The 114,064-nt window shown below is 38.7% G+C and overlaps 3 protein-coding genes and 1 non-coding gene across 5 annotated transcripts; 2 read left to right on the top strand and 2 right to left on the bottom strand.

Annotated features, from left to right (window-relative positions):
• Positions 1-24,955: 24,955 nt before the first annotated feature.
• Positions 24,956-38,800, top strand: si:ch211-117k10.3 (Krueppel-like factor 15). Its single transcript, XM_041784007.1, has 3 exons — positions 24,956-25,302; positions 30,129-31,283; positions 36,499-38,800. The coding sequence occupies exons 2-3, from the start codon at positions 30,196-30,198 to the stop codon at positions 36,665-36,667; spliced, it is 1,257 nt and encodes a 418-aa protein (XP_041639941.1). The 5' UTR covers positions 24,956-25,302; positions 30,129-30,195; the 3' UTR covers positions 36,668-38,800.
• Positions 38,801-60,906: 22,106 nt separating this feature from the next.
• elk4 (ETS transcription factor ELK4) lies at positions 60,907-84,388 on the top strand. Of its 2 annotated transcripts, none has more exons than XM_041783878.1 (6): positions 60,907-61,107; positions 70,732-70,946; positions 73,399-74,157; positions 76,288-76,524; positions 80,555-80,674; positions 82,762-84,388. In XM_041783878.1, the coding sequence occupies exons 2-6, from the start codon at positions 70,740-70,742 to the stop codon at positions 82,858-82,860; spliced, it is 1,422 nt and encodes a 473-aa protein (XP_041639812.1). In that variant the 5' UTR covers positions 60,907-61,107; positions 70,732-70,739; the 3' UTR covers positions 82,861-84,388. The 2 variants fall into 2 exon arrangements, with proteins under 2 accessions (XP_041639812.1, XP_041639811.1); XM_041783877.1 differs by lacking the exon at positions 60,907-61,107 and adding an exon at positions 61,667-61,749.
• Positions 84,389-84,820: 432 nt separating this feature from the next.
• On the bottom strand, positions 84,821-113,173 carry mfsd4aa (major facilitator superfamily domain containing 4Aa). The gene is made up of 10 exons (XM_041783943.1): positions 112,835-113,173; positions 108,017-108,215; positions 103,527-103,772; positions 99,474-99,597; positions 99,280-99,395; positions 97,703-97,876; positions 92,490-92,637; positions 90,781-90,851; positions 90,233-90,353; positions 84,821-87,514 (listed from the first exon to the last, which is right to left on the bottom strand). Exons 1-10 carry the CDS (start codon positions 113,065-113,067, stop codon positions 87,462-87,464), a joined length of 1,485 nt encoding a protein of 494 aa, XP_041639877.1. The 5' UTR covers positions 113,068-113,173; the 3' UTR covers positions 84,821-87,461.
• On the bottom strand, positions 93,809-93,881 carry trnaf-gaa. Its single transcript has one exon. It is a non-coding gene; the product is annotated as a tRNA-Phe (tRNA).
• Positions 113,174-114,064: the final 891 nt, after the last annotated feature.

Raw genomic sequence — 114,064 nt, 5'->3', positions numbered from 1 at the left:
GACCTCCATGGACCCCAATTTGGCTGGGCCCCAAAAAGCCCCTACCCCCCTCATGGACGGCCTTGTCTGCATATGATTATTCTTGATTGGGCATGGCTGTGTTCAACTGCTTTCAGGTACAGTGGGGGTCCCCGGTTTATTGTGGGGGTCGCAGTCTGAAAAGGTTGAGAACCACTGCTTTAAACAGCATACATAAAGGAGACACTAATGCTAATTTAATAAAGTCAACATGTCGTAATATGCAGGGCTCCTTTTAATTGCTGGTGATTTAGTGGCACTGTGATAAATTATACAGTAACTGTCTGGTTTTTAAAGGGAACAGAAACTTTTCTGAGTCCTTGATGTACTCTAGATAAAAAATGAATTTCCTGTTATCTTACAAAAGCAGTTAAGCCGCCTGAAGCCATTACAAAATGGACAATAGAACTCATTCAGAGTTTAAAATACTAAACACAGGATGTGAAAAATCAAGGGTCAAAAAATAAAAGTTACTCACTCACCAACTCACCAGGACTGATTTTCAAACAAAAGATGCATTGTACCATTTCTATAAAAACTGACCATTGAATCAATACTGATGTTCTATGTCAGGGATGTCAAACTCAAGGCCCAGGGCCAAATCTGGCTTGTGGTACAGTTATACCCAGCCCACCAGATCATATGATATTTTTATTATAACTGGCCCACCAGTATGAGGTCTGCAGATTTCCTCTAGTATAAAAGTAAACTTAACCTGGATGATTTATAATATCCTTGCTGAGTCAGGAAAAAATCAGGAACGTAGGAGAAATTCATGTTTTCTTTATGTTTTCAATTTTGCATCGCACAGTAATGACTGAAAGTTATGGTTTTAACTTTTTATTTCATATTTTATTCTTTACATCTCATAACTTTAACTTTTTATCTCATATTTTTGCCTTTTAGATTCATAAGTTTATATTTTAAATCCTATTTTGACCTTTTAAAGTCATGATTTTGACTTTTATCTCATGTTTTGACCTTTGTCAATTCCTACTTTTGACTTTTATTTCGTTTTTTTAACATTATTTCATTTTTTTACTTTTAAACTCATGAATTTGAAATTTAATCTCATAATTTGACAATTTAAACTCACAATTTTTATGTTTTCACATTTTGATTGTAAAATATGATTTTTAATTTTTTTCTGTTTTGCTGACCATTTCAACTCCTAACTTTGACTTTTAGCTCATTTTTTTTTACTTTGAAGCTTGTGATTTTGACTTTTATTTCATATTTTGACTTAAAAATCATGGTTTCAGTGTTCTATCTCATACTTTGCCTTTTAAAAACATTATTTTGACTTTAAATGTCATGTTTTTGCCTTTAAAACTTATTAGTTTGACTTTATATTTTAGATTTTGAGTTTTTAACTTATCATGTTGAACTTTAAATCTCAAAATCATTTAGGTTGACAGTGAATGGTTACATATTGACCCTGTTTGGCCCCTTAGGTTAGACCCAAATTCAGAATCTGGCCCCTGCTGTGATTGAGTTTGACACCCCTGGTCTATGTTATAACGATCATTAAATACATTAAAGCAAGATTTAACCAACAAATGCATCACTTTGTCTCTGGAGGGCACAAACCCAGAACAGATCAATCCATGAGCTTTAGCTGAGGATTTCGGTTCAGCTCTGCTGGCTGTACTCCGGCTCATTGACTGTGTATCCAGGGAACCACTTGGCTGTTTTAAATCATCAGTAACAAGCCAAAGTTTTCAGAGGGATGCTCTGATAAACCAGCAATAAAAACTCTGATCCGTCAAGTAAAGATAACATACCATAGAGCTACTAAAAAAATGTGATTCCTCTGGGCCCCCACCCAAAAACAAACGTTATTTTTTAGGAGTTATTGTTGGAGGTGTCTGCTGCATTTGTGGAGATAAACTTGCAAATGGGCCTAAGACCTTTGTAGACGATGTGTTTGCTGTTCCCGTGTTTTAAATAAAGTTGTCAAAGGCTTACATTGGTAACAACAGATCTTTCCTTATTCCTTGTTTGTCTTTAGCACTTGTGTTGTTTCCTTGCACTGTTGCTCGACCCAACCAGGAATGGAGAGATGATAGGACGGGACAGAGGATCATTTACCGAAGAGAAAAACTTCAGCACATCAGTCAGAGGGACGTCAGCTGATGATGATGAGCACTGCTGACTGACTTCAAACCTCGCTATACAAACACTCAAGGAACGCCTCGTTTAAAAATGATGTGTAACCATCTTAGATTAGTCCTCTGGTAGATGTATAGTACTTTTCTAGTCATCTGACTTTTGTTGCTGGGGGTGCTGAGGGGTCAGCGACTGGTTCTCAACTGCTTCAGATCAACTTCAGGCGGTCGGCGGCTAGAAAGTGACATCTCTTCCAAGCTTCTCTTGCAAACCTGCAGTCAGCTGAGAAGATACCTGGAGGGATCAAGCATAGGCCTGGTGCAGGCCTGGCAAAAGCCTTCAGGAGGCCAGTTGACAGGGCAAAGTTCCCAATTGCCAAATCCCTCCACAACAGACCTAACAGGAATAAAGGCAACTGTAATGACCGAGGTTTACCTCAACTAGTAGTGTTTGGTTTGTGTTTAAAGGGATACTTCAATATTTTGGCAAATTTGTCCATTGCCATAATCCCTATAGTCTTAGTAATAGGTTCGTTACCTTCAGTTGTCGGTGCAAGCTGTTTTAGATCGGCCGCTGCCTAGTTTGGACCTGCTGTGCTAACTCAATGTAAGCAGACGGTATTCCGGCTTTCCCTCATCAAACTCATCAAATACACAATCCAACAACTCCAAAACACTCTCGTGGACAAGTTGTGACCTGCATATTCACCACGCTATGAAATAAGCGTGGTGAGATATCTTGAGTCATTCTCAGAAAAATGTCCTGAAACCAGCTGGCAACATGGTCAGCATGCTGGGAATAAAAACAAGAATTTCATTCTTTATCTGCTTTTCAGTACAAACAGACAGCACTGCTGTCTTTACTGTTATTCAGACATAAGACTTCAGTGAATCTCAATACTCTGGCAGACAGCTGGCACGGTTCTCTGAACTAGAAGGGGTAAACATCTTTGGAGAGGAGCACAATTTGGCATCCTTGCAGAAGACTATTCAGAAAAATGGCAAGGAATTTTAAACAAGCACCGTTTCACATCTCCCTTGAATCACATGACTGATATTAGCTTAAAACTATAACTACACTTTTATGAGCAGTTACTTGTCCGTACATAGTTTATTGAGACAGACCCTAAACCTAATGGTTGAATGACAGTTTAAAGCACTTAAGATAAATGCTTCCGTACAAAGTAAACGACTGATAGTGAAACCTCAACATGAATTCTCAAAACAATGATTTTACTTCAGAGGCAGCTAAATTTTCCATTTTGCATTGGGTCTTGAATTTGGTCCCCTGTTGGTGATCAGTGACAGATTTGATTGGTTCATTAACTGACTCACTAATGTAGCTCACATCGTTTTGTTAAACCGAAGTTTACCATCCTTAGACGACATAAGCTGAGAGGGATAGACCAAGTAGGGTTGCAGTCAGAGCGGCTTGAATAAAGCAGTGTCACATCCATAGAAGTTAAGCTAAAGGGGGTGGGGCTTAGTTAGAGGCTGCATTCAACAGCAACCCTGCTTTCTGAGGGTTGTCTACCACACATGGAGGTATACAGTGAATGTCTCAATGACTAACAGATAGATAGATAGTCGTTTATTGTCATTTCATTGTAAAAACACAGCGAAATTACATTTGGCAGTCCCCTTTGTAGCAGCAAACACAGTTGTCCAAGCGGTGGTTAGAAATCCGCAGCCTCACATCATCCATCCTGCTAGCGAGGGAGTGGGCACCCGGGAGAAAGAAGCTTAGTATGACAGGTTTGGGTGGGGCCACTCTTAGCCTCGCCTGCAGCCCAGCTTGTTTGCCTCATTTCCGCCTTCTCGCCTTCTCACACTGTCAGTTCTGGTGTAAGTGTTGGGCTTTGTTTTGCTGCTAGTGATGGAGCGGGCCGCTGCATTCATACGCGTCGCCCCGTGTTACCTCAGTTGGTAGCATTCAGTAGTCTCCTGTTGATCAGGCAGTGTACCGCTGCAGTTACCGGCAGTTGTTGTTAGCTTTAAGCTAACCAGCAGTGGTAGTGGAGACTGAGGTCTTCTTTTCGACTTTTTGGGGTTTTTCTTGATGGAAACTTCCTGTTCTTTCTCTCAAAGGTGTCCTGGACCATCCATCTTCATTGCTTTCATAAGTTTCAACATATGTTGTCAACTAAATTGGGAAAAACACTACAACTCCAAGAATAACTCAAGAGTGAATGTTTCTTGCTGCCAACTGCTCCTAATCTGGAGTGAGACGCATTTCTTAACAGTTCCTGCCTCTTCTCACTTACCTTTGTCTTCTCTATCTGATCAGCCTCAGGGACAAAGCTGAATTATACTTGATGGTGTTTTTGCCTTGGCTCTCTGCCCAGAGGTGCTGTATTGGGTAGAAATGCTAGGAAGACTCTCGGCCCATAACAGACACAGGCCCTAGTGATATTAAAAATAATTACATTAAAGGATTATTAAGGGAAGATGTTCCTCTCTGCTCACTGACCAAAATGTCTGTTCTTCTGTGTTTTTGTTCTTTAAAAGTGACTTTCAGGCATCCTCTGTATTTTTAAAATTTCCTCTTCCTATTTCCAGGAAATGGTTCAGTCCTTCCTTAAAGAGAATCTAAATAGTGTGTCTGAGCAACAAGGAGAGCAAAATCACAATATTGAAAAACTGAAAGAGACAGAAGCAAGCTGAGAGGAATGAGATTTTTAGGGTCTGGGCTGAAATGGTGGGACCCTTTATGGGGTCCACATATTCTTGCAGCATCCCTGCTTCTGTCTTCCTTGAAAGACAGTGAGCCAAGCATCTTTAGGGAGCTCTTTATCACTGTGTGTAAAATCCTTAGCTACCTACATACACAGATGTTGATGGTATCTGTTAATCTGACACACCTGATTGACAGTTTCATGGATCTACTGCATGAATATATTTCACATTCATCTGGGAAAGCTCCCACAGAAAGTGTTTGGGAAGGACTGGCCAATCAGAGCAACAAGACAAAGTAAGGTTGTGCTCATGCTCTGCTCTTGAGCTTTCAGACCACTGCTGCCATAGTTGTGAATGGTGGAGGTCATCTGTGAATCAATTCATGCCAAGGCCAAAAACGTGTTCTGCCAAGACAGGCTTTCACTGTGACTCATAAGCCGACCTTACACTGTGTGATTTTCATCCGATTCAGCCACGAATTTTGAGTCGCACGTCTCACTTTGAAGTCGGGCTGACGTTCAGTCAGATTGGGGGTCATTTGTCATACTGTCTACAGGGGGTACGACAGCCAACCACAGCCCGACTACGGCCTGACGAGCTGCTCTCAGCTGGTTGGATGGATTTCTGGAATATTTGATATTTTGGTCGTACGACTCCACCCACTTCATAGTCAGAGCAGAAACACAAGCAGAATAAACAACTCTGGGGGATTTTTCCTTTGTAATCTGTCAGACAACGTTCAAAATTACCATGACAACAGCTGGAATGACTTTCTGATGCATTCCCGCCATGATAAAGGAAGAAAACAAACAGGAAATATTTCACGGAACTGCAGCTGACATGGAGGTGATGCTAGAAACTCCGTGGATTTCTGTCACAGTCCGTTCAGACTTCACTTGTACAGTGCGAGCACTCAGGTTGGGTATGACCATTGGACCGTATCGTGGGAGCGCAGACATCGTGCGCGATGGTCGTGATATGATGATATGTGATGTGTGAGTTGACATTCTGCCACGGCTGTTGTATGGTCAGCTTAAAATCACACAGTGTATTCCCGGCTATAGTATAGCCATAGGATAAACTGCCAGACCCCACCCATAACGATCACAGATCACACGCTGAAGCAGGCCAGGAGAAGAGCGAAAAACATCTTTTCCATCAAAAAAAACTTTCAAGTGTAATTTTACTCCTCATGTCATATAGAAATGTGGTCCAGTTCTGATAAAACTGCCACTCTTCTCCCCTCAGTCCCTTTGTGCAGCTGTTAGCATAGGAATGACTGAACCACAGAAAAGAGAGGTTTTTGCAAAATTCAGTCCATATTTGTGTGAATCTGAATTTGCATCTTCAAAATAAGGGTCTGTCCCAAAGACAGATACCTAACTGCCAGACTCCATAGCTGTTTCACAAAGTCCAGGATCCTTCCTCTGTAGGAAGGATCCTCCTGAGTCAGGTCCCTCAGAGGCAAGGCAGAGTCCTCCCAGGTAACTCTTGAACACACATCTGGAACAGGCCAGCGAACGTGCGTGATTACAGTTTGTCATAAGAAAGGTTTCACCCATACACACCGCAGTGGCAGAAATAGAAATGGGAGGGGTACTAACAACAACTTATACAACTTTTACACATGCAGCACTGTCTAATATGCTATCATATAATCATTATATATAATATGATCATATAATCATATCCATCATACAGCATTGATATATAATATACTCATATTAAATGGCGCCACTTTCCCCAGTCCAGCTTTACTTTCATGCCATAAAATAATCATGATACCATATTTACAATAGAAACAAGACCGTTTAAAATGTATTGAGCGCTCAAGGAGCTGGCTTCCTCCTGAAATTGCGTTATTTATTTCATCTTTTTTAAACAGAAGGAAAAATAATTACTCACAATTGGATTGTGGGTAATTCCTGTGGGTGGGGGCTACATATGTACATCCTTGAAAGTCCTCTGTTTGAAGGACTCAGTCCTTGGAAAAATTCAGAGACTATTTTTTGTTGGTTTATTAGTTACTTCCTGTTTTATTTTTGTGACTTACCTCTCCTCTTGTTTCAGATCCTCCACTTCCTGTCCACATGTGTGACCCGTCTGTCGATGGTCTGCTCCACCCTGATTGTTTCCAGCTGCGTCTCGTTGTCTCCCCCTCCTCTTAGTATTTAGTCAGGGGCTCCTCTTGTCTGTCTTTCACCTTGTGCTGAGCATTTAGGCCTGTTCTTTGTGTAAAATTATTTTGGTTGTGCCTTTTGCTGATATTGCTTCAGCTTAAATGTTTTCATTTGTTTGGCCCTCTTTTAATCCTCGTCTTGATGGATGGATGAAATGCAATCTGAAAACACTCATAATTTCAACAGAATGTATGATTAGATCTAATCTTTAACCTTTAAAGCACAATCAACCCTTTTGTGGCCAAAATTCAGATCTCATTTTTTAATGTCTTGACAAATATAATGGTAATGGGAATGAAATCTTGCACAAACGATTGTGTTCAGATTCTCATAGAATATCTTCAAAAACTCTCCCTCAGTCATGCTGGCTGTACTAAAATGGAGATTGGCATCAACCCTGGCAACAACATTCAAGTACATGTCCATCATAAATACACCTGAGCTTATTTACTTCTTTTCTTGCTTTCTACTTAAACCGTTTTTTTTCCTCTTCAGATTGAAAGGATCATATGCTGATGGTAGCGGCTGCTTTGTAAAGTGTCCTTCAGTATTAACTAACTCATTTATGTGCATGTCTTAGTAGTAGGAGCCATTCTGTGTCATTTTCATCTCGATGGGGTCTATATTTTCAGCTGTTAGCACACCTACAAAGCTCGTCTTTCCACACCATAGAGGGGAAGGACAAAGCAGTTTCATAACCTATACTCAGGGGGGGTTATCCTCAGAGCGTGCTTTAGAAAAGGTGGTCTGTCTCTACCACATGACAGCAAACTCTCAGCATAATGACAGATTCTGTCAGCAAGAGTTACTATAGCCAATGACTCAGGATAGCAATGACTGAGTGACCTCTGGTGACTCTATTTAACATGCTAGACTTCATCATGCTGGTAGTACTGTGAGATTGTAACATGTTATCATACTTCTGGGCCAAAGAGTGGCCAAAAAGAGTGCCTAGCACAGCTGTAGTTTATCTTCATATGTGGGTAAATCATGCAGGTTATTGTGATGTGGTGTTGGACCTTTTGTGTTTGTTAATTTGTTTTTAGAGATTACACTCATGCAGTTTAGGCTTGATTTAAGATGTATATTCAGGGTACAATGTGTTTAAAAGCAGCGCATATTTTCATCTTCTCAAAAAAAGAACTATAAAAATGAAAATGAATAAAATAATGTCAAGAAATGAAACAAAAGTCTGCGTCAGTGGCAACGAAACTGTGCTGCTGATTTGACAAACACTTAACTATAATTGCAATAGGCAAAATCATTAAAATGGGCCATATTGCAACTGGCCTTTTATCAAAAGCTTGACGTTATTTGTTCCCTATTGAGATAAACTGCAGTACAGATGTAGGACTGCAAAATAATGCATGCAAAAAAATGACTGATAAAACTGTATGTGTTTTATTCTGCCATAGTTAGAAAAAGAAGTAACATTCTAGTAAACTAGAAAAATTATAAAGTTAGTCATTTATTGAGACAAACAAAAGAACTGATTTTCCCCCATGATTTCCATAATATTTAATGGAAATGAAGGCTTCTGATTGGGGGGAAATGTAATCAAATATCATTATTCTGCATCTCTTGCAGGTGTTGCTGCTGGCAGTGGGCCTTTGCTCAGCTGTGCAGCTGTCTAACAGTGTGAGGATGAACACAACTTCCAGCTCTTTGCTCCTTTACAGGATTGTCCAGCGCAATGCTAATGTAAAAGGTCATCATTGCCTTTTTATTGCACATCTTTTTATTTTCTGATTATTTAATGATCTATTGGTATGCTAAGTATTATTTTTTTCTAGAATTGAACATATCACTTACTGATGCATTGCAATATATAGACTAATATGCAATGAAGTGCTAAATCCTACAACTTCAAAGTCTGCCTGAACACAACTTCAAAACCCCAACCAAAACAGGCAGGAAATCACTCAGAGAACAACTTCACTCATAGTGCAAAAGGGTAACCTTGCAAAGCAGATGGATACGCCCGTTTCCGTGTTTCTCACTGGCATCCATCTTGCAAAGCTCTCGTCTGAACAGTTTGGGCCCTGTTAGAAAGTGACAGAATCAATCAGCGTCAAGGGGCAGTACTTTCAGGTACAAGTGGGCGGAGCTTTGTAAGCAAGCAGCAACAAGAGGTCGGTGCAGTTATGGTGGAGGGCATTGCATGGATGCTGCTAAAGCGTTGGTTTTATCAGAACCTGATGACATTTCTTCATTAAAAGAAGAACAAAGAACAGCAGTGAGTTCTTTTCTTTTCAAAAACAACAACAGTCGTGTACTGATATGCCTAAAGTCACCATGGTTCGCATTATGCAATCCTTTATGGAGTTTACTCCTCAGTAGGGGCCCGTATCAGCTATGTCATGTGTTTTGTTGCTCTGATTGGCCTGTAAAGATGTTTCAAATCTGCCCTTTCCCGAACGCTGTCTATGGGAGGTTTACCAGATGGATGTGTGAAACAAATCTGTCTGGCGTGTCAGGTTAGCAAAATTGTTTAACATCAAAAACGTCAATAACTCACTAGAAATGGGAGCAAAAAAATCACAGCAGTGATTCAATAGATGTCTCCGAAACACATCTAAAGCACATTTAATACAGAAGTCATCTAAACACTGCCCAAGGGCATGATGGGACAACTCTGCCTATATATCCCCAGATTGTAAAGGCAGTGGGCGGAGCTTCAATCAACAGTGTTAAATGGATCTACACCTTCAAGAACCTCAAACACTGAAGGCTGTTTAACTCAGGATGGAGTTAAAAAGACAGTCTAATTTAAAAATAACTCTGATATGGTTAACATCGCATTATCAACACTTCAGTTTTTAGAGAATTAAACTTCATTTTTGCAATAACTTTTAAATATTTGACAGATTTCCTTTATCTTTGTTTCTGTTTTGAACCATGTACTATAATAATTATTTGGTGGTTCATTCTCGTCTAGAGTTTTAAAAGGAAGCTTTGCACCTTTAAAATCTTAAAGACAGATTTTTGGTCTAGTTCATAAGTTACTGCTGTTGTTTCTAATAAATCTGTTGTGTTGTTTGTAATAATCGTGAATAATTTATATCACTGATCATCAACTGGCGGCCAGGGGGCCACATCAGGCCCCCCAAAGCTTCCTGTCCAGCCCCTGAAGGATCACTAAATTCAGTTAGAGGTTAAAATGTGTCAAAGAATGGTAAAGGAGGAAAAAAGGGGCAAAAGGTATCAAAAATTGGTACAAATGACAAAAAAGAGTGAAATAAAGTGAAGAGGTTAAAAAGTGGCAAAGATAGAAGAAAAGTGGCAAAAATTGATAATAGAGTGGCATAAAGAGGAGAAAACATGCAGAAAAAGTGGTTTAAAGGGGGTTAAGATCTTTCAAAAATTGGGTTAATGAGGCAAAAAGGGGCAAAAAGTATCAACAATGGGTTAAAAATGGAATAATGGTTTTAAAGTTGCAAAAATTGTTGGAAAAAAGTAATAAAAGGGGTTAAAAAGTGGCAAAAATAGAAGAAAAGTGGTAAAAAAGGATAAAAGAGTGGCACAAAGGAGAGAAAACATGCAGGAAACGTGGTTTTAAAGGGGTTAAAATCACACAAAAACTGGGTTAATGAGGCAAAAAGTATCCAAAAGGGGTTAAAAGTGTCAAAATGGGTTAATACTGGTGCTAAATGACAATTTGGGAGGGCCCATTCTCTTGGATTTTCAGGGGTCCCTTGTGCAAATGTACTTGATGAACACTGATTTACATGTAACTGAGGAATATCAAATTATGTTTGTCCTCTCAGAGCTTCTGTCATAAACATATTTGTTTTGTTCTGCTTTTTTGTTCAGGCAAATATTTTGTTCCATCTCAGGTCTAAACTCCAACATTCCTGAAAATAAAATCTGATTTGTTTTAGGTCACAGTTTCTCATTAAGGAGGTGGTGGATCGTGGACACTGCAGATGAGAGCTGCTGGTCTAGAGCCCTGCTGACCTTCGACCTACTCTCCATCAGGGACACTGGTGGAATCTACAGTGGCTGTCATGCTTCAGATGATTAAGGTTACCTCTTCTGCAGTGTAACAGATAAGCTATTTTTACAGGAAACGCCACATTAAGACAAAACCTTCTGAAGTCGTATCTGATGAGATGAGGATGAATTAGGAATCAGTCAGAATAATTGATCGTGGCTAAAATCAGAGGATTGGGGTTGTTTTATTTTATGGCAGTGGTAGAGAGTGATGTCCTGCTGTGAACTGTTGCTAAGAAACCACACTGGAGCATTGACACTCCTCGTGTGCTGCATTTTGCTGCAGTATCCTCATACCTGCAATCTGCAGCTCCTTTGGAAGATCACTCACATCAGGCCTGTGGAAACTTAAAAAAAAACTAATAAATAATTAGAAAATCTACCTCTGATATAACATCACATCTAAAGACAGGTGTCCCAGTTGCTTAGCCAAACTGTTAAAGTCAAAGACAAAGATTTAAAAGTCTCTCTCTGTACCCTCTTCCTCTGTGATCCACACTTAATACAAGAAAACAGCATCAAATTTAAATTTTTAAAATATATGTAAGTCAGTATTTCTTACAAGCACCTACAATCAGACCGAGGCCGCTCAGTGTAACAATTTCTATCTTATTCCTCCATGCCCACTGTGAAAGATCACATATAAACAAAGATTGTCAGATTTAAAAAGTTTCAGAGGACAGAGATGAATGTAAATTAGACTAATTTGAAACAAAGCTGTGGGAGCTTTTTGTCAGAGACGTTTAACATTTTACATATTGACTTTAATTGCTTAATTTGAACTTTTATTATACATTGTCCTCTCTTTTCCGTCCCTATCTCTTCTCTTTCTCTGCATGCACTAGTTTCCTATAAATATGCCTTGAAACCAAGCGGCAACCTCTGGTCCTGAAAAATGAAGCCAATGCGGAAGTGAAAACCAGAATGCAGGCTAGCAGGCTGACAGGAAGTCAGACTTAGAGGGCAGGCTGTTAGGTTGATCCAAAGTTCGGTTGAGACCGCGATTTAAATATGGAAGCCTCCACGGATTGGCTTCAAGAGCCGTTTGAGTCTGCCTATTGTAAGCAGACAACTGACATCACACCGGGTTTGTCCAATTCTTTCTACAGTCATGGGGGGGGGGCAATTGCCCCCCCCCTCGTGGCCCAATTGTTGGAAAATGTGCGCTAAAGTGCCCTCTTGGGAGCCAAAATGCGTGCAAAAGTGCCCTCTTGGGAGCCAAAACACAAGCTCAAGTGCCGTCTTGGGAGCCAAAACACATGCTAAAGTGCCCTCCTGGTTGGCAAAACACACAAAACTGCCCTCTTGGGTGGAAAAAACACACTGAACTTCCCCCTTGGCTGGTTAAAACATGATAAACTGCCCACTTGGGTGACAAAAACGCATGTTTAAGTACCTTTCTCATTGGCAAAACACACTAAACTGCCCCCTTGGCTGGTTAAAACATGATTAACTGCCCTCTTGGGTGGTCAAAAGGCGTGCTTGAGTGCCCTCCCAGTTGGCAAAAGACAACTGGAAAAACACACTAAACTCCAGACTACTGTTGCAATGACTTTTATGCTGGGCCCTTTCTTGATCTATATTGAGCCAGAACTATATCTCACAGAACCAGTTTGGATTATCTGGTGCTAATATGGTGTTAAAATGCACTGGAATAAAGGAAATGGCATCTACTTAATTGAAAATGTTCTGGGGAAAGGCCACCAGTCCCCCTAGGGATTTATTTATTTATTTCTGTGTGTTCTTCACAGTCAAACATTGAATCTACACAGTTCTTGTGGATGCTGATCCTAAATACAGACTAACTTGAGTAGTCTGTCTAGTTAGTCTGTTTTAAGGCTATATAATGTGCCATTTGTATAACATATAAACATGTCTAAAGTGACCTCGAAAATACGCAAAACTTAGTGTCCTCTTCAGTAGCGAGAACGCGCTGTGTGTTTCCTTTTTTCCCTTTTCGCCCCTGTCCTTGAAAAAGTCTGTGGTACACCCACTCCATACTAAAAGTGTATGTGCACCTAAAAGCTGAAAATGGCATGCGCCAAAAAATAATCTGATTTATAAAACCGTATGCATGCACACTTGCAAGCACTTTTCCCTTTATAAATCAAAGTCTACCTGGAAGATTGCGCAGGTGGGTTCATCTCACACCCCGCCCTCTACACACCCACATTTTACCATGAATGGTCAATGTAAAGATTACAGGCCAATCAAAGTCCCCATATTGTTGATTTATCTGATAGCTGAATGCACTCAGTATGTCCACAGTTTCCTTCCCTTTTCATTTCAAGCAGAGATACAGTCCTGCTCACCGTTATTGGCACCCCTTCATTTTTTGCATAACCTCTACAATATCTTCAGAAAAAAATGGAAATGTACCTAATTTATATAATCAGGATCTTTTAATTGGAGGTCCAAAGTACTTTAACAAAGAAAGTTGTTTTTTCAGTTTACATATTGAAATTTCAAAGAAGAAACAGAAAGAAGCATGTGCAGCAATAATGGCACCCCTCTTTAATATTTGGTTGCACGCCCTTTGGCAGTGATGACAGCCTCCAAACATGTCTTGTAGCCATCTATAAGCTTCTTGCACTTCTCAGCTGGTGTTTTCTCCCACTCTTTATTTGCAAATTGTTCAAGCTCTTGAACATTTGCAGGTTTCTTTCCCCCAAAGGCAGATTTCAGCTCATACCAACGATTTTCAATTGGATTGAGATCAGGAATCACTGCTGGCCATTTTTAAACAGTCCATTTTTTCCTTTTCAACCATTCCTGCGTGCTTTTGGATATGTGCTTTGGGTCTTTGTCTTTGCCATGATCTTCGGCTCAAACCAAGTTTTCTTTCACTCGTTAGGACATTTCACTCTAAAATTTCTTGATAACTCTCTGATTTCATGATTCCTGTGATACGGTAAAGGCTTCCAGTATGCAGCAAAGCAGCCCCACAACATTATGGGTCCTCCACCATGCTTAACTGTTGGTAGGGTGTTCTTTTCCTTGTAGGCTTCATTGCGCCGGCTGTAAACAGACTGTTGGTGTGCATTGCCAAAAAGCTCTATTTTTGTTACATCTGTCCACAGAACATTTTCCCAGAAGGATTGTGGCTTGTCCAAGTACTCTTTGGCAAAGATTAGTTGATCTTTTTTATGTCTTTTCCTCAGTAATGGTGTCTTCCTTGGCCTTCACCCATAAAGCTCTGTTTGGTTAAGTGTGCGGCGCATGGTACTTGTTGAAACCATGACCCCGGACTGTTCCAGGTTGGCCTTCAGGTCTTTGGATGTTTGGATGTTTTTTCCACCATTTGCACTGACCTTCGAAGACTTCTCTCATCATTTTCTCTTCCCCCACATCCAGGGAGGTTCTTGACAGTTCCATGCTAGGTAAATGTCTTAATAACATTACGCACTGTTCAAACAGGGATACCAAGGTCTTTGGAGGTGGCCTTATACCCTTTGGAGGTCTTGTGTTTGCTAATTTTCACACTTCTGATGTCCTCAGACAGCTCCTTTGTCTTCACCATTGTGACAAAGGAACAGGGGACAACAGGTGGCTTTTTAAAACACAGAAGTCATCATTCATTGGCTAATTCATGTCACATGGGCACAGACAATTTATCACAGGGGATTCTCATTTGTGATTTACCACAGGTGAGTCCCAGTGTGTTTCCATACTGATTTACAGCAAAGGGTGCCAATACCAGTGACACAGCAAGCTTGAAGTTTTTCTACTTTTTTTCTCCCATTGTTTATTGTTTTAAATTGTTTATCATTTGCTCTTTTGTATCAAACACAAGTTCTCTACAGAAAAAAAAAAGGTTTCACTTGATTCATTTTTTCAGAAGATATTCCACATTACGTCCTTAAACTCCATGGGTGCCAATAATGGTGAGCAGGACTGTAATAGCTCGTTTCCACCAAGCGGTCCGGCTCAGTTCGGTGCTGAACGGCAAGCATTTTTGTGTTTCCATAGAGCAAAAGTTGGAAAGTGTCCCAAAAAAACCAACCTGTACCGTCCCACTTTTTGGCACCCTTCCATAGGGGTACCAATCTTACCTATCCGTACCAAAAAGGTGGAGCTACACACACTACAATAGGGGGTTGCACTGACATCACGTCAGCGCGCGACTCAGCTGCTTGCCTCTGGGCTGCAAAACATGGAAGTCTGCTCTGTGAGGAGCAGTGAAAACAGGAGACACACGGACTAATATCTGCTTAAATCGGAAATATTTGGACTCGACGGAGATCCAAACTGTTTCCCAGTCTAAGGATATTGATATCTGGCCACAAATCAAGTTTTCTGATGTTTATCTGGACCTGATTTTAGAATTCAAAGCAGAGCCTGAAGGCTCCCATCAGCCTGGTCTATCTGCGATGGATGTGAAATTAAATTAATGCTGAAGTTTTGTGAATACGAAGCCTTAGATCAGTTGGTTATCTTCTGTAACTAATTATTAATCTACTGGTTACATTAGGTAACCTGTGAAAACATCGCTCTGTGGTTGTTGAACCTGCTTGTAAAACTTCGGGCTGCAGACTATTTTACAAGATCAGCGCACCCCAGATTTACGAATTAATATAGCTTGGTTTTAACACCAGCTGAACTTTTACTGTATTTTTTTAATGCGGTGAATTCTCATAGTACATCTCTAAACTTTGATATTTTGTTGTATAAACTGTTCTAGACTAGATATATTCACATATTAACATACAGTTACGACTCAAACCATTTCTGTACACTTATTCCATCAGCTGAGGAGCTGTACTGACAGCTGTTAACATCATTATAATGTAGTTACTTTTCTAAAAAGCACTTTCAGCAGAAATAAAGCTGTTTAATGGTTATTCCCTACTGATTTCTGCCACTCATTCTTTCTATGACTCAGTGGCTGGACCAGCTGACTCACACTGCATGGGACTTCACATTCATCGCTTTTACAGCCTGCCCACCAAATGAGAGCACGGGTGTCTGTAGAGACGCAAACTATTTTGGAGTTTAGTGTACCAAACCATACCACACCGTACTGAATCAAACCGGACCCCCTGATGGAAACACGGCTTAAGTCTTCTCTTGGACACTTTAGTCTCCATGGAGCCTCTTCAGGATAAAACACTGCTGGGTTTATTTGTAGTCCTTACACTGATAGCTCTTTTGCTATTTTATTGCCTACTTTAGCAAAATGCTCACTGGTGTTCTTCCCATTCTCCCAGCTGTCCTGTCCTTCTCTTGTCAGGTGATTGGCTGTATGTCCCTCCAAACTCTTTGAGGTGAGTAGCTGCTTGCTCCAGCTATACATGGCATCACATTTAGGACTTTATTACTCTTTTCCTCTATCCTGGTGATATGTATATCGTACATCGAACACCATGCTAAGGAATTTAAATTCTGACATCCTTACCGACTCTTCCCAAAACATTTTTAACCTGAATTCTTCTCTGATTCTCTTCCTGGTAAAGAATACTGTTTTAGTTTTTTTCTGCTGAAAACTTGTATCCCCAGTCATCGACCCATTCAGTCACTTGATCTGTTGCTCCTTGCGCAATTAATTTCGTCGATTAAAACTATGACTAAAGCAATTTGTTGACGGCCTTTTTGTTCCATGACAAAAACTAGACTAACCTCCAATTTCCACATACAGCAAAAGCGCCACGAACTCCTGGCGAATCGTACCGCGGAGCAAATCGCTCCCTCTCTAGTCTATCAGAGCATTTCCACAGCCGGCGCTCCAGACCGGCAGTGGTGCGTCCCTGGACCTACATTCCGCTCGGCTTCATTCCAGATACGCTGGAGGTCTATTTTCAGCATCGGCCGCTGCCAAACTGCATCAATACCCGTTGATCAGAAAGCTTCAGAAGAGGAAGTGACAAGCGTAGAATATCCGGTTCTTTCAAAATACAACACAATGCACAGACTCCCGATCATCACCATATCAACATTACGTCTCATCCTGCAGCGAGAGCAGAGGGTCACCAAGAGGTCAGTGGGTCACAGAGCTACAATGGTGCCATTGATGAGGAAAAGTGAACTTTTGGGGATGTTTAGTCAAAGAATTTTGCATAAAACCACAGATCCTTTAAGCAAGCATTAACCTTTTAACTCCTTGATGTACTCACTCATTGGTGGAAGCAATAATATCATGGACTTAAACCGGGGAGGATGATAAATTAACTCCATAAGGTAAAATAGTGCACTGTTGACATACAACATACATACAAAAATCTCACCCCATCGTTTTTTTACCGAAGTGATCGTGTGAACGATTGTGGTAGTTAACGACACAGCACGTTTGCACCATGTTTTAACTTGTTAAAACAAAAGAACAGAACACAAGGCGCGCATGCAGCCAGTCGTCCTATATGGAAATTGTGGGTAAGACTAACATAAATAAATCCTTGATGACTAAAACTGAGAAAAGTAAGTTTAGTTTTCATCAAGATGACAAAAAATAAACTGAAATACAATGTTTTTTTCGTCACATTCAAAATCCCTAATATTTCTCTACTGGTGGGTAAATCTGTCAAAAAACATTGCAGATGTATCTCTTCTGTATCTCAGCTGTAGAAAGCAGGGACCCCAGGTTTGGCAGAGTGCATAGAACACACTACCATGATTTGTTACCAGATTTAGGCAAGAAAATAAATGCTTGGACTAAAAGTAGAGACTAAAACGTTAGGGCTTTTTATGGACTAAAACTAGACTAAAACTAAAAAGGGTAGAAATGACTCAAATGTGACTAAAACTCAAAGACATTTTGTCTAAAGACTAAGACAAAAATTAAAAATAGCTGCTAAAATTAACACTGGCTCCTTGTAGTTTCCCAGCGACATGCTCAATGTTTCTGCCTCTTTTCCACAAGGCTCCATCAGGAGTGACCTTCCTATGTCTACTGGCAGTTTTGAGAACACATCATTAATGCTTAGATGAACAGGAATGGGCTGATCACACCCCCCTGAGGTGTGCCATTCTCCACCACATACAGTGTTAACATGTCTGCCCAGATTCTCATTTGAATGAAGTCTTTAACCCAGCTAAAAGCTCTCCCTCCAACTCCTATCTTAGACAGGTTTATTAGCAGGCCTACCATTCACATATGCCTTTTCAATATAAAAAACAATGCAATAACTGATTCTTTGTTTGCTTGGGCCTTTCTTATTTCTGTTTCTAACCGTATTACCCAATCTGTTGTGTTCCTCCCTCTTCTAAAGCCACTCTGGTAGTTTGCTATCTTGCCTGGCTTCTCAAGCTGGTAGGTTAGCCTTCCTGTTATCATCCTTCCCATGACTTTAGGTTAGAGGTCAGTGCTATTGGCTTGTAGCTTGATGGTTTTACTGGATCTTTTCCTGGTTTCCATAATGGAATGACCACTGCTTCCTTCCATACTGCTGGTAGCCTGCCCTCTTCTCATACTCTGTTATACACTGCGTTCCAAATTATTATGCAAATTGAATTTTAGTGTCATAAACAATGAATTTTTTGTTTTTCAGTTAAACTCATGGATGGTATTGTGTCTTAGAGCTCTTTGGATCACTGAAATCAATCTCAGACACCTGTGATCATTAGTTTGCCAGTTGAGCCCACTTAAAGGAAAACTACTCAAGAAGGATGCTCCACATTATTAAGCAGGCCACAGGTTTCAGCAGTATGGGAGAGAAAAAGGATCTCTGCTGCTGAAAAGCCTCAAATAGTGCAATGCCTTGGTCAAGGAATGAAAACATTAGATATTTCAGGAAAACTTAAGCATCATCATCGTACTGTGAAGAAATTTGTGGCTGATTCAGAGCACAGACGGATTTGTGCTGATAAAGGCATAATGAGGAAGGTTCCTGACGGACAAATTCATCAGATTAAGAGAGCGGCTATTAAAATGCCATGACAAAGCAGCAAACAGGTATTTGAAGCTGCTGGTGCCTCTGGAGTCCCACCAACCTCAAGGTGTAGGATCCTCCAGAGGCTTGCAGTTGTGTATAAACCTACTATTCAGCCACCCCTAACCAATGCTCACAAGCAGAAATGGTTGCAGTGGGCCCAGAAATACATGAAGACTCATTTTCAAACAGTCTTGTTGACTGATGAGTGCCGTGCAACCCTGGATGGTCCAGATGGAGGAGTAGTGGATGGTTGGTGGATGGCCACCATGTCCCAACATGGTGGCCATGTTGGGACATCCTGTTTAATACTTCTGGGTATTGGCTTAATGTTTTTTCTCTATTCAAACATCATCTTTAAACAAATAAAATAAAAAGTGAAGAGAAGCCTGTTTGAATATGTTTTTAAAAATATATGATGTTCCCTCAGCCCGACATGTATCTGAAAAAACTAAAACTAAAACTAATAAAAACTAAACTTAAATGAAGCATTTTTGCAAAAATAAAAACTAAACTAAACTAACAAACCAGCAGTAAAAACTAATTAAAACAAAACTAAAATTGAAAAAAGAAAGTGAAAATGAAATAAAATCTATTGAAAAATTTAAAACTATTATAACCTTTGATTAGAGTTAAAATTACACTCTGGGAGTTAAAATCTACTCTGAAATGTCTAACCCTGAGGTATAAACACTTCAGTTTTTGCAATTCAAGTTAGAAACTAACTCTCTCAGTTGATCATTTTCAACAGCCAGAGTGTGATCAACATGTTAACACTGTAAAGGTTAAATATTTATGTAAATGATGACCAAAAATGGACACACTGCTAAAACAAAGATGTCAGATATGGTTTCAACACTTTCATCATGCAGGTGTAGTAAATAACACTTCCAGTGTCACATCCAGGTTCAATTAAAGATACTACAATGTCACAGATCAACTGAGAGTATTTTCATGGATTTGGCTCCTTTCAGAGTATAATAAAACGGTCCTTGTTGAAATTTCACTAACATTAAAAATGTAACTCCTGAATGTGCTGTCCAGACGTGCATAAAGGACTAAGGGCTTGTGCATTGGTTATGAGTAGATCAGGCTGAACTTTCATTAACTACAGGATTAATCTCATCTAATAAGTTAAGGGCAAACCCTTCCAAATTTCCCACCTTTTCTTTCATAACATGAATGAAGTTGACAGTAGCATGTGTCTGTACAGGATAACCTGTTGGCTCCTGACTTTAATGGCTCTGGCAGACCACCAGGGGGCGCCTTTATACAACAGACCAGCAGTTCAGAAACAGCAACTCAAAGGAAGTTATTTCGTACTTCATTAACCTTCCTTGTGCTTTTGGTACTGATCTTATCATGAAAACATGTTCTTTAAATAATAATACATGTCTGAATGTTTTATACGCTTACTGCAGTCACTGTGAATTCACCAGATAAATTCCTTTCCATTGTTCTTTGACCAAAAAAGTAGAAATGATCACAAATGAGGGGCATCTGCTCTAGAAAATAAAAGTATTTTATATCCCTGAGTTTATTAGAATAACAGGCAAGGTAATCTTAACTCAAACTCTCATTTACCAGCGGTTCACAATTACATTCACACTGATATCGGCTTAAATCATTTATTGACTATGTATGCTGCCATAGGCTAATAAGACACTAAAAGCTTTGTTGTTTACTGCAGGGATTCTCAAACTTTTCAGCCTGCGACGCCCAAAATAAAGGTGTCAGAGACCAGGGACCCCTTCTCATGAGTCATGCACATTCAAGAATAGTCATGTGCAGACTGACTTTTTAAGGATCTGTTAAACAAACTTGGATAAGAGCGTAAATCTCACCAACTGGACATGTTTTTGTTTTACATTTAAATCATTTTATGAATGTATTTTTTGAAAAAAAAAAAAGGGTAAAATTTACCATTTGAAATCAGAAAAAAATATTCTTTGTTTTTTAAGAAGGCATCTGGAGACCCCTCCCTGTGTCTCGTGACCCCAGAGGGGGTCCCGACCCTTAGGTTGAGAAGCACTGGTCTACAGGGACTTAAAGGCACCGTGAGATCTGTGTTTAAAGTTGTAGCACAAAAATCCAGGAGAAACTTCTGTGTTGCTTTTAGAATTTGTTTTAATTTTATTTCTTTCAATAGAAAGTCAAACACCAAATATGCGCATTAAACATGTTGTTTTCTCTGTTCTTCATTGAATATTTACATTTCCTCTACTGACCACAAGCCACTTCTTGAATGACTGAGTCAAGAATAAGGTCATCGGGACATTTTAGGTCTACCAGAAACTACAAATATACATAAAGGTCAGCAGACAAAAGAAAGCTAGTGAAATGAACAAATAAGAGAGTTCCTAGAGAGATGTCTTTGCAGCTTTTATTGGATACATGGAGGGTGTAAATGCTGATCATTTCTCATTACACAAATAAAGGAATGGTTTTCTTGTCAGAGTCCATTCCCCTATTTCTTTTTTTTTTCTTTGGTCAGATTTTGCCATGTGTTGTGCACGTTTAAAACATGCTGTGACAAAGAGAAACTCTCCACTGACTAAGTTTTCTACTTGCAAAGAAAAAGACAAAGACATACCTGACAAAACATTCATGTAGCTCCCAGCCTGCTCCATATCCTCAGTACTAAGTGAAGCTTGTGTGTTAGTTCTAGCAGGAAGACTGTTTAATTTCAATGCACCCTTTCATTCATTAGTAACTATTCACTCACCTGTTCGCCCTGTTCCCACACCTGTTCCTGCGATCATCTACTCACTTAAGCTTTGAGCCAATCCCTTTCAGCCATGACCTCATTCAGTTCAATCACCCTGCAGCTGTCATATTTTAAAATCTGTTCTCTTTCCTTCACAGTCAGTCTGTCGTCTCAGTGCGATCGCTGCAACCCTCCTCCACCCCAGCCACCTCCATTACATCTCATCTGGGTCAAGCTCCTCTGAAATCTGCTCCTCAGAAGTCTCTTACTTGTCTAGACTCCTTGTCTAGACTGTCCTCCTCACTGCCCCTTCAAGTTCATAAAGACATCACCATGGAGTCTATACACCAAAGACATTTCACAATTCCAAATATTGCCAAACATTTCCAGACTTGTAAAATAAATCATCGTTAAACTCGAGTAAGTCTCTCCTGATTGAAATGCCAGCAGTGCTAAAATATTAACCAAGGGCTGTCACAAAATAAAACAAAAAACTTTGATATTATTGTTGAAAATCAGACCAGTTTGATACCCTGCTAACAAAAGCTGAAGTCCATGGCACCAAATATTATAAAAATATCTCATTTTTATTGGCAAAAATCCAGATAAATTCTGGTAAATGTTCTAAATTTCACAGAGATATCGAATAAAGGAGCACCCTTCAAACAATAAACCCGTCAAGGTGCAAGATACAAAAGCCTTACTAGAAAAGGAGGTGTCAGCAATCAAAAATGTCCTTTTAGGTAGTTTTATATAGGCAAGGCACACTGGACACATTTCGACTCTTGGTCTTCTTCAGTGCTGAAGAAGAGAGGCCACCAAGACTATGACTTCTCTGAAGGAGTTCCAAGCTTCAGCAGCTGGGATGAGAGAGGCTCTGCAGACAACAACTGTTGGCTGGGTTCTTCATCAGTCAGAGCTTTATGGAAGAGTGGCAAAGAGAAAGACACTGTTGAAGAAAACTCAGATTCAATCTGGACTAGAGTTCACCAAAAGGCATGTGGGAGACTCCATGGTCAAGCAGAGGAAGTTCTTTGGTCCCATGAGACCAAAGTGGTGCTTTTTGGCCATCAGACAAGACGTTATGTTTGGCACTGACACCATCCCCACTGTAAAGCATGGTGGTGGCAGCATCAAGCTGTAGGGATGCTTCTCAGCAGCCGGCCCTGGAAGGCTTCTAAAGGTAGAGGGTAAAATGAATGAAGCAAAATATAGGAAAATCCTGGAGGACAATCTCATTCGGTCTACAAGTACTTAGTACTGAGGATATGGAGCAGGCTGGGAGCTACATGGATGTTTTGTCAGGTATGTCTTTGTCTTTTTCTTTGCAAGTAGAAAACTTAGTCAGTGGAGCGTTTCTCTTTGTCACTACAGCTTGGGGGACGATTTACTTTCCAGCAAGATACAGCCAGAGCTACACAGAAATGGTTTAAAGACAACAAGGTAAATGTTCTGGAGTGGCCCAGCCAAAGCCCAGACCTCAATCCAGTATAGAGAATTTGTGGCCGGACCTGATAGGGGCTATTCACATCCAATCCCTGATCAACCTGACAGAGCTTTAGCAGTTTTGCAAAGAAGATTGCAGTAAAACTGCAGAGTCCAAATGTGCAAGCCTGATTAAGACCTATCCACACAGACTCAGAGCTGTGATTGCAGCCAAAGGGGACTCTACTAAATACTGACTTGAAGGGGGTAAATATTTATGCAGTCACTTATTTTATATCACATATTTTTTATTTAATTGACATTACTTTGTATAAATCTGTTTCCACTTTGAGATTTACAAGTTTTTTTTGTCAATTTATTATGTCCAAAAAGCCAAATTATGCTGACCATTATTGATTTATAAGCCAATAAAAGGGTGAAATATTCAAGGGGATCAATATCCTTTTTTTTAAAGGTATGCATATCTGTGGTCTCTCACTTTATAAAAATCTGTTAACCATTCCCACCTGACCTATTGACTGAAGTTTTATGCTAGCTACTACAAACCTTTAGCTTGGTGAAAATCAGGGGTGGAAAGTTACTAATTATATTTTCTCACATTACTATTACTGAGTAGCTTCCTTGTGTTGTTGTACTTTTTTTAGTATATTTTGAAAGCCTAAAATATCTTTCCTAAAATACATTTTGGTGGAAGTATTTTATTTCTTTACATTTTTTAGAATCATCAATCACTGAGTTAAAAAAAAAAAACGTAGGATTTCACATCACATCACATGAATTTCACTTTACTTTACCTGGTTACACACAGATCGGAGATCCATATTCTCCATATTATTGATAATCTAGTGATGGGGTGACTGACGATCAGTAGGTGGAGTTGGTTGTCTCGCTATCAGAAGGTTAGGGTTCAATCCCATGCTCCTACATGCTGATGTGTCCTTAACCCAAATTAACTCTGGTAATGAGTAGACCACAAACCTCAGAGATCTCAAACAGTAACTGTAAAACTTTGGAGGATATCTGTGTGAGAAAGAGGAAATGGTACGACAGTATCAGGCTTTGTGGTTCTATTTGGCTTAATTCAAAGCAGTCATGGTGTTATGGTGGCGACTCTGGCTCGTGTGGTAGAATCAGTCGTCATGCAGTCAGATGGTTTTGGGTTTGATCCCCAGCTCCTGCACTCACCTGTCAAGACACTAAACCCCATTGTGCTCCCATTGCTTTGTCATTTGGCGATTGAGTGAGTATGGATGCATTTGAATGGGGTTAGCTTATACTGATGACCATTCCACCATAGCAGCCTCAGCCATCAGAGTGTGAATATGGAGGGAATGGTTACGTGTGACCTGTGGTGTAAAAGCCCTACAAGCTTGATTCTATTAAACATTTAAGTCCATTTATTTCAAAGGACAGATCATATTTTACTGTACAACTCTGCAGCTACTAAGTACTCTAGGTAAACTTTAACTTGAACACATTTAGTTTGAATTGAACAGATTTATTGCCTAACAATTTCACTTCTACCTGAGTAAATTCTCATCACTGGACTTTTGCTTGAGTAAAATAGTCTTGTATCCATCTCTAGTATAAAAAGACAAAGTTGACATTTAAATCACAGCATAGCTCTCACCTCATTGTTTTGTGTGTGTGCACTTCAAAGTTTTGAGATGGAAATATTATTAGACCAAATTTTTTAAATAGACATGATGAGGCAGAGCCCTCTTATTTAGCTTTAATTAACAGAACTATGACAACCTGCCCTCCATCATGGAGTCCCAGCAGCCATCTCAGCCAAACACAACAAATAATCTCTGAACTGTAAAGCTGAAATAATGTCAGACAGTGGTGCAAACGTTCAGCTACATAGATAATAGAATCTTAAAGCAGTTAAGATGAAAAATATAAAAGCTGCATGTTCGACAAACACTGCTGTATTTGTTACATAGTCGGCCTCTTGCGTTCTCCATCACTAGGCCACATTGTGTCCTGTTAAGTCGTGCTAAAGAAATCCCTCCATCAACACATGGCAGTCAGAATTTATCGAGCGGCAGCCAATCAGAGGGCCCCTTTTAGGGCGAGCCTCCGACAAGATCAGCCAATCAAACCCGCTGAACGGGACCCGTGCCTCCGAGTTGTGCAGCGATGCGGTCACGTGACGCTGGGAAAAGGAATGCCAACATGGACCCGTGGCAAGGACGGGATGTGAGTGTGCTCCGACAATAACACGACGGTGGAAAAAAGACAACACGAAGATTTAAAACCACGTCGACGGAGCTGCGTTTGTTCACCGAGCCTTCTCACAACTACACACGGTAAGTCGAGCCAAATGTCCGGGATCCTGCTGCTCGGATCCTCCGGGGAGACGGAGTATAAATAGAACATTTTTTGACCCAGCCGAACTTGAGAGCCGTAGATTCCTGTAGAGGAGCTGATGTATTCAGACGGATTAGCATGCGATCGATCATTTCCGCTAAACAAACGCGATCCTAGCGTCTGTTTAGCCCGGGTTTAGAGCCCGACCGTGCCTGGTTTTCCTCGCTGTAGTGATACATGGGCGCGTCAGTGCGGGCCGTGTTTATCCAGCGCCTCGTTCACTGTGGACTGTGGAGTATAAGGCCCTGCTGTAACATGTGCCTGACCGTCTGACAGCAGCTACAAACAGCCTTTACATAAGCAGAGAGGAAGTTCCCTTTCACTGTAACACTATCTTTTTTGCCTTAGGTTTCAAACCTGACGTCTGCGGGCCCGAAACGGTCCTCGACTTTAACTTTCAACATAGCTGAAACTTAAATACACGTCTTCACAATTTTCCTCCTAGTTAGGTAAGTTTTCAAATTAGCATATTTTAGCATATGAAATATTTGCCATAATTGATACTGCTGCAAAGTACAGATGATTTAAGATAACTTTAACCATCTCATAAAAATGAAGTTTTTAAAGAAAAATGAGTACATATAATGCACAAAATATAACAAAATTGCAAAAAAAAAAAAAAAAAAATTGTCAATATTATATTACTGAGACGGTATGAATATTTTTGTGGTCTTGACACAATGTGGAGATTTCTTGCTTTTTTTTGTAATTTAAAATACAGATGCCCAATACCAGTATCATGATTGGTAGGTATACCAAGTTAAAGTAGTTTTACACATTCTCAAAAAAAAACCATATCTAGTACTGTAGTCAGTGTTATTTTATATCATGACGTTTGCCCTTCATTATTTGAGTTTGTAGGCAAAGTTGGAGCTGTGTCTGCAGTTTGGTGATATTTTGACATAAATTAGAATTGCTGTGAAGAAGTGAAGAACATCTGATGGAAATAGGGCAAACTTTTATTTAGTAATAATTATTTTTTGTTTTAGAATTATTCAATATGATAATATAATAATATAATAATTAATAAAGCAAACTTTCAAGATCATTTGAAGAACTGCAGTTAAGTATTAATTATCTAACTCTTGAGTGCTTAAAATACTTGCACTTGGTCTGAAATAAGGTGGTATTGGTGCATTCATAATTAGAGCCATGAAATTGAATGTCTGTCTTTTCTTGTGTTGCAGTTACATCAGAACAGTTATCAGTTCTGCTTGGCTTTTACTACTTTTATCAAAGTTTATAATTCCAAACTTTTAATTACACTTCTCTAAAAACAGTTACAGACATCCTAAACACGCTGTGAATTCAAAAAGCTAGCATATTCTGCAGAAGTAAATGCAAAAAAAAAAAAAAAAATCTCCATTTTAGTGTTTCCCATGTTATTTTGAGATATTTCCAGTTTAATATGGGTGCCCCATGGTTGGCAAATGTGCACATGCAGTTTTAGTGTACTTTCTATTCAATATCCCAACTTTATTGAATCTAGGCATAAACTTTTCAGTGGTCATAAACATCAGTGCTGGAAAACATATAAAGATTATCGTGGCAAAATATAATTAAAACTCATGAAAACAGTAAAAATCATTATAGAAAATATGTAAGTGGGTGCTATGCCTGTCTGTTAATAAAACGAGATCTGTAACCCTCAGCAAAAGTTTCCAACGGTGAAAGAAGCTGAATGGAGTTCTGCCTTTTAGGGGGGCTCAGCAGGCCCTGGTTCCCTTTAAACAAGTTTTGGTTAGCTCATTTATTTCATATTTGGCACAAAAACAATTTCTTTGTGGAATTTTACCATTGCTTATAATCTGAATCCAGCCTGTTTGAGGGCAGCTTTTTATAATTCCCAGTAGATTATACGGACCTTATTTTGAACCAGTTAAGCACTGCAGGATGGTAATAGTCCCCTGCCATAGTTATCTATTTCACTGCACATATATCGCTTTTTCTATCTCATTTGTTATCTTGAATTTGTTATTCTCCCTGTAAAACCTTGTAATACCTTTGTTTGGATATGTTTTGTTGTTTCTAACATTCTGATTGTCTCCCAGTGAATTTTCACATCAAGAGAGCCACTTGATTGCAGACCTTTTTAAAATCTCTTGTTGGCGTTTTTTTGTGCTTCACCAGCATAATAATTCCAAAAATACACATTTTACTTTCAAAATATTGCATACTGCTCATATTGCGTGGTCTTGATCTGTTTTATTTTTTAAGATGTGTAATGAATAAAATTAAATGAAAAGTGTTAATTATATTAAGAAACCGAGTAACAACTTGTACTTGTGTGGCTATTAAATCAGCATAGAGCCTGATTTTTTTCATACTACTAAAAATGAAAACAAAAGGATTGATTTATCAACAATCCTTTTAGCCAATCACAGAGTAGTTGTTTCTTTGATTGCTCCAGTTCTCATGGGGACGTCTCCTTGAGCAAGGCGCTCCACCCAGACTGTTTTAACCCAAACCTATAGCTGAAATCACAGCAACAGAATACAATACAATACAATACAAGAACTTTATTTATCCTGGAAGGGAAATTCAATATGTAATGAATGATAACATGTAATGAATGTAATATATTATAACTTTGGTAATGATTGGGCAATAGTTGATTGATTTTAATCATTTTTTTGAGTTTTTGAAGAACTGTGCCGTGAGAAGTTTATGCTATTTCAAAGTTTAAAAGAGTTGTTACGATTTATTTTTTTTCATTTGTGAAGTTTTTTTTGTGTGTGTGTTAGATACAAAGAAGACCACACCTAATTCTAGCACGCCTCGACATGATTCAGATTCTGTCTTTAAAACCAAAACTTTGTCAGTATTTTGTGCAGTTTAGACATTATTCAGGAGTTTGCCTGCAATGTTTGAAAACTGAAGACCCAGTATTGGGTGTTGATGGCGTTAGGGATGGGAATCAAGAACTGGTTCCAGTTTAGAACTGGTTCCAGTCAACATAATTTACATTTAATTTGAACAATTCCCCTGTCAATGCCTTACTTCTGCGGGCCTTGAAAAACACAGTCTCTCTAGAGGCAGTTAGTACCAACAAGAACAGAGTAGTGGAGGAGGTAAACATGGTGGACAATCACCAAAAAAAACAGGCTAAAGAGGTCCAAAGTGTGGGTTAATTTCTCTGGAAAAAGACGCGAAGAGTGTGACTTGCAACATCTATCGAACAGGGATTTCATGCAAGGAATTAATGTTTTTGCACAAGAACTGCTGATTTTGTACAAGATTTCAAGTTATTTTTATCCTCTGAAGATCTAGGATCCAGAGACTCGCTTTGTATTTCAAGGTTATTATTTTTCAAAGAAAATGAGCAGCAGTATTGTACTCTAATTCAAGTTCACGGATTGAAGATCCAGAGAGTGTTATTTGTTTTAAATGAGACATTTCCAACAAAAGAGAATTTTAAAAATATTTTAGAATGTTCTCCACCCAAACACTTGATGTTTAACATTTTTAATTATAGAAACTGTTTATTATAGCCAGGAAATGAAGTGTACTGGTCACTGACTCTCTCTGAAGGTGGCAGACATCTTCTGTCTTAAGAGAGAAAGACACTCAATAAATTTAAATCTTTACAGTGAACATCTGTAAAGTCTGCTATTTCTAAAAACAAAATTCACAGGAAGGAATCTAAAATTGCTGAAGAATTGAATCCATAATCAGAATCAATAATGGCATCAATATGAATTCAATCTAATCTATTCCCATCCCTAATGGCGTCAAACAGGTATACATATAGTTGTGCTTTAACTAGAATCATACTTAAGTTTTAAATTCCGGGATCATAACAGCCCTTCAAAAAATTGTATTCAGATGCTGAATAGTTTTTCCACAATTACATTTCCTGAAACTTTTCTCCCCAGTGCATTACAAAGCCAAATGTATTTTAGAAAGTGAGATTGTGTTTTAGGAAGAGCAAATTAGTTTTTTAATAAATGTGTTTAGGCAACTGGCCATTTTGTTCAGAGAATAAGAAATGGGGTTTTAGCAATTGTAAAAAGTGTAAAAACTTCAAACCCTGCAGCACACTTCTTAGCGAAATTCCAAGATTTCCTGCATTGTCTCAAACTTTGGACTACTCAAACCTCCAGCAGGTTGATTTGCCATCAGATTCAGCATGATGAAGGTCTGAGCTCCAAATGTTGTGCAGCAGTTGGAATTGCAGTAGCAGACAGCAGTGTGTTTGAGTTTTTGATTTCTATGTCTGTGTTTTTCCTTCTTTTCTCACAAAAGTAAATCTCAGTTGAACGTACAGTATTGTATAGCTGTGGGTGATTTTTCAAGCAGCTCAGAAAACTGGCTTCTGTTGATTTATCTAGTCATTAGAAGTGTTTTTAGTCTTGAACAGTGTGCTTTAACTGTGTTTAACTTTTGTCACCAGTGGTTACCATTCTGCATCACTAGTGCAAGTCATAGTCAAAGTGAAAATGTGTTGAACAGAGTGAGATTGTGTTTAGAGGTCTGCAAGAAAGAGAGAATGACTTTTGCAAATGTGTCCAACTCGGCTAAAGTGTTCAAGGTTTTGCCAAAGTTGTCAAAACCCATTGCAATAAATAGGTTTAGGTAAATAGAGAATTGGATTTATTGTTTTAGCAATTGAAAAACTAAGTTCTATACATATGAAGCTATTATTATCTACTGTAAAATAAATAAATGCATCTAGGCATTGAGGAAAACTGGATGCATTTTTGCATGTAATTCATCTGCTTCTTTCAACCTGATAATAAAATCCATTATCAATGTTGCCTTGCAGATTTTTGTGATCCTGCTTCTGGATAGAGTTTCCACCACATCCTCTCCTCTGCACTGGGCCTGGATCAATGGTGTCTCTCAGCAGCAGAACGCTGAGCTTGGAGAATGACCTGTTCAGGGACAGCAGCTTGTTCTCCCTTGGCCTGGGAGACAGTGCCTGCAGCGAGGGGGGAAGTTCAGCCTCCTGCGACAGCCCTGAGGCAGGGCAGCTGGGGGCTATGCACATCTGCAGCCCTGGAGACGAGGAGGAGGAGGAGGAGGAAGACGAGGAAGATGAGGAAGATGGCACACGTCTGCATATTTTCCTTGGAGAAGAACCTAAGAGTGAGGAGCCTAAGCTGCCAGAATTCCCTTTCCATCCCTCCTCTCCATTCTCTCCGACCCTGGAGGATATTGAGGAGTTCTTAAGGGAAAAGATGGAGCTGGTTAAAGAGGGGCTGCTGGCCCCAAAAGAGGAAGCCTGCCCCCTTCCATGCAGTAACACTCCATCCTCCACTCCACCGATAGCTGCTTCCTCAGAGACTGGCAGTGACCCAGAGACTCAAACTTCTCATTGCACTTCAAACTCAGACACCCCTAAAACTGAGCAAAGCAGCCCCAGCTCGGCTGAACCTTCCCCGAGTGCCCAACTTAATCCCTCACCTTCCACCTCCAACCCGCCCGTGCTCCTGGGTGGTCCTGTGGTGCTTCAACTCCAGCCCCTTCCCCTGACCCAGCCTCAGACCTCAGCAGGCTCTCCACCCGGGGCCCAAAGTGGCATCTGGCTCACTCACCTAGTGATGGGGCTTCAGGGTACAACAGGACAAAATGTCACCCTGCTGGCTCCACAGGTGCCCTCCACCCCCACTACACTGCTAGCACTAAACAGCGGAGATGGCAAGTCAGCTGACCAGAAGTACGTGAAGATTGCCCCACTGCCCATCACCATGAGGACTCTAGAGATCACTGGTGTGACTGGGGTTGGAGGACAGAGTAGCGGCCTGTTGAAGGCCGTTGCCCCCAGGGTGAACAGAGTGCCGCCCACAGAGAGGGTCCACAAGTGCTCACATCCAGGCTGTGGGAAGATGTACACCAAAAGCAGCCACCTGAAAGCGCACTTCCGCCGACACACGGGAGAGAAGCCCTACACATGTAGCTGGCCTGATTGTGGGTGGAGGTATGTGTCATCTGCATTACGGGACGAGTCACAAGCAATTATTTGTTCAAATATTCCCCATGTGTTTAGCGCCCATGTAACTATTTTACTGCTCCAACCACATCACAGCCTCTTTAACTTCAAATCGTAAATACCAAAAATGTTTGATATTTACAATTTTAGGTCAAACTGCCTCTAATTGAACAGCTACAACAACCAAATAAAGCTAGCCAACCTGATGATGTCTCCAGTAGATCTTACAAACATAGACACTGCAATACCCTCATCTTACCCAGGAGTTCACTGTTGTATTTATTTATTTTATTTGCTGCATCTGTAATGCATGCTAAGATAGCCAGCTGAAGATTTCATTGTTCTTCATGTGTGTTTATCTTCTGAAGACATGTTTTTTTACACAGAGTTTGCGAGATCTCGTGTGTTAGAAATCCTTGGTGGGACATTGTAGCTACCAAGTGTGTGGTCCCACAGTCTGGCTGAGTCGCTGGTGTGTGCACTCAGAAAATTGTAAGAAAAAAAAAGTCCTCTGAAACTTTCCATGTTTTTAGAATCATTCAAGATTTAGAAAAATATCCAATACATGACCAGACTAAGGCTAGCTACACAGAAGGGAATTATTAAATCTTTACTGATTTTAAAAGCGCAGGAAACTATAAATATTAGGACTGTTTCATCTTATTTTAACATTACAATCATTACACCTAATTCAGGGGAGTCAAACTCAATCACAGGAGGGGCCAGATTCTGGATTCAGGTCTAACCTGAGGGCCTAACAGGGTCACCTTTTTAACTGGAAACTGTCAACCTCATTTCACCAGCAATAAAATGTGAAAAAAACTTGATTATTTGATGATTTTGACATTTAAAAAGTTGAACAGATAAGTCTAAAGGCTCACAATTTGAGAAAAGTATATTTATTAGTTCAAAAAGGTCAAAACATGAAATTGAAATTGAAAAATAATGTTTTTTTAAAGACAAAATCATGAGTTTTAAAGGTCAAAATATGAAATAAAATTTGTAATCATGAAATTAAAAGTCAATATGATTCAAAGTTTTAAATTGTGAGTCTAAAAGGTCAAACTATGGGATTATGAAGTCAAAGTTTGGATTAGAAAATATTGCATAAAATACAAAATAATTGGTTAAAATGGTCAAAATATGACTTAAAATTTAGAATTATTTATCTTAAAGCTTAAAATATTATATGAGAAGTCAGAATCTTGAGTCCAAATGCTCAAAGTATGAAATTAAAAGTCAATATCCTAAGTTTGAGTCCTAATTGTGAGATGCTAAATTGATAATGTGAAATTAAAACACAAATTAATTTCTTTTCCCACATTCCTGACTTCTTTTCTAAATATTTTTACTCCTTTTTCAGATTTTATGACTTAATAAGGATATTTTGAATCATCAAAAATAAGTTTAAATTTTTATACTTGAAGAAATCTGCAGGCCTCATACTGATGGGCCATTTAAAACAGAAATATGAGATAAACTTGTGGGCTGGATATAACTGTTCCACGGGCCGGATTTGGTCCCTGGGCTTTGAGTTTGACACTCCTGCACTAAATGATCTGGCCAGGCGTGAGACCACACATCTGCTGTTTTTGGTTAAGATTTCATAGTGCCGTTCCAGAGACACAAGATCTTAAAATTCATGCATTATTAAATGTGACTTCAGGAGAAGAAGATGCAGAGGACAGTCGACATTGTCGTCTGACTGTCTTGGCATATACTGTATGTTCTTTCTTTTTGTGAAAAAACAAATAGAGAAAAATAATATTTATGAAGTCCCAGCTGAGAGGACTGCATCAAAATCCAGCTGTGATTGTTGTATTTCCATGTTTGTGAGCTTAAAAGTGTGCAGTATCTGACTGGTCTGCTAGCTGTCATGTCCTATTAGAGGCATTTTGTTGGAGGCAGCCCAGTCTGGAATTGTGAATATCAGATGTGTTTGATATTTGCAGTTGGAGTTTGGGGGGGCTCTTACTCAGCTGGGAGCAGTAAAGTAATTATATTAACACCACACACTTATGATTTTGTGCAGATTCAGTTAGTGATTTTATTTGTTTTAAAATTATTTGATTAGAGAAAATATACAACTATACTACAGGAGTAGATCAGTGTTTTGGAAGCTTTTCCTAATGCTGGCATACTCCTCCACTAGGGATGTAAAAATGTATCAGGATAATAGTGGCTGTTTAGAAGCAACAACCATCAGCCTTATCATGTGGCATTAACAGATATCAGTTTTCAGGGGTTATCTGTTGTGTTCAATGAATCTTACCATGTTATCTGGTAAATCTAGCTGCTGGATCAAATACGTGATTTTTATAGAGCAGAATAAGGGACCTGTTGGACAAACTCTGATTTGATTTTATGGTAGGACTGGGCCAAAGAAATCGATTTTCCAATTCTTTAAAAAAATTAAATGATTTTAATTCATATAATACAGAGATTGCTCTTTTACTATGTGCCTTCTCCTGGCAGCTCTTGCGCTACCACTCTCAGACTTCCGTCGCTCGTGCAGCTTAAAACTTGACCTAGACTTGCCTCTAAAAGCCTTAGTAGAGATGAGTAATAAACTTACATCTCATGTACATTTTCCATAAAGGTAGACATAATATAATATTCACATCAGCATGCAGCAATGTTAATTTCGCCGACTTAAACTATGACTAAAAGTGTCGACAGCCTTTTTTTCCATGAAAAAAACTAGACTAAGACTAACAAAAATAGATCTGTGATGATTAAAACTGACAAAAACTACGTTTAGTTTTCCTCAAGATGACTAAAACTAGACTAAAATGTAATGTAGTTTTTTTCAGACATTCAAAATCTGTGATATTTCATCGCCATGGGTAAATCTTTCAAAATATAATGCAGCTGTATCTATTCTGCCTCTCAGCTGTAGAGAGCAGGGACCCCAGGTTTAGCAGAGTGCATAGAACACACTACCATGATTTGGTACCAGATTTAGGCAAGAAAACAAATGCTTGGACTAAAAGAAAAGTCTAAAATTTGAGGACTTTTTATGGACTAGACTAGACTAAAATGTTTTGGGTTTTCGTCGACTAAAACTAGACTAAAACTAAAAAGGAGAGAAATGACTGAAATGTTGTGACTAAAACTAAAAGAGATTTCATTTAAAGACTAAAACTAAGACTGAAATTAAAAATAGCTGCCAAAATTAACACTGGCATGCAGTGTACATAATATAGTAGATACCGTGATGCACATTTCTTTTTTATCAGTGCTGTGGGTTCTGTCATTAAATTAACAAGCATAAACGTCTGCTTATCGCAGGGGTTCTCAAAATTTTGGGGGCGAGGGACCCCTTACAGGGCAGAACATTTTCCAAGGACCCCCCCCCCATTACCCTCACACTGATTAAACATATGTTAACTGCCATTTGTACTCCTAGATTCTGTTTTTTAAACTCTTCAACCTGAGTACAAGCTCTTGTCTTACTGAGTGTAGCTTCTTACTTTTTGTGATCCTTTGAGCAGCCAAATAAGAATCCCTCTGTGCTTTTTCTGAGGTTGTGGTCAGGTTCCCCATTTGTGTTTTCTGGCAGATGTATTACTCCCCCTTTAGTTGGAAAAAAATCTTTTGTTTTGTCCTTAAACTCTGCATGCCTTGTCATTAGATGACACTTTAGCTTAGCAGGCTTCATGGCTCCATTTGCAAACACATGAAAACACACAACACGTTTTGGTCTTCCATTGCTGTGCTTAGTAAAAAAGAAAAATTTGAAAACTTGACATGCTTAAATATTTATCCATTGTTTGCTGGACCAAACAATGAGCAAAGTGACTGATGCATGGTGGGTGACAGATTTACGTGATATCTCACAATCATATCTGAGTTTTTATTGGCCCAAAGCTGACTTATATGGGAGTCATTTGTTACGTATGGTTGTTTTGTGGCGTCCCTATATGTATTTATTTGGTTTTTGATGACATGACATTACTTTAATAATTTATCTGGACTTATTTCACGGACCCCCAAGATGTGGCTTGTGTACCCCTAGGGGTCCCCAGACCCCAGTTTGAGAACCACTGGTTTTTAACACGTCCAAGACAGTAGACAGACAGATAATAGTGTATGATGGAGGGACAGAAACAACAGTTTACAACAGATGAGCACCACACTGCATGCACTGTGTCTAAAAATGTGTAGTGTGAGAGTCTATTTTGTGAAGGTCAAACTTAAAAGCAGATATCAGGCTGCATTTTGGATTTAAAAACTACAAAGGAGATAAAATAGTGATGTAAATACGACTAGTTGGGGTCAATTTTTAATGCAAACCTTGATATTTAAAATGTTGTCCCTGGTTGGAAAGTTCTTTGTAGTATTTCCAACATTGGTTCACTGAGAATCTCTTAAATTTTGAAGTAAAATAGGTTTTGTAACTGAAATATCCCTATATGAATCGATGTGAATCGAATCAGACTATCAGTGGCAACACCCACCCCTAGATATCGATACTTCATTCTGAGACCTCACCAGCCCAAATGAGAGGCAAGAAAATCGTTACGGAATTCCTGTGACTTACGTTAAGTTACATTGATTTCCTTTTTATATCCCTTTTTTAACTGGCATCTTATAAAGACATTTCGGAGTCATTTATGATAGTCTCCTGTTAGTCTCCTGTTGAGTTTTAACACATTTATTTCCTCTCAGAAAACAAATACAGCTGGGCGTGCAGATGGTCAAGCGGTTTGAGGAGCTACCCATGTACGCGGGCGGCCGGGGTTCAAATCTGGCCAGTGGCCCTTTAACGCATGTCTTTCCCCACTCCCTTCCCTGTCTATCCAATGTCCTTTCTCTATCAGATAAAGGCATGAAAGGCCCAAAAATGAATCTTTGAAAAAAAACTTAAAAAACAAATGCAGTTCAGGAAAACTTTTATATCATATTTTACTTTCATCTGCCAGCCAACCATTAGCCATCTGCTCTTTTATTTATATTATATTTATATTAATGATCCTTCCTGGTAGTTTATAATGTTTGTGCCATCGTTGGTGCCTTCATGGTGAAAAAGTTCCAGAAGTTTACAGGAAGTTTTCTGCATAAATCTTGATGAATCTACTTCATTATGTGTTTTTTACAGTCTTTGCCATGGTTAGTCCTCTGCTCTTTGCTGATACTTTGAATATGTCAAACAGAGAGCTCCTTGATTTCTCATCCCTCATGTCTGTTCTTGTGTCCTCAGGTTCTCCCGATCAGACGAACTGTCTCGTCACCGTCGCTCTCACTCTGGCATCAAGCCGTACGAGTGCTCTCTCTGCGAGAAAAAGTTTGCCCGTAGCGACCACTTATCCAAACACACAAAGGTCCACCGCAGCTCCAGGCCCAGCAGGATTATCAGAGCCACTGTGTGACACCTACAGCTGGTCTAAACCTCGCACTGCCTGACCTGGTTCAGCTTTGACCGGGGGGCTCCCTCAGGACTTTTGGTGCTTCATAAGCAGAACTTTCAGAAGAATCTTGAGCTGGCTGATTTTGTCCCCCTTATCGTTTTCCACCCTGCTGTTTATCTTCCACCGTTCCTTCTGAGCTGCTCATCTGACACTGATTGAACAGCCTCCTCAGGAAGAACTCAGCTGAAAGTGAATTTCCTGGCCTTCAAATACATGTACACAGATACAATAAAAACACAATGGGAGACAGTCTTACAGCGGCCCCTCTTGCGATCACTGCTTGCCTTCTGTTCCTGTTGCCAAGCTACCAGGTGCTGCTATAAGTAGGTTGGTAAACAGCGACAGGAGTGTTTGTAATTTAATCATTTCCTTTCTTGCTTTGAGTTTCCCTTCTTTATCAAAACCAAACTTCAGGGTCCACAAGGATGAAGCTACCCCGTGTCTTTGTAGCTTGCTAAAAATGAAGATTCATTATTTTTGTTGTAAAATATATGTTCATAAGGCCTGTAAAGGACAATTAAATGAGGGGTGAAATACCTTCGGGTGTAATTCCCTCTGATTTAAAGATATGGCTCTTGCTATAAGTAGCAAAAGCTGAGACGTTTCTGTGGGACTTGTGGCTTTGCTCACAATTTGGCCGAGCCAAGTGGAACTTTCTGTGTTTTATTTGCTTCCAGATCTGGCCTTTATGCATTTGTCCAATCCTAATTGACCCTGTTTTGACTCGTATGCCTTCTCTCAGCCCCTGTATGACCTAATCTGTATCGATGCCTTTGTCCAAATCACAAAACCTCTTTTGATTCTACTGTTATCATATGACTGCTCTTATTTAACTGTGATCCTGAAGTGGGGGTTGCCAAACCAGAAATCCCTGTTACGGCCCTGTGAGAGCCTGAAAACGACACCCTCGGTGCGTGACAGTTTATAAGCTCTTTGTTCTCTGAAATTCTCTTGAAATCTTTGTGCAGCCGACTTATGTGGCCTGGAAAATGTCTCAGTCTATATGTTATGTGTAAGCTCAATGGTGCAGAATTGTTGTAAAACACTGCTTTTTTCACTTACAGTAGAATTTACTGTAAAACATTTTTGGTTTCCTATAACGGCAAGAAAAGCTAATGGGTTAAACAGCTGGCAAGGCAGCTAACATCTACTCAATCATCTGTATTAGCGTACGTAATATGATGTGTAACGGACTAAAATAACATGTACAGCTTGTAGCCTTTATATAGATTTTTTTTAATCAAAGAGGATCTTCAATCAGTGCATTAAGCTATTCAGTCATGTTTTCTGAAGAGGTTTTCTCGGTCTGTTATGTGAGTTTGATTGTAGCGTGATCAATCTGTGGAATGTCAGGCTGAATATGGTCTGGGATTTGGGGTCCCACTCTGTCCATTCACAAACTATTAAGCTGAGTCTGCTGGTTTCAAGTGCACTTGTGTTAGTGGAGAGTGACAAACAGTCATTGTGCTCTTATGGCAGTTCTATAAAATGTTATGGAACCTTAAAATGCCAAAAAAATTCAGTACATTTACTTAGGAAGGTTAAGCTGCACTGTGTAGTGCAGTCAAGCTTGATTCCTTCTGTAATCCCAACACTTTGGTGCTTGTAAATCTACCAGTGCTTCACATAAATAGACTATATAAACTGACAGTATGATGCTTCATATAACTGGATTGTCTGTTGAACCTGCAGACACTTATTATAAGCTACAGGTTATTTGCAATTTAAACTGAGCTCAGAAACATTGGTGCTTTTTGGATAAAGCGGAGCACTTCTGTATGTAGCAGTGCACTCTTATTTACACAGCAATCACCAACATATCTTTGCCAATAGCATAATGGACTCAATAGATTTCACTCCATAAAAACATCCATGCTTAATAATGTAGAAACCCATTCAAAGCAGACAGACGGGCAGACGTGTTTATCCGTCTGAACTGGTGCTGTCTTTGTGTCTGAGCCTCCCCAGGCTGCTTCTACTGACCTACATCCAGACCTGTATTCCCTAATCATCATCAACATCCAGTTCTCTCTCTGTTCTCTCTCAGTCCTGCCTGTGTATGTGGTTGAGCACAGGCTCAATTTTTTTTGAATACCAGAAATGCTATTTTCCTATTTGCAAAAATTAAAAGCAAAAAAAAAAAAAAAAACTCATGCTGTATTGTTCTTGTTGTTATTCAAACCATTCTTATTGAGCGTAACTGTGGCAGTTACAGTAATCACTCGGTTCACACCCAGTGAAAATTTGACACTTGCAGTGTTGTGACAAGGCCCTTTAAACTGACAAAAACACTTAACACTCTTATGGAACAGATTGCTCTGCTCATGTTTTGACACCCACCACTAAATGTGTCCCTAGACTAATGAGACTTCACACCAGTTGTGTGTAAAGTCAGCACGTACAGCCCTGCTCCCTAAAGGGTTTGGACGTTGTGTAAAATGTACATCAAAATAGAATTGGGTGAAATGTAAAACAAAATTTAATGTCATATTTTATTGAAAATGGCACAAAAAAGATATGTCACATGATTGGATGGCAAAAGAATATTTGGGGAAAAATGTATTTATCTCAAATTGATGGAAGCAACATGTTTCATAAAAAGTTGGGAACGCTGGCAACAGAAGTCTGGGAAACTTGTGAAACGCATGAAGTAAACCCTCAACTCACTTATTTAAAGTAACAGCAACATGACTGGCTATTAAGAAACGAGGAGGCTGAGCCTGTGCCTTAAAACAAGACTAGGTAAAAAAAATAGAAAAACATTTGAATATCATGAAAAAGTTGAAGATTTTTTGTCACTCATTTCAGAAAGTGAAACCCATATACTATATAGACTCATTATACATAGAGTGAAATATTTCAAGCCTTTATTTCTTGAAATGTTGGTGATAATGAAATTCAGTGTCTCAGAAAATTAGAATATTACATAAGATCAGTTAAAAGGGGATATTTTAAACAGAAATGTCAGGCTTCTTAAAAGTATGTTCATTTCTATTCACTCAATACTTGGTTGGGCCTCCTTTTGCATGAATTACTGCATCAATGTGGTGTGGCATGGAGACGACCAGCCTGTGGCACTGCCCAGGTGTAATGGAAGCCCATGTTGCTTTGATAGCGGCCTTCAGGTCATCTGCATTGTTGGGTCTGTTGTCTCTCATCTTCCTCTTGACGATACTCCATAGATTCTCTATCGGGTTCAGGTCAGCCCAGTTTGCTGGCCAGTCAACCACAGTAACACCATGGTCATTGAAGCAGCTTTTGGTACCTTTGGCAGTGTGGGCAGGTGCCAAGTCCTGCTGGAAACTGAAATCAGCATCTCCATAAAGCTTGTCAGCAGAAGGAAGCATGAAGGTCTCTAAAATGTCCTGGTAGATGGTTGCTTTGACTGTGGACTTCAGAAAACACAGTGGACCAACACCAGCAGATGCCATGGCAGCCCAAATCATCACTGACTGTGGAAACTTCACACTGGACTTCAAGCAACGTGGATCCCCAAGTAATATGCTTCTGGCGTTGTCTCTGGTTCAGGAGTGGATTGACACGAGGTATGCCACATTTGTAGTCCAGGTCTAGGATTGGTCTGTGCGTAGTGGCTCTTGATGTGCTGACTCCAGCCTCAGTCCACTCCTTGTGAAGCTCCCCCAAATTCTTGAATGGATTTTGCTTGACAATCCTCTCAAGGCTGCAGTTTCCCTTATGCTGGTGCACCTTTTCCCACCACACTTTTTCCTTCCACTCAACTTTCTATGAATATGCTTGGATACAGCACTCTGTGAACATTGCTTCTTTAGCAATGACCTTTAGTGGCTTACCCTCCTTGAGGAGGGTGTCAATGACTGTCTTCTGGACATCTGTCAAGTCTGCAGTCTACCCCATGATTGTGTAGCCTACTGACCCAGACTGAGAGACCATTTAAAGGCTCAGGAAACCATTGCAGGTGTTTGGAGTTCATTAGCTGATAAGGGTGTGACACCACGACTTTCCAATATTGAACTTTTTCGCAAATTCTAATTTTGTGAGACATTGAATTTTGGGTTTTTATTATCTGTAAGCCATAATCATCAACATTTCATGAAATAAAGGCTTGAAATATTTCACTGTATGTGTAATGAGTCTATATAATATATGGATTTCACTTTCTGAAATGAGTGACAAAAAATACTGAACTTCTTCATGATATTCTAATTTTTTGAGATGTACCTGTATATGGCTGACAGCAACTATCTAGGATTCCTGTTAAAATGCTGAGCTGAATTGTGTGTTCTGACAGAGTGATACGTTTTTGGGGTGTGTAATTGTGCTGTCCCCAATGTCTGTGGGTTGAGAATTGAAGGACCTTTAAAGTTTAAAACATAAAGCCCTGTTGGCAGGAAACCACTAACCTGACACGCCAGATCAACTGAATATTCTTCACAATCATCTGGGAAAGTTCCCATAGAAAGTGTATGTGAAGGGCTCTTGGAGCTAATCTTGGGCATGTTACAGCTGCCTTAGACTGTTAATGGCGGAGCTTCATGTTTAATTGATGCCAAGGCTGCTTGGGGGACGTGCAAAAACAACTTCTGTGTCAAGATGAGCTTCTGGTGTGACTGTGCTTGTTTCAAAAATAAATGTAGTCCAGTTTAGATTAAACTGCTACTTTCCTGCAGCTACATCTGAGCCAACAGCTACCGCAGCAGCAGCCCCTGGATACACCGGAAAACCGTAATCACAACGATTACAATCCCATGTCAAAACAGAGCAGGAGAAGAGCAAAAATATCTTTTCTGTCATGGAAAGCTTTCAGCTGCTGTGGCTGAATTTGAGCTAATCACTCAACTAGCAGCTATTGTGTACAAGCATTTACACAAGAAGTTACCCCTTCTCCGTAACTATCACATAGGCGTGATGAAGCAGGTCGGCGTAAAAGCAAAAACACCTTTTCCCAACATGAAAAGCGTTTAGTATCGTCATACTGAAATGTGGTCCAGTTGGATGTGATGCTAAAGCTAAATCTGAGTGGAGGCAGCCATTACCGATGGCTTTTGACACAACTAAACCCCGCCCACAGTGCGACTCTGCTGACCTCAGCAGTCAGCCAAAAAAAAACAGATTTTGATGTCATTAGTTCATATGTCAGAAACACACTCAGAAGCCTTTGTCTGTAAGGTTCATCTGTGCCATTAAAAGAAGAAACCATACCAGTTATGATTATTGTATACTGAGACTGAGCTTATGAGGGATAAAACAATCTGGTTCAGTCACACTGAGTGTTTTATATTAAAGGTTGGGTATTCACACACAGCTGCTGTAGGTCTCCAATAAGTGGTGTCTTTAGTTCACTGCCACTGACTGAAGTACACGTGTTTTTGCCAAGATGTTTGTAAATGATTAGCTTAAATTGGTGAAATTGAAGAAAACAGCAGCTGAATCTTTTTGTCCATTAACTGTGGTTTATGGGGAACTCTGCACATCACGGTCACGTGTGTTTGAATGACAAAAGATTTAATGTAGGCAGAGAGGATGATCAATGTTCTGGGCACCTATGATCATCAAAAACTTCTGAATACATTCAACAAGCTGAACAAATCTTTTTAAAATGATTAGCAGGGTCTCCATTGTTATAGAGACAGTTCGGCAAGTTTTGCATATAAATTTAAACATTACTAAAGCATGTGCTAAAGTTGTACCAAAATTAGCAGGCTGTCCACAGGGTCTTTAAAAGTATTAAAGATCGATAATCAATCAAGCAAAATCTAAGGCTTTTAAAAAGTATCAAAAAGTCCTAAATGCAGGATTAATATAGATGCAAGAGAAGAATGTAGATGTGTTTTAAATTTTCATAGTACTCTAAAGAGGTTGTAGGCTTTAAAATCCGAATTGTAGAATATTATAGGTTACTGCAGTGGTTCTCAACATTGGGTTCGGGACCCCATTGGGGGTCGGGAGACACTGAGAGGGGGTCTCCAGATGCCTTAAAAAACTTCAAATATTTTACCAATTACACTGTTGCAGCTTTACACCAATTTGCCAAATTCTAACCTGCTATATCACTTTTTCCTGCACATTTTTGCCACCCAAAACCCATTTTTGTTTATTTTAAACCCTTTCCACCACTTCTTTTCTGCCTGTTTTTGCCCCTTCTAAATGGAATCTTGCCACTTTTCGCATATTGTTGGCTCTTTTGGCCCATTATTGCAACTATTAACCTGTCTTTGCCACTTTTCATGGCAATTTTAACAACATTTCGTTTCTAAATATGCCCATTTTTGCCACTTTCATCCATTGCAGACAATTTCTGCCTCAGTTAACCCTATTTTGACAGTTTATTTCAATTTTTCATCATATTTCACCAAATGTCCACCTTTTTGCAAGTTTAAAGCCATTTAAGCCACTTTTTAATCCCCTTTTACCACTTTATGGGCCCGTTTTAGCCACTTTAACCCATTTTTGCCACTTTTTGTATTTTTTACACTCCTAACCCATTTCTGCTACTTTTAAAATCCAACTTCACCAACTTATCCACCGTTTTTTGACATTATTAATCTATTTTAATTCTGTTTTGAAGAAAAGTTATTTATATTTTTAAGAGGACTCCTTCCTACACAAATGAGTAAAAAAGATATTTGTTTCTTTGATAAGAGTGGTTATTATTCAGGTTAAATATAAAATGTGGATGCCACAGAAAATCATGGTCCAACTTTACGATGGACCATGATTTTTCTGGCCCCCGTTTTGGCTGTGCCCCAGAAGCTTCCCCATTTATCTCCCCTTAGTTATGTGCAGCCTTGTCTGTACATGACTATTCTTGAACGTGCATAGCTGTGTTCAGCCACCTCCAGGTACAGTGGGGTCCCCGATCTCTGGCACCTTTATTTTGGGGGTCGCAGGGCTGAAAAGGTTAAGAACCAATGGGTTACTGAAATATGCATACCTTGTATTTTGTTTGTTTTTTCTTAAAACCTAAATGTTTTAGAAAAAAATCTTTTCAGCTTTAATTGTGAATTGTGGTATGACTACATTTAGGCAGCTTAAGAGCCACCCTGTGGTATCAGTTGTTTTTTATCAGTTTGATCTTAAAATTCTCCAAGAAAGCCTAATTTAAATAACTTGACATGCCAGATGGATGTGTTTCACACATCCATCTGGGAAAGCTTCAATAGGAAACATTTGAGAAAAGGCAGAGGCTTTGAAAAACACTCGAAGTGTGATTGGGTGAACGTTCTGTCTGTCACATCTCTACGGGCCAATCAGAGCAACAAAATCCGTGACGTAACCACTATCGAGCTCCGCGTGCGCAGCTACTGAGGAATAACACGAAACATGGCAACTACAGACATGTAAGTACTCGACTTTTGTCGTTTTTGAAAAGAAAACACTTCACTGCTGTTCTTTGTTCTTTTAACGAAGACATATCGTCAAGTTCTGATAAAACTGGCGCTTTAGCAGCATCCACACTAAGCTCTTCCTCCATAACTGCACCAGCTCTGGTTGCTGCTTGGTTACATCACCACTCTGCTGCTCTTGAAAGTACTGCCCCTCGTCACCGATTGGTCCTGTCACTTTCTAACTGGGCCCAAACGGTTCAGACAGGAGCTTTGCAAGATGGATTCACCAGTGAAAAACAAGGAAACGGGCGTATCCATCTGCTTTGCAAGGTTATAATTTACATACAACAACAAGAAATACTACTGCCGTTTTAGTTTTCACATTTCAGTCTCACTATCAGCACAAAATATAAATGTCATTGTGTTCAATGTGTTGGTAATGTAATGAGTTAGAAATTGAAGATGTGATTGAGTCTTAAAATGTCTGAAGGGGGTCTTAAAAAAGGTTTTAAAGGGGACCCAGCAAATGTCACTTTTTCAAGCTTTCCTTGCAAAAACGTGTGCCTTTGGCCTATCCTCAATCCCCCCAAAGAATCGGAAAAATCCCCCCACACACATTTCAGAAAATTTGTGCTGAAACAAGCTGTCCTCAAATTTCCTCCCTCATGATGTCATGTGGGGAGTTAGCCCCACCCCCAGGTTTGGTTGGCCCTCCCCACTTGGAGAAAAAGTTCTGCCATCCTGCCCTGATCCTCCTCAGAGTGCCACATCCGTGAAGCCACATTCATGACCTGAGAGGGGCGGAGTCAGGGGCGGAGTCAGACAGCTCAGTAACCTTTAGAGCCACAGACACAGAAACAGCTGGTTATGAGCAGAGCTGCAGCAGAGGGATTTTAGACATGCAAAAATCCAATACTGGAGTGTGTTTCAGTAACAAACTTCAGAGGCATGTTTCGGGGACCTCTGAGACCGATATAAACTTGTCTTAAAGGCGTAAAATATATGACCTTTAAAAAGTATTAAATTTAATGTCAGATTTTCTGTTTATACCCTGGGTAGGTGTGATCTGTGGTGTAAAAGGGCTTTGAGCTGTCAGAGGACTAGAGAAGCCTCTTCAGTCAGCAGTGAACTACACCTATGAAATAGATCCAGAAATATTGCAGCCTTTTCTGGATCTGGGCTCATTTAAGAATGTCTGAGGTGAAGTGGAACACCTCTGAGGTCTGACAAGTCATTATGGAAAATATGAATGCTGTCCTCTGGGCTAGGAGAAAAGAGGGACCATCCAGGTTATTGTCAGCACAGTTTAAAATCTGGCATCTATAATGGTATGGGGGTTCATCAGTGCCAATAGCATGAGTAACCTTTACAACTGCTTCATGAGTGACGTTTTCAGGTTCTGGAGCAACATGTTTAAAAATTTATTATTTGATTTGATTTAATTTTCCTTTAAACAGGAAAAAACCTATTTGTGATGAAAAATCTCATTTTTAAGAGTATCCTGGCCATAACGAGCAGCATATGTACATGAAGTGTCAGACAAACTGCAGCCATACAAACAAATGTCAAATTATTGGAATACTCATAAAAAAGTAAATGAAAACAGCAAGTTTTTCTTCAAGGTAATCTACAATCAGAAATACACCATTAACAACATCTGCAGCCAGATGTGTCTGCCTCCAAGTCCTTTAAAATCCTCTTAAAGACATCGAAAAACAGGACAGCAAATGAAAGGTCTTTCCACCAGTTCTGAGCTTTGGAAAAGCCAGTAAATAAAGGTTCTGAGACCGAAGACGATCAGTTCCTGTGCTCCTCTGATGGAGGTCAGAAGGTAAGGAGGGAGTAGACCAAGAACATGTGCTGCTATGAAGGCAACTGTGCTGCATTCTCATTATATTTCATCAGCATGGCTGAAAGAGTCTGGATGCAAAACTTACTTTCCCGCTGTCCTGATGTGTCTCTCATTTATAATGTTGTTTGATTATGACACCTGATAAATGACAAAATAGACCCTAAACTGCAGAAAAGTCCGTGAATTCTGGATTATTTCTAGTCAGTTGAAAACAAAAACACAACCAAAAAACCTGTTTCCATCTGCTGCAAGAACATCATATCAGATCATATTGGGCTTTTCATTAAGATCTTAGAGAGCTGGAGGAATTCTTTTCTCTTTCTGTAAATAAAGGGCTTTTTCCACATATGGTTAATGGGTAAGCAAACACCTGGCTTTTTAAAATTAGAAATCTACATGTGCAAAGCGACATGAGCATTCAGTGAAGTGATTTTTTTTTAGGTGGCCAAACACACTTCATCTAATATTGACTTTTCTCAATGCTTCATGCAGTCTTAAGCTGCTGAGGGGCATGACTGGTCTTTCTCTGCAGGATGCTGCTCTGTTTTCTGGGGTTTGTCACCGACATTTTTGGCAAAGCTTTTCTGTTTGGTGTTCAAAAGATACAGCAGGGTTATCAGGACTTTCCAGCAGAGGAAATCTTCCTCTATAGATGGAAACAGCATTAAAAAAAACTGAAACTATTCAGAAAGTCTAGACAAACCCCAAAAGAGCTTAAAGTATTCTAAGGCTCTAGGGCAGTGTAGCTCTCCTGGAAGAGCCCTGCAGGGAGGCTGAGACCTGACCCCGGTTTGATCACAGGGCTGGCTTTTTTTCTGAATGTCATTTCCTCTCCTCCCAGACTTTCCTGTTTCTCTTTAGTGTTCTCTTTTTATGCTAAGGAAAGACATTGTCACACGGATAGACCTTTTTTCAACCATGAATCAAATCAAAGTGCATCGAGTGGTCTACACATTTTTTTTTGTTTTGTTTTCTTTTACAATTTCATAACAGCACAAAGACCAAGTCCAAGAACAACACAAGATAATACAGTACAATATAACACAATAAAATACACTACAATGCAATTAAAGGAAGATTTGCCAGAGAGATTACAGATTAGATTTTTATAAATAAAATAGATTCTTAGAATATCATCAGAGCTGCTCTTTACAAGGGTTATAATAATAATAATAACAAAACAACAACAACAACAACAATACTACTACTACTACTAATAATAATAATAATAATGATAATAATAATAGTAATAAAATAACAATAACAATATTAACAACAATAATTACGATAACAATAATAATAATAATAATAATAATAATGTTAATAATAATAATAAAAATTATAATAATAATAATAATAATAACAATGATGATAATTATAATAGTAATGAAAATAACAATAACAATAACAATATTAATAATAATAATTATGATAATAATAATAATAACAATAATAATAATAATGATAATAATAATAGTAATAAAATAACAATAACAATAACAATATGAATAATAATTATTACGATAATAATAATAATTATAATAATAGTAATGAAAATAACAATAAGAATATTAATAATAATAATTAAGATAATAATAATAATAATAATAATAATAATAATAATAACAATAACAACAACAACAACAACAATAATAATAATAATAATAACAATAATCATAATAATCATAATCATAATAAAATCAATGTCCATGGTCCATCTAGGCCATCAATATTCCTGCACTTTGCGACAGACATTTTGTTTCTATAGATTGGACAATTTTCACCCTAACTCCTAACTTGTTGAAACGCTCCTTATAGAAATAAACTTAGATTTTAAATTCACCCCAATATAGTCTTATTCCATGGCAATTCCCCAACATATGCAGAGTTATCACTCAACCCCCTCTGTTATGATTTATTTTATTTTTCATTCAGCTCGTGTGCCACATAAGTCTGTGGTTGGTGTAAAATTGTCACATGTAGGAGTTTACATCAAACACAAAATGACAGGTGTTTCATATAGTGTCCAATTGTTAAGGTGGTGCATTTTACCTGGATCATGCTCCCATAATCTTTTTTTTTTAATTTATCCATATCATGGAGGAAGGAAGGGAAGTAAATGTGCAGAATTTACACACATTGCCTCTGATTGTTCTGAGGAAATAAATGTTTAAATAGATATTATACTAATTTGATGTAAAATCATTTTGTATCCTGGTGCATAACGTTGGTTACACACATACATTGGTTTAAGATGCATTCTTGACTCCATGGACTAAAAACACCTTCATTTAAAGCCACAGTATGTATGTTGTACGTACGTATGTTCATTAGAATTATGATTTTGACTGATTGATTGATATGTTTGTTTCGATGATGTAAACGACAACTTAAAAACAGTTGAAAAACACCAATAAATGAACTTTAAGAAAAGCAAAGAAAACAAACAGTAACTTGCAAATTCTTAAGCATCTCAGTTAAGATGAGAGAAAAGGAGTAGGAAGAAGAGAAAACTTCTCTAGTCCTACCCCTTAAATTTTATTCAGCTTTCATGTATCTGCACTATTATCAAAAATATGACTCTAGTCACAGCATTTCTCAAACAACATTAAATTAAAATGCTTATTTAGATAAATCTGTCTGTCAGTGCTCTTTAGTTATTTTGGTTGTAGCACAGGTCTGAATCAAACAGCAAGTCAGGGTAAGCTAGTATGTGTCGAAGACCTTTGAAAGTTTTCAGAAGTGTGACATTTATGATGAAAATTAGAGAAAAAATTAGATTAAATTTTTTAAAAATTTCTTCATAAGTTTTCATCTTTTTAGAAATTATTTGTTTTAAATTTTGGAAGTCTTTATCTTTAATTATTGGAGAAATTTACAAATATTTTGAGAAACTTTAATGAAAATATTTATTTATTCATTCATGTTTTTTTTTTTTTTTTGGAGAGAAACTTTGATTTTTTTTTAAAGAAACTTTTGCATAAAATCTTTGGAATCATTCAAAAATGTTGAGACACAATTAAAAATTGCAGAGAATTTAATGGTGGTAAAAAAAAATTAAAAAATCCAGAAAACTGAAATACAGAGAAATGTGGTGACAGTCACAGATCAGATTCTCATTTGTGAAATAAGAATATGATCTTATTTTGACTTTAATGCCATTATTGACATGAAATGTTCAAAATTAGTTAATATTATTTTTTTTTAAATTAACTTAACCCATTTTTGCCGACATTTTTCTTCTATTTTTATGCAGAAAAATATGTTAACTGGCTCCACAGAAACATTCTCAGCAGCTATTTTCTCTTGTTGCTCTAATGTCTAGAAAATCTTCTATGAATAAGCAGCACCTTGTTTCTGAGGGGCACATACCTTGTCACTACCATAATGATGATAAAACGTGAATAACCGTCCAATAATGATTTTTAAAGGGCTTAAATTTTTATTTACACAAACATGGAAAGGGTACAAATTTAGGTTAAAAATTTACATTTGGTACTATTGATTTAACAGGGCATTAAACAAAACTAAATGCAGGGTTCTAAATTTAGATATACTTTCAAAAATCAGGATATGTTAATATCTAATGCAGTATTTGAAGTATTTTATACTGTATATGCTCTTAGCAGTGAAATAAAAAAGGCTGATTTAATTCAGTTTGCCTTTATACATTACATTTTCATCTCCATCTGCACACTTCAAATGATTTGATTTTAGATTTACTGGTTGTATCAAAATAAATATATAAAACAATAAATAAATACTGCCACACGCCTGAAAGATTCAGGGCTTAAGCCCTGTCAGCCACCCCTCTCTAACTTGTAATGATTCAGCCTTTCTGGTTTTTACAAAGACAGTCATTGGTAATGTTAGCATCTTTGGTGCTGACAGTTAGTAAGCTAGTTGATATAGTAGTAGATGTGAGACCTTTAGTTCTCTGAGTTTAGTACTGCTGCTTCCCTCTGTGGAGAAATACAGTCATGGACGAAAATGTTGGCACCCCTGGATTTTTTCCAGAAAATACACCATTTCTCCCAGAAATTGTTGCAATCAACAAATGTTGTGGTATACATGTGTTTATTGCCTTTGTGTGCATTGGAACAACACAAAAAATCCGAAGGAAAAAGACAACATTGACATAATTTTACACAAAACTCAAAAAATGGGCCAGACAAAATTGGTGGCACTCCCAACTTAACGTTTGGTTGCACACCCTTGGGAAATAATAACTGAAACCAATCGCCTCCTATAACCATCAACAAGCTTCTTACACCTCTCAGCTGGAATTTTAGACCACTCTTCTTTTGCAAACTGCTCCAGGTCTCTCAGATTTGAAGGGTTCCTTCTTGCAACAGCAGTTTTGAGATCTCTCCATAGGTGTTCAATGGGATTTAGATCTGGACTCATTGCTGGCCACTTCAGAACTCTCCAGCACTTTGTCTCCAACCATTTGTTGGTGCTTTTTGAAGTATGTTTTGGGTCATTGTCCTGCTGGAACATCCATGATCTCTGACCCAGACCCAGCTTTCTGACACTAGGCCCTACATTGCGGCCCAAAATCTTTTGATAGTCTCCAGATTTCATGATTCCTTGCAGACAGTCAAGGCACCCAGTGCCAGAGGCAGCAAAACAACCCCAAAACATCTTTGAACCTCCACCATGTTTGACTGTAGGTACTGTGCTCTTTTCTTTGTAGGCCTCATTCCATTTTCTGTAAACAGTAGAATGACGTGCTTTTCCAAAAAGCTCTACCTTAGTCTCATCTGTCCACAAAATGTTCTCCCAGAAGGATTGAGGCTTACTCAGGTACATTTTTGCAAACTCCAGTCTGGCTTTTTTATGTCTCTTTGTCAGCAGTGGGGTTATTCTCGGTCTCCTGCCATAGTGCTTCATCTCATTCAGATGACCACGTATGGTCCAAGCTGACACTTTTGCACCCTGAGTCTGCAGGACAGCCTGAATTTGTGTGGAAGTTGACTGAGGATGTTTATCCACCATTCCAACTATCCTGCGTTGCATTCTTTTGTCCATTTTTCTCTTTCGTCCACGTCCAGGGAGATTAGCCACAGTGCCATGGGTTATAAACTTCTTGATTATATTACTCACAGTGGACAAAGGAATTTCTAGATCTCTGGAGATGATCTTTAACCTTGAGATTGTTCATATTTTTCCACAAATTTGCTTCTCAAGTCCTCAGACAGTTATTGGCTCCTTTTTCTCTCCTCCATGCTTGGTGTGACACACACAGGCACACAACACAAAGGTTGAGTCAAGTTTTAGACATTCTAACTGGCTTCAGGTGTGATTTCTAGATTGCCAGCACCTGTTACTGCCACAGGTGAGCTTAAATGAGCATCACATGCTGGAAATAAAATGATTTACCCATAGTTTTAAAAGGGTGCCAACAATTTTGTCTGTCCCATTTTTTGAGTTTTGTGTAAAATTATGTCAATTTTGGCTTTTTTCTATGATTTTTTTCTATTGCTCTAATGCACATAAAGGCAATAAACATGTGTATGCCAAAAACATTTGTAACTGCAACAATTTCTGGGAGAAATGGTGTATTTTCTGGAAAAATTCCAGGGGTGCCAACATTTTCGTCCATGACTGTATGAGCCGAGTAAAGAAATGGTTTAAAAGTTAAAGTTAGTGAAGTTTATTTGGAACATTTGAAAAGCACAACAATTAAAAATGGCCATGTTTCTTCAGACGATCAACAAGAGAGAATAAATACAAAAACAGAAAAATAAGCTGTAAGCCCCTGGTGATAATCAAACCCTTTCCTCATCCCTGTACCTGGTAAAATCCTGCTTATACCGCTTTTTGAACTCATTTATGTTTGGACATTCCTTTAGCTCCACAAGCAGAAATACAAAAACTTTTTCTTGTTGTGCACACACTCCTTGTTTTAAAATGAAATTTTCCCCTTAAATTATAACCCCCTTCTCTTTCAGTGATCAATTTTTGAATATTTCATGGTAATAAATTATTTTTTGCTCTGAATAGTATTTGGGCTGTTTGAAATTCTACAAGATTTGTAAATTTGAGTAATGTATCATCCGTGTAGCTCTCTTCTGAAGAATGAATAAAACACTGGCATATTTATTGCCTCATAAAGGGTTAAATTCTTTGGATAAACTTGAGCCATGGTGCATCAATATTGCACTGAAAATGAGTGAGATATGAGCAATCTTGCTGCCTGTGTGTCCAATGTTACTGACGTGTTCATCCACCAACAACAATAGATACCACTTCGACAAAAGACTCTGCAGACAAAATACTGCACATCTGCTGTAATATTTGTGCTATTAAGGTTATTTTAGAGACTTTAATTATTAAGATGGCACATCACTATCAACCACAGAAGCTTCATTAGCATATGAAAATGACCTTCTCTTGTGCAGCTGTGTCACTGTGCAGCTCTTGTATATAAGGTAAATGACAATCATGAACTGGGCTTAAATGGGTTAATTATACCATATACTCCAACAGATCTGAGACATTATCGTGCTTCTAGCACCAACAATCCTGCTATTATTCATGTATGGTCAAGGTTATTTTCTCCAGTCGCCTCTTGTCTTCTAATTTACCCGGCAACTGTCTCGGCGTAACGACTTGCATCTGAATCCCCTGCTGGGCTGACAACAGCAGGGATTACTGCACAGGGTGGGTGGCAGGATAACCACATCAGTGTCTCTATACTGAGTCTCGCACTTAAAATAAAACAAAAAAGCTGCAGGCAGGGTTTCAGTCCTGCACTCACTTTCAGTACTGCAGAACGCTCCCTGAGTTCTGTGGAAACCAGAGAGGAAGCTGCAGCAGCTTTGTCTGCACGCTTATCAGCCTGGAATTTCTGGGTTTTGCTGCTTTATAGTTGTGTTTGGCAGGGTTAGAGGAAACTGATTCCAGGGCAAAATATATGTTGTGTCTTCTCCCAATATACTCTTTATATCATTGTTGATGAAGTGGGCAAGAAGCCTGTTTGTCTAGATCTGTCAAACTGAGTCAGAAACGTACACAGAGGCAGGTGTCTGTAGAGGATGTGACCCAGAATGGAGCAAAGACAGGGATTTCCTTTCAGAGATAGAAATATGGGCACAGGCTGTAATGTTTTAGATGTTTCTGACTACAATTGTGACCAGCAGTTATTTGATAAAGAGCAGTGCAAAAAGCAGCTGGAATTCCTCAGAGAAGCTGCTGTGACAAGAACATCTTCTTCCTGAGGCTATCAAACAGAGACAAGCGTTGTTTTTATGTTCTTATGGAATCTTAAATCTGTGAATTGGTGAGGAACTTATTGTAGGATTTTTAAAATGTCTCAGCCCCTCTTTGGTTTCTTCTTTCCCTTTATCTGCCTCTGTCATGCATAGTTGGAAATCAGCTGAATTAGTGTTGGAGTTAGAGATTTAGGCAGGCCGAAAGAATCATAAGACTGTACTGATAAATATTTCTTTGTTTAACAATGGACATGAAATTTAAAACACCACATCTCTGCTCAGCAGAGAAATATGACTGCTCCATTAAGAATATTTGACTGTTTTTGTTGAAGTCTTGCTGCTCTTATTGTCCTCAGGGCTGTAACTGGAGCGGAGTGCTCTTTCTGAGCAACTTTAACTTCTAATAAGAACAAAAGAGAAATTGGATCTGGTGGCTGGAGAGGTGCCAGTTCACCTCTGAGCACTGCTGACCTTAGGCCATGCACAGAACCCTAAACTTCTGCTGTGCTCTTTTATGTGCACCCCCTCAATCTGATATCTCTCAATCAGTGCATGTCTATATAATCCTGTGTTTGCATGGGCAGGTATTCCTGGCATAGGTGTAGCTAGGATGTTCAAGAACAGAGAGAGAAAACATGAATATTTCCTCAGAGATTCACTAAGTTTGTCTTCTTCCTCCTCTTCTTCTGCTTCTTTAAAGATGAAAAATACACTTTTTCAGTCTTTTCTAACAAAAACATGTGTCCCAGGCCTGTCCAAAATCCCTCCAAGAATCAGAAAAAATCCCCCACCCCTTCTTCACCTTTTTGAAAATGTGTGCTGAAACAGGCTGTTCTCTGATATTCCCCTCATGATGCCATGTGGGGAGTTAGCACCGCCCCCAGGTTTGGTTGGCCCTCCCATAGACACAATATACGTAGACGCCTCATTGACTGCGTTTGCCTGCTGCTGCTATACGTCAACGAATGAGGTATATGAGGGATGAAGGGTTTTCTGATTAAAAAACACACACGTTTACATTTAAGTGATGGTAATGAGTCGTTTGTGTATATAAAGTGGTTTACAGCTACATTTTTTGTTAATTAGATGATTCAAAATGACTATCAGAGAGAAAATCAAATGTAGATAATTCAAGTATTAATATACTGCAACTGGAGGTGCATCTGTGTTTCTGACTTTTTAAAACTTAAATGATAGAAAATTTTAGTAAATTATCATATTCACAATGACATGCCATGGTTAAGTTACTATACGGTATATATACCGTATAGTAACTTAACCATAGCATGTTATTATTGTTATTGCTTAAGAAATTTATTAGACCACCCTAACCCTAACCACAGTAAGGTTTATGCCACAGCTGGCCTAAATTAACAACACTGGTAATTACCAAAATCAGTTTTTATGTTTCTGCAATGGTTAATACACCAATATGTAGAAGTTTTTTAACCCAAATGATATTTTTAATGCTAAAATATAATTATTGTTGTTATCCATGAATTTTCAAATTTACTGATTTACAAAAAAAAAAAAAAAAAAAAAAAAAAAAAAATAGTAAAGCACATTATTGTTTCTTGGTTAAGCCCAGTGAGCTCAAATTTGGGTATAAAAAGGTGAATTCAGTTTGAAATCCCTCATTCCTGTTCAAAATGGTAAACTGTAGAGAGCTCACTGAAAATGAAAGAGTCTACATTAAAGCACTTCATGATGCTGGATGGTCTCTGAGACAAATATGACAGGTGGTCTAATACATTTGTTAAGCACTGTTTAAACATATCTTATAATAATAATAATCTGTATCTATACAGTTACATGGTTTATTTGGATGATACGTTTTACATCGAGTCTTATTTTACTGACAGTGATCGAGTCATCCTTCGCTCCTGGAAATGAAATAACCGTTAGGAAAAGCGTTCTAGCTTAACTGCTGATGTTAATCCACTTAACAACAATGTTAGGGAAACTGGCTCTGGACGTGTTGTTATTCTAGCCAAATAATACGGAAAAAACTGTTTAAGTTACCCATGAGATGTTATCCGATGTGATCTTGTCTCTTCTATGCAGGTATTAGTGCAGTCCCACACAGCACAGGAGTGAGGCATCTTGCCCAGGAATGCCTCTGGCAAAATGGTGGCGGCGTTGACGTACGGCCCACTGGCCAATGCAGCGTCTACGTGTATCATGTCTATGAGCCCTCCCCACTTGGAAGAAAGTTCCACCTTCCTCCCCTAAACCTCCTCTAAGCTACATTCATGATCCACATCCATTAAGCCACATCCATTTCCTGGGAGGGGCGGAGTCAGTTGGCTCATTAACATTTAAAGCCACAGACACAGCTCGTTCTGAGCAGGGCTGAAGCAGAGGGGTTTTTAGATGTGGAAAAATCCTATACTGGAGTGGTTTCTTTCAGTAACAGACTTCCCAGGCATGTTTTGGGGAACTCTGAGAACAATATAAACGTGTCTGAAAAGGGTAAAAATATGTGACCTTTAATTGAACAGTAAGATCATGGCTTATCATGGTGTGTAACATCTGAAGCAATAGTTTCAAAGATGGCTCTCTGAAAACCTGGTTAGATTAACATGGTTACTAGAGTTGCTAAACTGACCTGCTCCTGAGAAAGTTGTGTTCAGAGTTGCAGAATAAGATCAGCTTTAAAGCACTGCCCTTTCACTCAGTGTAATCCTGATGTTATCTGTGAGAGACAGAGGTTCTCTTCTGGTTGAGTTTTGTTGCAGATTTTTTGAACAATAATGTGTTGAAAACTAGCAGAGAAAGCCGTGCAGTTATGGTTCCTCACATAGGAGCCTAGATGAGTTCAGTTATTGATGAATACATGTACAAAGGCATGCAACCTATGGACAGCTTTTGAGGACATTCAAGTGTTATTCCACATGTAGACCAAAATTGAAGCTTGAGATTAGAAAACATCTTTCTTTCCATTACTGGCTAGTCTGTATACAAAGTAGGAGACACTGATGCCCAGTATCAGCTAATCTAATAAACTTTTAGTTTTATCAAACTTTCTTTGTGATTGGCCACCAGACCTTTTTTCCCAACCTGAACACGATACGCTACAGATAAACGTGGCAGGCCTTGATTGGCACACACCCACCTACAGAAGGCCTCAGTGCTGATAATGTAAATTAGGAGAAAAACCAAGCCTTGAGGTCAAAGGAACTGCCTGCAGAGCTCAGAGACAGGATCGTCGACAGGCACAGATCTGGAGAAAAAGGTTCTGCTACACTGAAAGTTCCAAGAAATGAAAGTAGTTTGGTAGAATCTGGACCCTTCCAAGAGCTGGTTTCCCAGCCAAACTGAGCAGTTGAAGGACAAGGGCCAAGAACCTGATGGTCACTTTCTCTGAGCTCCAGAGATCCTGCATGGAGATGGGACAAAGTTCCAGAGGGACAACAATCACTGCAGCCCTCCACCAACCTGGGATTATTGTTCTTTGCAAACTCCAAACTCTGCAACGTCTTTGCAATCTTTTTAAAACTCTGACCTCTGCAAGCAGTTCCTTTGACCTCATGGCTTGGTTTTTGCTCTGATCAGCTGATCAATTTGAGTTTCTAAAGGTGGACTCTATTCAAGGTGTTGAAATGTCTTATTAAAGATTTAAAAAATGGGAGGAACCTGAGCTAAAATTCAAGTGTTTTGCAAAGGATCTGAATACTTACCATGTTAGTGTGATATTAAGTTGTAGGTTTTTTTAATTAATTTACAAAAAATTCAAAAATTCATTTTTTTTCTTTATCATGATGGGGCTCTGAGTGTAGATTCACGAGAATAAAAAATTCTTATTTTGGTTCAATTGTAGTATGCATGTAAAAAAGTGAAATGGGTCTGAATAGTTTCTGAATGCACTGTATCTACAGCAACACATATTTTAAAAGCAATTTCTACTGCCACCAAGTGGCTAAAAAAAACTGCATCTAGACTGGTGTTAGGAACAGCAGTAGCTGTTATGTACCTTGTGTCCTGCATGTTAAGTGTCATTTTAAAAAATGAACTTCTAAATAACTGAACAGGACACAAAACCCATGAATTAAGACCGAGACAATGACTTTTTCAAAGATGAGATCATTGATCACAGAGGATTCATTACCTGCATTAACTTTAAACCCTCAGTGCTTTCTGTGTTGAAGTCTACAAGTATTAAAACCCAGAAACACAGAAACAAGCACATTGTTCTACATCAGAAGATGTTCAGGGCCAGAATCCAAATACTTGAGCTTTCTGCTATGATGAGTCACTCTGCCAGCAGGTGAAACCAGTGCTACCAGTCTATAAATAATCATTCTCTAATCTTTCACTTAATGGTTTTGATGAGTGTTTGTGGGCTGACTGTCAGAATCCAGTAAGCATGAATGCTATATTGTGATTGTATGCCATGAATTAAAAAGAAGTGTGCAGCTTCTTAGATTTCCTCTGATGCTTTGCTGTGATAAATATACATTTACAGATGTTAAATTACAGTGATAGCGTGTTGGAGGGCTTTGCTTTGCTGCAGAATCAAAGCCTCTCTTTGACTGTTAGCTGAGCTCATGATTCCTGCTGAATGGTGTGGTTGTATTAGTGTGCTGGTTATGCTGGTGTTTTACTATGAAGCGGGTGAAAATTTGTAAAAATTAACCTCAGAACTGTGTCAGTATCTTCATATTAATTACACGTGTCATGAAGCTATGGTTAAATTAATCTTAATGCACAGGCTGAGGCCACACTGGAGTAAAATAATGAACTAAGATCAGACTAAAATGTGTATGGCAGGCTGAGTTGTAGCACTGCTATGGTTGGGGGTTTATCAGAAATATCTATGTCAGTTTTTCTCAACCCTGCTCATACATTTGCAAGAGCCACAATCTAAGTGGTGAAAAGTGGTAATTGAAATAAGTTAAAGGTGGCAAAAGTGGTCAAGAAGTGGCAAACACTGGGAGAAAAGTGGAAAAAAGTGGCTAAAAATGGGTGGGAAATTATCAAAAAACTTGATAAAGGTGGCAAAAACAGTGGAAAATGGGCATAAATCAGAAAAAAGAGCGGGAAAATGGGCAAAAAATGACATTTAATTGAAAAAGGCAACTTAAATGGGCGAGACGTGGGAAAATATGCAAAAAGGGGTAAACACGGGGAAAAAATGGCAAAAATAGGGAGAAAAACTGGCAAAAACGGGCAAAAAGTAGCAAAAATGGGTGAGAAGTGGCCAAAAAAATGAGCTACAGGTGGCAAAAATGGTCAAAAAGTGGCAAAAATGTGGCAAAAAAATGAGTGAAAAGTGATATAAATGAGTAAAAATGAGAATAAAGGTGGGAATACAGGGATTAAGTGGCATTTAACTGCAAAAGGCAGTTTAAATGGTCGAGGAGTGGCAAAAATAGGCAAAAAGGGGCAAAAAGTTGGAAAAAGCAGGATCAAAGTGTCAAAAACCGGTGAAAAGTGACAAACAATGGCAGAGAAGTGGCAAAAATAGTAAGGAAAAAGTGGCAGAAAAGGGGAGAACGTGGCATAAAAGGTCCAAAAGTGACAAAAATGGGTGAGAAGTGGAAAAAAAGAGTAACAGGTGGCAACAAAAGGTCCAAAAGTGGCAAAACTGTGGGAAGAAATGGTGAAAAGTGACCACAAATGGCAAAAATCAGCAAAAAGGTAGGAAAATGGGAAAAAAGCATCAAAGAGTGGCAACATGGGAAATATGTGGCATTTAATTGTAAAAGGCAGCTTAAATGGGTGAAAAGTGAAAAAAAGGCAAAAATGGGATAAAAGCTGAAAAAATTGAATAAAAGTAGCAAAAAAATGCAAATAAGGGCAATTTAGATATACAGACAAAAACTAGAGGTTGAAAATTAAGTTTGACAATTAAAGCTGACATGCTGAAAGTGTGGGAAACAAACTGATTAATGTGACTTGCTAAGAAGAATTTCTGAGGTCAAAGTTTAAGATTTTTAAGATTTTCTGGGGGAGAATAATATTTCAAACTAAGACATAAAAAGCCACAAATTATCACCAAAGAGCCACATAAGGCTCCAGAGCCACGCGTTCAGTATCATTGATCTATATTTGTATAGAAAGTTTTATGTTGTTGGTGTCCACAGAGAAGGGTAATTGTGAATGACGTGTCATCTTATCATTAATGTGACAATTACAAAAGAGTGGTAACTTAGCAATATTACCATCCTCCATTATTACTTTCCCAAGTCATTCCTCACCCTCTCTTACTAGTTGCAGATTCTATTGACTGTCTTATTCTATCTGAATAGAGGCTTTAAAGCCAATAACTAAAACATTAAAAACAAGTACATTGCATCCAAATCAAGTAAGGAAACAACATACAGCTTGCAAACTTAAATCTACAGTAGCTACGCTGAGTAAAGCATCTACTACAGAGTTCGCCCTGAATTTCAACACAGCTGGGATGACTGGTGGGTGGGTTCTCTGCTGCTGGTTCAAAAGAGATGGATTTATTTTTTTTGCAGTGATGTTTATGACTCACCCATTGTGATTCAAACACAGTAGCTTTTATACTCTAAAGGTATCTACAATCATTATAAAGAAAGCAACAGCCAACTAGAGGAAAAGGACAATAGTTGTATTGTATCCGGTGACAGTTTTCAGTCTAATCACTTATGCATAACAGTGATCATGACTAATCCAGTTGCAATGCAGTTCCCATAAAGAGTACAGCTAATTAACATGCATATGGTGTTCTATCTCTTTACCCAGTGCATGCTGGGATACATTAAAACCATAACAGGAGTGGGTGATGAAAAAAATGCTTAGTGGTGACACCGTGTTTTGGCATCATATGCTGCTACTCTGACTCACCTCTTTTTTATTCAATTACTATCACAACAAAGGCATCCATCCATATATAAGATGAAGTTTGATGGTGCAGCTTCCTAATATGTTTACTGGTACATTTTTTGCGTGTAAAGATAGATCTTATGTAGGCTCTCCTCAGCCCCTCGCAGTAAAGTTAACAGGCCTGTAGGTATCACAGACTACTTTGGCGTGACATGTTTCTTTAGAAATTCAATAATTGCACAACAAGATATATTTTTAACCCAATAATAAAGACAATTTATTTTATATTTAATGTCTTTGTTTTTACAGATTAAAGATCAATGTGAAGAGAAATTGTGTTGTACATCACCAACCACGATACAATGGCTTGTCCGTGGAAGTTGGACAGATTGACAGGAGCTACTAGAGGACTACACGTTATAACAACAACGCCCACGCTTGAAAGATAAATATTAAATCGTGTGAGACAGATTCTGTATGTTCTAATAAAATTTAATTTGCAAGAGGGTGACAGAGTGACATCAAACGATAAACAAAACAACAAACCCATAAACCAAACAGCTAGAGAAGTCAGACAGGAAGTGATCTCAGCGCGGCTTTAATGATGCATTTGCGGGATTTCGGTATCAACGGGGAATTTGACAGGTACGCATAAACAAGCGAACGGGTTTGATTTTCTCTTAATCATTTCAAAAGATCGTGCAAGCCGCATTGACGACTGAAACGAAGGTTACATTGCACATACATGTGGACTATCGTTGGATTCGGTGAAAATCTCAGAGTGATGGTGTTATTTTCATCACTGCAATTACTTCTAGATTTTGCGCCAAAAAAGTATGACCAAGGATTTCACAGTCAATTTGTTATTTTCACATTTAGATAGAAAATAAAATGGAATGAAACAAAAAAGAGTTCCTGTATCGCAGAAATTCCTTTTTGAACTGAAAATGTCTTTTCATAAAAAGCGTTCATGCAGCACATATACAACGTCGACGGCTTTCGATTATCTGATATACGAGGTGACTTGAACGTCACATTTTTTCCTCTGAAGGATATATCGCCTGTGCGAGCCAAAGGCAGTTTAATGTGTTTATGTTCAGGTATTTTCTCCACGCCTTTTTTTAGAACTTGTTTCCTAGATATGGTACAGTAGGAAGCTTTCCAGCAATGTTTTGGGAATATTTAGACGCGGCTGGACGACTCGGAAATTCAGCGGGCTCCACGAGCGAGGTAATGTTAGCATACAGGCTAACGAAGCTAGCCCATAGCTATCATATAGTAATAAAACTAATGTAACTATCATGATTCGTTGGTCTCTGTGGTTGTTTAAAGACGTGTTACACTAGGGGGTTAGCATTAAGCCACAGGGACTTTAAATTGTACGTGAAACTACTGGTTGACTGTGTTGTGATAATGAAACTAACGCCGTTTATCAACAAGTGGTCTTTTATTGTGCTCTGTGGGTTCCTGGGTTTCTGAAACCAGTCCCTCCAGTTGGAGCGCTCGAATAACCCCATGTTATAACACTGATTCGATCTAGCCTTGGATATCTCAATGCTTTGTAGATAACGTTTACTGCTAATGTGGGACGTTACATAACGTTCATCTGTTATCTTTTTCCCTGGCAGCAGTTTTGACGTTGTCCTATTTTTACCCTGATATCACCGGTTTTACACTGACAGTTCAGGACAGATTGTGTGTAAGGGGGGTGTGTCTCCACACCAGCAGGTCTGGATGAATCTGGGTAGATTTATCCGTATCCATAAGAAGCTTACACAAAGAGAAACACAAGCCCACACACACACTTGCTGACAGGCAATGACATGGAGAGCACAAGTCACCATCAGCCCATAGCACTGAGTGGACTATATGGTAAGATTCAACACAGTGAAGATGACCATTTTTGTGTAGAAGTATGAGAAAAATCTCAGCTCTCAGGCTGTGAATTACAGGGATATTGCACAAAACCCACTTTGCAACATATTGTCCATGAAGACCTTGCAGCAGTAAATTAATCCTTACCTCAGTCAAAAATGGGATCTCCTTGACATTTCAGTGTGCTTCACTACCTGAAGCTTTGTGTGAAACTAAATTTCTACTCCTGACATTGGACCATTGTATGAGGAGAGATTGTGGAAAAGAAGTTACAAAATGCAAGATCAGTTTTGAGCATTGTTACTCAGGCCTTTTGGCACTGATGTTAGGAAATCTTCATGTCTGACTAATCTTCAGTTTATGGACAGCATGATTAAGTTAAAAACTGCACAGGATTTTGAAATCTCCCAGGTTTTATGTGAATAAAGAAAGTCTTGCACTCTGCAGGGCTCCAAAAACCAAATTTGCGCCAACGTAGTTAGCACAGCTGCTCTTCATCAGACTGAAATGACAAGCGAGTTGCACCTCATTATCGAAAAGTGAAGGTAGTAAAATGAATGGTCAGATTCCAGATATGCATTTCACTAGTATCAGTGTTAAGATGATAAGTCATAACAATCTGTGCACACATCAGTGCTCCCATAGACTGCATACATGATACGTCATCTGAGCTCACTTGTCATTCTCAATCTACACAATCCACTGCAGTTCTTGAGCCTATTGTAGAGCTGAAGTAGGTATGTCTGGCACAACCTCACCAACTTCCAAGGTGCATGGAGGAAACAGAAAGCTCCAGCAACATTGCAGTTTTACAGAACAACTCTATTTGACCCCAATGAAGGCTGCAAGCAGAAACATGTCAGTCTAACTACAGGTGTTGCAGGAGCTTTCTGTTTCCTAGAAGTTACAACAAGTTGTTTAAAAAAACTATTTCAAAATATTTCACTGAACTATGGTCCAGTAATATTAAAAAAAATCATGCAGCTATTAAGAAATGAACGTTTTTACACGGCTGCTTAATTCAATAAACAGTCGAGCTGATGAGTTGACTCTGTGGCAATTTAGTTAATGTAGCACAGACTACAAATACTGCAGGTATGAAGAATTGGTACAGTGCAAACATCATATGAATGGTCTAGCCCCAAGGACAAGGCAGTATGTAAGTATTCAAGTTTAAAACTCAGCAAAAGAGTTGTCATCAGGTTGTAAGTAGAGGTGGGAGAAGAAATAGATTCTTTGATGCATCGTGATGTGGAGGTGGAAGAGTCTGCAGTGATATATACCTAAATGTCAATTATAATTTAAATATTTAATTCTGTGGAATAGCAGGAAACAGAAAAGGTGGAACTCTGATGCACAGTGCGTAACAGCAAGATTTAGATTAGCAGTTGTTCATCCGTGGAAAAGGACATTTTTATGTTTGTATTTTCAGAAATGTTACAAGGAGAAGATGCGGCTACTTGTGGTTAAGTGCAGTTGTAAATTTCCAGTTTACACACATCTCCCATTAGAGGATAGTGGACATTTAATTTATTTATTATGTTTGACACAGTGAATTCACCAGTTATTGATTAATAATAAAATTGTAGCCCTATGAATCATAATCAGATCGAATGGTGAGGTGCCTAAAGATTCCCACCTCTAGCCGTAAGCCTCTTGACAAACTGCTATGATGTGCCTGTCCACCAGTCAGAACAACCCCGCCCCCTTATTAGGAATAATTCTTTCATAAGAATAAAAATGGATGACTAATATTAAGAATTCTCCACACAGTGTGTGGTGATCAAGAAATAAACTATTCAGGCCAGTGTTAATTTCGTCCACTAAAACTATGACTAAAAATGTTCGTCTACAGCTTTTTTTTTTCCATGACAAAAACTAGACTAAGACTAAAAGAAATAAATCTGTGATGACTAAAACTTCAAAAACTAAGTTAAGTTTTTGTCAAGATGACTAAAACTAGACTAAATGTAATGTAGTTTTCCCCAGACATTCAAAATCTGTGATATTTCTTCACTGTGGGTAAATCTGTCAAGAAAATGCATCCATAGCTCTTCTGTCTCTCCGCTGCAGAAAGCAGGGACCCCAGGTTTAGCAGAGTGCAGAGAACACACTACCATGGTTTGGTACCAGATTTAGGCAAGAAAATTAATGCTTGGACTAAAAGTATAGACTAAAATGTGAGGACTTTTTATGGACTAAAACTAGACTAAAATGTTTTTAGTTTTTTGTCGACTAAAACTAGAAAAAGGATAGAATGACTAAAATGTGACTAAAACTAAAATGCATTTCATCTAAAAGCTAAAACTAAGACTAAAATTGAAAATAGCTGCCAAAATTGACACAGATTCAGACCAAATATGTGTTTTGAATAAGGCTGTAAACATGTTTATTTCTGCTATAAAAACTGGCTTTTTTTTTTGATGAGTATCCACAGTATGTGACTCTGAAGTGGAGACTCGGTTAACTGCAGGGCTTTGCACTTCAGCTTTGGCTTCATTTTTCAACACTAGAGGTTGCCCTTTGGTTACTACGTTTTGTTACTTATACTAATTCCTATTGGGAACACCAGGTCTGCAAATACAGCTGTATTAGTCTGTAAAATTGAGGTGGGGCCAATGTACAAAAAAAAGGCACAAGTTGACAATATAATTTGTCCTTACACATCCCTAAATATGTCACTGGGCTTAGGAAAACTGATGTACTTTGTGACTCCTTATTCATACTCCAAACACCAAATCTAAACATCACTACGTCTTCTTGGGGAGTAGCTTTCCTCTTTTTTTAATTCTCATACAATTGCAGGCTGTCAAGATGCAGAGAGACAGCAGGACCAGACAGCTGAAGCTGTTCAAAAGACAAGAAGCTGCCTCCACCTTCAATGTGACATTGTTACTCACAGCATGAACCCTTCATCTGCCATTTTTTCTTTTCTGCAGGTAGCTCTACCACTAGGGAAAAGAGTCATTTTGATCTAAACAACAAGAAATGAACCTCTTCTCAGTCTTTGTTCACACAAACACCAGACCTTTTCCTTGCCTCCTCCCCTCTTCAGTAAGTTTCGCCATCCTGTGATGCCAGAAAAGACACGAAGAGCAGAGGAGGCAACAGGCATTAAAGGAAATGAAGAGTCAGATGCTTTGGGGAAGTCATTTGAAGTTGTTGCCAGTCACAGCAATTAATTTCCCTGATGGATCTTTTATGGCTATTAACTCTTTAATGATCTCCATGAGATGAGCAGAGCAGAAGTTGATCCAAACACATAGCCTACTTTTAGGTGTTGTTTGTATCAGTCTTTGTGTCTTACCTCTCTTTAACAACATAGAAGCCAGATTGACTGATAAGAATTGAAGTGTTCTTCGATGTGAGGAACTTCATTTGAGTTTTAAGTAAAATGCAGGAGGATAGAGGATGGAGTTTGTGAGGGATAAATGAGAAGTTAGAAAGCTCTGTTTGAATCTTCAGGTACGCATACCTGTAGGAAACAGACAGAAAGGTTTAAAATGATCTCAGAAGTGTTGACTTATTTGTCTGTTTACTTATTGATCACCTAACTGACTCATTACCTAATTTTGTATGATACGATTCAGTACAATCATTTATACATTTTTGGGGCTTGTGATGCCTTTTGATAGAGACGGATAGTGGCTAGAGTTGAAAACAGGGATGAGAGAGTGAGGAAAGGAGCAGCAGGACGGACTTGAACCTTAGCTGCCTGTGTACATGGCGTTGACCTAACCGCTAAGCCATCTGTGCCCTTAAATACATTCACTTTGAATTCTCCTTGTCTAAATTTGTCTTAGCGTTTGAGACAATTTTCAGGGCCTTTGTGGATTTGGTTGACTTTCAAAAATAAATTGGCCCCCAAAAACTTGATTTTCTGTCTTTTGTGATAATTTCAAGATTTCTACTGAGGAAGGGAACTCATTTTTCGTGGCTTGAAAGGTGTTGAAAAGTTAATGTCTGAAATCTATAATGAGTATTAAAGGCATTGGTTTATATTGGATTGTTGAATAAGTTATTATGCTAATCATGGGTTTTAATTATTCTTTCAGAGAAGGCATCTTAAATATCTGAGGCTGGGAGCAACAAAACGATTGTAACTTCTGCACACTCCCACACAGTCCTTAGGGGAGGTTCAATCAGTCACTGTGTAGGCGTTCAACCAGTGCCTATGGCATCCAACCGCCATATAGGAGATGTAAAAACATGCTGAAGCTGCCCAAAAGTATGAAAACTAAATGCCACATGGTGCTCGCCTCTTAACTGGGGGAAATAGTTATCTAAAACAGTAATACAGTAAAACAAAAGCATAAGTAAAAGAGTGCTATTTCTATGACAAGTCAACCACTTAGTGTTTTTTTTTTTCTTTTTTGTTATCCGGTAACTTTTATAGGATCTGTAATAAAGACAAGAAGCTGTCATGGTTGTGTCAAAGATTGTGACAGTCAACGCACCTTTGCAGCCAGAAACCCTTTAGTTATTTTAGTAATGTTTTAGATTCAAATATATCTGCAATATAAAAAAAAAAGTTTTGCTTTAAATTCTCATTGTGATCAGATTTTAGTTTACTTTACCGTACGAGATTGTAAGATATTTACATGAAGAAAAAGAAGCCAGTTTAAAATGACGGTGATGTAAAACATAATACAGAAAACAAATTGAAGCACATCAGGAGCGTTGATTTATGTGAACATTGGAGGTGGTAGTCCTGTTACCAGTTCTGCATCAGTACAATTGAAATGACAAAGATAGGTGTACAGTCCCAAGCAAACCTTCTTATACACACAAAGTTGAAAAGTTAAAATATTTGCAAGTCACCATCACACCATCTACAGTATTAATGTAGAATATGCTGATGGTGAACAGTCAACATAATTTTTCTGTTTTGTTTTATGAAAATCTGTAGTAAATCAAATATATTACTCTCATTGCAGATTTAGCTGTTATGTCAAAATAAGTCTGCTTTCTCAATGTCTTTCCTTGACCCCTGAATTAATTTAGTCATGATTATCATTCTCAGCCTCTGTCTGTGACGGGCTATTTTAGTTTTTATTCCATTTTTGTGCCAAACTTTGAAAGCCAGATGTGAACAAGATGTTTAGCTTTGATTTGGAGTAGTCTGCAGCCTCAATAGTCCATAAAAGAAAGAATTTATGATATTTGTGTTGTTCTTTTGTTGAAATAATTGACTAGTTTGAGCATTATGGCTGCAGTTCTTGATAAACTGAGGCATTTTAGAAGCTATAGCTTAACAAGAATAGTTCAATTTTTTGACATCTGTTTAGCTTTTAGTATCCACTCCAGATAACCAAGGGATAAACATGATGACAGTGTACCTCAAACTCTTGGTACATCACTTATCTAAAGTGGAATAACACTGAGGGTGTCTGAATTCACCCAGCTGTTGATGTAGTCACTCTGGAGTTGATTCTTCAGGATGTAGGGTGCCATTACCTCGCTAGAATGTGGGAACCATATGACGGAAAAGCTTGTTTTACAAGATGGTGCACCTGGAACTGTAATACAGCCTCTTATTCATTGGCTATTAGATGACCATTTACTTTTATATGCACACATCAGATGCACAGTGGGTACGAAAGTTTTCAGAACTCCTTAAATTTGTCACTCTTTGTTAATTTGCATCCATTTGCCAAAATCATTTAAGTTAATTTTTTCCTCAATGTACACACAGCACCCCATTTGACAGAAAAACACAGATTGTGGACATTTTTTGCAAATTTATTAAAAAAAGAAACATGGAAGTATCACATGGTCAGAAGTTTTCAGACTCTTTGCGTAGTATTGAGTAGAAGCACCCTTTTGAGCTAATACAGCCATGAGTCTTGTTGGGAATGATGCAACAAGTTTTTCACACCTGGATTTTGGGACCCTCTGCCATTCCTCCTTGCAAATCCTCTCCAGTTCTGTCAGGTTGGATGGTGAATGTTGGACAGCCATTTTCAGGTCAGTCAGATGCTCAGTTGGGTTTAAGTCAGGGCTCTGGCTGGGCCATTCAAGAACAGTCACAGAGTTCCTAAGCCACTCCTTTGTTAATTTAGCTGTGTGCTTTGGGTCATTGTCTTGTTGGAGGGTGAACCTTCGGCCCAGTCTGAGGTCCTAAACACTCTGGAAAAGGTTTTCTTCCAGGATATCTCTGTACCTGGCCGCATTCATCTTTCCTTCAATTGCAACCAGTCGTCCTGTCCCTGCAGCTGAAAAACACCCCCACAGCATGATGCTGCCACCACCATGCTTCGCTGTTGGGATTGTATTGGGCAGGTGATGAGAGGTGCCTGGGTTTCTCCACACATACCCATTAAGGCCAAAAAGTTCAATCTTGCTCTCATCAGACCAGAGAATCTTATTTCTCATAGTCTGAGAGTCCTTCATGTGTTTTTTGGTAAACTCTATGCGGGCTTTCATGTGTGTTGCACTGAGGAGAGGCTTCCATCGGGCCGCTCTGCCATAAAACCCCAATTGGTGGAGGGCTGCAGTGATGGTTGACTTTACAGAACTTTCTCCCATCCCCCCACTGCATCTCTGGAGCTCAGCCATAGTGATCTTCAGGTTCTTCTTTACCTCTCTCACCAAGGCTCTTCTCCCCTGATTGCTCAGTTTGGCTGTACAGCCAGCTCTAAGAAAAGTTCTGGTCGTCCCAAACTTCTTCCATTTAAGGATTATGGAGGCCACTGTGCTCTTAGGAACCTTAAGTGAGGTACACACATAAAGATAATTGGGATGTTTTTGTCCCGATTTTCCCCCTTCCTGACCAAGGACCAACACCCGATTATCTTATGTCTTATAAGATTATCCTATAAGATTATCCCGTGGTCTGAGGTGTGTTAAGAGTGAATTTGTCCTGATAATCGGCTCTGAAAATGGTTCGGGGCCGACAATCTTAAATATTACACTTGTTCAATATTTAAGACCAAAAATCTTCGCGTGTGGGGAAAGCCGACAACTCCTGAATCATGACTCCATGAATTGTTATGTGGAACGGAATGTAGCCAATCAAGAAGCGAGCTGCCTGTCAACATAATTCAAATGAATGGCTTTAACACAATTAACTGTGCAGTGTCTCTTTCTTTATAGCTGCCAGATTTATTTAGCTAAGTTACATTTAAGCCGTAGTGTTACTAGGCTAATAACACCAGCCATTAGCTTCATTTGACAACAACTCACCTCTAGCTCGCCCAGTAGACTATAAAGTCCTTGTTGGCGCTGTCTCCAGGATTTTCTCCACAGTCTTTTTTTTTTTAAGTTCGGGATTTTTCCGTTAAAAATAGTCCCAAGAACACCATCATTCCCTCTTCTTGTATGTCCTCTTCCATGTTGTGTGTTGTGATTTCCAGTTGCTGCTATGTTTCTTCGTCTTTGTCGTTTTTGTTAGATCACATGTGATCCCGCGAGATTTCTGGCTTGGAAGACGAGATTCTAGATCGATGGTGGGACAGAATCATGATGTGTGTGGTGTGCTGCATTGACATTATTGGAGCACACCACACACAGTACGATCAAAACTGCTCAGTGCCTGATTTTTTATCTTCGTGTGGGGTCTCTAACAGATAAAAAATCTCTTAAGATTTAGAAAATCCTTATGTGTGTACCCCGCTTTAAGTGCAGCAGAAATTCTTTTGTAACCTTGGCCAGATTTGTGCCATGCCACAATTCTGTCTCTGAGCTCTTCAGGCAGTTCCTCAACCTCATGATTCTCATTTGCTCTGAGATGCACTGTGAGCTGTAAGGTGTTATACAGGTATGTGCCTTTTCTAATCAAGTCTAGTCAGTTTTATTAAACACAGCTGGACTCCAGTAAAGGTGTAGGACCATCTCAAGGATGATTAGAAGAAATGGACAGCACCTGAGCTAAATATACGGGTGTCACAGCAAAGGGTCTGAATACTTATGGCCGTGTGATATTGCAGTTTTTCTTTTTTAATAAATTTGCAAAATGAGTACTGAGTACTCTCTGTACCCGCTTTACATTACACCATGTGCATTTTTTTTTAAATACATGATGTTGGCTCTTGTTAGCTTTTTACCCTGCTACACTTCATATCAGACTTTGTTGTAACCTGAATTGCAATTTCAACATACTGCTGCATTTGGTTTTGCTCCATGCTTACTCTAGACAAGGCAAGGCAACTTTTCTTTCAGATCAATGCTCATTCATGCACCAATTTGAGATGTTTACAGAGCCAGAAACAAGATAAAAACAGGACACAGAGCAAGAAAAGACCTTAAAATACAAAACAGATCAAAATAAATATAGCATAAAAATAAAGTCTATGAAATAACAATTTGATAAATCCAATCAGTTGGACACATAAAGGACTTAATTTAAGGTCTTTATTAAACAAACTTAATTTTCGACTAAAACTATGACTAACAATGTTCATCGACAGCCTTTTTCCATGACAAAAACTAGACTAAGACTAACAAAAATAGATCTGTAATGACTAAAACTTACAGAAACTAAGTTTAGTTTTCCTCAAGATGACTAAAACTAGACTAAAATGTAATGTAGTTTTCGTTGGACATTCAAAATCTGTGATATTTCTCCACTGTGGGTAAATCTGTCAAAAAACAATGCATCTGTATCTATTCTGCCTCTCAGCTGTAGAAAGCAGGGACCCCAGGTTTAGCAGAGTGCATAGAACACTGCCATGATTTGGTACCAGATTTAGGCTAGAAAATAAATGCTTGGACTAAAAGACTAAAGACTAAAATGTGAGGACTTTTTATGGACTAAAACTAAAAAGGGTAGAAATGACTAAAATGTGACTAAAACTAAAATGCATTTCATTTAAGGACTAAAACCAAGACTAAAATTAAAAATAGCTGCCAAAATTAACATTGAAAACAAACTGCTGCAACACTGAGCACAGGAATCTCTATACTATTATGCTGTTCTCAATACAGCTGTGCTTTATTGTCTTTTAATAGTTATTGTCTTCAATTTTTGTTTTCTTTTAGTGAGAGACATGGACAACTCTGTCACCCTGTGGCAGTTCCTTCTCCAGCTCCTATTGGATCCCAGTAATGAGCAGCTGATCTGCTGGACCAATGAGGAAGGGGAGTTTAAACTGCTGCAGGCAGAGGAGGTGGCCCGTCTGTGGGGAGCCCGCAAGAACAAGCCTAACATGAACTATGACAAACTCAGCAGGGCCCTGAGATACTACTATGACAAGGTAAACACATCAGCGTGTCCCTATTATTGGACATGCAGTGGATTATTGACTCCCAGTGACTGCCATGTGTTTTTTAATGCCTTAGCCCAGTGCCGGTGTTGTTTTACATTTTAAATAAGCCAATCAGTATGCTTTCACCAGAAGGATCAAAATTGAGTCACTCAACAGCCATCTGTATTCCTGCAGCCCACACACTGAAGATGTCACACATCTCCTTGCTTCTTCAACTACCCAATATTTCATTGCCTCCTTGGCCCAGACAAAACTAGAAGCATGTGTTGTTCTTCAGCTTTGAGGACTTGTCAAGTTTTGGACCACTTGCCGCCTATTCATCTGTTTATAAATGTCTGATGTTGGGCTCAGTGGGTAGAATTAAGTTGGAATATGGAAAAACATTCTGATTGGTGAATTGGCCACAGTGTTGTCAGGAATCCTGGAGCTCTAATCTAAGTCTTATGTTTCTGCTTCTCATTACTCCTTCACTGATTCCAGTTGCCGTTCACAGCTCTAGCCAGTCCCCTTAGGCTGTTACAATAAAAAGATAAAGATCATTTCAAGTATGTGTTATCATAACAGAGCTTTCCACAAATATAGGCTGTAGGCAAACAAGATGACTGCGCATCTAAGTCCTGAAAGCAGCTTTTCTCATGTTTATCATGGAATCTAGAGTGCATTCAGAGAGGATTCAGACCCCTTCACATTGTTCAACTTTATGTTGCAGACTGATGCTACGTTCAGAAAACCCTTTTTATTCTCATTAATCTACGCTCAGTGCCTTATCATGACAAAGTAGAAACAGAATTTTGGACAGTTTTGCAACTGTATCAAAAAATAAGAAACTATAATGTTAGACCCTTTGTGAAAAACACTTAAAATGTAGCTCAGGTTCCTCCCATTTCTTTGGATCTTTGCTGAGATGTGTGGAGTCCACCTGTGATAAGTTAAACTAATTAGACATGATTTGGAAAGGCTCACACCAGATCTCTGCCTTAAAACAATCCAGTCTCTGAGCTCTGCAGGCAGTTCCTTTGACCTCATGGGTTGTTTTTTGTGCTGATATGCATTGTCAGCTGTGAGGTCTTCTATAGAGAGGTGTATGCCTTTCTAAATCATGTCCAATCAGTTTAATTTAGCATATCGAAATACACAGAAATGAACGTTAAAAAAAAAAAATTGCAGTTTCCTCATTCCAATTCTTCTCTATTCTGCCTGCATATGTTATTCAGGACTTAATCTACCTGCCTCGTTGTGTTCCCCTCACACAGCAGCAGTAAACCACAAATTTAACGTTAGTGACCTTTGCTGAGATTTTCCTAAAACTAAAATTTGGTGTTATGGCTACTATTGTGTAACTTAGTACCACCACAATTCCTCAACATAAAACGTGTTTTCATGAAGAATACTATCCTCTAATGGCCCCATTGGGTGAATTTGACAACTCTAACATCTTTAAAATACTGTATACAACATCCCGCACATTTGTTTGTTTGTTTTTTTTTTTAGAAAAACAAAAAAGAAGTCTTTTCTCAATTAAATAATCACTAGATTTCCAAATGTTGCTTGTGAAAGTTTTGGTTGAGCCATTACATACACTACACATTAATGTTAGGTACACAGTATGAAGGGTACCACCACTGCCTCATTTTGAGACAGGATAACCAGACTTTAGAGTTCTGCACTGATTTTTATTCAGGTGTTTTATATTCAATTTATCTTTACTGTCCCATTGTAAGTATCTAGAACTGTCAAAAGTGTATTAAAGGGTTGAAATGTGTAATCAACACTTTTGTTAAGTGAGGCCACAGAATGGTAATATACATAGTCATATCTTTAGACAACTGAAATTGAAAGGATTTATTTTTATTACAGCTATGTCATTTTCTTATATCAGATGGCATATGTTTTCCCTTCTTAGATCTGTCTATCAGACTTTTTTTAATCTTGCATACTTGGGCCAATTACATGAAACTGAAGTTGCATAACTGCATGTTTTAAAGCAGCAGTAGGAAGACTGTTTCCTCCAAGCAGCTGCACCATAGGGTGCACCAGCACAATAAATGCAAGTTAAATGCACCTCAGGATGGTCAAAGTCCTGCTTAGAGACATGCAGTGAGGAGGGAGAGTGCCATCAGTCTCTCAATCTGCCTGTGGTCTGACAGAAGCCCAGTCTGACCCAGTGGGCGTTCTGGGCAGGGCTGCTCTGGTATGTTTGGCAGCAGCATTAGTGGCTGCTAGTTTGGTACAGACAGGAAGGACAGAGCTGTCCCACGCACAAGGCTTTGCTGTGGTCTCACTCTTCTATTTTTTTCTTCCTGGGCCTCTATGGAAGAGGCAAACTACATAAAGAGAACTGTTGTTGCTATATGCACTGTTTATGGAACATTTACTTTAATTTAGGATGAATTTAACTGCATTAAATTTATCTTCTATTTTTTTTTTTTTTTTTTTTCAGAACATCATAAAGAAAGTGAACGGTCAGAAGTTTGTGTATCGCTTTGTGTCATATCCTGACATCCTGAAAGGAGATGTTACTATGCGAACAGAGGGTGGGGATGTTAATGCAGGGGGCCTCCCTTCCCTTTCTAAGAGAGGAGACAGCATCCAACAGGAGGATGAGTCTGGTGACCGCAGCAAGGCAGGAGGCGTCGCAGCAGCTCAGAGCTCCAGTACCAAGCAGTCAAACCGCAATGACTATATCCACTCTGGCCTGTACACCTCCTTTACCCTCAACTCTCTGCAAAATGGACGCCAGCTCTTCAAGTCAATCAAAATTGAGAATCCTGCAGAGAAGATGGCTGATAAGAGAGGAATCACTGCCTTAGCCCATAGCCAGGAGCAGTTGCCTCAGCCACAACAGCCAAATGCTCTGCCATCCGTCATCAAGTTTGGAAACACCCCTCCAAAGCAAGCACCAGCACCAGCACCGCCTTCTCAGGTTATAATAGAGCCCACGCTGATACCCAACCACTTGGATCCTCTGCAAGCACTGCCCACAAGGGCTGAAGATGTCAGCACACACTCCTCCCTGCCATCCCAGTCCATTTACTCATTTGAGCAAATCCGTCCATCAGAACCAGCATTCAGCCTATCAGACCTGACCTCGACCAGCCCCTCCCCAAGTCTAGTGCCTGAATCATCCCAGGAGCTGGTGATTGACAGCGACATTGAGTCAGGATCATCTCAGCCTGCAGACATACAGGCACTGGAAAAGGCTAGTATACATACAGCCCTCCTCAAACCAAGGCAAACACACAAAAAGTCAGTAACCAGAGTTCTAAATGACAAATATTCTGATCCAAGCAGGAACTAAAATGTTTAAGTATATGTAGTTGAATCCATCCAGCCAACCATCTATACTCCTTATCCCATTTGACTTGCAGGGACTTAGTTTGATAGTTTTAGTTAGTCTATCTTACACAATATCGTGACATGTTTGCACTCTATTCACTTGATTAGGCTTATTTGTCCACAGTCATTAAGTCACATCTTCACTTAGAGAGGTTTTCAATTCTGCGTGAAAATTTCAAGGGTTTTTTCAGAAATGCTACCTGTTTTAATGCTGACATTATCTCAGCAAAGTCAGCTGATCAAGTCAAAAACAAAGTAACATACTTGCATCACTGTGGAACTGCTGGATTTTATGTGAATGAAGCAAATGTCGTATTCTGATTCTCAGCTCTGCAGCTCAGCCACCGTCTCAGTAAAATAGACACACAGACCTGAAGCCTTGAGCTGACTACATCCCAAACAAAGATGGCAGACAGTGGGTCTTTCTCATTTCACACTGTGGTATCCTTCCTTCCTCCGTTCGTATCGATTCCTCTTAGCTCCATCCAGCAAGGAATTGAAAGAGAGATGAAAGGAAGAGACAGGAGGCACAACTTAGTGAATGAGAAATCCTTCACTTTACAGTGGCAGTCTGAGCGACGTCAGGTACTGATTATGGGCTGATCAGCTGATTCACCCTCATAGCCCAAACATTAGAAGACCCGTATTTAAAATCATTTCAAAAAACTTTTTGATGACTTACTATAAAAATGATCACAAAATTAGCCATAAAATGTCTTATGAAAAGCATTCTTTATTTTACATATCGGACTGTCAGTGGAATTACTTTGGTTTATAAACTTAATCATTTAATTATTGTTGATATCCTCATCTATGGAGCCTACAGATCTGTGTTTTTTGCTGATAACTGAGGCTCTCTTTCACATAATCTGTAATCTGATCAATAATCCACCACAGAGCTCTGTGAGTTTATGCTGATTTTTTTTTTTCAGTTAAATAGGAACTATAAATAATCTTCTGCCTTAGTGAGGTCATAATTCTGTCAGATTATATCATCCTGTATAATGTTAAAACATGAACATATTTATTGTTTAATCTATCTTTATTTAAAGGGTTTATTTCAAGCAAATAAGTGCTGTGAGAATGAAAAACAGTCATGAACTGTGCAGAGGTGCAGCTTTTCTGGCAGATGCCACGCCTCCAAACCAATCACGTTGCACCTTTGGTAAAAGGACTTTTACGGGGGGTTGACTGGCTTCTCCAGGAGCCTCCTCTCTCCTCCATCCTCGCCTCCTCCAGGTGCATTTAAGGAACTGGAAGATCCTTCATCATGGCCTAGGGAAAACGATTTCCCAGTCAATCGAGGAGAGAGGAGGCGAGGATGGACAAAATTTTGTAACGAGAAGCACCCACTGTCTCTGTGTAGCACCATGGCTGTCAGGTTTCATAAAAAAACACCACTCATTGAGACAAGTGTCAGTCAAATCTGATCAAAGCTTAAACACAAACTCCACATGAAGTCAGGTGAATGGAGTTTAAACCTCCAACAAAGAGATATTTCACCAACATGGCAGCAAAATTCACCAGACAAATTACAAGTTACCAGTTATTTGTGGTCAATTAACAACTGCCTGCTTGCATATTCAGAACACACAGAGCCTCACAGGCTGTTGCATTTCTTGTTTACTAATTTTTAGCTCTTTTTTGCAGGGCTGCATTAATGCATTGGCTTAACATCAGTATAAACTGATAAAGACAAACATGCAGATTCTGCGTTTCCTATGAAGAATCTGCCACTAGTGATTGGCCAGAACTTTTACATGCTGTCACAATTAAATTTTATTATTTTCCGAAACAAGTTTTCACGTTTCTCTTCAGTGATGCCTTATTACTGTTATGGTTTATTTTTGTCAAGTAATGCTTACAGAACATTGATACACTGTCTTTAAATTTCCTGTTATATTAAAATCTCTTTCTGTTTTACTCTGATGCCTAGACCATGTTTGATTTATTTATGAAACACTAAATGAAATGCCTTTTTCTTTTCCACCAGGTGGACAACAGCATGGGTTTGTCTGGAGAGGAGAATAGTTTGGTGGACGCTGAAACCAGTTCATCCTCAGTGAGCAGCAGCACCACAGTCAGCACTCAGAGCTCAGGAAAGACACGCAAGCCACCCAAAATCCTGCAGATCCCTCCAACTCTGCTGGTCACCACCTCTGACTTCTCCCCTATGAACCTTTGCAGTCCCTCTCTACCCACTGCCTCTCTCACACCAGCAATGCTGCAGGTAAGAGCATGGATCTGCCATCTTTTATATGAATAAACGACAATTCCAGCTTGGTGAAATGCTGTCTGTTTAGTAACTGGGCTCAGATGTATTTATTATGTCATGAAATGAATCACTTTCGGCAACAGTTGTGGTTACAAACTCTAAGAATAAAATGGGCTGTAGATGCTGTGATAACCACAGAGTTTCCTGATTAGTGACTAATATTCAGGTCCTTTTGTGCTCCCTGTTAGTGCTAGCCTCTTAGCATACACTTGTTCCTTTTTTTGCTACAGTTGTACTTAATCACTTCTCTCCAAAGTGTACTGACAGGCAAATATTTGGAAAGTTTCCCCCTGTTATATTAAGTCCATATGAAACGATTTCTGCGGTGGAGAACTGTAAGACACTTTAGCGATGCTCTGTAACACACCTGGGGTTCTATTTTGCACTAGGGCTGGGCAATTAATCCAAAATTAGATTAAATTGCAATATGGCCTGCTGCAATTTTTAAATCACAAAAGGTGCAATATTTCTTTGACGTGAAATTTGTGTCAAAATACCAGTTTAAAACATGTTTTTTTGTAGCATAGATGTCATGCACAGCATATCGTGCAATCATTCAGATGCCATTTATTTTATAACAATTTACAAAAAATCCTACTTTCTTCATTTTTGTACTTTTTTCTTATGAAATGTAAGAATGACAAAAACCCTTCATTGCAACAATTCATATCCAATTTGCAATACAAGTCAAAATGATCAGAATTACACACTTCTAAAGAATTGTTCAGCCCTTGTTTAGGAATGAAAGAAAGTTAAGGAATAATTGCATGTCAAATCGCAATTGCAAAAGTGGGGGAAAAAATTTTTCAAAAATTTTCAAAATTGTTCAGCCCTAGTTTGCACATCCTTTTTCTCCTTCTGCTACGATGAAGAAACTACTAATTTACTAAATGCGCCTGAAAGAGATGAGGATGGATGAGAGTGCAGGATTCTTAAGGAACTCAAAGCTCGGATGCATCGGTGTATTCCCTGCAGTAGTCACAACATGATTGGTTTGGAGGTGAAGCGCACACTAAAATGATGCACCCAATGATGAACCAGATTTGCAACTTGTAGTTGGCCCAATCAGACAGACAAAGACTGTGAAAGAAACAATACAATGATCCTCCTCTTCCTTCATGTCTTTTCCTCGTATCTTTCTTTTAAATCCTTGCTGGGTAGAGCCAAGTGAGGAAATAACCCATGTCAGGGAAACAAAGAAACACAAAAAGTGAATTGAGAAAAAGCCCTAGCTTCTGCAGGTAAAAGCAGAAAGCTCTGATAACGAGCAGTAAACCAATTTATAATGTTATAATTATACCATTGACCGGTTTATGATACATTTTTACTAGTTGGATCTTAAGTTCAAGACTGGTTACTGATTCAGATTTGTTTATCTTTACACCACTTTCTATGAATACCAAATCTTTCTGGACACACAGAAATAACCACCTCAAATTTTCCAAAATTTAAAAAATGGACCCTAACTTTTTTGAAATAATTTTTTGGGGCTTTTTTCTGTATTTGATAGAGCAGATAAAGAGAAAACAGAAGATGTTGGGAGGGAGAAAATAGATTTTTTTTTTTTCACTAAACCGTGTCTGGATTCAATGCCAACGCTGCAGCCAGTTAACCTGATACGCCAGATGGATTTGTTTCACACATCCATCTTGAAAACCTCATACACAGCGTTTGGGAAAGGGCAGAACCTTTGAAAATAAACTCAGAGGGGGATTGGATGAACGTTCTATCTGTCACATCTTTACAGGCCAATCAGAGCAACAAAACATGTGACGTCACGGTCCCAAACCGAGGTGCACTGCTACTGAGAGTAAACTATATAAAGAGCTGCATAGCACGTAACATGGCGACTGTAGACACGTCAGTACACGACTTTTGTCGTTTTTGAAAAGAAAACAACTCACTGCTGTCCTTTGTTCATCTTTTAATGAAGAAATGTCATCAAGTTCTGATAAAATTGGCACATCCACGCTAATCTCTTCTGCCATAACTGCACTGGCCTCTTCTCGCTGCTTGCATATGACTCTGCTGCGCCCAAAAGTGCTGCTCCTCGACGCTGGTCCAGTCACTTTCTTAACCGGGCCCGAACAGTTCAGATGGGAGCTTTGCAAGATGTATTTGCCAGTGAGAAACACAGAAACAGGCGAATCCATGTGCTTTGCAAGGTTAGCAGCCAGTGTAATGAGGCCTGTACTCCACCCACTGTAGCTTATGTTTAAAAAACACACCACACTAAATGGCCAAAGTTCCAAATAGGGCTGCATAGTAAGTCCAAACTCATTGTTATTGCAGTACGACACTTTGGCAGGGGTTGAAAGTAACTGAATAGTGTTAGCCTGGTATGAAAGCTGTTATGGCAGCAAAAGCTGCAAGCAGCAAAACACACTGCAGGTCTAAAACAGTGGTTACTGTGTAGCAACGGGGAGGAGCGCTCTGGCTATGTGACGTCACACTGCCGGTGTGGACCAAAACATGGCAACCTCCTGGTGAGTGTATAAGCTCAAATTGACTCAAAATGCCGATATCTAGGGTTTTTTTCAATATGTATATGAGAGATACAAATATCTATCCAACAAGATGAACTTGTCTGATCATGCAGGGTTCCTTTACCACCGTTTCTGTGCAGTCAGGTGATGCTAATTCCATCTACCAACCATCAGAGTAATTTTCTTGAATTTGGCTGTAAAAATGCTTGATTCATTTTGGATTAATGAAGAGAAATGTGTTGCAAATAGCTGTAGCTAAAGCCAACAGAAAATCTTAAGTTTTAGATTTTTACCTTTATCACAAGATTTAAAAAAAAAACAGTATTGGACAATGCATCACATTTATTTTCCCTCATACGGAGCAGGCCAAAGACAAAAATAGACATAAAATCCAAATAATTAAACTTTCATTTTAAGATTGAAATATTAATGTACATATTTTACACCATTAGAAACTCCCAGCATTTCTTTTAAGCAGCTCCTGTAAGTTATGTATATTTCCATATTGCACACACATCTCCACAATAACAGTTTTTTCCCCTCATTATTATTCAGCTGTAGATAGAGATAGAAACTTAATTCCCTCTAGATTTCATATTGCTTTTTTGATTTTAATTAATTTGATTGCCATTTAGAATATCTTCATGATTCTCTTCCATGACTGTTGTTAGACGTGTTTAAACCATACAGAAAACCCTCTGCAGTCACTAAACTTGACCAGCAGGTGGCAGCAATGCAGCGGTGGTCTGTAAGGACTGGCTGTTGGGTCTTGTGGTGTTTGGTTGTTTCCAAGTGATGCTATTTGGAGATCACATGACTATTTGTGCTGCTATATTAAGGACTGTATTAAATTTGCTGTCAGACAATGTTGTTTTTGTTCTGTCCCTCCTCAGTCGATTCAGTCGGATTTGATCATGAGATTTTGTGTCGGCTTATGAATAAATGTCCTCCTTTTCCCCTGTCTCTGCTGCCACTGGTTGATTTTAAGCGTTGCCTGCTATTTATATGTTTGGTCAATATTTGTGCTTACAGATTTTAAAGGAATCACTAAATTTAAATCCAAAATTATTCATTGTTGATTACATGTCTTTATGTTTCTACCTTTTTTAAAAGTGGTTGATTCAGATTAAGAGAGAATAATTTTAAAATTAAAATTGAGAGTCAAAGATCATTCACCGTCTGACAAAGATTAGGTCTGATTTTTTTAATAAAACATTACTGATTGTGTTCAACAGATTTCTGACTCTTGGTTTAGAATCTGAGTGCTGAGAATGTGTCTGACTCTTACAATCTCTGGGTGTTTAGAGCATGTGTGGAAGGCAAGTCTGAAAATGTTTGGAAAGTGCTGAAGTCATCTGTAAATTTTTAGGGCTTTGTTGTGACACATACTTGCAGGTGGCATGCATCTGAAAACCTCCAGAATTTGAACAATGTGAGCCATGCTGTGTTTTGATTGAGCCTTACAGTACTGAGCCAGTCATGTTATTTTTCCTCCACAGACTCCCACCCTGCTGCTTACTCCCAGTCCTCTACTCTCAAACATCCACTTCTGGAGCACGCTCAGTCCAGTGGCTCCCCTCAGCCCAGCCACACGACGCCAGGGAGCTCACCTGTTCCAGGTCAGTATAAAACAGTATACACATTCCTGCTTGCTTTAGTATCATTTCATTTCTCTTTAGTTGTTAAAGATCCAGATCAGAAGATTTTAATGTGTTGCAAGGCAAGCAATTAATACTAAGATTCTGACATAAAAGTCACAGTCACTTTAAAATTTGTCGCTCTAGAAGTAGCTAAGAGGATCGTCAGAGCCAGTGACCATAAACCTTTATCGAATTTACCAGGTATAGCCAGGTTAAATAATCAGGATCTGAAATGTAAGGTTGCAGGGACTTTTAACAGTTAGAGAGATGATAGGACTAACTGTTTCTGGTTCAAGCTTGAGTATGTAACATTTGATGAGAACCATGTATAACCCCCCCCCCCGCTGTTTTTCTCCATGTTCGAGCGCCGTAGCTCCACTGAAATCAGTGGCCACATAACAAGCAAGGAAACAGTTCATCTCAGCATGAACAAATTCTACATAGGGCCGAACCCTGCCGTAACTCTGCCATTGTATCAACTTCTCACTGAGCTGAGAGGTAGAAACGCACCTACTACAGTGGCCAATAGGAACACTCCCTCCGACCTGAGCCTTGATTGGCTGCAAGTACTAGCCTCCTCATTGGCTGGAGCATCGTCCCTTGCTGGTTTTCCTAAAGTGAGAGTTTGGCCCGAGGAGATGTTGCAGAAGTGTGATTCTGTTAGATGGCTTTAATAACAAGACCCTGATGGGTTGTGTTTTTTGTGGGCATACGACACTAAAAATAAATTACTTGCTACACCTTTAATAGCCAGTGCCAATGGAAAACTCTTAGATAATTTATTCACTCACTGGGATAGTATCATTTTTAAGTGGTAAGTTTTCCATCTTGGTTGGCCTCCACCTGAGGCATATCTTTTCTATCTCTTTTTATTTTTAGTTGTCAAACTACCACAAAGTTTCAGAAAGGAACACAAGTTCACTTGTGTCTTAGCCTTGCACCCTCGGGTGGATGTTGTGTCAAAACATCTGAAACATGGCTGCCTCTTTTAGCGAAAATCCAGATTATTTTTTTTCTTAAATTCAAGACTTTTGGACTCTAGAAACCTTAACTATTTACTTGAGATGCAGTGGTCTGTGGACTTTAATATAGAAGGTGTGTTGGCAGGTGATGAGCATTTATGGAGTTTAGGCTACTGATAGCCACAGGAAGTGCTTGTTGCTACAGCAAAGTCAGGCACAACTAAACCATTAACAGTTTTTAAAAATATTCAAAATGATCCTAACCCCTTTTTTTGTGAAATGTAGATTAATTTCATTGGTTCTTGTGTTTATTTTAAGCTCTCACTTCTAATAAGCTTCCTGTAAAGTGAACTTGTGGCTCAGTGGAGCTCACCATCATTGACTTGGAGCACTTTGTCAAAGGGTTCTTTTATACGAGCATGTTCTGCTTGTATAATGTGGGTTTTTAAACATCTGACGGTTATACTTTGTACCCGGTAGAATTGGGGGGAGGTTTGATGGTTTTAAAGACCAGATCCTAGTGCAGACCTTTTATGTTGAGGTAATTTTATCACCCAGCCATATTCTTTCAGTTATTTCATTTGGATGATTTTGGATGCAAGGAGGCTAGTGTGTATTAGTGTGCAAAAAAACTGTCTAGAAAAGAAAACATGTTACCAACAGTATTCCAGCATCCATCACTTTTTGTTTTAAGGTGGAGAAAAGATTATTGATTGTGCTTTATGTTGACAATTTTAGAAGATGGTGAGCTAAAGGTTATGCCTTTCCTTTAAACAATTTTAAAGCAAATTTCAGGCAGAGATAAAGATATTAAAATGCACCACCTCCACTTTGTGGAACATGGTAACAACATTTTTCCACTGCCTCCCTAGTCTCCATTTTTCTCTGTTCCATTACAAGAGAAATTTGGCATCCTGGTAAAAACTGCTGAGTTGCTGCTTGCTGCATCACTCACAAACTGTTTTATGAAACAAGGAATCAAGCTGTTGTTGGTACTGATCCATACTAGCATCAGAAACTGTTAAAATATGTTGTTAAGACACATTGTTGAGGGTTTCTTTTCTGATCTAGGTGTTTACCATTGCCCATCTTTTTCTTTTTCAGTTCCCATCAGTCCTCACCCCACAGTTCCAGATCCCTGTTCACAGCATGGATGGCACCAACACACCTGGGCCCATTTCCCCAGACCCTCAGAAGACATAGTGCTAAAGCCCACGGCATCACTGCACTACACCTTCCCTCCTCCTTGCGCTCCAGCTTTCACATCCAGAACAATAATGTGGGGGCTCTGTTTTTGCCATTCCTCATCACTCCGGTGCTTTAAAGTGTACTGCCACAGATAATCTACAACCATCAGAGTTGTTAAGGAAGGATCCATAGAGGATCTGCTGTCCAGGTTCATGGATGAGGAGAACATTAGACTTGGTTTCAAAGATGCTATCCTGCACTCATACACACTGGTGCCATCGTTTCTTCATGCACTCATGGCTTATTACGCCTGGCTTTTTGGGATCCTCAGCCCCAGCAATTCAAATGAGGGAGGGATTTCCATGGCAACGGAAACTGCATGTGAATTGAACCCTCAGCAGCGACAATCTGCTTCATACTCAGCAACACAGAGCAGTGAGAAAGCAGACGTTCCTTTTATAGACTGTCCTTGGATTGTGCGCTAGTGTTGCTGCAAAAAAGAACACATTTTATGAGTTTCTAACCTTTGCTGACGATATTTCTTCACTTTCATGCTTTGTCCTTAACTTACAGTCCTCTTGAAGGGTAGTGCTTTGACCCAACTGTGTGATGCCTCTTTTACCCAACCCTTTCCTGCTTAGGTGTGCACAGTTTGTTGGCTCAGAATAGCCAAACCCAGGAGGACTTTTACCTTTACAGTCTTATTGTTATGTGGCCATAATCAAAGTTGCCATGCGTTAAAAGTTTATGACTTTTCTAATGCAAAGAAGCGGCAGAATAAACCTGCCAGCCAGCGTGGCCTGGTCAACCTCCAGCTCATAAGCTTTCATGTGGGAATGAAAGTAAATGAAGCCATAACTTGTTCTGTGTATCAACCCAGCAAACCATGGTACAAAACATGATTGCCCTCATAACACTCTTCTAGAATAACTTTATGTTTAGGCAGAATTCATGCTGAACACACTTCTATTAAGTTCTTCATTTGGGAGGGTAAACATAATCATTCGACTGTATCTTTGGTATCTCTGAATATACCCTTACTCAACTTTTTGTCAAAAGCTAGACGAGAGTAAAGCTGGTGCTGGTTAATCTGTCCTCACTGGCTCTCACCAGGAGTCATAAAACCTGCCTATCATCATCTTTGAAGTTTGCCAATGAATTCTTTTGAGTTTAATTCATATACACACAGAAACCAAAGTGTCAAATGTCTTTTGTATGGGGGTCATGTGCTAGTCTCCAATTGGTTGTGGGGCTCCTTGATATGGAGTAGTTCCAGCACATTACTATACCATATCAAGTTTTGATTGCACTGGACAAGATACTGAGTATGAAAAAAACGGAAGCAGAAGTGTTTTATGTGAATGTGGATGCTTTTAAATCTCCAAGCCCCATTTTTCCCATTAAGTTAAATCAAGCCTAAATTATTGTCCAGACACATGAGTGGAATTAATCCTCTAATCATACTTTTGGGAAGGTAATGAAGACGTGTATTTTTACTTGTTAACCTAATCATTAAGGAATAATAATTAAAAAAAAATCAAGACATTGGGCCTCCAATTTCCACATAAAGTGACTACGCCGCGATCCGCTGGCAAATCGTACTGCAGAGCAAATCACTCCCTCTCTAGTCTATCAGAGCATTTTCACAGCAGGCGCTCCAGACCGGCAGCAACGCATCCCTGGAGCGCCACCCTGCTCAGCTTAATTCTAGATACTCTGCAGGTCTATTTTCAGCACTGGCCACTGCCAAACTGCATCAATTCCTGTCGATCAGAAAGCTCCAAACAGGAAGTGACAAGCGTAGAATATCCAGTTCTTTCAAAATACAACACAATGCATACACTCCCAATCACAAATCATCACAATACCAACATTATGTCTCATCCTGCAGCGAGAGCACCAAGAGGTCAGTGGGTCACAGAGCTACAATGGCGCCATTGATGTGGAAAAGTTCACTTTTGAGGACATTTAGCCAAAGAATTCTACATAAACCCACAGATCCTTTAAGCAAACATTAACCTTTTAACTTCCTAATGTACTCACCCAATGGTGGAAGCAATAATATCACGGACTTATACCAGAATGGATGATAAATGAACCCCAAAAAGGTCGAATAGTGCACCGTTGACATACTGTTCCTGTGTGAACTTGCAGTTCTCCCATGATCTCTGCCCACTGATCAGGGGTGCACGCCATGGCCCACTTCCAGTGGGTGAGGTCGCTTGCCTTTGGTCGGAGCGAACCCGTGGTGCTTCAGAGGCTCAGAGCGCGGCACAGTTGACCTATGTGGAAATTGGGGGTTATAGTGCAAACCACTCCAGAGTATGAGACTGTGTTGATTTTTACAAGTCTTCTCCATTTTTGTGCATTTAATGATTGGGATAGATACTTTAGAGATGTACTAGGGCTTATATGTCTTTATTTAGTGGACTTTGGATCATCTAAGAAACTGGGAAAAGAGAGACTAGAGAGGGGGAAATGACGTGCAGGTAAGGAGTCACGGGCTAGTTTTGAACCTGGGCTGACCATTGTGTAAACAGCCGCTTCTGTACTAGTGCCCAGGATGGATATGGATGCCAGGGCACCAGTGGACGACTGTCCCTGTCTGATATTACAGCATTGGTGCAGTTATTTTGAGCATTCAAATCTTAGAGATCAGCCTCAACCTTTGCTTAGCCTTATCCACCTGAATTATATCACTTAACCCTGAGGTCTTCAGAAACTTCCCGGAGAACTGAAGCGCCTCTCAGCCATAAAGGCCCCAAACCTGTCTCGACTATCAGCCATAAGAGGTTTACACCTGTTTTAAATGACAAGAAGCCATAAGTCTGAGACACAGACTCAAGACGTAGGTCCATATTTCTATGCTGTTTAATGTGCGTCACACATGTTTACATGATACTTGGATAGAACACATTTCAGTGTTTTTACCCAAGTGTCCCTTTTTAACACAGGGAGGGATGACCAGTGAATCTAGCTTGTTCTCACACATTCGCCCCGACAGCCTACAGCCCAGTGTAATTGTTCATTTGAAGGTGCCTTACCACAGCCAAGCCCACGTTTGTCTCTGGATAGTGGATGAAGCTCAATCATTAAAACTTTCACAGGAGTAACCGTATACGACAGAACTTATTTAAGGCCATATCTCTGTACAGACCAAATCACAGCCCTAGCAGTTTGAAGTAAAACTTCCAGGGATGTTAAAGTGCTGCAGTGTTCTTCAGGATGCATAACTGTACATACAGACATCAACACAAATTAATCTAAGCAGGCGGCGTCTCTTTCTAACCTGCTTACATGTTTGTGTAAAAACAAATTTACTCAAAAAAAGTATATACATATATCTATAAAACCTGTCTTATTATTTTTGTGTAATCTCCCTTTTTCCTGTAATACTGATACGATTTTAAGATTAATTTTTATTTTTGTAAAGGCCAGATATTTAGATGTCAACTATTTGGGTTTTTTGTGTAATTGTGCATATGTTTCTTTCTGTTGTGTATTTGGGAGGGCGCTGCCCTGCTGTGGCGTCGGCTGTTTTTAGGAATCAAAGCCTTACGGGGGAGACATCTGAATCTATGTTTTGTATTAGAGTGTTTTGATATGATGTTGCTATTGTACATGCAGATGTTGTGATGGGACGTTTGCACTTAAACTTGGGGGTTCCTGTAGTATTGGATTGTGTCACTTTTTAAAGACGCAGATTTCCTCTTTGATGAAATGTTGTTGATTTGTGCTTACTGAGAAATGTATATTTTCCCAAAGGGAGGAAAAATTTATGAACATGCACTTGGCATTTTATACAGTAAATCTTATCTTTTCAGTATAGTAAAAGATTTACAATAATTTGTAATCAGGCACTACCATACAATATTTATTTATATGAATTAAAAGCCATGCAGAATTGGTTGCTTCTAATGCATTTTTGCATTAAGTTTGAAAAGCTCTAAAGAAGAGATGGATATTAACCCTAGAGCCCATTTAAACTTTTCCTCTCCATCAAGTCTTTGGACTTGCTGTGTTCATATCTTGTATCATTTGATGTTTTTGATTTTTCACTTTAAGATTAAGGTCTTGTTTTAAAGTAATCACAGTTCCTGCTTTGTTTTGTCCAGTTTTCTGTTTGTTGTATGCTTTTGTAAATGTTTACAGGCTACTTGTCTTAAGTGGCGTATTGATGTATGAGAGGTGTAGAGGGAATGTTTATCATGGATAAGGCAGGTGAGACCAATAATAAAGACCTCTAACAACAGCTTTGTGCTCTGTCATTACATAATTTCTTATTTACAGTATTTCAAACAGTTTAATTCTACCATCATTCTTAATGGTAGCACTTACATCTGATTCATACTTTCACAGTCCCATTTAGAAATCCATAGTTGATAATCAAAGTGTAGTTGGAATCAACCTACAGCAGCGAAAGGTGCAGATTTAAGTTAATTCAAGTAACATGATCAGAGAGCTGCTTGATCATCAGGCTTCTGAATTTTCAGAAAATTGTTCAGTTGGAGTTTGTCAGATGAGATTTTTGTTCCCATAGTCTCTTCGTTGTTCACAGGAGCCCTCCGTCATTGGTCTCCTCCTATCTTCCCCTCAGTCTCTCATGGATCCTCAGATCAGGAGCCTCCACTCTTTGGCTTGTCTTCCATCTCTGTGTATTCTGAAAAGTCTGAAAGGTTAAGAAAAAGTAGATTATTGATTAGGATGCGACAGATGACTGCGTTGCCAAACAGAAGAGAAAAACTCATTCTAGTTCTGTTCTGTGTCTGCTTTACATGAGTTTCATTTACTGTACACAGTGTACTGTCGAATTCTCTCTGGGTGTTGTTCTCGAGGATCATGCCTGAGCTAACAAGCTGAATACAAGTTGTGTACCCCAACGTGCATCTAAAACCAAGAAGGTTCAGTGAGATTGTGAAGGATTATCACAGGAGATCCTACAGTCACACTGAACTTTTAAACAGACTTAAAGACCCTGTAAAGTGAAATTCAAAAACTGTCTTAACACACTACTTATGTTGGAATAAGGTTGCTGTAAACATGAAAGCACTGAGATCTACATGTGACTGAATTATTAAAGTTAAGTAAAGAAAGTTTTTCGCCTCTTTCCTGGCTGGGTTTAATTTGGGTAGGCAAATATGTGGACTGGCAAGATAATGGTGTTAGTGCTTTCTTCCAGTCAGGTTGAAGTATTTTTTTAATCTGAGAGGATTGTGTTTCTCCTGAGTGGGCTTCAGCAGTTCTATCGACACACCCACACCATCCTGGAACAGATTTTCTGCCACATACTTCATGATTTTCAAGCTTCACCAATATTCACCAAAATTCTCTCTGACAGAGGAAGATGTTCTCGAGGCACATGTCTGAGCTAGGGTTTAAGAGATGGGCTCTTATCTGTAACTAAAGTGTGGGCGAGTGAGCCTCCCCTTGGAGAAGATCATTTATCCCGTGGCCTCCCACCCCAATAAAAATATGATTAAAATTTAAACCATATTTTTAAACATTTGTTTAATCTGTAAACATTTTGATCTTTAACATTTGAACAGTGTTGATACTTTGGTTTGATTATTTATTTAAACATCCATCTTACCCTGACAACCAGCTATTTGGTTTCAGTAATTAGCTTATTGCCAATACCACCTGATTTTTATGCTCTGCACTCTCTAATTTAACAGGAACCATGAGTTTGCATAAGAGTAGATCATCACCTTCAGCCCTGCCTGGTACTCACTTTTGATCATTGTTGGTGCCAAACACCTACAACACCTACAGTGTTTAATGGTGCTAAATGTCTCAGTTACCCTGAGTGACTAAAATTCCTTTTTATTTCCTATCTAAAAATTCACCTGACTCTGTGCTTTAACTCAGAATGACCCCAGGGTTTACACAGCCTTTTGCTATCATTAGCTTGCACATCTTTGCAAATTAAACAGCATCAATGTTGAGCATCATCAGGACCACTGCAGGAAAATCCTTACTTAAATAGTCGACTCCAGTATAGTCTCTGTAGTAACTATTAATCTGTCCATTTCTCCCCACACACAGCAAAGTTGGTAAAACAAATCACCCTTTTTTCTGGTTTAGGGGTCCACACCTCCTCTGAAGTCCTGTGGTGCCCCCCGGGGGAGGCCCAGCTCACACTTTGAAAACCACTGTTTTGCACTATTAGAACTGCCCTCTGCTGGACATTTGAGAGAATACAGGCTACCTTTACAAACCATGCTACATAAACCTGTCACGTCCAGTCTAGAGCAGGGGTGTCAAAGTCAATCACAGACTCAAGATCTAATTTGAGGGCCTAACAGGGTCCACATTCAACCAAACTGTTGACCTCAATTTCACCAGTAATACATTATGGGTCAAAAGTTAAAAGCAAAAAGGCTCATAATCTGAGATAAAAAAGTCAAAACATAAAATTAGATGTTAAAATAGTACTTTAAAAAGGCAAATATATTAAAAGGGAAGTCACAATCATGTTTTTAAAGCAAAAATATGACTTTCAATTGAAAATGGCGCACCTAAAAGGTCAAAATTTGAGAAAAAGGTTGAAATTATAAATTGAAAATGTGAAAATAATAAATTGACAAATCTAAATATAAGATAAAACATCAAAATTATAAATTAAAAAGGTCAAAATATGAGATAAAAAGTGAAAATTACAAATTTAAAAAGCCAAAATTATTAAATAAGGTGAAAATGTTAAATTGAAAAGCTCAAAAGATGCAATAAAAATGAAAATGATAAATAGAAAAAGTCAAAATATGACACAAAAAGTCAAAATATTCAATTAAAAATTGTCAAACTATGTCATAAGTCATAATTGTGCAATGCAAAGTTTAAAATATGAAATGAATATACAAATCAATTTTTTTCTCCCACAATTCTTTTGATCTAATTATTTTTACTCTTTATTTTTTTAACTTTTTTGACTTAAGGAGATTTTATATCATCATGGTTAAGTTTACATTTTTATACTGGAGGAAATCTGCAGACCTTACATTTTAGGGCCAGTTGTAAAAAGAGTAGGATATGATCTCTCGGCCCGGATGTAACTGTACCACGGGCCGGACTTGGCCCCCGGGCCTTGGGTTTGACACCCCTGGTCTAGAGTCTGTGTACACCTACAAGCTTTGATTGTGTTATGTTTAGCTGTAACTCCACCACAGCCTCCACCCGCTGTGCTGTCTGCTGTTTCTATAAGCACCTCTTCACTTTCTGTTCAAATGAAGTAAGGAGGATTGGTCTGTCTTGTTTTCACTCTGGCATGAGTTTTCTCACTCTTCCCTAACAGTCTCTGTATTCACGCTACACTATAATACAAATACTACATGTCTAAACTTTCATATATCTGTTTATTTATTCTTTAAATGTGTCTACATGTGCTTACCTGTGTGAACGTTTCTGTGAACATGCTGGACGTAGAGGAACAGCATGAACAGACAGAAGCTGATAAATGATGCTATCGTGCATAACAACAGGAAAGAGAAACTGCCCTGACTGTTAATCACCTGCAGGGAAAGATACACACAGTCACAAGCTGTAATCTTAAACAAATCTGTAATCAACCCTGGAGAGCAATGAAGCCTCAGAACAGGTTTATAAAGAGTGTTTACTTTATTCTTTCAGACAAAGAGAGCAGCCACACCGAGCCTTCTTAATAATGTGGCCTAGCAAGCATGCTAAAGCAATTCAAAACTGAGTTTTAAGAAGGTCAACAGTAGCATTTTTATTTTATTTGAGATATTAAATGTCAATAATAATGTTGCTTAAAGTGTTTGTTTAAAAAAGTTCTGTGCAGCAAACATTAATACATTAAGTGAAAAGAAACAACATGGAAGAGAAAAACTCTACAGAGGAGGCTTAAAACAGTGTGGGATTTTTTAGTCATTATTGTTACTGAAATGACATAAAAAAGATTGTAAAATCATTTCTTACAGATCCAATGAGCAGCTGTAGCAGCATTTCTCCTGTGCTTGCACATGTGACCAGGACGGTTGTAGCACAACCTTTAACACAAAAGACAAAAACATAAACCCAAGATGGAAGATCCCTCATTGAACTTCCAGAGACCTGAGCTTTTGTTTGGGATATGTAGAACTTAATACATTTAAACATGACCCTTGTCTCTGGACAGCAATTTCTTGGAAATTTTGCTTTTCCAAAATCCTCCCAAAAAAATTAACATTTTTTTTTTTTTGAAAATGCCTTCAAATTTTTGTGAAAATTCTTTGATATACAGTGCTTAACAAATTTATTAGACCACCCTAACCCTAACCAAAGTAAGGTTTATGCCACAGCTGCCCTAAATTAACAGCATTGGTAATTACCAAAATCATTTTTTATGTTTCGGCAATGGTTAATACACCAATATGTAGAAGCTCTTTAACCCAAATGATATTTTTAATGCTAAAATATCATTATTATATTACTGATTTAGAAAAAAAACTGAAAAAATAGTAAAGCACATTAATATTTCTTGATTAATATGTCAGATTATAGTTATTTACTTGCATTCCTGAACAGGATAATGAGTTTTAGTGGTTGAATGTTATGCTTGATTCATTTCTGACTTCTCAGAGAAGCCCAGTGAGCCGGCTCAAATTTGGGTGAATTCAGTTTGAAATCCCTCATTCCTGTTCAAAATGGTAAAACGTGGAGAGCTCACTGAAAATGAAAGAGTCCGCATTAAAGCACTTCATGATGCTGGATGGACAAATATGACAGGTGGTCTAATAAACTTGTTAAGCACTGTATTTTGAAAATATCCCATTAAAAAGTACTCCTAAATTTATTCAGATATTCCCCAAATGTTTCAGTGAAGCCTTATCCTACAGCAAAAACATCCCAAACGCCCCCCCTCCTAAAAAAAAAAAAAAAAAAAAAAAAAAAAAATCAAAATCCTGAACATTTTCAAGCAAATTCCCAATAATGTGAAAATACATTCCCAAAATTCCAAGATAATGATGGAAAATATCCAAAACACAAAAATCCCTGTACTTTCCATTTAAAAATGATCTTAAAATTGAAAGGCGCCCCATTCCTAATCCAATTCCCCCCAATTACAAATACATTCCCAAATTTTAAAAAATGTCTAAAAATTTAAAATAAATAAATAAACATTCCCACAAACATCCAAACAAATTTACCAAATTCTAATGAAAATACCAAAATAAATTAAAAGCAAATCTCCCCAAAACTTCCAATGAAATTCTACAAAGCATCCAAACATTTCCTCTAAATTCCAATGGTAACACCAGAAAATTTTGAGCAAATCCCCCAAAATATCCTAACAGCAACATTCCCAACATTTCAACCATTATTTTAAAAATTCCAATAACAGAAATTATTACTATGTTGTAGGAATGTTGAGTAATGTCCTCATAAGTCCATGCAGGATCTCAGGAGATTAATAAGAAAGAGGTGAATGTTAACGTTCCCTGGCTCTGACAGTGTGTTTAGCAGATTATATGCATTTATAAACAGAAATGCTAAATGACTGCATTTTGTCTGTTTTTATGCCTATAAATGTGACTTATGACGTTATGAATATGTAATTTTTTTATCTTTTATGTGCAGCACGTGATTTCTGAAATGAAGCGGTGCTGTGGTTTTGTCCCTGTGTCTCGGTGTGTGTGCTGGATTACCTTTGTAGTCCAGTATGTCCTCTGTGAAGGCCAGCATGGAGGGAAAAACACTGCTGATGCACAGTCCTAACACACACGTACCAATGAAGAGGAACACACAGCTGGAGTAGAAGATCAATAACAGGAACTGCACCAGTATGACCCCAACCTAAGAGCCACACACACACACACACACACACAGACACACAGGCAGACAGGTGAAAGTGGGATTAACAGTGTGTGTTTCTTCTGTAGAAATCCATGCACCAATTGTTGAAAAACCATGACAATTATGCTACTTGACTTATAAAACAACAAAATAAGCCACTAAATGTGACAGACATCTTTTTCCACAGTCATAATTACAGAAACTGTAGAATCAAAGTACAGATTTCAGCTCAAACACTAAAACCCAAGCAGTCTCAAATGCAACAGACAGAATGTAACTGGATTTTGGTTTGAGGATGCAAACAGCGACAGCCGATGCAAATATTCACCAAATTACCAACTGTTTTGCATATCAACTCAGTCCCAGATCCACTGTGCTTTAGTGCTGTCAAAGATGAATTCATTCTTACAGATGTGAGCCACAAAGTGACTTAAACCAGATTTTGCTCTGTTTTGTTGCCATTCGTAATTTTATATATAAAACCTTAATACCATCATATTGGCAAGAAATTGAAGATGAAAGATGTTTTTTAAATGAGTTTTGTCCCAAATATTGGAACCTGCATGAACAAATGTAGAGGGAAATGGAAAACATCCCCCAGTCACACAGTTATGAGTCACCAGCCTAGACCACAACAGCACAGTATTCAGAAAGTGTACAAATAGTATCAAACAAGGGGCCTTTATATCTTGAGTTAACCCTCTTTGTATTGAGCTATTTTAGCTCAAGAGTAAAACAGAAAGTGTCAGTGAGGTTAAAAAACAGCTTGATCTGTCACATAGCATCTGATAGAGCAGTTAAGACCTCACAATTCTTTCTTTCTCAGACTATCTACAACAGACCCTACAGGTTAAACTTTCATTGCCAGGTCAAATGTTACGCTTTCAACAAGACCTTAGAGCAGTGGTTCTCAGCCAAAGGGTTGGGATCCCCTTAGGGGTCATGAGACACTGAGAGGAGTTGCCAGATGCCTCCCAAAAAAAGACTGACCCGACACAAGATTCCCATTAGTCAGCAGTTCGAAAAGCCGGGGAAATGTATGAGAGTTTCACCCAAACAGGGCAGGAGAGTATAGGAACACACAGGATGTTTATATGAATAGAAATCCAGGTAGAATTGCTTTACACAGCCTATCGAATTGCAGCATGCTCCTAAAACACAGTCTTCACACTGCCGAAACCCGGGATCGAACCAGGGACCTTTAGATCTTCAGTCTAACGCTCTCCCAACTGAGCTATTTCGGCTATGAAGTAGCTGGTCAAGAGGCCTGAATGAGAGAGTAAACAGACTTAATCCAGAGTATAACAAAAGAACATACACCAAACTGTTTGCCACTTTGAATGAGATTATCTTATCTGCAGTCTGGAATGCAGCTTTTAAAATGCGCTTCATGGCACGCTAGGCCTGTTTGCTGAGTCATCATAACACAGGTGCACACTGCAGCTACGCAGCATGAAAAAACGCTCACTCTCTGTGACTGTCTGTGAGAGAAGCTGTCAGTCTTCTTTAATGCCAGTGAGTTTTTCCCAGCATGCATGTGCCTGCATGGACACGAAGACTCTTGAGGAACTTTGTAAAACTGCAAAGCTCACACAAAAGAATTACACAGCATTTTGAGTTCAAAGAACAAGCCAGAAACTATCTGCATATTAATAATATTTCTATCTATAATTATCCCCTGGGTCCTGGAACATGCAGATACACAAGGAAGACGATTTTAGCGCTCATCTTCATGTGGGGTGCAGCTCAGCTCTGGAGAAGTATACTCTTAAAACACACAGATCAGGGTGTTGAAACCTCAGAGCAGAAACAGCAACCTGATCAGTTAAAACAGGATCTAAACTGTGCCAGAAAAAAATAATTCTTCATAACCCTAAAATTAAACAGCACAAGGAACATATCAGTCTAGTTTTTACTCATTTGGAATTTGGTGGTTAAAACAGGCAAATGGATATAAATGTCTGTGAGCATCCTGCACAATGGCAGTGTATGAATGTGAGTGAGATGAATGACAAACTCGGTGTTTAAAACTATGTCCAGAGGACAAGGATAGCATGATTGAAAAGTTTAGTTGTGACAGCCATCCCTAAAATAAATACACCTTTACATTTGAGATCTGTTAACTTTTTACTTGGCTATCAGCTGAGAATGTCCAGGAGCAGCAGCTGCAGGAGTGACAGCTTCACTTCTTTTAAAATCTCTAATGACATGTTGTTAACGATGAAATCTGGTTTGGAGCCACTGATTTCTGCTCAACAAGGCCTCAGTCCTTTAAAGCCAGAGCTGGGAGAAGCCAGAGGTTTTGGTGTGGGGTCTGCAGTTGAAGATTTGTGTCTTGTTGTTTTGTTAATGTAGGCCTTTTCTTGTTCTTTTTTGTGTTTGAGTTAATTATGTTTCAATAACAAATACCTTGATTTCTGACCTTTGAAAGGTGTTCATGTAAAGTTATCAGGTTATTGTGGTTAGTTGTTCGCTCCGAAAGGGGGGGGGGAGCATACTTTTCTTTTGATTAAACACTTTTATTAATTTGATTCATCTACTATAGAAATACATAATTTAGATTTACACTTAAAGACCCTGAATATGTTTGCTGTAAATGTGTGAAAACACTGAGATCTACATGTGACTGAATTCTGGATTAAAGGGGACATATTATGCAAAAATCACTTTTTCAGGCTTTTCTAACACAAATATGTGCCCCTGGCCTGTCCACAATCCCCTCAAGTACCAGAAAAATCCATTCCCTCACCCCCTCTCTTTCTCCACCTTTCAGAAAACGTGTGCTAAAAAAACCCGTTCTCAGATTTTACATCTAGTGACCTCACCAGGGTCCTCAGCACCCGCCCCCAGGTTTGGTTGGCCCTCCCCCACTTGGAAGAAAGTCCCACCCTCCTCTACTGATCCTCTCAGCTAACAGCTGAGATGCTGGATAGCTCAGTGGGTTACCCTGCTGATTAAGGTCTGGGAGATTAATGGTTCAAATCCCAGTCTAAACTATGGATAAAAAAAGAGTGTCTGTAATATCACAAGTCCTGCATCCATTTCTTGAGAGGGGTGTGGTCAGGGGTAGAGTCAGACAGCTAATTACCAGACAGAAACAGCTCAATCTGAGACACAGAGGAGTTTTTAGACATGCAGAAATCCAATACTGGAGAGTTTTTTCAGCAATAAACTCCACAGGCATGTCCTGAGGACCTCTGAGACCATTATAAACTTGTCTTAAAAGGGTAAAATATGTCCCCTTTAAGACTGTTAGAAAGTTTTTCACCTCTTTCCTGGCTGGGTTTAATGTGGGTGGGGCTAATATGTGGGTTCATGACATCATGAGCCCACAGAGGGGAATGACCCCACCCCTCTAACGCTACAAAATAAAATCACAGAGCAGTTCATCTCAGTCCAGTCTGTTGTTATCTGATGTCACTGCCTTTATTGAAAGTTAACAGTCAGTTAAATGCTGTTTTTTTGTTCATTGTGAGGTAAATTTTCCAAATCTATCAGCCACAGCAGTCTATGGATCATTTAAAGTATCATAACAGAGATTTGAGCCAGAAAAAAAACTTTGTCTCTTCTCTGATATAGAGATCCAGGCAGCTGCACTTAGGGGTTCATAAGACAGTGAGCTGTCATACAACAAACCTAAATACAGATTAATTTTCACTTTACAGGACCAAAGTCATTTTCTAGCTGAAACCTAAACAAAATAAAAAATTGAAGTTCTCTTAATCCTCTTGATGCCTGTTGCTTGGTGCTATTCACCTTCTTAACCACCAGAGGGCAGAGCTGTGCAAAAGTCGGAGTTGAGATGGCATGAAACACTGATATCATGACTCTTAGACTGCTATGCTACATTTTCTTAAAACCTATTTGTTACCTTTTTATACAAAATATTTTGTCTTAACTTATCTACTGATTAGGTTTTATGAGGTGAAATCTAACCCAGACTCTTATTGCCCATGTTTGCCACAGCAGAGTGACAGAGTGGCCTTGCAGGATTTGGGGCTTAAACCAGAAGGGCTTGCTAACTTTACTAAGATCTGTTTCAGCATTTAGAATGACTCATAATTCCACTGACTTAAATAATCTAAAAATATATAAAATGCTGATAAGACTAGTGATATCATTCATGTTTAAATAGTTATTGATGAAGCCCAAAGGGTACAGATGTCTTTGTCTCTGGAAAATTAAGAGGTGAACAGTTCATCAATTTTGTTTTGAAATGCAATAATCCAAATCTAACACTCACATCTCCTCTGTTTGTGATTGATACTGGAAAAAAGCTTAAAAAAGAGCTTCATTTTTCATTTAAAAAGTAAAATAATGATGAAAAATGTAAAAGTGATGAAAATAGGCCAGTTTTTATATATCTTGGGACAATAGCTCCAAATGGACTGTTCTGTTCCTTTTCAAAGTAAAAGCCCTTAAATAGATTCAGTCTAGTAGAAGGCAAAGCAGCTTTACCTGTAAATATAACTATCCACTACTGTAGATGTTGTAGCATAAATTTCAGTCCAAAAACATTCTCTCACACTTTCATACTCTGAACATGAATCCAAGAAAAAAACATTTGTGTAATTTTCTGCTTTAAACATAGACACATTATTAAAACTCTAAATCTGTGTATTGATGTGCTGGTTTAAAAAAATGAAGCTGTCCCTTAGCAAATTTCAGGGCCTTTATTCTCCTGAACAGGAGCTGTTTCAGTAAACACAACAATCCCTCAAACAGCAGCTTCATCGGGTAGCTTCATTCACGCATATTAACATTGGCATCCTTTAGCATGTTGTGTTTCCAGTTTACTTTTCTGCTCACAATTGGGAAAAGAATCTACTTATGCAGGAAGATGATGTGCTGACAAAGCAGCCTGGCATTAAGATCCTGTTGTGTGTGTACATATTTAATCCTGCTCTGAATGTCACCACCTGTTGAAGTCATGTGCAATCCCAGATCAAATATTTGTGCATGTCTCTTCTACCCATTTGTCTCTCACATTAAATTATGACCCATAACTATTTTCTAATGTTAAGACTCAGGGTGTTAGAGTAGATTTTGGATTTGATTTCCTTACCAGGCTTAAGGTGAGCAGCGTGGATGGAGAGAATTTGCAGGACAGGTAGATGAAAGCCAGTCTTCCCAAGGTGATTGCTGCCCAAAATATACTGTCCAGGTATCCTGCAGTTTTGTGGCCCATCAGCAAAGGAGCAGACACAGCATAGGTGTAGACGAAGCCAGCATAAGAGCCCTAAGACAAGAAACAGAAGAGATCTTATCACAGAGCCGATGTCTGTAAGTCTGATTTATGGCATTTCTGCAACAAGCGTGTTTACATATAGTTCCTGTTTGTGGCCTATCTGTGGATTCACCATGGTCAGGTTCACCGCATTACATCATATCAAACACTAAAGAGCAATAATTCTTTCATTAAGAGCGACTTTTAAGATTTAATCAACCAACATTTAGAGATAAACAGCATCTTTTATTTCTGATAGCATGGACATTATATGTTCCATTTCATGAACAATGTTGCTGAAGAAATGCAAAACATGTTAGCTGATGCACTGATGTTTAATGCTTGTAAGATTGTGAAAAGCCTGACAGTATGCATTTACACTATTATGCAACTATGTCTTTGAAAATGTATGTATGTCCGTATTTAGTGTAATTTTAGCAACACAAAGAAATTATCCTCTGACTATTATCTGGCATATTTGCATTGTCAAGTCCTGTACAAGTATTATTTTTTGTGCACTGTCACTTAAAATAAACATTTTATTCAGAATCATATTCATATTATTCATATTATTATTATCATTATTATTATTATTATACCTATTATTATTATACTTATTATTATAACATTATTTTTTATAAATATTATTTAATTATTATTATTATTATTATTATTATTATTATTATTATTATTATTATTATTATCATAAAGATCTGCAAGTTGTATGGAACTTTCACAAGTATCCCTTCTTTCTGAAATTTAACTGAAATGATTAACAAAGAAGTGTAAATGACTATAAATGCAGCAACCAGATAATGAATGACCAATTTGTTGGCCATCACAAGCTCTATCTAAGCTCTGTGGTTCAGTAGGTAGAGTCCTTAAAACAACCTTTAAAAGTTTAAAGAATAAGGATAAACAAAATAAATAAAACTGACATAGGTCTGATGGTTCAGTCTAAAACTCCACAAATGTATTAGTATATGTGGACAAAAATTTACAGTCGATGTATGCTGAAATGCAGAGTGTGTAAAGATCAGCAGAAATTTTGATGTTTGATACCGACACCAGACAGATAATATCGTGCATCCCTAACTGTTTCATTGCATGGATATAAACTAAGCACAAAGAGTAAGGAAATGTATGTATGCTCTTAAGTAAATCTTTCACTGTTGTAAAGCCTGTTTATTTCCTTATAAATGGTCCCACATTTGTAAGGAACATGCATTTGTGGTATGAGCAGCAGAGCTGAGTGTGTGGGTGACACCCATGAAAAATTGTCCAAATGTTCTACACCAAAGCCAAACCCTTCAACCATTAGAATCCTCATCCACTCCTTATATTTAAAAATCCTTTAGAAGTAAGTGAAATGTTTGTATGTGTATTTATGTTTGAGAATGAGCATGAAGTCTCACAATAATCCCATCAGTGATGAAGACGATGGCCCCACCCAAAGCGTGGATGATGATGAATGAGAAAGGATGACCTCGAACATTGGCAGCATTACAGCAACAAAATAAACTCCTGTGACCTGCAGGGGCAAGAAGAGAGGGAGATCTGTAGTTTCACTGTAACAGAGGTAAAAACTCACTGAAAGGTCAGGCTTTACCTTCTTCGCTTTCCACACTGTTACTCTGGCCGCGCTCTTTGTCCAGCAGACGTTGACTCTGACTGGAGCAGGCCAGGAGTCTCTCCTGGTACATCAACGCTAGCACTGCTGCTGGCACAGGGAGCTGCACAGAAAAACACACACCCACACCCACACACACACACACACACATAAAGAGGCTTGTTAACCAACATTTCCTGTCAGCTGATTCATATTTTGAGCGCCCGCTCATGGAAGTAGAGTCCGGCTGTCTTATCTCTCTGTTGTTAATCAAACAGAAGTAACATTTCTGAAGGCTTATTGCTTTGTCTGAGAGGCACTGTAAAGGTTTATAACCTCTAAAGACATCCAAGTACCTGTACTGCAATAAGGACATGACTGAAACAAGGATACCATTCCCTTAAAGCAGCAACACTAGAAAATCTCATGTCACTATGACTATTTGTGTCAGTTGTGCAACATGGTTTTAATCATGATCGTGTTAAAGTGTATAAGTATCTGTTGCAACAGTCCTTAATTTGCTGACGTACAGATCCAGGAGGCCAATTTAATCTCATGCTATTTACGCTGTGATGTTTAATGTTAAATTTAATTACATGCTGTGCCTCTTAGAGTTACCATGAAACCGATTTGGTGTCACAGACTGTAGCTATTACTGCACACCCACAGTGTAAACAGAACAAGAGCTGGTCTAGGATTCTGACCTGCTCACTTGATTTCGAACTGCACTGGCTGATTAACAATACATGTTTTAAATTAAAGGAATTAAATAAAGGAGCTGTGGTAGCCTTAGCAATAAAAATGTGACATTCTAAACCAGCGAACATCAACTGGTGGTCCAAAGGCCACATCAGGCCTCTCACATCTTCCCATCAAGCCCCCAGAAGATTCAGAAATATGCAGAGGGAAAAATAGGTTGATGTACACTATATTGCCAAAAGTATTCACTCACCCATCCAAATAATTGAAATCAGGTGTTCCAATCATGTCCATGGCCACAGGTGTACAAAATCAAGCACCTAGGCATGCAGACTGTTTCTACAAACATTTGTGAAAGAATGGCTCACTCTTAGGAGCTCAGCAAATTCCAGCATGGTACTGTGATAGGATGCCACCTGTGCAACAAGTCCAGTGATGAAATTTCCTGGCTCCTAAATATTCCACAGTCAGCTGTCAGTGGTATTATAACAAAGTGGAAGCGATTGGGAATGAGTGCAACTCAGCCATGAAGTGGTAGGCCACGTAAAATGATGGAGCGAGGTCAGTGGATGCTGAGGCGCATAGCGCGCAGAGGTCGCCAACTTTCTGCAGTCAATTGCTACAGACCTCCAAACTTCATGTGGCCTTCAGATTAGCTCAAGAACAGTGCATAGAGAGCTTCATGGAATGGGTTTCCATGGCCGAGCAGCTGCATCCAAGCCATACATCACCAAGTGCAATGCAAAGCGTCGGATGCAGTGGAGTAAAGCACGCCACCACTGGACTCTAGAGCAGTGGAGACGAGTTTTCTGGAGTGTCCAATTGCGCTGCTCCATCTGGCAATCTGATGGATGAGTCTGGGTTTGGCGGTTGCCAGGAGAACAGTACTTGTCTGACTGCATTGTGCCAAGTGTAAAGTTTGGTGGAGGGGGGATTATGGTGTGGGCTTGTTTTTCAGAAGCTGGGCTTGGCCCCTTAGTTCCAGTGAAAGGAACTCTGAATGCTTCAGCATACCAAGAGATTTTGGACAATTCCATGCTCCCAACTTTGTGGGAACAGTTTGGGGATGGCCCTTTCCTGTTCCAACATGACTGTGCACCAGTGCACAAAGCAAGGTCCATAAAGACATGGATGAGAGAGTTTGGTGTGGATGAACTTGACTGTCCTGCACAGAGTCCTGACCTCAACCTGATAGAACACCTTTGGGATGAATCATAATGGAGACTGAGAGCCAGGCCTTCTCGTCCAACATCAGTGTGTGACCTCACAAATGTGCTTCTGGAAGAATGGTGAAAAATTCCCATAAACACACTCCTAAACCTTGTGGAAAGCCTTCCCAGAAGAGCTGAAGCTGTTCTAGCTGAAAAGGGTGGACTGACGTCATATTAAACCCTATGGATTAAGAATGGGATGTAACTTAAGTCCATATGTGAGTCAAGGAAGGTGAGCGAATACTTTCGCAACACAGTGTATATAAGTTAGCTTTTTTAAGTTCCCTACAGCTACTAAAAAACCTGAAAACAATTTAGATTGATAAAAATTGTCTGAATTGGTTTAATGTTTGATTCATTTTACAGAAATCCACCTGTCTCCCATGTTAGCAAATATGACACATGATAAACACATATTTTAAAACTATGGTTTTCTATTGACCTCAACACTAAATATAGTTTTTTATTGCACAAGTTTTCCTCCAATCAGGACCCACCTTGATGGCATCGAACTCAGTGAGGGAGTATAACCGCCCTGTAAACATTCAGCGGAAATATCTCCATCGCCCCCTTGTGGCTGGCTATGGTATAGGGACTGATACAATTTTTAGAGGCATAACTTTTAAATAAAATGTTTTCCAAAGTATATTAATGAGACCAAAATGTCTTTGAATTTAAGTTTATCTGAAAATCCGGTCCCCAAAGCATCCATCAAGGAAAAAACCTGGCCCTTGTACAAACATAGTTGATGACCCCTGTTCAAAAACCGTCAAAAATGTTTACTCCAATTTGATTTGACTAATCATTGTTTGAGATGTTTAGACAAGATGAACTGTAATCACATGAAACCTAAACTTTTCATCCAGCATGGCATCATTGGCCCTGAGAGGACATGCATCTGTCCATTTTATTTACCAATGTTCCACTGTCATTTAGCCATTTACATCTGAGAGTAAGAAAAACACAAGCAAAGATCTAGACAGGAGCAAACAACATCAGTAAGCGCCACAAAGAGCTTCATGTCCAGTTGGACACAGGTGCAACAAAACTATAATCTATGGAAACATAGATAATTAAGGAAACAATGTCCTAATTTGCTATTAATATGCAGTAATAAAGAAGTTATGAAGGGAAACTGTCAGTGAATTGCCTATTAGCCATAGATTAGAGCCTTGCAGAATAAGACACTGATATGCTCTTAATAATGACTAAAAAACATTTAGTACGCTACTAATTAGCGTGCTAATAAGCAGCCTATTAATAGTGAGAGTTGTACCCTAAACTAAAGTGTTACACAATTAGTATTATTGTTTTCCTTTTACTGCTGGACTAAGAAGGCTGTTGGTCTATTTTAGAAGTTCATTCAGGAACAACTCTCTTTATACATTTAATCATTTTATTTCAAAATGGATTTACAGTTTTTCTTGGCAGAGAATGCTCTGTTCAAAAGATGCTTAGTGGGTTTAGCCAAGCAGCAAGCTTTCTTTCTGGCATAGCTAGAAACCCCCTTATGGATAGATTCAATGATGACAATGCGTATTGAATCCACAAAATTTAGTTAAAATGCATACATAGTGGCATGAATTTGAATATGAGGGTGCAACAAGCTTTATGCTATAAAGGAGGAGGCTGGGGTGGAGGAGGTTAGACTTTGCCAGCAGTAGCAGCAGTGTGATACGTCAGCAATGATGCAAGCAGGGTTTAGTGAGAAGTACGTCATATTTTAATATAACTGCTGTGCTGAGAGAAAGAGCTGTGATTGGCTGTGGGGGCTGGGAGGCAATAATTAGGATCAGCTGGCTGTCAGCTGATCACGGCGGGGTGTATGACCTCTGTGTCCTGAATGAACTAATACTAGGCATTATGGCTGTTGACCTATTTTAGAAGGGATGTTCATGTTGACTTAAGAGAGAGTACATGTAAATTTTAACTTACTTAAAAGTAACAGTAAAACCTGTTTTAGTTAGAGCACAAATCATTTCACAATGGCAGCCCAATCTGCAACCATAGAGACACTTTCATTTGTACATAAGTTAAACACATTTGAGGGAATTGTAAAGGGATGCCTTACATGCAAATCATTCTTATTAACAACGTGGCCTTGAAAGTATTCTATATAGCATCAGTTTTGACATAAACTCACATTGATAAGAGCCATGATCCAAAAAGCGTAGGACACCTTGGTGATGACTAGACCCTCTGTGTATAGAGGATCCTGGGAGATTTTTGGTAGTGTCACTTCCTGTATGCTGCTGTGGATGCTCTCAAGGTCTGATGAAGAGGATGAGTTTGTAGTGGAGTTAGCACTCAAGACACAGGAGTCATCGAGGAAAGGATCTGCAACCAGGGGGCTAACCAGAGCTCCCAGGCCGATGAAGAAATGCAGAGCCTAGGAGAAGACACGACCATTGATATGACTGATTATACATTATACATTGATTGAGTCATTTATGAGGCATGTGCTGTATTTTAATGGCAAATAAATATTCTTTGTTTGTTTTTCTCTCTATATGAGAGAAAAGGAGTAACTTCAGGGTCATCACTCATCCTAATATATGAATGCCTTTGGTATAAACACAGACCAAGTTGGATTTAGTAAAGTTTCAGTAAAGATTAAAACAATACCTCAAAATAAAACATTTCTTAAATCAAAGACTTTCTCTTATAGATATATCTCCAAGAACATATGCATTTTTCATATGAAAAAAGTGGCTGTAATCTGCATTTTCAGAACTTTGTATCAAATAAAAATGGTAGAAATGACTGCTTCAGCAGATCTAAGTATGTGGGACCATAACTTTACTGATTTGGTCTCTGTCATTGCTTATAAGGCCCTGCATAGCACTGCAGCAGAAGGCTGATCAGAACTGGAGTCCTAAGAAGAACATTTCAAATACATGCTCAGCATCAAACAACAAGAAGACATGAACATGGCCCATGAACACAGAAGTCCTTTTAGCATCAGAATAGCTATATTAAATTAATTAATTTCAACCTTTATTTTAACAGGAAATCCCCCTCGAGACACTAAATCTCTTTTTCTTAACTGCAGGGACAAGAAATGTTACACAGAGTCCAGCCTCTGCACTCATGGGGAGTTTTCTAACTGTTAGACTGTACCACTGTGACACAAAAATGCCTTTTATCTGAGGTCCAAAAAGGGAACTATTGGATGTAAATAATACACTTACAGTCAATTCAGCTGACCAGAAACATGACTTAAATCCTGTTGTTCTATAACTGCAGGATGGGTAGAAACTAGGGATGCACAACACTCGATTTATGCTGATATCTGATATGCCAATATTTTCAATATCATTTTAGCCAATATGCCATGCCACCCATGGGGGGAATAAGAACCTCTCTGTCTTTCTGTGTGGGATCAGTATGTTCTCCCCATGCATCTGAATTGTCCATCGGTGAGAGTGTGAGAGCGCCTGGTTGTTTGTCTCTGCATGTCAGCCCTGTGACTGACTGACAACCAGTCAGAGTGTGCCCTGCTTCTCAGCCAATGACAGCTGGGATAGGCTCCAGCCCCACGTATGTGGATGGGGACACTGAACTCAATAATAAAAAGAGTGATATCAACTTCAAAAACATGGTGAAAATGGCAAAATGGGCTAAAAAATGTATATTAAAAGTGGCAAAGAGAAGTTGCAAAAATTGGCCACAATTGGCAATAAAGGGGCAAAAGAGGGCAAAAATGGGCACAAATGAGATAATGTGAAAAAATAAGCTCCAAAAAGGAGCAAAAACTGATTAGAAAGTAGCGAAAAGAATGGGCCAAAAAATTTTCAGATTGGCTGAAAGTGGAAAAAATGTGGCAAAAAAGGGCAAAAGCTGAAAATGGGTTGAAAGTGGCAAAATAAAAATGCATCAAAAATTTCTAAAAAAATGTGGCAAAAATGGGTAAAAGCTCAAAATGGGTTGAAAGTGGCAAAAAAAAATGTGTCAAAAATTTCTGAAAAAAAAAATGAGGCAAAAAAGGGCAAAAGCTGAAATGGGTTGAAAGTGGTGAAATAAAAATGCATCAAAAATTTCTTTAAAAATGTGGCAAAAAGCAGAGCAAAGCAGAAAATTGATTAAAAGTGATAAAAAGTATAAAACAAGGGCAAAAGCAGCAAAAATGTGTTAAATTGTCAAGAAGTGTGAAAATGTGTAGAATGGGTTTAAAAGTAGACCACATAAACAATTTAAACATTAAAACCTTACCTATGAAGCACCCAAAAATATACAAAAATCTCCCAAATTTTCCATGAAATTCTGGAAATTTTCAAAGACATACAGTGCTTAACAAATTTATTAGACCACCACCCAAAGTAAGGTTTATGCCACAGCTACCCTAAATTAACAACACTGGTAATTACCAAAATCATTTTTTATGTTTCTGCAATGGTTAACACACCAATATGTAGAAGCTCTTTAACCCAAATAATATTTTTAATGCTAAAATGCAAATTATTATTGTTATCCATGAATTTAAAAATTTACTGATTTACAAAAAAAATTAAAAAATGGTAAAGCACATGAATATTTCTTGATTAATATGTCAAATTATAGTTATTCACTTGCATTCCTGAAGAGAAAAATGAGTTTTAGTGTTTGAATGTTATGCTTGATTCATTTCTGACTTCTCAGAGAAGCCCAGAGCCAGTTCAAATTTGGGTATAAAAAGGTGAATTCAGTTTGAAATTCCTCATTCCTGTTCAAAATGGTAAAACGTGGAGAGCTCACTGAAAATGAAAGAGTCCGCATTAAAACACTTCATGATGCTGGATGGTCTCTGAGACAAATAGGGAAGTTCTCACAGTGTGGTCAAGTATGCTTTGGAGTCAACTGCAGAGACTGGTACTTACAAAATGCACCAAGGAAGAGGCAGGAAACCAAAGTTAACTGAAGCAGATGTCAGACACCTCAAGATTTTAAGTACTAGAGACAGAAGGAAGACCACTGCTGATATCCAGGCAGAGATGAATGCTTAGATCAGAGTCTGAGAAAGTCTCCAGAATGACCATAAGCAGACGACTGAGGGAACAAGGCTTAAAGGGAAGAATAGCTGCTAAGAAGCCATTATTGTGGCCTGCAAACATCCAGAAAGGCCTCAGATTTGCCAGGGAGCACAAGGAGGACACCTTGGTGCCAGTCATCAAACACTGTTGATGACTGGAAGAAGGTACTCTGGATGGACGGACGAGTCCAAGTTTGAACTCTTGGGTCAGCATGGTCGTGTTATGTCCACAGAAAAGCTGGAGAATGTTTTGATGCCAGATGCATTGCACCCACAGGGAAACACGGTGGAGATTCCATTATGGTATGGGGTTCCATTTGTGGATATGGCGTGGGCAAATTAGTGAAAATCAATCGTATCATGAACAAGAATGTCTACCACAACATCGTAGCGCATCATGGAATCCCTTCTGGACTGAATCTGATTGGTCATGGGTTCATATACCAAGAAGACAATGACCCCAAGCATACTTCAAAGCTGTGCAGAGACTATTTGAGCAAGAAAAAGGAATCTGGAGTACTGGAACTGATGGACTGGCCAAGTCAAAGTCTGGATTTGAATCCAACTGAACAAATTTGGGATTTAGTAGATTCAAAGATTGATTGCACACAAGTTTCATCTAAAGCAAGTCTGTGGGAACAGCTAGAAACTATTTGGAACTCAATGACTAAAGAGACTGTGGAAAAGTACATAAAAACAATGCCAGCAAGAATGCAAGCTGTTATCAAGGCCAAAGGAGGCCATACAAAAAATGAAGTTTTTTTGGTTATTATGTGTGGAAAAAGGACTATTTAGTTGTTTCAGTTTGTTATTTGCCAACTAAATAACAATAACATTTTTAGTTTTAAACAAGTTTTTGAAAGATTTCTAAAATATTTATGTTTTCTCGTTTCTATGACAGGTGGTCTAATACATTTGTTAAGCACTATACACAATAAAAATTCCTGAAAATTTGATAGCAAATTCTCACAGTATTTTAAATGAATAACTTCAATGGACTGTATTGACAACTTTCTCAAAAATTCTACTGGTAGAAATTGCTATAATGTTGTCAGAAGGCCATGATGTGATGTCCTCATATGTGCATGCAGGGTCTTAGGAGGTTACACTCAAACTCTCACACCACTCAGACATTTGAGTTGTGGCCTTACGGCTACATACAAGCATTTCCACTATCTGAGCAGAGAAAAAGCCTCATTAGCACTCATTTTAAAGATTAATTTTTGGGCCATTTCATGCCTTTACCTGATAGAGGAAGGACAGTGGATAGACTCAGAAACAGGGAAGAGAGTGGGGAGAGACATGTGGTAAAGGGCCACAGGCCGGACTCAAACCCGGGCTGCCCGCGTACATGGATAGCACCTTAAACCACTCGACCATCTACGCTCCCGATTAGCACTCATTTTAGTCATGTTTCTGTTGATGTAATGAATGCAAGTGAAATATATTGACATATTTTGCATTTCTATTTTGGTCCTTTTTAGGTTTCATGTAACCTTTTCTTTAAAGGGATTATGAATGTAGATTTAGTCTGCCGTATTTGTTCATATTTACTGTGCTCTATGGTTTATATTTGCACTGCATACCTTTTACATCTTTTATAGCATGCTGTAGTGTTCTCTTACCTGAAGGACGGTGGCGGAGTCCTTCTGGTACAGCTTCACCAGCTGACGGTTGGCGATAGTGTCGATCACACCCATGGATTGACCCGCAATGGCCATGGCAACAGACAACAGCATCACATTGTTACATAATGGGATGATGGCAAACACCAGGGAGATGACAAAAGTGCAGCAGAGGAGTGCTGACAGGGAGGCCAGGAGTCTTAAAGAGACAAAGAAGAAGACGACGACACCCACAGGAGTGTATTCAGACAATGATGTGATGGAACAATGCAGTCAGTGACTCATTCAGTGTTGGTAATCAAAGACACAGTTTTAGTTTGAAGGACTTCAACATATTTTCATCAGACTTGTACAACAACCCAGACTGGTCAGAGAATTTTGTTGTTTGAATAAAGTCACCTTGATGTTTTGCTGCTCCGTTAACTTTTATTGACACAGTGGCTTTATCAGGGCCTTCAGGCAGCAGTACAGCTCCACACCTCTTCACCTGCTATTCTCACTCTTTCCCTGCCAACTTTCCACGCTCTGTTTAACCTTGTCCAAGATAAATGGTACTTTGTTAAGGGAATATTTGGACATAGCATCTAAGGTCAGTACTGCCATTCAACCACTGAAATAAGCTAAATCTAGGCTGGATCAACGAGAGGGTTGAACATTCATGGTACATAGTTCTTTTCTGTGACTCTCTTACTTTTCTTCCAGCGTTTAATTTTGTACAAACAATTCAGCTTCTCAAATTAATAATCTGGAGTCTTCAGAAACATTCTAACAAGTGTAAATCTTCAAACACTCCCTCTACAGTAACTACGTTCTCCTTAGCTGAACTTTGTGTTTGCTGACATTTAGCATGTTTGCATTGATTTGATGTCATTGTGAGCATGTTAGCATGATGATTCAGGTAGTAAATGCCTCAGATCAGGATTATAAGGTAAGTCCAGTAGGTTGACCCCTGGCTCCTGCAGTCTGCATGTAGAGGCATCCTTTAGCAACATAATTAAGCCCACAGTGCACCTGAAGGCCGTAGGTGTGTGATTGAAAATGTCAGATCCTGACGGGCAGGTTTTCATCTTGTGTGACAACCTGCGTCATTAGCGTATAAATAAACTTGAATAAAGGAATGTTCCACTAAGTTTCAGTGCTATGAGAAAGGTGTGCTACAGTAACAATCATCACAAACGAAGGAATGTTTAGAAAATATCACTGTGGACTGTGAACCACACGTGTCTCATCCATCAACATGCACATGTACACTTCAGGTGAGGCAAGCAGGCAATGTGTGTCTGAAACAACCACTGGTGATTTGAATTTTTCATATTTGGCAGTCAAATGAAGAACAGAGCAACTGTAGGTGAATGTCTCAGTATGGAGACTGAAAAGCTTTGGATTCATATTCTCACTTTGAACATTTTCACCTATTTTCGGTGTAATTATTAACTATTAAGGACTGGGCTGCTGAAATTTCATAGTTGTGTTTCAAATTCCTGTGCAGGACCCCTGACATATAGGTGAACTTTTTGCTTCAGGGAAAAACCAAACTGTGCAGATTATTGTTTTTATGTTTTCTTCTTGTATAAGGAAAATTCTGTTTTCTTTATATACCTGTGTTTTGGTCTTTAAATTCCCTCTGTATATCATCTAGTGGTGTTACTTTAACACTTCTGTATCACCTGATAAATGGTAGTATTAATATGTTGGAATTATTTAATGCCTGGAATACTGCTGATGAAAATAAACGAGCGCCACTGGCCGGCACACATCGCTACTCTGTAAGACTGAACACTTAAAGGTTGTAAAAAAAAGAGCTGTGTTAACTTAAAAATCTTAAACAGCTATTTCAGCTCTATTTTTCTGAAAAAAAAAACATGTTCCTAGTTCTAAGAGTATTAAATGACTTTCAATTATCCTTGTAACTATATCAAAATCATTTGACAATCATGCCTTAATCTGCAGAGTTTACCCAGAATGCTTTGGCCATTAGACACTTTTGCACCCTGAGTGAAGTCACTGACTCAGTTAGACAAGTCCTGCCTGTGGTAAGCATGACGGCAGAGGATTTCCTGCTTCAGTGTGCATCTCTCAGCTGCTGTCACTTGTAGTAACATAAGTTAGCCTACATTCAGTGGAGTGAATGTTCAAGATTAAAGTTTGTGGAAGAAATAAGCAGAAACCAAGGAGATGAAGAACATGTAACCTTAAAAAATGTACTCTACTATAGTGTTAAAAGTTGTGTTTAAACAGAATTTTTAAGTGTAGGAATGTTGTGAAGCTTAAAAAGTGATGCTGATACAGCATAAATTTACAAGTAAAATTAAGTTGATATAACTTTCAATGGCTAAGAAACTGTTATTTAACAAGTACTGTTTTTTAAACAAGTGTTTCCTCAGTTTTTTACAGAATCAGTTGCCTCTAATATTTGAGTTCTATTAACTTATCAGGGATTATAGTGAATATTTATTGATCTCTGTTTGGTTGACTCAATGATTGCCCTGTTTAAACTGTATCCAATCTAGTGATCAATAAAGGATGACCTCATCTTATCATCTAATCTCAGTATTCTTTAATACACCCACAGTCATATTAAATTCATAAAAATGTCTACATTATGGTCACAGTTACTCCGACTGTTTATTAAAAACTTAACAGTATAAACCCCAACCAGAAGGTGTGCCTTTATAATGACGTGTAATACAACAGCTGTTTTTGGATGTAATGTGGAGTATCCTCTTCAGTCTGTGTACTTCACAGCCAACACATTTTTATTTTGAAAGGAGAAGCACAAACCAGAAAAAACTAAATTCCAGTAGCTGTTAGGATGGGAAATCAAAACACAAAAAACCCTGCTATTGGCCATTTCAGGCAGCTTGGTACTACACTGAGAATTTAAAAAAACAAAAATAAAAAAGAGCCATTTGGTCAGAAAATTAAGACAGTTTTTTTTTTTTTTTTTTTTTTTTTTTTTTTAAACTTTTTACTCCGTAGCATATCGCTCTGCCTGAAAGAGCCCACGGCTTTCAGCCAAAGTTTTAGTAATCAGGAAACAGCTTGTTTCTTTATTTTGGATTTAACTTTTCAAAATAAAAGTCTGTTGACTGTAAAATAGACCCTCTCACTTTAGAAGATCCAAGCCAAACTACTGACCAGTTTCATGTTGCTGACAGAAAGCATGGACCTCCTTATTATGACTTTTTTTTTAGTGTTTTGTGTTTTTACTCAGTGCTTGATGCTTTTTTTTTTTTTCCTTTTCAATGTGTTGAAGTACAACATACACTCTGGCAAAAAACCTACCAAAAATATACAAGTAGTCAAAAAGCTAGTTAGTCCTGTTTTAAGGGTAAATGTCACTAGAAGGGCTGAACGACTGACGATTTGGGAAAATAATTTAATTGATTTTTTCCCTAATATTGTGATTGACATTTGATATGCGATTCTGACTTAAGATTCTCATCTTATGTACTGTGCTTAACAAATGTATTAGAGCACCTGTCATATTTGTCTCAGAGACCATCCAGCATCATGAAGTGCTTTAATGCGGACTCTTTCATTTTCAGTGAGCTCCCCACGTTTTACCATTTTGAACAGGAATGAGGAATTTCAAACTGAATTCACCCAAATTTGAGCTGCCTCACTGGATAACAACAATATTTTAGCATTAAGAATATCATTTGGGTTAAAGAGCTTCTACATATTGATGTATTAACTGTTGCAGAAACATAAAAAATGATTTTGGTAATTACCAATGCTGTTAATTTAGGGCGGCCGTGGCGTAAACCTGACTTTGGTTAGGGTTAGGGTGGTCTAATAAATTTGTTAAGCACTGTATTTTCCAACAAACACAAGCAATACAGTTATTCCATATAATAACCAACAGATTATTGATCAAACAAGGCTAAACAATTAAAAAAAAAATGTAATTGTGATGAATTTGACTCATATCACAAATTCGATATGGATTGTTGTATTGAAGGAGTGACGATTTTTATGTCCTTCTCATATTTAATAAGAAAAATATACAAAAATGATGAAAGTGGATTTTTTGTAAAATATTCTAAAAAAAAAATCCTTAAAATAGACTGCATGACATGCACAGCATAACATCTCTCCTGCTGCAAAAAAATAAATAAATAAATAAATAAATAAATAAAAAAGTTTTAAACTGGTATTTTGACACATTTCAAGTTAAATAAATATTTTTAAAATTGCAGCGGGCAGTATTGGGATTTCATCTGATTTTGGATTAATTGCCCAGCCCTAGAGACTGGTGACTTTCCACTTCAGAAACAGAACTCTGTCAGATTAAGTATTTTTCTTTTCGGTCGACGTTCCTCAAACTTTAAAATGGGTTTTAAACTTTAAAGACTGAAGTTTTGGGTCTGAACTACATTTGAATATCAGTATCGATGTCAGTGTCAGCTCAAATGATTTTGTAAATATCTGCATACCCTTTATTGATATTGTGCATCCCTTATTTAAAGACACATTATCTCTTAATTCATTTGCTTAAATCATCCAAACTTAAGGAGTTAAGGTGGAATCAAGTTCTTATAAACTTGACGTGATAGCAGGAAGCAAATATAAAAAAAAAAATTACGCATCTTTATTAAACTTAATTTTATAATAAATGTTTATGTGGAACACTAAACTATTTTATGACTGCTTAAAAATGTTCACAGTGATAGAAATGCATTTGATAAAATAATATTAAGAAGAAAAGTAAATACGTTGTGTTTACCATGTATTCTACAAGGTTCCAGCTGAGAACCACTGACAGACTGTCCTAAGTTAAATATTTTCGTGGCCCAGACCGTGAAGGATACTCACGTCTTCTTGAAGAGTCCCCCCAGACTGCTGCCCACCAGCAGGAAGAGCTGCTGGGAGAAGAAGACCCACGTGATCTCCTGCAGCGTGGACTGAGTCTGACACCTCAGGTCCAGGATGGTTGGCCCCAGGAAGGCGATGCACAGGCCGAAGCTGAAGAACACGCTCCAGTAGGTGAGCGTGTGCTGCCAGTGGCGCTTAAACAGAGAGCAGATGTGCTCGTCCAGCAGCTTCATGTCGATGTGGTCTCCTGAAGGCAGCAGACGCCCAGAGGCTGCCTGCTGCTCATCGGGCTCCGTCAGTCAGAACCAGACATACTGCCAACGAAGAAAGTAAACACAACTCCACTAGTCTCCAGGGCTGATCACAGTCCGCTTCAATTCCACTTTATTGACGGACATGGCTCTGATTGGCTGATGTAGCAGAGGACCGCCCACTTTCACTGGCAGGCTTCAGATCAGTTTCACTTGAAGTCTGAGAAAGAAAAGGGAACGCAGGAGGATAAATCGGTCTGTTCCCCCCTAATTTAAGCTACAATATAAGAATCTAAAAATACCGGTGTGGCTAGTTACAGCAGCTATTCAGCCCCAGGAGGGTCTCTCTGTGTGTGGATACACTTCTACATCAACAAGCGAACATATAATCGAGAATAATCTGCAAACATAAATATGCTCTTCAGATAAAATTATCTGGCACATAAAAGCAAAAACTAGCACAGGGTTACGGATTTATTTAAACAGACAGAACAATATAAGTTTGATTTATTTAATATTTCAGCTTAAATTTTGTGTTTAACAGTATGTTCACCAGCTGGAATAATTTTAAAAATATTCTTCTGAGTCATATTTTTGCCAAATATTTGTTAGTTTTTCCTGTGTTTTTTTATAATGCATATATCATTTCTTTATTAATCTATTTCTATATTGACAGATTTTATGTTCTGATTGCTTGAATCCCCTTTTTGAAAAATAATAAGAACTGTCATAGCAGTAAAGAAAAACTGAGTCTGCTTTAACCATTATTCAGTCAAACTACCATGTTTCTATCTCTATTCCCTTTTGATCACAGCTTTATCAAAAGAAAAATTATTCACAAAGTGTGTCATAAAGTTTAAAAGCTCTACATCATTTCTGTGGTGCAATCTTTAACCCTTTCTACTCTCAGATTCTCAGAGTGCTTTGCTTTTATCTTAAGACGAAGCAGAGGATCTTCAGCCACAGTCAGCCACGCTGG

This window comes from Cheilinus undulatus, linkage group 3, assembly GCF_018320785.1.
Source record: "Cheilinus undulatus linkage group 3, ASM1832078v1, whole genome shotgun sequence".
NCBI classification, from domain to species: domain Eukaryota; kingdom Metazoa; phylum Chordata; class Actinopteri; order Labriformes; family Labridae; genus Cheilinus; species Cheilinus undulatus.
The sequence above is the reverse complement of the archived record's forward strand: the minus strand, read 5'-3'. Positions and strand labels throughout refer to the sequence as shown.

What these genes read in the sequence shown, in the direction of transcription:
- si:ch211-117k10.3 (XM_041784007.1), top strand. Translation starts at nt 30,196, where the DNA reads ATGGTGTCTCTCAGCAGCAGAACGCTGAGCTTGGAGAATGACCTGTTC. An exon ending in TGGCCTGATTGTGGGTGGAG is followed by an intron (nt 31,284 to 36,498) that starts GTATGTGTCATC and finishes TTGTGTCCTCAG; the next exon opens with GTTCTCCCGATCAGACGAAC.
- elk4 (XM_041783877.1), top strand. Translation starts at nt 61,701, where the DNA reads ATGGAGAGCACAAGTCACCATCAGCCCATAGCACTGAGTGGACTATAT. An exon ending in TGAGATACTACTATGACAAG is followed by an intron (nt 70,947 to 73,398) that starts GTAAACACATCA and finishes TTTTTTTTTCAG; the next exon opens with AACATCATAAAGAAAGTGAA. An exon ending in TCACACCAGCAATGCTGCAG is followed by an intron (nt 76,525 to 80,554) that starts GTAAGAGCATGG and finishes TTTCCTCCACAG; the next exon opens with ACTCCCACCCTGCTGCTTAC.
- mfsd4aa (XM_041783943.1), bottom strand. Translation starts at nt 113,067, where the DNA reads ATGAAGCTGCTGGACGAGCACATCTGCTCTCTGTTTAAGCGCCACTGG. An exon ending in TCATCACTGATGGGATTATT is followed by an intron (nt 97,877 to 99,279) that starts GTGAGACTTCAT and finishes TTCTTGTCTTAG; the next exon opens with GGCTCTTATGCTGGCTTCGT. An exon ending in TCACAGAAACGTTCACACAG is followed by an intron (nt 87,515 to 90,232) that starts GTAAGCACATGT and finishes TTAACCTTTCAG; the next exon opens with ACTTTTCAGAATACACAGAG.